Here is a 144,179-nt window from a genome sequence, read left to right as displayed (position 1 = left end):
TTCAAGTAAATTGGATATTATGTAAAAATATGAAAAAGTTTCAATATACTCGTCAGTGGCTTAAAGCTTTGTTTTTTAATGCTATTTCTCCATTATATTTTCTTTATTTTTTACTTCACCACACAAGTGTCTTAGTTCCCCAACCAGGGATGGAGGCTGTGGCCTGGCAGTGGAAATACAGATTCTCAACCACTGGAGTGCCAGGCTTAAACTTTTTTGAAGAAATATTGTAATTGTGTGTGGTCAGTTGTGTCTGACTCTTTGCAACCCCATGGACTGTAGCCATCCAGGCTTGGGATCCCAGTCCATGGGATTTCTCCGGGCAAGAATACCTGAGCAGATTGCCATTTCCTACTTCAGGGGATCTTCCTGATCCAGGGATCAAACCTGCATCTCTTGTGTCTCCTGCCTTGATAGACAGGTTTTATTACCACTAGCACCATCTGGGAAGCCTTAATGTACAGTGAACTTTCTAAAGTTCACAAAATGATATATAGAAAAATGGATGCAATTATATTTACAGAAGTTAGCAGAGCTTATGGACTCAAAAATTCCAGGAATGGCTCTAAACTTAAGTAAAACAAGTGAAATAAATAAGCAAAACAAGTTTCAATTGGTGAATGGCCTAAACTTTAAATGTAAAATTGTAAAATTGTAAAATAACAGAAATACACATATTTTTCTAATTTTCTTAAGCACAACTCCAAAACCAAAGAACATGAAGAAAATAAACTACATATAAATTTAAAATAGTCCATATCTGAGAAATGGTAAATTAAATTTAGAGGCAGCTGGAGACACTTGATTACAACATGCACTAATCATATTAAATGTATAATGTGTGCTTCTGTGATACATGAAGAATTTCGACAAATTAGTGAAAAAAGAAACATCTTAAAAGAAAAATATATAAATTATATGAATAGTGTATTCCTAATTTGGAAAACTCAGCAGTGGCTGCAGGACTGGAAAAGGTCAGTTTTCATTCCAATTCCAAAGAAAGGCAATGCCAAAGAATGCCCAAACTACCGCACAATTGCACTCATCTCACACGCTAGTAAAGTCATGCTCAAAATTCTCCAAGCCAAGCTTCAGCAATACGTGAACCATGAACTTCCAGATGTTCAAGCAGGTTTTAGAAAAGGCAGAGGCACCAGAGATCAAATTGCCAACATCCGTTGGATCATGGAGAAAGCAAGAGAGTTCCAGAAAAACATCTATTTCTGCTTCACTGACTATGCCAAAGCCTTTGACTGTGTGGATCACAATAAACTGTGGAAAATTCTGAAAGAGATGGGAATACCAGACCACCTGACCTGCCTCTTGAGAAACCTATTTGCAGGTCAAGAAGCACCAGTTAAAACTGGACATGGAACCACAGACTGATTCCAAATAGGAAAAGGAGTACGTCAAGGCTGTATATCGTCACCCTGCTTATTTAACTTCTATGCAGAGTACATCATGAGGAACTCTGCGCTGGAAGAAGAACAAGCTGAAATCAAGATTGCTGGGAGAAATATCAATCACCCCAGATATGCAGATGACACCACCCTTATGGCAGAAAGTGAAGAGGAACTCAAAAGCCTCTTGATGAAAGTGAAAGAACAGAGTGAAAAAGTTGGCTTGAAGCTCAACATTCAGAAAACTAAGATCATGGCATTTGGTCCCATCACTTCATGGGAAATAGATGGAGAAACAGTGGAAACAGTGTCAGACTTTAATTTTTTTTTGGCTCCAAAATCACTTCGGATGCTGACTGTAGCCATGAAATTAAAAGATGCTTACTCCTTGGAAGGAAACTTATGTCCAACCTAGATAGCATATTAAAAAGCAGAGACATTACTTTGCTAACAAAGGTCCGTCTAGTCAAGGCTATGGTTTTTCCCGTGGTCATGTATGGATGTGAGAGTTGGTCTGTGAAGAAAGCTGATCACCGAAGAATTGATGCTTTTGAACTGTGGTGTTGGAGAAGACTCTTGAGAGTCCCTTGGACTGCAAGGAGATCCAACCAGTCCATTCTAAAGGAGACCAGTCCGGGGTGTTCATTGGAAAGACTGATGTTAAAGCTGAAACTCCAATACTTTGGCCACCTCATGTGAAGAGTTGACTCATTGGAAAAGTCTCTGATGCTGGGAGGGATTGGGGCCAGGAGGAGAAGGGGACGACAGAGAATGAGATGGCTGGATGGCATCACCGACTCGATGGACATGAGTTTGAGTGAACTCCGGGAGTTGGTGATGGACAGGGACACTTGACGTGCTGTGATTCATGGGGTTGCAAAGAGTGGGACATGACTGAAAGACTGAACTGAACTGAACTGAAGAAAGAATACATAAAACAATTTCAAATTTTCAAATTTAAGTTTTCAAAAAAATAAAATAGAGTGGAGACATTTCTTTTTCTATTATACTACAATATGTGTACACACACACACACAATGCTGAGAACAGTTCAGGTAAAGGCCCAGGTTCATATACAGGCACAGTGACATGAATACCAGTATAGGCAAAAAAACGAAGTTTGCACTTTTGTATGTACAATTTTAAGAACATATTGTAAAATTATAAATAAAATGTGGACAAAGGCTTAAATCTAAAGCTTTCTTATCTTAATATTACTTGTTGTAAGAAAGAATTACAAATATCTTCAATAAATTTGAGGCAATCTTTTAAACAAATCACAGTTTTTCAGAATAATGAGAATTTAAAAGTGATATTGCAGATTCATTCTTCTTGCATAGAATACTTTATTAACTTACTTTCCATGTGTTTTTACATAAAGACATGTCATAATAAATTGTGATCATTTTTATCTTTAACAATGACTCACACTGAATATTATCAGTATTTTTTATGACTAGTAGACTTGTACTAATTTTGATTCTTAATTCTGTGTTTCGTAGTTTTTCTACCACAACATATCTTCCTTTTAGAACAAAATGTGTTTAGTTCCAAATAACAATAGAAGTATTTAGTGCAGGTTATCCTTATAAGGATTTTTAAATATATGGATAAATATTCATTGAATTGTTGTTTTTAAATCAAATGTTACCAGGGAAATATATATTTTTTCAAATTGTGTAACAGGAGAAATACTATACTTAGAATTTAATTTTTGAAACTCTGAAACTGCAATACTTTGACCACCTCATGCGACGAGTTGACAACCTGTAAAGACTCTGATGCTAGGAAAGGTTGAGGGCGGGAGGAGAAGGGGACGACGGAGAATGAGATGGCTGGATGGCATCACCGACTCTGTGGACATGAGTTTGAGTGAACTCCGGGAGTTGGTGATGGACAGGGAGGCCTGGCGTGCTGTGATTCACGGGGTAGCAAAGAGTCGGACACGACTGAGCGACTGAACTGAACTGAACTGAGTCATCTGATAATAATTAAATGATGTGGGAAATAAGCTAACACATAAAAACTTACACTAATTATAATCAACAGTTGTTTAGTCTCCAAGTTGTTTCTGACTCTTTTGTGACATATGCACTGAAGCCCCTCAGGCTTGTTCTGTCCATGGAGTTTCCTAGGCAAGAATACTGGAGTGGGTTGCCATTATCTTCTCCAGGGGATTCTCCCAACCCAGGGATCAAACCCATGTCTCCTGCCTTGGCAGGCAGATTCTTTACCACTGAGCCACCTTGGAAATACATGTACACAACTGCAGGAAACACACATGCTATCACTCTTATGTTGAAAATGAAGATGAGCATGCTGGCTATATAGCTAGGACTTTCTTGCCATTGATAATTATGCTTATTAGCTGTCCTTGATAGCTTGCTATCAAAAGTGACATTGGCTTTGAGAGTACGAATGGGAGGGAAAAACAGAAGTGGCTGTTAAAATAAATTGTAATCACATATAATTAAAGAAGATAGATTATTGAGTTTATTGAAATAATCCAAATGAGGTAGTGTGATTTCAACATAATGTCTTCTGTATTGAATATTAATTATATTTTTCCATTTATAAAATTATTTTAATGAAATTCAATTTTTCCCATGAACAAAAGATAAAGGTTGAGATGCTCTGCTCTAGCAATATACATTTTTAATCTATTTTCCATTTCTCAAATTTTGTATAGGAAAATATTTTTAAAAGTTCTTTAAATGAATCATAAAGGAAAACTGACTTAGGTGTTCATCTAAGACAAAAAAAACACCACCACCACAGTGCCTGCTAAAGCTTTCAAAATTATTTCTTAATGTACTTTTAGCCTACTTAATTGGAGAAGGAAATGGCAACCCACTCCAGTGTTCTTGCCTGGAGAATCCCAGGGACAGGGTAGCCTGGTGGGCTGCCGTCTGTGGGGTCGCACAGAGTCGGACACGACTGAAGCGACTTAGCAGCAGCAGCAGCAGCAGCCTACTTATCTTGATTCATCATATTTCAGATACAATATTACTTCATTGATTTATAATAAAACTTTACATGTTAGAGGATATAAAATTTATTCTGTTTCTTGGATGTAATGTAAATATCTCATTATTTATCTGACTTCTAGGTGCATACAAATCCAAGTTTGGCCAGAAAGATCTCCATTTTACATGTGTTGGAATAGTTTGGACCATATAATTTGGAAATTATCCTTTATGTTTTCATTTTTAATTGTTGTAGTATTAACAGTTACATCAAATTAAGCCAAAATGGGTTTGGTAGAACTCCACTTTGAAAAGATTACCTTCTTCAGTGGTCTTTTCCAGTGTTTCAGTTTAACAGTTATATCCATAAGTATAGTTATATAATCTTATAGATATAACTCTATATAACTACGCATGCATGCATGCTAAGTTGTTTTCAGTTGTGTCTGACTCAGGGACCCTATGGACTGTAGCCTATCAGTTTCCTCTGTCTACAGAATTCTACAGGCGAGAATACTGGAGTGTGTTTCCATGCCCTCATCCAGGATGTATAGCTATATATATAGTTATACAGCTATATATTAATAACTATAGATAAATATATAGTTATATGCTAATATTATTGATATAAGTATAATATGATAATCTTATAGATATAACTATCTATTAGACTAGGACAATTCTCTCCTTACGTGAACCTTTTTATAGAAATATCACCAAACATTACCTTTGGAAATATAGCCTGTTAGGCTGCTCATTAGTAAGACAAAATTCATACATGCATAAAGAAAAGATAGTTTGGGTAATAGTTTTTTTAAATCCAGTATAAGTTAATAAATATAAATTTACTTGACATAAATAGATTATAGTTGTATTATATTTTTAAAACCTGTTCAATTTTCAAAGCTTTGCTGGTTGATGATAAATTAGTCAACCCTACCTATGACCATCATCAAAAGCATTTATTGTTTATTATACCCCAAGTTCTGTGTGAGTAAAAATCTTTCATAAATCTCTGAATGTTCTTTAACAATTAAATATCAAAATGCCATCAACTGTTTTATTATCAAGCCATTAAAATTCTTGAAATGATGTTGTCTGTAATTAGAACTCTAATTTATTTATTCAGATTAATCTAATTTACGGAAAGGTTGGGGGCAGGAGGAGAAGGGGACGACAGAGAATGAGATGGCTGGATGGCATCACCGACTCTGTGGACATGAGTTTGAGTGAACTCCGGGAGTTGGTGATGGACAGGGAGGCCTGGCGTGCTGTGATTCATGGGGTCGCGGAGAGTCGGACACGATTGAGTGACTGGCCTGAACTGAACTGAACTCTTTTATTAACTTAAAACATAACCTTTTATAGTTTTTTACATTACTTGGCAAATATACTAAAGGTTTTGTGTTGCCTGTTTTTTTGTATGATGGATGAAAATGTACCCAACTCACTAGATTTTTTGGTTTTGTATGTCTTTAAATATGGAGATAAAGTCAAGACATCTCATTACTTCAGTTGAGTTGGTATAGAAAAAAAGTTTTTATTAGAGTTGCTTTCATTAATTTATTGTTTCATCATTTGTTGCAAATCAAAAGTGAAGAGATAGGAAGATAGATCCCAAGGACAAGAGGAGAAAAACAAAGAGAACAAAAATAAACAAATTCTGATTACACTAAACAGATCTTTTTACATATTCAGATGGACTTTGTTTAAGCACTGTTTCTTTTAGAAGTAAATGATAGAGCTGTTTAGAAAAGCCACTCAAATGAATTCTTATGACTTTTAACTGGAAGCTAATTCAACCTGAGAAGAAATAAAGAAAAGCAAGATATAAACTTGAAACTAGAAAATCGATGCTCAATTATATAATAATTCTGGAATTAATGATAATCTAATGAGTGAGAGATAACCTAATGAGATATATGCCTGATATATTTGTCATAGATCCATCTGGGATATTTTGAACAAAGTGTAAGAGCATCTTTGTTGGTGGGGAAGGAAGAACACATGGAAAATGAGTAGAATCGTTTTGCAAGAATTTAACCTACTGGAAGGACTTCAAGAAAAGCAGAATTAGCAAACTATTTTGGTAATTAAGCCGAGTTTAAACAAAAGAAGATCTTTCCTTGGCAAGGTCTGTATCTGAGTAAAATGAGCATTAGTAAGATATTATATTTCCTATTATTTGTGTTACTAAGTTGCTATTGTCATCTTCCCTCATTTTGGAAAAGCACTAAAAGTAGAACATCTGCTTTCAATTAAATTGGTGTACCAGTATTTCTGTGCAAATCCCAATCATAATTAAAGATTGCTATTCCTATCATCTCAAAAGATGTTTTGGAAATTACTTCTCATTTAGAAAAATTACTTTTCTTTTTATCAGGTAGTTATACTTCTTTTAGTTTCTCAAAAATAAAATAAAATGACCTGTTCTGTAAAGGTTAAAGCCATTGTTCTGAATGCTTTTTAGCTCATGACAGATTTTTTATGATAGTTGTCTTGGTGAGTTTAGCTAATAAATGAATCTTCTAGACAACTTTCATATGCTTTTCTTTCTGAAAGTTGGTCAAACTGCAACATTATCTAAGAGTTCAGTTTTTGATTTATATTTAATGGTGCAAGGGAGGACTCTGCCAAGTTTAAAAGAAAATGAGAGATTTTTTTTTTTAAAAAAGCTTTCAGAAAGAGGTTTTTTTTTTTTCTTTTTATTCATCAAATGTGGGCATTTTCTATTACACAACTCTTATTTTCTCTGATACCTTTACTGAAATATGTTTACAACTATTCTGATAGAAATTGATTCCTTGCCATAAGTCTTGGAAGAATGTCTTGACATCTTCAGTTTTGATTTTCACTGGCATCTGAAACTCAAAATGTACCACAAGAACCACATGTTCTAGTCATTTCTTCCTACATTTTCTATTTCGGAAACTTACCCCACTATCAACATCATATTGGTCCACTCTATTGATGACAGCACGTTAATTGTGATTGATGAGCCAGAAATGGCAAGCATTGTGAATGACTTAGTAACACACTGTACTCCAGAGTATGCAAGGTGAACCTGCAAAGGTTTATGAGCTTGCTGTATTGGTTAAGTTCTTATGGTCCAGTTATCTGGGGCATACTAGGACATTCTCAGTCAGTTCAGTTCTACTCCAAGGTAAAGGTTAAGTCATTGCAGCCTGTGCCTCCTACAACTAAGAAAAAACATAAAGCTTGAAAGGCATCTTTAGATTTTAATATCAGTATATTCCATCAGTGGAATACTGCGACAACCCATTTATTAGTATGTAAGTGTGCTAGATTTGAATAATATAGGACAAGGAAAAGGTTTGCATCCATTCTAGAGTGTGTTATAAAAAGCCCTGCCATTTCAGTCTTATAACTCTACAGATCTCAGGGTACTTGAGGTTTCTCTGGTAGAAAAAGGCCTTACAGATTTGCTAGTTATTTGCTAACACTGAAAAGTCTTAATACTACAGTCAAAAGTACAGACAGACATTAGGACTCTGAAGAAAGGCAACCCCAAATGTGGCAGAAAACTATACAACATGTTTTTTTTAAGTTTTTTCTTGTGTGTGTGTTTTTTTTTTTTTTTGGCTCCAGTATAAAGCATGTGGGATCTTAGTTCTCCTTCCAGGGATCAAACACGCACCCCATTCAGTGGAAGCGCAGAGTCCTAAGCACTGGACCACCAAGGAAGTTCTTAATCAACATTTTAAAATCATTTCTTGGCATGCTCCTGGACCCTAGTAGAAAAGGGCATCTGACTATGGGACAGCAAATGATCACATGTTGTCACCAAATGTTCCATTATGAAGTAGATACTGTCATGTCCTCACAACGATGGGTGAGCTCACAAGCGGTTCAGCATACAATGGAAGTGGGCTCCAGAGGACTCAGGGAGCACTAGCTGCACAAGTCAGCTGCCCAGCACCCCAAGTCATCTACCAGTGTGGCACCAAACCTCTCTTGCAGCTGATATCTATACCCTTTGAGGAGCTGATGAGGGGTGAAAGAATTTGAACATGTTATCTGGATGGGTGAGCAAGGTGTGAGGCTAGTAGCTAAAAATGGGCTGCTTTGGCGCTATCGTTCTTCTCAAAAGTGATTCTTTCTCAAAGACAGAAGAGAATAGTGAAGGAAATTCTCCCAGTGGGCACGGGCTATTTTGAAAAGAACTGAGTAAGAATATACATACCCATGGCAATAGAGATTGGCTTAGTTTTTTCATCAGGGAACGGGGAAGAATGAGATTGAAATATTGATGACAAGCAGACCCAGGAAAGAACTATGTAGATGGACCTAAGGACTGGAAGTATGAGCAAGCAGACAACAGGTTGTCCAGTGGGTAGATTTCAGTAGGTCTCTGTCCTAGGCCACCAATCCAGTGCTTAGACACTGGAATTATCATGATTAGCATTACAGGGGCAGACGTAAGGGACAAATAACATGGACCCCATCAAACCAAGGACTATCTACTGGTGTTGCTTAATAAAGGAATTGCCAGCAACAGAGACCCAAACTGAGCCTCTACTATGATACCATATAGTGGATATAATGAGTATGATATTTCCAGGAAACTTTTATTGAGACAAACAAATTTATTTAATGAATTTTTTAACTGTCACTGTATATTTCCATGAAAAAAATATAATTGTTGGAAGCAGAAACATTACAATTTATAAATATATACAGGAAAAAAATATTCAATGGAAAATAATCGCCAAATATTAATGGTGTGTCTCAGCACAGTAATGATGCTGAAACATTATCATTATTACTGACTTGTATCAAGCTACATTAAAATAATGTAACTTAAAGTCCTGTTATTGATACTCCAGTGAAGAAATGTATGCATACAGTGATAGGCATGTTTACTTGTTCAATTGTGTCTGACTTTTTTGGCATCCTTTAGACTGTACTGTAGCCCACCAGGCTCCTCTGTCCATGGGATTTTTCAGGCATGAATACTGGAGTGGGTTGCCATTTCCTTCTCCAGAGGATCTTTCCAACTGAGGGATCAAACTCACATCTGTGTCTTCAACCTTGCAGTCAGATTCTTTACCCACTTTACCCACTAAGCTATCAGGAAAGCCCCATACACATGGATGTAAAATAATGATATTTTAGGTAAGGTAACCAATATGTCTCTGTGTTACCTTTTGTCTTAGAACTCACAGACAACATGAGACTAATTGTAAGTACAACTTAACTGTAGTTTATTAAAGTGTGAACACTTTTCTCCTATAACTTTCTAAACTATTTAGAGGCATCTTCATCTGCAAAATATACACATTCTCTCTACCCACACAATTCCCATCCCCATTCTCAAAGAAAACGGACACTGATACAGAAAATAATAATGATTTCAATAGACACACTTTACTTGGCAGTGGGTGAATTTTCTCAAAATATAAAGGTAGTTCAGCATTTTCTATTGGAACACAATAAATAAGTAGGAGACATTGCTTCCATTGACCATCCAAATTTTAATCCAACAATATGTATGGGAAAATAGCATGAGGGATTTCTCTCAGGTCTAGTATTGTTATCTTAAATCCACCTGAATCTGAGTCTAATTACACACCTTCAGGGAGTTGGCATCTGTTAAATATTTCTCATACATTGACATTCTTAACTACAATATATTAATGAAAAGGATGCTAACTTCTATCATGCTCAAAGAATAAGCAAGCTATCAGACTAGATAAACTGAGTAATGCCAAAAACTATGTGGAAGTAGAAATTAATGAGCTTTGTTTATATAAAGCAGAAAAGTAATATGAGTTTTTCAGCTACTGATATCCTAAAAAAGCAAGCAAATAAGAATGGTCTAGGGTAGCCTGCAGTCCATGGGGTTGCTACGAGTCAGACATGACTGAGCGACTTCACTTTCACTTTTCACTTTCACACATTGGAGAAGGAAATGGCAACCCACTCGTGTTCTTGCCTGGAGAATCCCAGGGACGGGGGAGCCTAGTGGGCTGCGGTCTATGGGGTCGCACAGAGTTGGACACGACTGAAGTGACTTAGCAGCAGCAGGCAAGAAATACAAAAAGTAAAATAAAAATGTCTGCAAAGGCTCTAAGGTTAAATTTGTTTTTCTTGGCCATGCCATGCGGCATGTGAGATATTAGTTCCCTGATCAGGGATTGAACCAGTGCCCCCTCCATTGGAAGTGCAAAGTCTTAACCACCAGAAAACCAAGAAGTCCCTAGACAACATTTTTAAGGCAAGTTCTTATAATTTTCAAAAGATAGGCAATTTCTAGGCTACATAAATTGATCTATGGCATGAAGATGGCTGGTGTGATCCTAAATTTTACAATATAACTATACCCTAACAGATTAATAAATGGTATATTATAAATTTGTCTATTGAATATGTGTTTTTATTTAAGATGAAATTAAATGGTGTCTAAACTTAAGAAATATTGCATACCTTAGAATATTCTAAGATATACACATAATCTTCTACCAAGTTCTTATCCATCAATTCATCTGTTGTATCAATATTAATAAAATATATGATATGACTTGTAGGAAAAAAAAACTTGAATATCTATTCAACTAGACTGCTGAATAGAAAGAAATTGAGCAATTTTGGGAAGCTGTTTGTTCAAATTCATTAAATTTTAAAATGTGAATATGTTCTGACCAGCAAATTAAGTTCTAGGAAATGCTATAAAGAGCAATGTACAAAGGGTTATATGTAGAAGTGTATTAACTGCAGCAAGACTTGTAATAATATAATGAAATATATTAAATTTTCATCAATACAAAATTGATTAATTTTTATCTCCATAAATTAAAATGCATACAGCTGTTTTAAAAATGAAATGCATATTACTCACATAAGTGAAAAAGTATTGATATACACAGACAAACATTTATGTATAAATATATGATATATGTACATTCTGTTTGTAGATGTTTGTCTATCTATACCCATATAGACAATTTTTCCAAGATAGAATTTATAAAATATAAGCTGCTGGTCACTGCACATTGTATAATATTCTTTTTATGCTGGACTATGGGCTGCCGTCTGTGGGGTCACACAGAGTCGGACACGACTGAAGTGACTTAGCAGCAGCAGCAGCATACTGATAGCTATAGTTAAAATGATACACTACAATATATATGAAAGTGATTGACTTGTACAATTATTAAAAAAACAATAATGTATTTTATAACTTTGAACTAGCAGTCCTCTTTTAGATATCAATTATAAGAAAACAGTCAAAAATTCACTGAAAGATTTAAGTTCAAAGTTGCTCATATCAGTGTTATTTTTAATTGCATAAAAAAAATGGGATCCTGTAAAGTGTTCAATTGCAGAACAATAGTTAATAAACTATGGAGCATTCAAATAGTATATTTTAATCATTGAAAATATTTTAGAATATAATTAATGATCTTAGGAAATGCTTATAACATAATTCCAGTTAACGAAGAGAAGATAAAATTAAAACATATAAATCAAGATTTTGTTTTTAAAATATTATCTGTACAAGCACATTAAAGTTGGTGATAAATTAAGAGTTAAGAGTGAGAATGACAAATTGGCTTATTGAGAAAATCCTCCAAGAGATAATAGCTTAAAACACTGAAGAAATAAAGAGGAAAACAGGGGTTATGCTAATCAGAAAGAACCATCTTCCTGGAGCTTGAACATTATAGAAATGTTGAGAGGTCAAGTAAGAGATTTCAGAAGAGCAAGTAGTGTTCTCTAGGGTCAGTGTGCCAAATCGCTTCAGTCATGTCCAACTCTTTGCAATGCTGTGGACTTTGGCCAACCAGGCTCCTCTGCCCATGGGATTCTCCACTCAAGAATACTGGAGTGGGTTGCCCTGCCCTCCTCCCAGGGATCTTCCTGACCCAGAGAAGGAAGTCTCTTATGTCTCCTTCCTTGCAGGCAAGTTCTTTACCACTAGTGGAGGGGCCCTTAGCATGAGCAATATAATGTAAATCATCACATTCTCAACCTCCATTTTGTCTGCGGTCTCCTAAACACTCAACTTCTTATGATCCTGAAAAAATATTCGATAAAACTACAAATATAATGACACACCTGGTGACTGAATTTGGTGATGGCTAGGACCTGGAGAAGGAAATGGCAACCCAATCCAATATTCTTGCCTGGAAAATCCCATGGACGGAAGAGCCTGGCCAACTACAGTCCATGGGTCTCAAAGAGTCAGACACAACTGAGCGACTTCACTTTCACTTTCAGGATTATGCTCTAAGCTGCAGTGTTGTGGGTTCTGGGTGAGTTGGGGAAGTGATTAAATTCCCTCAATTCAGTTCAGTCGCTCAGTCATGTCTGACTCTTTGCGACCCCATGAATCACAGCACGCCAGGCCTCCCTGTCCATCACCAACTCCCAAAGTTCACTCAAACTCATGTCCATCCAGTCAGTGATGCCATCCAGTCATCTCATTCTCTGTTGTCCCCTTCTCCTCCCAACCCCAATCCCTCCCATCATCAGAGTCTTTTCCAGTAAGTCCACTCCTCCCATGAGGTGGCCAAAGTATGGGAGTTTTAGCTTTAGCATCAGTCCTTCCAATGAATATCCAGGACTGATCTCCTTTAGAATGGACTGGTTGGATCTCCTTGCAGTCCAAGGGACTCTCAAGAGTCTTCTCCAACACCACAGTTCAAAAGCATCAATTCTTCGGTGATCAGCCTTCTTCACAGTCCAACTCTCACATCCATACATGACCACGGGAAAAACAATAGCCTTGACTAGATGGACCTTTGTTGGCAAAGTAATGTCTCTGCTTTTTAATACATCATCTAGGTTGGTCATAACTTTCCTTCCAAGGAGTAAGCGTCTTTTAGTTTCATGGCTGCTATCATCATCTGCAGTGATTTTGGAGCCCAAAAAAATAAAGTCTGACACTGCTTCCACTGTTTCCCCATCTATTTCCCATGAAATGATTAAATTCCCTAGGTAGAACTAAAAGAATTAAGGAGTCACGTGGGAATTTAGAAGAGAGAGAGAGAAATCAGAAGCTATAAAATTTGAAGAGTACCAAAATTTTCTGCTAGTGAAATTGGGTGTTTGAATCAAATTGTATTAAATCCCTGATGATATGGAAATCCAAAGGCAACACTTGAGCAGAGGGAGAATAAACACAATATATACATTTCATAAGTATTAAATCCCTCCTGTAATTCTTTAAACCTTGACAAACTCGACTATAGTGACTGATAAAGTTGTAAATGAAATGCTGCTTTGAGTTGTGGACTAATGGTTCAGATATATACTGGATTCAACTGTATTAATTTCATCAGAAGCAGCTAGCACAAAGATCTACTTAAATCTTAAAAATTGTCAATGTCTTCAGATACTAGGTAGCTTTTAGTGAATATCTGGACTTCCCTGGTGGCTCAGTAGAAAATCCGCCTGCCAATGAAAGAGACTTGGGTTTAATCCCTGGGTCAGAAAGATCCCCTGGAAAGGAAATGGAAACCCACTCTAACATACTTGCTTGGGAAATTCCAAGGACAGAGGAACTAGGTGGACTATAGTCCATGGGAGTCTCAAAAGAGTTGGATGTGACTTAACAACTAAAGAGCAACAACAAGTGTACTAATTTGCTAGGGCTTCCATAACCATATATCAGAGACTGGGTGACTTGAACATCAGGAATTTATTTCCTCACAGTTCTGGAAGCTAGATGTCCCAGAGCAAAGTGCTAGCACATTTAGTTACTCAAGAAGCCTCTCTCCTTATCTGCCTTCTGCTATGTCCTCACAAGGCCTGTGCCGGTCTATGCTTTCCTTTTGTTTAAGGGCACTAATCTGTTTGCATGTTGGGTGCTCTTCTTTTGGATTAATTTCTAACTCAATATGCCAGAAAATTTGGAAAACTCAGCAATGGCCACAGGACTGGAAAAGGTCAGTTTTCATTCCAATCCCAAAGAAAGGCAATGCCACAGAATGCTCAAACTACCACACAATTGCTCTCATCTCACACACTAGTGAAGTAATGCTCAAAATTCTCCAAGCCAGGCTTCAGCAATATGTGAATCGTGAACTTCCAGATGTTCAAGCTGGTTTTAGAGAAGGCAGAGAGACCAGAGATCAAATTGCCAACATCCACTGATCATTGAAACAGCAAGAAAGTTCTAGAAAAACATCTATTTCTTCTTTATTGACTATGTCAATGCCTTTGACTGTGTGGATCACAATAAACCGTGGAAAATTCTGAAAGAGATGGGAATACCAGACCACCTGACCTGCCTCTTTAGAAACCTATATGCAGGTCAGGAAGCAACAGTTAGAACTAGACATGGAACAACAGACTGGTTTCAATAGGAAAAGGAGTACCTCAAGGCTGTATATTGTCACCCTGCTTATTTAACTTATACGCAGAGTATATCATGAGAAACACTGGGCTGGATGAAGCACAAGCTGGAATCAAGAACACTGGGAGAAATATCAATAACCTCAGATATGCAAATGACTCCACCCTTATGGCAGAAAGTGAAGAAGAACTAAAGAGCCTCTTGATGAAAGTGAATGAGGAGAGTGAAAAAGTTGGATTAAAACTCAACATTCAGAAAACTAAGATCATGGCATCTGGTCCCATGACTTCATGACAAACAGATGGGGAAACAGTGGAAACAGCGATGGACTGCTTTTTTGGGCTCCAAAATTAATCAGCTGGTGACTTCAGTCATGAAATTAAACAGATGCTTACTCCTTGGAGATGAAAATGGCAACCCACTCCAGTACTCTTGCCTGGAAAATCCCGTGAAAGGAGGAGCCTAGTAGGCTACAGTCCATGGGGTCGCAAAGAGTTGGACATGACTGAGCGACTTCACTTCTACTCCTTGGAAGAAAAGTTATGACCAACCTAGATAACATATTAAAAAACAGAGACATTATTTTCCCAACAAAGTCCGTCTAGTCAAGGTTATGGTTTTCCCAGTAGTCATGTATGGATGTGAGAGTTGGACTATAAAGAAAGTCTTTGGGACTCTGTGGGAGAGGGTGAGGGTGGGATGATTTGGGAGAATGTCATTGAAACACGTATGTTGTCATATGTGAAATGAATCACTAGTTCAGGGTCAATGCATGTTATAGGATGCTCGGGGCTGGCATGCGGGGATGACCCAGAGAGAGGATAAAGGGAGGAGGGAGGTGGGAGGGGGGTTCAGGAGGGGGAACTTATGTAAACCTGGGGCGAATTCATGTCAATGTATGGCAAAACCAACCAATATAATATTGTAAAATAATTTGCTTCCAATAAAAAATAAATTAATTACAAAAAAAAAAAAAGAAAGCCGAGTGCAGAAGAGTAGATGCTTTTGAACTGTAGTGTAGGAGAAGACTCTTGAGAGTCCCTTGGATTATAAGGAGAGCCAACTAGTCCATCCTAAAGGAGATCAGTCCTGGGTGTTCATTGGAAGGACTGATGCTGAAGCTGAAACTCCAATATTTAGGCCACCTGATGTGAAGAGCTGACTCATTTGAAAAGACTCTGATGCCAGGAAAGATTAAAGGCAGGAAGAGAAGGGGACAATAGAGGATGAGATGGTTGAAAGGTGTCACTGACTCAATGGTGATAAGTTTGAGTAAACTCCAGGAGTTAGTGATGGACAGGGAGACCTGGAGTGCTGTGGTCCATGGGGTTGCAAAGAGACGGACAGGACTGAGGGATTGAACTGACTGACTGATGACTCCATTAATACCTTACATACAAAAATCTGTTCATTGGATTTCTATCAATGAAGTATTTGCTGCTGTTCAGTAGCTAAGTCGTGTCAGACTCACTGCAACCCAATGGACTATAACCTGCCAGGCTTAGGCAGACAGAATAACATCTTAGGTAAACAGAATAACATCTCCCTTTTCCCTGTTTCACTCTAACCATCTCTTAGAGTTAGCTCAAATTCACGTCCATTGAATCGGTGATGCTATCTAACCATTTCATCCTCTGCCAACCGCTTGTCTTGCCTACAATCTTTCCCAGCATGGGGGTCTTTTCCAATGAGTTGACTCTTCATATCAGGTGGCCAAAGTATTGGAGTTTCAGCTTCAGCATCAGTCCTTCCATTGAAGATTCAGGACTGATTTCCTTTAAGATTGACTGGTTTGATCTCCTTGCAGTCCAAGGGACGCTCAAGAGTCTTTCCTAAACCACAGTTCAAAAGCATCAATACTTCGGCTATCAGCCTTCTTTATAGTCTAGTTCTCACATCCATACATGACTACTGGAAAAAATATAGTTTTGACTACACAGACCTTTGTCAGACAAGTGACATCTTTGCCTTTTAATATGTTGTCTAGGTTTGTCATAGCATCTTTTAATTTCAAGGCTGCAGTCGCCACATCAGCAGTGATTCTGGAACCCAAGAAAATAAAATCTGCCACTACTCCCACTTTTTCCCCTTCTATTTGCTATGAAGTGATAGGACTGGATGCCCTGATCTTAGTTTTTTGAATGTTGAATGCATTATTTGAAAAGAAATATATTAAAAGTAAATCTACCAAACTGAGGGCTGTTTTTTGTTGTTGTTGTTGTTTTATTTTTTTAGTCAAGTTACTGAGAAGAAAGAACTAACAAAAAAAATAGGTATATTATTTTTGAGATAAATTTCTCAAGTAGATTGATGATGATTTCAATCAGTCTGGTGAAGAAACATCTATAAATCACCTTTCAGAAATAAAGAAATAAAAGGGTGAATTATTCTAAAAATGATACTACCAACTAGGAGAATAGGTAAAGGCCAAGTCCTTTTTACCTATTCTACAAATCCTCCTACTAGCATGACCTAATCTGAAGAGGAAATCTCTGAACGGGCAACTTCCCAAATGAGACCTGAAAGAAAAATAGGAATTAGCTAATAAGGGTGAAGAACATTCCCAAGAGGATAATCTAATTACTGCCTTGAAATTGACAAAACAAATTGCTTTTGAATCAAAGTATCCTTTTTCCATTGCAAACAAAATGCTTGTCTTTACCCTTTTGATTTAGGTAAACAGAATAACATCTCCCTCTTCCCTGTTTCACTTCATTAAAGTCCTGTAGTTTGGATTCCACATTGTTTCAATTATGGACTAACTAGTTTGACTCTAATTTTCTGTTTTTATTTTTTTAAATAAATTCCTTAAATAAATGGGACTATAAAATAAAACTATAGGTCTCATATTTTCTTGTGTTTTATATCATTAAACTTTTAATATTAGTATAAAAGGAATTAAAAGCTAAAATTAAAGCAAAACTGCTACAGATCCAGTGACTACATATACTCTGACAGCTCATTAGTTTGGTAGTATGTTATACTGGGTAATATCTGGCATGCATCAAAGCTGTGAGCATACTCAAGGTAATGCTTTCTTTTGAATAATATGTCATGGATAGTTAACTGTTTATTAAATCTGAATACTGATACAACTAAACCAATCCATGGCATACCTTGACCATCAAGAATATTACCAAGGTCATGGAACTATAGAACAGAGTCAGGGGCATGGTGGGAGTTTGGGGGGTTGGGAGAACATTGGTCATTCAAATGGAACCAGACTTTAATCAGTTGTTTTAAGTTTTTTTTTTTTTTTCCTCATAAAAAGCAGATAGAGCTTAGTTCCCTAGTGGCAAAGAATCCACCTGAAATGTGGGAAACCTGGGTTCTATCCCTGGGTTGGGAAGATCCCCTGGAGGAGGGCATGGCAGCCCACTGCAGTATTCTTGCCTGAAGAATCCCCATGGACAGAGGAACCTGGCAGGCTACAGTTTATGGAATCACAAAGAGTCAGATACAACTGAGTGACTAAGCAGCAGAGTTTGCTTTTCTCCATTCCTTCCATATAAATCAGATGAGGCCTGTGCAATGGTCACACAATATCCTGAGGCAGTAAATACATCTATAAGGTTTGGGAGGTTTATTTAAGGTCTTGCACAGAAGTCTTAGAAGGTACTGGGGTTTTGGCTTTGGATTTGGGGTCTAGGAAGCTGGACCTGTATTTCCTAATCTACTTTGGTTACCCTTTTCCTTGTTGTTGGATGGACTCCTGACTCAAAACAAGAACCGTGGTTGGAATAGCCTCTAAGAATTCATCTGGCTTTCCGGAAACCTTTCTGAGGTATCCTGTCTCCTTTGTCAAGTGAACAAAACTAGGCTGAGCCTTGCTTTTTAAGTAAGCGCCAATTATAACAGTAGATCTTAGAAACCCAGATTACGGTTGTTGCTATTAACCTTATTAATCAGTACATTTTTTATATAAGGAAAAACCCTGATGGATCAAGGGTAAAGATTCCATCTGCAACGCAGGAGATGCAGGTTCCATCTCTGGGTCAGGAAGATCTCCTGGAGGAGGAAATGACAACCCATTCCAGTATTCTTGCCTGGAGAATCCCATGGACAGAGGAGCCTGGCAGGCTATCGTCCATGGGATCACAGAAGAGTTGACCATGACTTAGCAACTAAACCACCACCAAGGAAACTGAGAGATACCCCAAGGGAAAACAGCAACAAAAGATGGTCTAGTTCTTTACATATGGGACTGGAAGGAGACATTCATTTAATTGTAACCTGTAAGCTTGATATTAAGTTTGGGGAAGATTCAAGAGAGTGAACTGACTCAGCCAGATGGTTACAGCAATTTCCGGAAGTTGAAAAATAAATCAATAATGGAAACAATTGAGGAACCTCTTCCAAATGGGTGAAGCAACTACATAATATGTTTGTGCCGATGTGGAAAATTTAAGCCAACAGTAAACACTTTCCAGGTTCTCTTCAGTGTATTGCAGAATGACACACTTTGTGTGTGAAGATGCGGGGAAATAAGACTGGCACATTTAATGCTTGGACAGTGTGTGAGTTTACCTTTAAAGGAAAATACTAAGAAGACATGCACAAAAGAGAAGTCAAGGTTAAGTCCAGCTTTGTATTATATACTTCTGCTGCTACTGCTGCTAAGTCACTTCAGTCTTGTCCGACTGTGCAACCCCATAGACGGCAGCCCACCAGGCTCCCCCGTCCCGGGGATTCTCCAGGCAAGAACACTGGAGTGGGTTGCCATTTCCTTCTCCAATGCATGAAAGTGAAAAGTGAAAGTCGCTCAGTCATGTCCGACTCTTAGCAACCCCATGGACTACAGCCTACCAGGCTCCTCCATCCAAGGGATTTTCCAGGCAAGAGTACTGGAGTGAGTGGGTTGCCATTGCCTTCTCTGATATTAGATACTATATCCACAATAAGTAGGGTAACCACATACTTTGTTTTCCAAACTCGTGCACTGGTAAAACAATAAACATAAACCAGCACTGACCTGGGCAAATTTGATGTGTAGTCCCTGTAACAACAGAATTTGCATTTTGTATTAAATTATTCCTCTCAGTGGGTATCAATGCACACGATTTATGTAAATAGCATGTATTTTTGTCAGTCAAATCGCTATGATATAGCTCTTCATAGCCCGTTGATGCTGACAGAAGAAGGCTGTCAGGAAGACCCATTTATGAAAAAATAAGCTTCTCAGGTAGTGCAGCTTAAAAAAAAATCCACCTGCCAATGCAAGAGACACAAGAGAAGTGGGTTCGATCCCTGGGTCAGGAAGATCCCCTGGAGTAGGAAATGGAAACCTGCTGCAGTATTCTTGCCTGGAAAATTCCAAGGACAGAGAAGCCTGGTGGACTACAGTCCATAGAGTTGCAAAGAGTAGGACTGAGCATCTGAGTGCACACACAAGCATAGAGGAAGGAATTGTGGTTATACCTCCAATTTTTGTACTAAGAGTAGGTCAGCTAGATAGACTTAAGAGAAAGAGGACGTAACATATAAAACTAAAGGTGAATAAGGTTGACAATAGGATATAGACCTCGAAGACTCCAAAGCTATTAGACTTATCCATTCAGTCAGAACAGTTAGGAGTGGAAATAGCTGAGACTATCAGTAATGTGAAGCCATGAAAGTTGCCAGGTGATCTTACTATGAAAATGGTCTCCAACATTGAGTAGAATAGGACTGATTGAGAACCAATCAGAGATTCTACAATTTTAGATGAAATTTCAGTTTCAAGATAGCCTATAAGAGAAAAAATTAAGGGGACGACCGAGAATGAGATGGCTGGATGGCATCACCGACTTGATGGACATGAGTTTGAGTGAACTCTGGGAGTTGGTGATGGACAGGGAGGCCTGGCGTGCTGTGATTCATGGGGTCACGGAGAGTCAGACACGACTGAGCGACTGAACTGAACTGAACTGAACTGAAACACAGTGAACACAGGATTGAAAGGTGCTTCCCAATTTCAAAAAGCAAATTAGTGAAAAAAGAACTCTGACTTGCTTAAAATACATAAATGTGTTTAGAAAACAAAAGCAAAACCAGATAAAAGGATAGATTATTTCCACATACCTGAAAGGTAGATAGATTCGTTAAACTAGCTCAGGTATGCTCTTTCTGATAGTTACTGTGATAAGATTGTATTTCGGGTGATAGTCAGTGATCATCCATGGAATTTCATTATTTGTATTAGGGTTTTTATTAGTTTCAATGCTCTTGGGATTTATGGCCAGAGGGAATGAGAATATCCAATTTGTAGGAACCACTTTACATGTTAGGTGGACAAATCTGTCATCAACTGAGTTAATTGTCTTGTTATTGGAGAAATAATTAAAATAAATGTTATTAAATATTTTGCCAATAGGCTAAGATGTTCCTTGGCTAAAATTTCCAGGAGAACCAATGACTTGTGTCTGTGTTTATTATACCATTTGGGATGAGCACTAAAATATATATTTGGGTATTCCAACAAACAGAACAAATGTAGGTCCCAGACAAATTGAAAACAGTATCGGTTATTGCTGTAGATTTACCATTATCCTGAGTTATTCACTTCTCACTCCCTGTAAGGAATGTTATATCCTCTTCCATTGCTCTGTGACTTGTCAAGAGTCTTTCCTATAGGAGGAGTACAGTTTCTCCACAAATTCACATTGGTTTTGGCCACGTGAATGGATCTGAACAATCGGATATGAGTGTACATGAATGATTCCACTTACAAATCAAAGTTCCTAGACCATTTTTCCTTGCCATGAGAGTGACATATTCCAAACAGAAACTGCTCTTCCAGCATAAACTAGAAATGAAGCAGAGCCACAAAAACATGGGTGAGAAATAGTATGTTGTTGGAAGGCTCAATGTGAGACACAGCATAAGCCAGCAAAGATCTGGACTTTTTTTCTTTTTAAACCAGAGCAAAGCTAACCAATACAAGTAACCTTCAAATAAGTGGTAAATACAAGTAGGTTAATTGCAGTTTAAAGGAAATAAGGTAAATATATCTTCTTTTTAAGCTCTGCATTGATGTAGTGTTGCAAAATTAAAATCTACTAATGCCGAGAGGCTTATGAATGAGTACAATGAGCCTAAACAGTTAGCAAGACTATTAGCCTTTAATTTAATAACTTGAAAATACCCACAAAGGTGGATCCTAGCCAATGTCCTTTATTCCCCTGAATTAAAAATAGGTTCTGCTCCATACCATTGAAGGAAAAATCTTGGTACAATGTTAAATTACACTGAAATTAGGCAGAGAACACCAAGAGTTCCATCAGAAAGCTTGTCCACTTATACAAACACTTTCAAGAATAGAGAGCCATTTGTTAACTGAGAGTTTTCATGATCTCTGGTTAATACTTTTTAGCCAGAAATCACAGGGAGATTATAAAATAACTATCCATATGTTAAAGGCATTTAAGGAAAATAATTGCTGGTCTGACTTGATGAAGCACCTCTTCCTCAGTGGGAAAATAAACCTGGACTTGAGATGTGCAATATACTAAATTCGTGTCCTTTCAGTAACAATCAGCCATGGAGAGAAAAGCAGCAGTTAATAAGGAAATTAATGAAAGAGACAATAGCTGCACTTTTGCTTGGCCTCATTAACATCTGATGAAACTTTTAACCTTCATGCAATAATAACTGCCAATAGTACGATGATCGTAATTAAGTGCTGAGGAGGAAAGACACATGTGGTATAGGTCTACAGAGGGCTTTGCCAAGTGAAAATGACCTGGTGAAAGGTGCCTTGCTTGTTTCAGGGGAGTGCCACACACCTAGACTTTGATTTGGTGGTGTGATAGTGACAGCAAGAATTCAGAGCTGATTTTCTTCCTAAGTCCATTAATGGGCATAAGCTGGATATATTTTTAGAAGGACCAATCTGTAATAACTGTTGCCTAGTGGATATATCTCAGAGAAGGCAATGGCAAGCCACTCCAGTACTCTTGCCTAGAAAATCCCATGGATGGAGGAGCCTGGTAGGCTGCAGTCCGTGGGGTCGCTAAGGGTTGGACACGACTGAGCGACTTCACTTTCACTTTTCAATTTCACACATTGGAGAAGGAAATGGCAACCCACTCCAGTGTTCTTGCCTGGAGAATCCCAGGGACAGGGGAGCCTGGTGGGCTTCCGTCTATGGGGTCACACAGAGTCGGACATGAATGAAGTGACTTAGCTGCAGCAGTGGATGTATCTATATAAAACTGTTAGAGAGGCTGTGGTCTGATCAGGGGGCTAGGATTACATGAGAATATTTGCATCCTATTATAAATACAATTTATTTCATCTAGTGTAGGAAGCAAAGAAGTCAATGGCAACCCACTCCAGTACTCTTGCCTGAAAAATTCCATGGATGGAGGAGCCTGGTAGGCTGCAGTGCATGCAGTCACACAGAGTCGGACACGACTGAAGTAACTTAGCAGCAGCAGTGTAGGAAAACCTGTCTAGTTTTGATAGGAGATAGAAAGATAAATAAATGGATAGATAGATGAAAAAATATGCAGAAGGGGGTTGTAAATTTTGTAAGAACATAAGGATTTCAGGAGTTAATGCCATTATAATTTCAGGGAGAAAATCATGGATCCCTCAGATACAGTAGGCCTTGGATATTGTCAGGAGGCTGAGTTAAATGTCCTATAAGCCTTTGAAAGTGAAAGTGAAAATAAACTCAGTCATGTCTGACTCTTTGCAACCCTATAGACTATACAGACCATGGAATTCTCCAGGCCAAAATACTGGAGTGGGCAGCTGTTCCCTTCTCCTGGGGATCTTCCCAACTCAGGGATTGAACCCAGGTCTTCCGCATTGCAGGTGGATTCTTTACCAGCTGAGCCACAAGGAAAGCCCAATAAGTTTATGGTGGTGGTGGTTTAGTTGCTAAGTCCTGTCCGACTCTTGTGACCCCATGGGCAGTAGCCTACCAGCTTTGTCCATGGACTTTGAAAGTAAAGGAAAAATTTCCCCTGATGACTGTAAATGTTGATATGAGTCTAGGAACAAAATGTTGTTCAGATTTGGTGAATTGATCAACAGTTTCAGGCCCAAGATGGGTTGAGTATAGGGGTAATAAAAAATGTAACTTCAAAATCACAACAAAATATGAAATGCAAAAGATATGGGACTTGTGAAGGCCAGTATAAGGCTTCCCAGGTGGCTCAGTGGTAAAGAACCCACCTGCCAACGCAGGAAATGTGAATTTGATCCCTGGGTGGGGAAGATCCCCTAGAGGAGGAAATGGCAACCCACTCCAGTATTCTTGCCTGGAGAAATCCATGGACAGAGGAGCCTGGCGGGCTACAGTATATGGGTTGCAGAGATTTGGACATGATTTAGCCACTAAACAACACAACAAATACCAGTGTGGGAGGGAGGGAATATTGTAGTACAGCTTTTCAGTTACATTAGAAGGCCGCCTGGGGCTTCCCAGGTGGAACTAGTGATAAAGAACCGTCTGCCAGTGCAGGAGATGTAAGAGACACGGTTCGATCCCTGCATTCAGATAATCCTCCAGAAGGGGGCATGGCAACTCATTCCAGTATTCTTGCCTGGAGTATTCCATGGACAGAGAAGTTTGGTGGGTTACAGCTCATAAGGTTACAAAGAGTCAGACATGATTGAAGTGACTTAGCACGCATGCACCAATAAATGGGACCATCATTTTATTTGCATTATAATAATAGCAGTAGTTTCTCCAGAATGAACAGAGGCTTTCCTCACCAAATATCAATCTACTAAGGTCACTGCAGAGATTCTAGCATGTGGACTTTCCTATAAAAGACATTTCTCTAAAATTATGCACTAAAATGACCAGTCCACCTTTAAAGTAGAAAACTTGAAGGAATTATGATTATATTTTCATTTCTATATATGCCTTATATATTCCAGCAACCCAAAATCAGCTGGGAAATTATAAAATAAAATTACTTTAAAGAGGAAGAAACATATTCAGTTATACCACTTGACTTTTATGCTGACATGAGATCTAGAAGAAATCATGAAATTTACTTTATGAGTTTTTGGAAATCCTCCCCCCATACACACACATCCTTGTTTTTTTACATATTTGCAAGTCACAGATAGTCTCAATTTCTTCCCTCCCGCCCCCCCCTCCACCCAGGAAGGAAAACTGAACTTTTTTTTTGTTGTTATTAAAGTACAAATCCTTTTAGGGACATGCTTCCCTGGTGGCTCAGAGGTTAAAGCATCTGCCTGCAATGCAGGAGACCTGGGTTCGATCCCCGGTCGGGAGGATACCATGGAGAAGGAAATGGCAACCCACTCCAGTATTCTTGCCTGGAGAACCCCATGGACGGAGGAGCCTGGTGGGCTACAGTCCACAGGGTCGCAAAGAGTCAGACACGACTGAGCAACTTCACTTCACTTCATGTTTCATCTTGGTAACAGTAAAGGTATCTCATACTTAATAAATGAACTTTTACCCCATGCCAAAATTAACTTATCTTAGTCGTACTTGGATAAACTCATGTGCATGCATGCATGGTAAGTCACTTCAGTGGTGTCTGACTGTGCAGCCCTATGGAGTGTGGCCTGCCAGGTTCCTCTGTCCATGGGATTTCCCAGGCAAGAATACTGGAGTGGGTTGCCATGTCCCTCCTCCAGGGGATCTTCCCCACCTAGGGATTGAACCCGTGTCTTTTGTGCCTCCCGCATTGGCAGGCAGTTTCTTTACCACTAGTGCCACCTGGGAAGCCCGGAAAAAACTCATATGGAGTCAAAATTTCTAATAGACATAAGAGCATAAATCTAATGTCTAAGTGGGTGTGGCATGATGTGGAACCTGATCTAACTTTCCTGGATGAAGGAACATAAATTAGAAAATAAGCTTAGAGAATTTACATGTTTGTCTCAAACCCAAATGCCAAAGGCAGTTTTTTTCCCTGAGTTGTATGTGGCTACAAACAATATCCACACAGGCACAACATCATAAAAGAAGTCTGTTTTTGTAGTCATGAAATTCCCTTCTGTAACTGAAGCCTCCCTTATAGCTTTGTTGAATCTACTGAGATAATCGTTATTTTATCAGTTTATATATTATGCATGATATACTATTTACTCAAGATATACAGAAAATAAATACAATAAAAGTTGGTTCAATCAAAGAATTAATGTATATTCAGGAAATAAAGGACACATATTTTATAAAAGGCCAAATAAAATAGGACACAGCCTAGGGCTTCCCTAGCTCAGTCTGTAAAATAGTTTGCCTGCAACATAGGGGACCTGGTTTCGATTCCTGGGTTGGGAAGATTCCCTGGAGAAGGAAATGGCAACCAATCCAGTATTCTTGCCTGGAGAATTCTATGGACAGAAGAACCTGGTGGGCTACAATCCATGGGGTCACAAAGGGTTGGACTCGACCGAGTGACTACCACTTTCACTTTTTTCTGAGAGAGTAATAAAAATATAATATGAACTAGTGATTTTATAGAACATAGAGTTGGTGCCTTCCTCCCTCCCTCCCATCATTCTTTTCTTCTCTCCTTCTTTCCTGTCTATCTCACATTCCTGCTGCTGCTAAGTGGCTCGGCAGCCCACCAGGCTCTTCCGTCCCTGGGATTCTCCAAGCAAGAACACTGGAGTGGGTTGCCACTTCCTTCTCCAACGCATGCATGCATGCTAAGTCTCTTCAGTCATGTCTGACTCTATGCGACCCCATGGACAGCAGCCCACCAGGCTCCTCTGTCCACAGGATTCTCTAAGCAAGAATACTGGAGTGGGTTGCCATTTCTACACCAACCTATATTTTTCTGCTCTCTTCCTTTCTGCCTATTGGGGTTTATTTAGTATTGATTTGTTATAAGGGGTCACTGTAGGATTATTGCCTTAACAAGGTGATTCCAGATCTTGTTTTTACTTGTCCACACCAATTTGGTATCCTTAACCTGTCATCTCTTTACCTGCACCCAGAGACAGGATGGTGCTAGAGACGCAAAACTGAACCTAGAAGATTCTGGAACTTATTGGGATCTCCTTTCCTCTTTCTATCTGTAGCTGTCCCAAAACTATTTGAGAGATCTGGACCTTTGTTTTCCAAAGAAAGAAAATTAAAATCTAATTAGAGATTTCACCACTGGAGGGTTTGAGAGGAATACTCACTAAGGGGCTTTGATTTAACACTGCTGCTGCTGCTGCTGCTAAGTCGCTTCAGTAATGTCCGACTCTGTGCGACCCCATAGATGGCAGCCCACTAGGCTCCCCTGTCCCTGGGATTCTCCAGGCAAGAATACTGGAGTAGGTTGCCATTTCCTTCTCCCACTAGGAAAGTTTATTAACATATACAAATAATTAGATCTTTTCCTTTCATATATTAGTATATTTTTCTAAAACTTTCTCACATATACTAGTCTCTGGTTTACTGCAGGTACAATGACCCTTAGTGTCATAGAGTAATAAAAACTCAAGTCCTAAGAATACTCAGTCAACTGAACTTTCTCAAATTCAGGGAAAATTAAAATCAATGAGGGTGATTCGAATTTCTAAAAGTATTTTAGGTATTTTATAATAAGAATTGGGCTTCCCTGATAGATCAGTTGGTAAGGAATTTGCCTGCAATGCAGGGGACCCTGGTTCAATTCCTGGGTTGGGAAGATCCACTGGAAAAGGGATAGGCTACCCACTCCAGTATTCTTGGGCTGCCCTTGTGGCTCAGCTGGTAAAGAATCGGCCTGCAATGCAGGAGACCTGGATTGGGAAGGTCAATCCAGGTCAATCCTGGGGATCTCAACCTGATATGTAGTTTGGGAAGATCCTCTGGAGAAGGGAAAGGCTACCCACTCCAGTATTCTGGCCTGGAGAATTCCATGGATTGTATAGAATAAGAATTAAAAGTTAAGCAGTTTAATTGGTTTCTGTCTTTGTTGTTGAATTTTTTTCTTTGATGTGAAATTATACATAGTGTTGAGTCCAGACTGATAGCTTCTAAAACTAGAAGAAAAAAATTACTTTCATAAATGTTGCTAGAATTTGGGATTCACAACCCTCTAGAAATCTAGGAATTTAATGATGAATAAAACAGACCTCATTTTGCTGTCATCAAAATGTACAGCCTAGTGAGAGAACCAGCTATTGAAAATAATATGGTAAGTGTTGTGAAGGACAAGTGCAATGTGCTATAAATGAAGGTTTTGACTTAGCCTAGATAATGTTCTTTAGTATTTCCCTGGGGAGAAAAAAAGTTTTATCTTTTCATTGAGATCAAAAGAATGAGTGGTTGGCTAACAGAAAAGAGAAAGAATGGTTTGGGCAGAGGGAACAATGTGTGTGATGGTCTGAATCAGGGAGCAGTATTGCTCACTAGCAGAAATGAAGGGTGGTCAGAGAGGGGAAATTCACAGAAAACTGTTAGAAGATAAAGCTAGAGAGTGAATGGTTTTTGTCCGTATTGAAAGTGGGAAAGCCACTGAAAAGATACAAACAAGACGCATTTGAATTTGCATTAGTAAGTGATTGATTTTCCTATACTGTGGAGAAAGGATTTGCAAGACAAAAAGGAAATAGGACCACTTAGAAGGGCGCTGCCTTAATTCAGGGAACAGATGATAATAGCTTGGATTAGGAACCTGGCAGAGAAGATGCTGAGAGGTACAAAGTCTGAGAGCCATTTAGGAGGTAAAATCAATAGAGCATCAGGATTCTCTGAGATGAGGGATGAGAGAGAGGAGAATGTCTTGAAGGATTCTCAGGGTTCCAACTTGCACAACTGGATGGATGTTATGGATCATAGAGATGGGAGCCAGTAGAGAAGGGCTCTGTAAGTTCACTATTGAACATGGAGACATACAAAGAGGCAAGTGTATATTTGGAGCTAGAGTTCAAAAGAAAGAGCTGAGATGTAGATGGACATTAACATATTTAGTATGTACCTAACTACTGAAGCCATGGATATGGTTTGAACACTTAACTGAAGGCCATTGAGCGAGAAGGGATGTATGACCTAGGATAAAGCATAGAGAAATCCAACAATTAAAGATGTGCTAGAAGAAAATAGACCATGCGAGTGACTGAGAAGGGAGAGTTAGAAAGAATAATGTCAGAAGAGTGGGATATCAAATGAACTGAGGCAATATTCTGTTATTTATTATTATGGCATGCATGCATGCATGCTAAGCCCTCTCAGTCATGTCTGACTCTTTGAGACCCCACAGACTACAGCACACCAGGCTCCTCTGTCCCTAGGATTCTGCAGGCAAGACTATTAAGTGGGTTGCCATGTCCTCCTCATCTATTATTATATTACGAACATTATTTTCTAATAAAGTAGCACTTATTTTATTTAGATGTTGAAGTTTAATGTTAATTTAGAAGTAGTGTGAAATGCTTCTGAAATACTGGGCAAAGTGAAAACTAGAAACTCTTATCTGGACTTACAGACTTGAAGATCAGAGATCACAAAAGAAAGAGCTCTCTCGGAGTAGAGAAATCAGTAGACAGGATGGAATGCAGTAAAGAATGAGAGAAGGATAAAGAAATTCCTTAAAGAAGCTAGGCTCTGAGGTAAAACAGGATGCTAGATGGGTAGGAAATTTATTTTGAAGGAGAAAAGTTTTTTTAATCATTTAAGGTTAGAGAGAGTCTAGCCTGCTTCAGTGCCAATGAAAAAGATAAAGCAAATAGGTACTGAGCGATATACAGAAAAGAGCATTGTGATTAGTTCTGTAACTAATCAGGTAAAGAGGAGGCAGGAGTAGCTGAAATGCAGAACCTCTTTGTTTCTGAAAAGGAGTAATAACAGAAGGACATATCCTAAAAATGACTGTTTAAACACCCCAAGTCCTTTCTGAATTTAACTCATTCAATCCACAGCACAGAAGCAACCAACATTCCCATTTTATAGATGAGAGACTAAGTTGTCAGAGGTCAATTCTGTAACTGATAGAACCAGCAATCAAACCTGGAAAGCCAAGAGTCAATGTGATAGCCACCCCTAATCCCTCTCTCTATGTGGTCTTACGATTTCCCAGCATACATGTGAGACCCCTTAGGGAAGCCTGTGTCAGGACCTCCATTGTTTTTCAGTAAAGATAAATATAAGTGAAAACCTGTGATTATGCCAAATTTTAGATAAACAAAAGTTCAGAGGAGACAAGAAATGACCTAAATTTTATACATAGTATGTAAAGACCAAATTTGAACCCAAATCTACATTTAAAGCCACTGACCTTTTGCCCTTGCCAAGATGAATGATTTTCAGATTCTCGTGGTTGAAAGCTGCTGTCCCACTGATCACAGTTACTTCAAGATTGATCACTCAACCCAGCTTTAGAGGAGAGCTTTCCTTTTTTCTGTTTTCTTTCTTTCCCCTCTCTGCAGCCTACTATAGTCATTCAGATTTGTCACCCTTGTAGGTGCACCCATAGTAACCCATATGTACTTCAATCACAGCACATCCCTTTGTACTATAATCATCTGATTAATTATGAAACAGAATAACTGCACAAGATCTTTTTTTAATAGGAAAGGTGACTGGTTGAAAAAGTAGCTTTGATGACAGTAACCTGGAACAAATCTTGTAGATTAGCAAACCTTGCTTTTTTTGATGTCTCAGCTTTGTGAAGGCCTTGAATAAATTATGTATGGAGCCCTGGGGCTTTTACAAACAGAAGGCTTTGCCTTGAATCACTACAATCTGAGATCCAGTGCTGGAGCAACAGTGTTTTTTTGGGTAAAGAAGACGAGGACACCAAAGAAAGTTCTCAGGCTGGGTAGGCTAAGCTGAGCTTGTGGGGAAGGTTTGGTGATTCTTGTGTGGATCTTCAGTCTATGTCGAAGGCTAAGAACTTCTGAGGCTCACCAGTTGTATTTGCCAGTCAGCAGCTGTGCTGGGGGAAAGCACTGAAAGTTATCCAGATGATCTTGGACAATACTTGTGGACTTAGAAATATTAAAATTAGCTTGGATGATATTAATACTTATGGACATCATTGCGGTTCTTGCAGTTTCTGTCTAGCTCTGCATCTCAGCAGCACTGAACAGGATTAGTCTTCTTACTGTGCTTGACCGGGTGTAGAAAACCTGTTTCTTTGACACAGTGAGAAAAAGTGACAAACTTGATTTTCTTCCGTTGGCATTAAAAGTCACAGACCCATTCCTTTTCTACCAACTGATTCAAATTTCTGTGGCAGGACCTTAAGAGCTAAATATTGAATTTATTTATCTATGTTTCTTCTATAAGCATCAAGGATTAATTAGAAAAATGAGGGTCAATTTGCTACCACATGGTCAAGTAGGGTAAAAAGAAATTGTTCCTTGCTAACTTCTCCGCCAGTGGGAGAAGACCTTCCTGATTTATTTTTGACATTCTTGTACTTCAAACATCTGGTCAAAGTGTAGCTTAATAATTCTATGTTTAATAAGAAAAATAGGGAGAAGCATAACATATGCATTTTTCCTTCGGTGGTAGGCTCGTATGGACCTAGCTCTAAGGAATTATATAGTTAAATCTTTTTTGGCACCTGCAACATTATGCTAAGAATGTTACAGATATTGTTTCATTTACTACTTAAACAACTGTGGAATAAGTACTATTATTTGTTCAAAATAGAGAAATGCATTAAACTTTGTGGCCAGTATCCTATAGTTAGTAATTAACAATATCAGTATTAAATCAGGATTGAAAAATAACTACTACTGCTTCAGAGAAGCACAGAGTACTTCTGTACCTTTATCCTTCCCATTATTTTGGGCCTTGTCAAAAGCAATATTTTAAACAGACAGTAAAATGTAAAACGTCTTTCACTATCAATATGCTAAGCATGCATGCATACTCAGTTGTGTCCAACTGTTTGCGAACACAGTGGTCTGCAGCCTGCAAGTTCCTCTGTCTCTGGAATTTTCCATGCAAGATTCCTGTAATGGGTTACCATTTCCTACTCCAGGGGTCATTCTGACCCAGGGATCAGACCTCCATCTCCTGTGTCTCCTGCATTGGTAGGTAGATTCTTTACCATTGAGTTACCTGGGAAGTCCATTTTAAGCATAAAAGTCTTGTATTTTCCTATCGGTAAATTATATTTGAGATGCAGAATAAAGATGTATTAGGTAATTAAAACCAAAATTTTAACATTGATTCAGAAATGTGATTTTTGAAAATATACTTAGAAATTTCAATAACCAATTTTTAATTTTGCATCAATATTTTTGAAACAAGATGATTATAAACTGTTTAATTAGAAATTTCATCTCAGCTGATAGTGAATAGATGTTTTTGGTTGTATTTTCCTTGAAGGAGTACATTATAAAACTTTTTCCATGGTCTTTCATGTTCTAAGCCATGTACACAAAAGTGGAGGAATTCCACTAAAAGGAATCATACAATAACACAGAGGTTTACCTTCGACTGAAGCAGAATAATAAAATATTCTTTGTATAGGCTCTAAAGATATTTTTCACTTGTCTTTCACTCTCATTTCTTCCTTTTTTTCTCTCCCTTTCATAAATGGTATATGGTTTCACAGAGTGGATGTAGCTTTACAGAAGTCAACTGATTGCTATTATAACATCTTACACATTTCCACAATGAAATGCATCACACAGTGTTTTGAATTATATGGTAGGTCACCATGAAAATCACTGATAACCGAGTTATAATCCTGAATAATTCAGGGGAAAAATTAATCATATATGAATAAATAGTTCATTAAAAATTACATGGCTTTTCCTCCACAGTTTTCTTCCTTTTCCTCTTTCTCCAATTCTTCAGGCCTTCCTGTTTCTTCTTATCAGTCATTGACTCTTGAATGTGAACAGACACTGTCCTGGGCATTTATCTCTTCAGGGGCTTAAGTTTAGTTAAGGAGAAAATATCTAAGCAAATAAATTGAATAAGAAGGTAAAATCATTTACATAAAGAAAGCATTTAAAAGCTGTATTTTCAATTGTACCACCTAATATTTAATGAGGTGCTTTTCTAAATCAGCATCTTTAACAACTGAGCACTAATTAAAAAAATGTGAAAAAATGATTTTAACTAAAATTGCCATTTAAATAATTATATTTTGCATTCTAAAATCTAAGAATCAAACTGCATTACCTTCTAAATTGATATCAGATTATTTGGTTAGGCAAACAGAGGGAAGAAATTTTAAAATCTCTTTCTCATTGAAATATGTTTTCCAATAGCATCTTTTTCCATTTCAATGATTATCCTTATGGGAAAGTTTTGATAATATTTAATAAGGTAAATTTCATTTATAATATTTATATAACACTATACATCTGTGATTGGAGTGGGAAATGGAAACCCACTCCAGTACTCTCGCCTGGAAAATTCCATGGACAGAGGAACCTGGCAGATTACAGTCCATGGGTTCACAAAGAGTTGGACATGAATGAGCACACACTTTTTAAACCTTTACATCTATGATTTCATCCTTTCTGAAACATTTGCAAACAGAAAAAAGAATTTGATAACTTCATTAAAGATTAGTTATTTCAAGGTATTTGACTTCAAAATGTCTACAGCAAATTAGTGGTGACTAAGTCAAGAAACACCTGGAATAACAGGCAAATTTGGCCTTGGAGCATGGAATGAAGCAAGGCAAAGGCTAATAGAGTTTTGTCAAGAGAACGCACTGGTCATAGCAAACACCCTCTTTCAACAACACAAGAGAAGAGTACACATGGACATCACCAGATGGTCAACACCGAAATCAGATTGATTATATTCTTTGCAGCCAAAGATGGAGAAGTTGTATACAGTTAGCAAAAACAAGACCAGGAGCTGACTGTGGCTCAGATCATGAATTCCTTATTGCCAAATTCAGACTTAAATTGAAGAAAGTGGGGAAAATCACTAGACCATTCAGATATGACCTAAATCAAATTCCTTATAATTATACAGTGGAAGTGAGAAATAGATTTAAGGGACTAGATCTGATAGAGTGCCTGATGAACTCTGGACGGAGGTTCGTGACATTGTACAGGAGACAGGGACCAAGACCATCCCCATGGAAAAGAAATGCAAAAAAACAAAATGGCTGTCTGAGGAGGCCTTACAAATAGCTGTGAAAAGAAGAGAAGTGAAAAGCAAAGGAGAAAAGGAAAGATATAAGCATCTGAATGAAGAGTTCCAAAGAATAGCAAGGAGAGATAAGAAAGCCTTCCTCAGTGATCAATGCAAAGAAATAGAGGAAAACAACAGAATAGGAAAAACAAGAGATCTCTTCAAGAAAATTAGAGATTCCAAGGGAACATTTCATGCAAAGATGGGCTCGATAAAGGACAGAAATGGTATGGACCTAACAGAAGCAGAAGATATTAAGAAAAGGTGGCAAGAATACACAGAAGAACTGTACAAAAAAGATCTTTACGACCAATATAATCAAGATGGCGGGATCACTGACCTAGAGCCAGACATCTTGAAATGTGAAGTGGGCCTTAGAAAGCATCACTACAAACAAAGCTAGTGGAGGTGATGGAATTTTAGTTGAGCTATTTCAAATCCTGAGAAATGATGCTGTGAAAGTGCTGCACTCAATATGCCAGCAAATTTGGAAAACTCAACAGTGGCCACAGGACTGGAAAAGGTCAGTCTTCATTCCAATCCCAAAGAAAGGCAATGCCAAAGAATGTTCAAACTACTGCACAATTGCACTCATCTCACATGCGAGTTAAGTCATGCTCAAAATTCTCCAAGACGGGCTTCAGCAATATGTGAACCGTGAACTCCCAGATGTTCAAGCAGGTTTTAGAAAAGGCAGAGGCACCAGAGATCAAATTGCCAACATCCGCTGGATCATGGAGAAAGCAAGAGAGTTCCAGAAAAACATCTATTTCTGCTTCATTGACTATGCCAAAGCCTTTGACTGTGTGGATCACGATAAACTGTGGAAAATTCTGAAAGAGATGGGAATACCAGACCACCTGACCTGCCTCTTGAGAAACCTGTATGCAGGTCAGGAAGCAACAGCCAGAACTGTGCATGGAAAAACAGACTGGCTCCAAATAGGAAAAGGAGTGCGTCAAGGCTGTATATTGTCACCTTGCTCATTTAACTTATATGCAGAGTACATCATGAGGAACGCTGGGCTGGAAGAAGCACAAGCTGGAATCAAGATTGCTGGGAGAAATATCAATAACCTCAGACATGCAGATGACACCACCCTTATGGCAGAAAGTGAAGAGGAACTCAAAAGCCTCTTGATGAAAGTGAAAGAGGAGAGTGAAAAGGTTGGCTTGAAGCTCAGCATTGAGAAAACAAAGATCATGGTATTTGGTCCCATCACTTCATGGGAAATAGATGGAGAAACAGTGGAAACAGTGTCAGACTTAATTTTCTGGGGCTCTAAAATCACTGCAGGTGCTGATTGCAGCCATGAAATTAAAGGACGCTTACTCCTTGGAAGGAAAGTTATGACCAACCTTGATAGTATATTAAAAAGCAAAGGCATTACTTTGCCAACAAAGGCCCGTATAGTCAAGGCTATGGTTTTTCCGGTGGTCATGCATGGATGTGAGTGTTGGACTGTGAAGAAATCTGATCACTGAAGAATTGATGCTTTTGAACTGTGGTGTTGGAGAAGACTCTTGAGAGTCCCTTGTACTACAAGGAGATCCAACCAGTCCATTCTAAAGGAGATCAATCCTGAGTGTTCATTGGAAGGACTGATGCTAAAGTTGAAACTCCAATATTTGGCCACCTTATGCGACGAGTTGACTCACTGGAAAAGACTCTGATGCTGGGAAAGGTTGGGGGCCGGAGGAAAAGAGGACGACAGTGAATGAGATGGCTGGATGGCATCACCAACTCTGTGGACATGGGTTTGAGTGAACTCCGGGAGTTGGTGATGGACAGGGAGGCCTGGTGTGCTGTGATTCATGGGGTAGCGGAGAGTCGGACACGACTGAGCGACTGAACTGAACTGAACTGAATTCTAACTAGGATCAGTTTCCTAAGGATCAGTTCAGTGTACTTTTCATGAAACTTGACTGATTCTAGGGTTTTTTTGATTTTAAGTTCCTATTTACATAGTGTCACACATATTATTTTGCCCTAAGGAAGTGGCTCAAAATGAGTACTTAAACAATAGAAGTGTATATTTTCAGTTTTCTGAGTCAAGGTGTTGACAAGGTGGGTTCCTGCTAAGGACTGTGGGTAAGGATCTGTTTAAGGTCTTTCTCCTTGACTTGCAGAGGCTGTCTTCATATTCAAATGTCGTCTCCCACAGATGCCTATGGACCAGTTTTCCCCTTTTATGAGGATATTAGTTATATTGGACGAGGGCCAACCTAATGACCGCGTGTTTACTTAGCCCACTAGATTTGCAACGGCCCAGCTTCCTTGATGGCTCAGATGGTAAAGAATCCACCTGCATTGCAGGAGACCCAGGTTTGATCTCTGGATCAGGAAGATCCCCTGGAGAAGGGAATGGTAACCCACCCCAGTAACCTTGCCTTGAGAATCCCTTGGACAGAGGAGCCTTTTCCATGGGGTTGCAAATAGTTGGACATGACTGAATCTAACACTTTCACTAATTCCAAATAAGGTCATTTTCTGAGACATGGTGAGTTTAACTTCAACACATGACTTGAGTGACTTGTGTGAGGACACTAATCAACCTGTAACATCATCAAGCTTTGTATTTCATTCCTTCTTTTGTGGAAATAAATGAAAAATAATGTCATGATCTTTGGATTTGGAATTTCTAATTAGCAAAAAGACAGTAAAGTAGCACTGTAACTCAAATGGTAAAGAATCTGCCTGCAATGCAAGAGACCTGGATTTGATCCCTGGGTCAGGAAGATCCTCTGGAGAATGGAATGGCAATGCACTCCAGTATTCTTGCCTGGAGAATCCCATGGGCAGAGGAGCCTGGCAGGCTACAGTCCGTAGGATCACAGAGTTGGACATGACTGAGGGACTAACACTATTATGAACAAAAGTTGTTCTTTTTTTTTTTTTTGTATTCTCTGTTTTATCTACTTGTATACCAAGAATTTGAACTGATGCTTTAATATGCAACAGGTGCTTCCCTGATGGCTCAGTAGTAAGGAATTCATCTACAACATAGGAGGCGTGGGCTCAATCCCTGGGTTGGTAAAATCTCCTGGAGAAGGAAATGGCAACCTACTCCAGTCTTCTTCCCTGGAGAATCCCATGGACACAGGAGCCTGGCAGGCTATGGGGTTGCAAAGTGTGGGACATGACTTAGCAACTAGCCAACAATAAAAATAATGTCAAAAGCATTTTGATTTGTTATGTTTTGTTCATGAAAGCTGGGGAATGGGGCTAGAGATGTTGGGGGTTACTATGTGTGTGTGTGTTTATTGAACAAATTACTTTCCGATTAGCTTTGACCCCTCAGGATTATTTCCAAGTGTCGTCATCACTCTCAAAGTATTATACTTGGGATATTTTGCTTTTCCTCACCCCATTCAACGCACAAACTCACATACTGCAGGTTACAAAATGTGAAGTATAAAATAAGTGATAATTCTAGATACAGATTAAGCCTCTCTTCTTGCGTTTCTAGTGGTTTTGTGGTGTTTCTATCACATTGGCTTTATCTCCCAAGTAGTAGAAAATTGTATCTTTCAGGACAGAAATTAAAGATATAAAACAGTCAAGTAAAAGAAAGCAGAGACTCCAAGGGCCCTGGGGTGTGAACCAGCACTCCAGCTCTTTCTCCTTTATAATGATTTTCAGAGAAAGGCAGCTTTTCTGAGATGGATGATGCTGTAGACATCAAACTCCTTCCTCTCAGTTTATGATGCTCCTTAAAATTTTGTGTAAAGTTATGGCACACCTAGACAGCATATTAAAAGGCAGAGACATTACTTTACCAACTAAAGTCCATCTGGTCAAAGCTATGGTTTTCCAGTAGTCATGTATGGATGTGAGAGTTGGACAATAAAGAAGACTGAGCATTGAATAATTGACGCTTTTGAACTGCGATGTTGGAGAAGACTCTTAAGAGTCCCTTGGACTTCAAGCAGATCAAACCAGTCCATCCTAAAGGAAATCAAACCTGAATATTCACTGGGAGGACTGATGCTGAAGCTGAAGCTCCAAAACTTTGGCCACCTGATGAGAAGAGATGACTCATTAGAAAAGACTCTGATGCTGGGAAAGATTGAAGGCAGGAGGAGAAGGGGAAGACAGAGGACTAGATGGTTGGATGGCATCACTGACTCAATGGACATGAGTTTGAGCAAGCTCTGGGAGATGGTGAATGACAGGGAAACCAGAGTCTTGGGGTCACAAAGAGTCAGACATGACTGAGTGACTGAACAACAACAATGTTCAATACTTTTTCTATAAACTTTCCTCTTTTATTTTCCTTCCTTTTATTTTCTTTTTATGTTTCAAGATTCTTGCATTCACTTTTCTCCTCTAACTTGGCTCTTATACTTTTTAGACATTTCAGATAATAGTCTTTATTATCTCTCAATTCAACAAAAATTAGGACAAAGTGCAAGGATGAAAACATTTCCCCAGGCTCTTCAGCGCACTGTATAGGCTTCATCCTGACTTTAATAGATATGTCCAAATTTGAGCATAGACTTTATACCTGACAATTTTGTGATCTCAGAGCTGAAAAGTGGGCATAACATAAATATGCACAAATTACTTAAACTTTCTAGGCTTCAGTTATCTCATCTACAATATAAGGGTAAAATAGCTACCTTATAAAAATCCGTGCAGTGCCTAATAGAGATGACAAACATAAATTGCCTGGAATATTGTTTGTTTTCAGTATATAAGTATATCACCATTACTGTAAAACAACAGTTTAAAAAAACAGCTAAGAATATCATCCTTAGCAATCATCACTTTTATACCATCTCCAGACATACAAATTAGCTTGGTAAATTTTATTTTCATTCCAGAGGTGAGATCTTAGCTTTCTTCCTTAAAAATCTGACTTTCAGCAAGCATTTCTCTCTCTGAGCCTCAGCTTACATACCTAAAAAATGGGAATGGTAATCATAGCTAACAAGAATATGACTGGTTTTGAAAATAAACGGTAAATCATAAAGCACGATATAAATGTTTCATCCATTTTTGATCAGCTTTGTACTAATATTGCCACTATAACACAAGCAGTTGGACTTATTCTGAAATACTGAGGAGAATATAATTGTATAATTAGCTGTGTGCTCTGTGCTCACTCAGTCATGTCCCATCCTTCATGAGCCCATGGACTGTAGTCCACCAGGTTCTTCTGTCCACGGAATTTTCCAAACAAGAATGCTGGAGTGGGTTGTCATTTCCTCCGACAAGGGATATTCCTGACTCAGGGATCGAACCTGAGTCTCCTGTATCTCCTGCATTGCAGGACGGTTTGGTGAGTAGAATCTATCCACCAATCACTAACATTTCCACCAGGTATTATTCTAGTAGATTTGAGTCAATTTAATATTATAATTCAAGTCTTTGTGGTTTACAATATAATTTTAAACATTTCAAGGTTAATCCTTCCAAAATAACATTATTAATCAGGCACTTTATTTTTCTGGATGCATAAATGACTATCAGACAAATGGAATACACATTTGAGCCTTGACCAGCTTTGTACATTAGGCTTAGAATCTTGAATCACAGAAGTATATATGGATCCAATATACATATGAATTTGAGGCTTGCTAGCAGAGTTCCAAAGAATAGCATGGAGAGATAAGAAAGACTTCCTCAGTGATTAATGCAAAGAAATAGAGGAAAACAATAGAATGGAAAAGACTAGAGATCTCTTCAAGAAAATTAGAGATAACAAGGAAATATTTCTTTCCTTTGCAAAGAAAAGAATATTTCTTTTGTGTGCAAAGATGGGCACAATAAAGGACAGAAATGGTATGGGCCTAACAGAAGCAAAAGATATTAAGAAGAGGTGGCAAGAATACCCAGAACTATACCAAAAAGATCTTCATGACCAAGATAACTATAATGGTGTGATCACTCACCTAGAGCCAGAGATCCTGGAATGCGAAGTTAAGTGGACCTTAGGAAGCATCACTGTGAACAAAGCTACTGGAGGTGATGGAATTCCAGTTGAGTTATTTCAAATATTAAAAGATGATGCAGTTAAAGTGCTACACTCAATATGCCAGCAAATTTGGAAAACTTAGCAGTGGCCACAGGACTGGAAAAGGTCAGTTTTCATTCCAATCCCAAAGAAAAGCAACACAAAAGAGTGTTCAAACTACTGCACAATTGCACTCATCTCGCACACTAGCAAAGTAATGCTCAAAATTCTCCAAACCAGGTTTCAACAGTGCGTGAACTGTGAACTTCGAGATGTTCACGCTGGATTTAGAAAAGGCAGAGGAACCAGAGATCAACTTGCCAACATCCATTGTATCATCGAAAAAGCAAGAGAGTTCCAAAAAAACATCTACTTCTGCTTTATTGACTATGCCAAAGCCTTTGACTGTGTAGATCACAACAAACTGGAAAATTCTTCAAGAGATGGGAATACCAGACCACCTGACCTGCCTCCTCTGAAATCTATATGCAGATCAAGAATTTGACGTGGAACAGACTGGTTCCAAATCGGGAAAGTAGTACATCAAGGCTGTATATTGTCACTCTGCTTATTTAACTTATATGCAGAGTACATCATGAGAAACCCTGGGCTGGAAGAAGCACAAGCTGGAATCAAGATTGCGGGAGAAATATCAATAACCTCATATATGCAGATGATAGCACCCTTATGGCAGAAAGCAAAGATGAACTAAAGAGCCTCTTGATGAAAGTGAAAGAAGAGAGTGAAAATGTTGGCTTAAAACTAAACATTCTGAAACCTAAGATCATGGCATCCAGTTGAATCACTTCATGGCAAATAGATGTGGAAACATTGGAAACAGTGAGAGATTTTATTTGGGGGGCTCCAAAATCACTGCGGATGGTGACCACAGCCAGGAAATTAAAAGACACTTGCTCCTTGGAAGAAAGCTATGACCAACCTAGACAGTATATTAAAAAGCAGAGACATTACTTTGGCAGAAAAGGTTCATCTAGTCAAAGCTCTGGTTTTTCAAGTAGTCATGTATGGATGTGAAAGTTGGACTATAAAGATAGCTGAGCACTAAAGAATCGGTGCTTTTGAACTGTGGTGTTGGAGAAGACTCTTGAGAGTCCCTTGAACAGCAAGGAGATCAAAGCGGTCAATCCTTAAGGAAAGCAGTCATGAATATTCATTGGAAGGACTGATGCTGATGCTGAAATTCCAGTACTTTGGCCTCCTGATGTGAAGAACTGACTCATTTGAAAAGACCCTGATGCTGGGAAAGATTTAAGGCAGGAGGAGAAGAGTTCGACAGAGGATGAGATGATTGGACGGCATTGCCGACTCAATGTATGTGAGTTCCAGCAAGCTTCAGAAGTTGATGATGGACAGGGAAGCCTGGCATGCTGCAGTCCATGAGATCGCAATGAGTCAGACAGGACTGAGCCACTGAACTGAACTGAACATTTAAAAATGTTTACTCTTGCTTTTTATAAATATTCAATAGCACATCAAGTCATTTTCATTATAGGCTGAGATTTTTGGGAACATATCCTCTTTCCTAAAAACTGGCAAATCAAACATTTGCTTAATAAATAGAAGTGCTATTGAATATATCTTCCTTCTTTGTGTATATTTTAAGTGGTAGTTTGTAAAACTTATCAACAGTTCTAAAATAGCATTACTAAGTTACATACATACTCTGTAATCCATGAAGATAAGTGGTGATGAATGCAGGAATTAAATGCCAACATATCTGGCAAACATTTGCGAAGAATGTGTATATATTTACAATGATTTTAATAACTAGAGTAGCATTTTTTATTAAGAAGTAACAGGATTTTCTGGGTTTCAAAAAGAAGGAAGAGAAACTGGAATCAAATATCGTTTATTTCTGTTCTATAGTATAAATGCTGTAAGTTTTAAAAGATTTCAGGGAAAAAAAATGGAGAACCAGTTCAAGGTAAGAGCATGAATGTAAGATCAGCCTTGGTACATAGCAATAAGGAAAAGACATATAGCTTTAGATGGGTTACAAAATTAGGTCAATTCATTTTTAATTGCCTATTTTTGAAAGGTCTTTTGAGAGAGTTTAATATGATATTTTAAGAATAAAATACTTTTCTTCTCCCATTCTCCTATTCGATTATTAAATTTTTTAGCATCAAGGGAAACTTAACATATTCCACTTTGAATCTGCTAAATTATATGAATAATTTTTTAAAATCTGTAACAAAGAGCTGTAACATGCTTCTAAAGATAATTAAAACTGTCAAGTTAGTGAATTTCAAAATAAAAAGTTATTTGAAATATATATTCCATGCTATTTACTTTCTCTTGTTTTTCAATGGTCTGAATGACGTTATTAGTAAATAAATAGATCCAAAAATGGAATGAATTGTTTTGGAACTTATCATAACATGTTTAATTGAAGTACTGAATGAGAGTAATCCTTTTCTGCTATGATCATTAAGAATAAGCATGGGTGATAATGATGGGAAGGCAAAAATAGAGCTCTATATTTGCACTGGGCTGCACCCTGCAGGCCTGAAGCCCTGTGCCTGCGCAGCCTCAAGACCAAAGAAAGAACACAGAGTCAGCAACAGAGAGAAATATCGATGGTTTAACAGATAGAGGGATCTTTCATGTCTTGAGCCAGGTAATGGAGCAACACCCCACTGTGTGCAGCAGATGGGCAGTACATGACTGTAGTCTTCCCTAAGGAAAGGAGCGGGAGAGGGAGGTGGTTAAAATTGTAGAGCGAATAATTGAGTTAAGTTGACTCATTGGTTACCCGGGGAAACCAGCAGAGGGGCCCCTTTGATAAACTATCATAATGGAGATTATGTGAACAGAAGAGCCTGACAGTCCATGGGGTCAGAAAGAATCAGATAGGACTGAGAGACAAACACTTTCATAATAGAGATAGAAACAGTGGCAGATTTTATTTTCTTGGGCTCCAAATTCACTGCAGATGGTGATTGCAGTATCGAAATTAAAAGACAATTGCTCTTTGGAAGAAAAGCTACGACCAAACTAGACAGCATATTAAAAAGCAGAGACATCACTTTGCCAACAAAGGTCCATATAGTCAAAGCAATGGCTTTTTCAGTAGTCACGTATGGATGTGAGAGTTGGAACATAAAGAAGTCTGAGTGCCGAATAATTGATGCTTTCAAACTGTGGTGTTGGAGAAGACTCCTGAGAGTCCCCTTGGACAGGAAGAAGATTAAACCCGTCAATCTTAAAATAAATCAACCCTGATGCTAAAGCCTTTGACTATGCCAAAGCCTTTGACTGTGTGGATCACAATAAACTGTGGAACATTCTGAAGGAGATGGGAATCCCAGACCACCTGACCTGCCTCTTGAGAAACCTGTATGCAGGTCAGGAAGCAACAGTTAGAACTGGACATGGAACAATAGACTGGTTCCAAGTAGGAAAAGGTGTACGTCAAGGTTGTATATTGTCACCTTGCTTATTTAACTTATATGCAGAGTACATCATGAGGAACGCTGGGCTGGAAGAAGCACAAGCTGGAATCAAGATTGCTGGGAGAAATATCAATAACCTCAGATATGCAGATGACACTACCCTTATGGCAGAAAGTGAAGAGGAACTCAAAAGCCTCTTGATGAAAGTGAAAGAGGAGAGTGAAAAGGTTGGCTTGAAGCTCAGCATTCAGAAAACAAAGATCATGGCATCTGGTCCCATCACTTCATGGGAAATAGATGGAAAAACAGTGGAAACAGTGTCAGACTTTATTTTTTGGGGCTCCAAAATCACTGTGGATGCTGATTGCAGCCATGAAATTAAAAGACGCTTGCTCCTTGGAAGGAAAGTTATGACCAACCTTGATAGTATATGAAAAAGCAGAGACATTACTTTGCCAACCAAGGTCCGTCTAGTCAAGGCAATGGTTTTTCCCGTGGTCATGTATGGATGTGAGAGTTGGACTGTGAAGAAAGCTGATCGCCGAAGAATCGATGCTTTTGAACTGTGGTGTTGGAGAAGACTCTTGAGAGTCCCTTATACTGCAAGGAGATCCAACCAGTTCATTCTAAAGGAGATCAATCCTGGGTGTTCATTGGAGGGACTGATGCTAAAGCTGAAACTGCAATACTTTGGCCACCTCATGCGACGAGTTGACTCACTGGAAAAGACTCTGATGCTGGGAAAGGTTGGGGGCGGGAGGAGAAGGGGACGACGGAGAATGAGATGGCTGGATGCCATCACCGACTCTGTGGACATGAGTTTGAGTGTACTCCGGGAGTTGGTGATGGACAGGGAGGCCTGGCGTGCTGTGATTCATGGGGTCGCGGAGAGTCGGACACGACTGAGCGACTGAACTGAACTGATGCTAAAGCTGAAGCTCCAATACTTTGGTCACCTGATATGAAGAGCTGACTCACTGGAAAAGACCCTGACGCTGGGAAAGACCGAAGGCAGGAGGAGAAGGAGGCAACAGAGCATGAGATGGATGGATGGTACCACTGAATCAATGGACACGAGTTTGAACAAACTCTGGGAGATAGTGAAGGACAGGGAAGCCTGGCGTGCTGCAGTTCACGGGGTTGCAAATAGTGGGACATGACTGAGGGAACAATGGCAAGAGAGTTCTGATGTAAAGATTAGAAGACTCACTCCCTGGGGCTGGGGACAAGTATGTAGGCACTTACCAATTCCGTTCCGTTCTTTCGCTCAGTCGTGTCCGACTCTTTGCGACCCAGTGGACTATAGCCTACCAGGCTTCTCCCTCCATGGGATTCTCCGGGCAAGAATACTGGAGTGGGTTACCGTTTCCTTCTCCAGGGGATCTTCCCGACCCAGGGATCGAACCCGGGTCTCCCTCATTGGAGGCAGATGCTTTAACCTCTGAGCCACCAGGGATTAGACTCTATGATTAAGAGGAAGGGCCAGTGAGATGAGTAGGGTGTATTTAGCAAACTGATCAGGTTCAGAACCACCCACAGCATTTACTTGACATGACTCTCCAGTTTCCTTCAAACTAGGATAGTTCTCAGTGTTTCCTTGACTTTCATGATCTTAAAACTTTTGGAGCCTAAAAAAAATCATTTTGGAGAGCATTCCTCAATCTGAGTTTGTCTAATGCTTTCTCACGATTATCTACACAGGCTATGCATCATTATCAGAAATATTGCAGAGGTTATGATAAGTTCTCTTCGCATCTTGTGAGGTGGCATGTAATTTCTAGTTTTCCCAATGCTGATAATGGCCACTTCGACCAGTTGGTTAGTGGGGGGGTCTCGCCAAGGTTCTCCATTGGAGAGTCACTCTTTTTTGCAATAAACAAGTATTTTGTAGACAGGTACATTGAAACAATGCAAATAATCAAGTTCCTAATCAAACTTTTAATGTATTCAATTTATTTTTATCAATATGGGTTCATGATTTCCTACTTATTTCATAAATTAAAATCAATTTATATACTATATCAACTATTTTATTGTTGTTCAGTCGCTAAGTCCTGTCTGACTCTTTGCGACCCCATGGACTGTAGCCTGCCAGGCTCCTATCTCCATGGAATTTTCCCAGCGAGAACACTGGAGTGGGTTGCCATTTCCAACTCCAATATCAACTATTCTTCATTAAAATAAAATCAATTAATATTATTTATTTGGCCAACTAGGAGAGCCCCTTTAAACTGCTTCTCTAATCTGAAACACCTTAGCATTTCTCACTCTGCTCGGGTTCTAGCACTCAGTCCTGGCCAGCTACCCATTTTCATTCTCTGTGACTCCCCATTCCAGTCCTGCTAACACATGCTTTCCCTGCTATGTGCCATTTAAGGGTTTTAGGTTTGAATTGCTTAGAATGGTAAGTGAATGATGGTTGGAATAGTTAAGAGGGAGAAAATCAACATTTTAATTTTTATTATTAAAAACATTATTTTGTTGCTGATTCAGAAGGATAAATGCTTTTTCCAACTGTTTTAATGTTCTTTTAGAAAACAGTGAATGTGATACCAATGGTGATGTGTCATGATGTGTGGTATATGCGTGTGCTTTTTCTCCCAAAGTGGAGTAAGTGTGTTACAAGTACAAATATGATGTTATTAAGATTTAAATAAAACTAAAATTGAAAAAAAAATAGAAAAATGCCACTATGTAGCTAAATCTGAAGTATTAACCATATATCTACAGCTCCTTTGACAATATAATATTACCACTCAGAGCTTAAAAACAAAAGAATCATCTTTGAATTCTCCCACTATCTTATCTTCTATAAAATTCTGTAGGTTCATGTTTGCAGTACTTTTTATGCCTATTTCTATTTTCATTTATTTATATCCGTGATTTGACTTTCTGCCAGTTTCTCGCAGTGCCACAAAACTGGTCTTCCTACTACAGACTTTATGCTCTTATCCTATGTTGGGCTACCAAATTAGTGTCATATCCTTCCCTGCTGTCAGGAAAATAAATGCTGTCAACAGCTCTATGACCTCTTTTCCAGACTACCTATTCAGTCTCTTCCTTCTCATTCTTTTTCAAAATTGATCACTCTAGCTCAAGTAAAGATTTATTGTTCCTTTTGGAAACTCTTGGATTTCGAGGTCTGTGTCCATTCTTTCACTTTCTCCAATGGCATTCTCTTCTTTAATTTTCCGTTTGCTTACATCTTCCCAACATATAAAGCCAAGCGCAACTGCAACATCCTCTGTCAGATGTCACATGTGCTTTCTGAGAAGTGCATCCAGCTGATTTTTAACCAAATGATATGTTTTATCTCCCACTATTTTTAAATTTATGAGCTACGTAATATTCATAATGTGCTAAACACTATTCTCAGTGCTCCACAAATACTTACTAATTTAATGCTCAAAACAACCCTACGAAATAGGTACTATTGTTAATCTAATTTTAAATGTTAGGAAACCAAAGTTTATAAATAATTCAAGTCCACACACTGACTCTTGGGATCATGTATTTAAATTTTATTCTGTGAGGCTGATGTTACTTATAATTAAAATTATAATTTTACCTCATTTATAAGTATATAAGAGAAAATCTATGTGTCAATTATTCCTTCATACCCCCAGAACCTAGCTCATTGCTTGCATTTATAAGGCATTCAACTAATGATTTTAGGATATAGGTTATTTTTACATGAATCAAATATTGCATTATGTATTGCAAAGTGGTTAATTTCTAACTCCGAATGGCTACAGAAATTTTTTTGCCATAAATTAAATGGTTGTTTCTAATACAATTAAAGAAAACTGGGATAACTGTCTGATTTTCTCTTTTTCATTTAATTAAAAATGCTGAGAGTAACTAGTTCACACCACAGAAAGCCTCTAATATGATGGATGGGTTAACTGTTTCAAATCATTTTATGTACTCACAGATTTTTATGTGAGTATATAAAGGACATTTGAAGTGTTTAAATTAATGACAGTTGTTAATCTTTTTTTGTTTAAATTATAACATCTTAGGAAAGTGGGGGCTTCTTCCAACTGATTCTCGTCCTGTGGACATAACTCGTGTGGTTTTATAACCACTTCAACAAAGCCCCAGTCTCTTTTTGGAAATGAGATTTAGAAACCATGATTTCAATAATGGGAGATGAAGAGGGCTCACTCACAGGCTTTGTACTGGACAGATACAGAAGCGATGTTTCGAGGGAAAATGAATCATAAGTTCACACTGGTCTATTTCTTTTCAAATGAAAGGGTGCAACATTTCTTCGTTTTTATAGAACACCGGGGCACTTGCTCAGTCAGTTCATTTTAGTCAATGGGTTGTGTCCGATTCTTTGCGACCCCATGGACGGCAGCAGGCCAGGCTTCCCTGTCCATCATCAACTCTCAGAGCTTGCTCAAACTCATGTCCATCGAGTCAGTCATGCCATCCAACTATCTCATCCTCTGTTGTCCCCTTCTCTGCCTTCCTTAAATCTTTCCCAGCATCAGGGTTTTTCCCAATGAATCAGTTCTTCACATCAAGTGGCCAAAATACTGGAGTTTCAGCTTCAAAACCAATCCTTCCAATGAATATTCAAGACTGCTTTCCTTAAGGATTGACTGCTTTGATCTCCTTGCTGTCCGGGGGACTCTCAAGAGTCTTCTCCAACACCACAGTTCAAAAGCATCAGTTCTTTGGTGCTCAATTTTCTTTATAGTCCAACTCTCACAGTCATACATAAATACTGGAAAAAAAAAAACACAGCTTTGACTAGATGGACGTTTGTTAGCAAAGTAATGTCTCTGCTTTTTAATATGCTGTCTAGGTTTTTCAAAGTGTTTCTTCCAAGGAGCAAGTGTCTTTTAATTTCCTGGCTGCAGTCACCATCTGCAGTGAATTTGGAGCCCAAGAAAATAAAGTCTCTCACTGTTTCCATTGTTTCTCCATCTATTTGCTATGAAGTGATGGGATGAGATGGTATGATCCTAGTTTTTTGAATGTTGAGTTTTATTTAAGCCAAATTTTTCACTCTTTCACTTTCATCAAGAGACTCTTTAGTTTCTCTTTGTTTTCTGCCGTAAGGGCAGTGTCATTTGAGTATCTGAGGTTATTGATATTTTTCCCAGCAATCTTGATTCCAGTTTGTGCTTCATCCAGCCCAGCATTTTAGATGATGCACTCTTCATATAAGTTAAATAAACAGGGTGACACTATATAATCTTGAAGTACTGCTTTCCTAATTTGGAACCAGTCTGTTTTTCCATGTCTGGTTCTGTTGCTTCTTGACCTGCATACAGATTTCTCAGGAGGAAGGGAAGATGTTCTGTTGTTCCCATCTCTTGAAGAATTTTCCAGTTTGTTGTGATCTACACAGTCAATAGCTTTGGCATAGTCAATAAAACAGAAGCAGATATTTTTCTGAAACTTTCTTGCTTTTTTGATGATCCAATGGATGTTAGCAATTTGATCTCTGATTCCTCTGCCTTTTCTAAAATCAGCTTGAACATCTGGAAGTTCATGGTTCACGAACTGTTGAAGCCTGACTTGGAGAATTTTGAGCATTACTTTGCTATTGTGTTAGATGAATGCAATTGTGTGGTACTTTGAACATTCATTCTCCTTGCCTTTCTTTGGGATTGGAATGAAAACTGACCTTTTCCAGTCCTGTGGCCACTGCTAAGTTTTCCAAATTTGCTGACATACTGAGTGCGGCACTTTCACAGCATCATCTTTTAGGATTTGAAATAACTCAACTGGAATTCCATCACCTCCACTAGCTTTATTTGTAGTGATGCTTCTTAAGGCCCACTTGATTTTGCTTTCCAGGATGTCTAACTCTAGGTGAGTGATCACACCATCATGGTTATTTGGGTCAAGAAGATCTTTTTGGTATAGTTCTTTTGCGTGTTCTTGTCACCTCTTCTTAATATCTTTTGCTTCTGTTAGGTCTATACCATTTCTGTCCTTTATTGTGCCCATTTTTGCATGAAATGTTCCCTTGGTATCTCTACTTTTCTTGAAGAGATCTCTAGTCTTTCCCATTCTATTGTTTCCCTCTATTTCTTTGCATATTTCACTCAGGAAGGCTTTCTTATTTCTCCTTGCTATTCTTTGGAATTCTGCATTCTAATGGGTATATCTTTCCTTTTCTCCTTTGCCTTTACATTCTCTTCTTTTTTCAACTGTTTCTAAGGCTTCCTCATTTGCTACTCTTTAGAAAATAATGAGGAGGACAATAATTAAAGGCAACAGTGAAAATCAGGTGAATAGTCTTTGACTACTACACAACTAAAACCTCAGACTTGAGTTGTTCTTACTCTGAGAAATCCAGTCATTTGGAAAGTACTTTGCCAGTATGTTAAGTTATTCCTTAAAACAAACTCAACTGTGCTCATATTATTCAGGAAATATTAAAAAATAAATTTTAAAGGGTAACTTTAGCTTGTGTTTTCTTATAATATCAGAATATAAAAATAAATTTTCCATAATATTCCTCAAAATTGTTTTTTTATATATGCATAATGTATTTTTCAAACTTTTTAAGCTACTGAATCTTTATTAAGATAAAGTTTTACATAAAAACTGAATATACAAATGAATGAAAGCAGAACTACTCTGGTTGGGGAGGGTTTTATATAAAATTTAATTTTAATAGAGTTACCTAGAATCTTCCCACTCAGAGAATCATGTTACCAAAATCACCTTAAATAGAAAAATAAAATAATAAGCCTTTGATTTTCAAGTAAGAATGACAAGGGCCTAAATTGGTTGTTCCACTTTTTAGCTCTGTAAATCAAGGGAAAATTACATAATCTATCATGGACATGACTTCCTTATGAGTAAATTCAGAATTTTCAAAGAGGATTTTATTATGAAACACAATAAATCATGGTTTTGAAAGTATTTTACATAGTGTAAGTTTTATATAAATGAATACTGGAATTGTTTATACTCTAAATTTCAATTTCCATTAACATATTAAATCCTGATCCTACAGGAATGAAAACCCTCTTTCTCCTCCTCCAGGATTGTCATATACAGTTCCCTGTTTGTTGTTTAGACATGAAGTCGTCTCCAACTCTGCAACCCCATAGAATGTGCCCCTCAGGCTCCAGTGTCCATGGGATTTCCCAGGCAAGAATATTGGAGTGGGTTGCCATTTCCTTCTCCAGGGGATCTTCCTGACTCAGGGATTGAAACCTTGTCTCCTGCTTGGCAGGGAGATTCTTTGTCTCTGAGCCACCTGGGATAGTTCCCAAGTGAATCTAAAACAATTGTGAATACCTAGGGCTTTTGAAATATGAGACATTATTGATAAAAGGTATTCATTTTCACCACTGACTAAATCATTCTTTGTGAGTTATTGTGTAGTCAGAGGCAGTACAGCATCTAGTGATATTTGAGGACCTAGTATATTTCATCCCTCCCTATAAACTCATAACATCTGTAAAGCTTTGAAGCAGGCAGCATATGAAAAAGCTATTAAAAAAAATCTGACCCAGGAGATAATTTTACCCTCAAACATGATTTAAATCTTTGATAGAAAATATTTTCTGCATGAGACAATAAGCCTCTTTTAAGATAATTTCAGCTCCAAAGTCATCTCTCACTATAGACCTTGAAGAAGATATTTTAGAAGTTTAGAGAGGTGCCCTTGTCAGTGCAATTTAAATACATCAGTGATGTGGAGTAGATGTCTAAATGTTTGGTTAATAAATAGCACACTGGGAGACAATATACATATTACTTTCTATTCCCTGTTTGTCATCTAGTATCATTCTTACTGCTAGCATTTGTTGAAGTCAGAAAAATGGAAGTAAAATTATCCTAACAGAAGTTTAGAGAGATTATTCTGGGTGTTATATTTTGGGAAAGTAAGGAGAATGAGAGATTGCAAGCTGAAAGCTCAATAAACACAAAAGACTATAATGTCATAGAATATTTAACATGACTGTATTTAACTACAGATCACTTGAAATTATTTTATTATTTATAACACTTCTAAGACTTAAATTTTACTTTATAGTTATTCATTCCCCAAGAAGAAAATGGAAACAGGATCTTTCAGTAATGAAGTTGAAACAATGTAAACATAAATACAGCATCAACAAGGAACATTACATGTGTTTTGTCATTTGATGTAGAAACAGTGGTGCCTAACAATGTTGAGTCTCTGATATAATTTACCCCAGACAACATATATTGGAAGTCTCGCACCTTAAAAGAATGCTGTGTGATGACAGGTTATGATATAATCCCAAGATTAAAGCTATTCTGCTTGTATATATCTGTTTTCATAATGTAATATTATTGTTATGAATGTTTTAGAAGACAGCAGGGCAAAAATTAGTGTGGTAATCCATGTAGTTAGGCAAATAACCACTTAACCCAGAATAAACTGCTTAACAGAGTTCAATTACTTTTCAAACAAACTTTGTTTTCTTAAGTTTACTTGCAAATTTGAAGACTTGCTTTTTTTGGTCAACTATTAGATTTGTAAAGTAGCCATACAAGTTTGTAAACTCTTGGTAAAATCCATTCAATAAAGCAACATAGTATTTTTGGTAATATAACAATGGCAAAAAATAATAAAAAGTGAGAATATTATTAAACTTACTATGATTTATTCTTTGGATAGAGTCTGATGTTAGATAAACCCTACTGGAATAGTGAATGACTATGTGCATATAAGAAAAAGTATGTGAACTGAAAGGAGAAGGCCACCTGAAAAATAGGAAACTTCCACTTTAGCAGATAAATAGCTGGTACCTGAAAGGAGGAAAATAAACTAGCTTGGTTGCTAAGGGCAACTCTAAATGCTACTTCTTCAAGCATGACATTGTATTGGAAGATTCATGTCTGTGCCCCTGCTATTTATCTATCTGCAAGTGATTAAGATGATGCTATTTTAAGTTAGGTGTTCACACAACTGTCAGCAATCATGAGTTGTGAAGCAGAGAGCATAAGCACAGGGGCTTAAATTCTATACCTTATGTGATGCCCAAGGCACAAAAGTGAAAGACAGTGGAGGCTAGGAACATGAAGAAATGTGGGCTTCTTATCAAGCGGAATGTCGCTCTTGTCAAGTAAGGCTGACATTTGCTGGAATGTAACAGGATGCCCATCTGTTTTGGTCAAAATGCAATTGCTGTACAGTGGAAAATTACTTGAGATTAACTTGACATATTTGTTGTTTTGCAGTTCTTTGTTCAGTTACCTTATATAAAATTTTCCAAATAAGTCATGGATGTAAAAATAAATCAGGTTAAAATTTCAATAAAAAATTTATAAGGATGTCTCAATTTTTTTCGGATATTATGACTACTAAAATTGTGTAATGTTTGACTGAATAGTATTTCAAATGAAATTTACAATTTATATTAGACAATATTCCATGGAATGTTAATGTTTATAACTATATTTTTTCCAGCTTTCAGTTATAATTGACAAATAAAAATTATATATATATTTATATATTAATGGTGCACCATGTTTTGATATACATATACTTTGCGAAATGATTACTACAACCAAACTGATTAATATAGCCATAACCTGACATAGTCATCATCTTTGGTTTTTTGTAGTGAGAAAATTTAAGGGCTACTGTCTCAGGAAAATTTCAAGTATATGCTACAGTATTAATTAATGACTGTCACCATGCTGTACACTAGATCTCCAGGACTTATTCATCCTATATAACTGAAACTAGGTACCCTTAACCTACATCTCCCTATTTCTCCTACCTCCCAGTCCTACCTCCAACCTCCCTGGCAACCACTGTTATCCTCTGTTTCTATGAGTTCTACTTTTTAGGCTCCACAATAAATGAGATCAGGCTACAATTTAAAATCCTAAGTATTTAATGTTGTTGCTTCTAAGGAGGACTTCCCTGGTGGCTCAGATGGTAAAGCGTCTGCCTGCAATGCGGGAGTTGGAATGTTGACTTGTGCTGGGAAAAAAAATACCAAAACTACCAATTCCATTTTCCTAATGAAATTGTGCCTATTGAAAAAATAAAGTCTCATTCCAACTTTGGCATCTGGTATTTTCTATCTGAATGAAAGATTTTGAGGTTACGGGATGAAATGATAGTTGCCTGTAGACTGTGATTTCCACTCTGGCACTGGATGTACATTCATTTGGAAAGCACAGCCTCCTTTCATCGTAGTTTCTTCTATGCCAGTCAATGCCTTTATTCAAGATATTTTAAACTGCAGTGCTCAGCTGCATTAACTATAATATAGACATTAAAGTTCATAAAAATAACTTGACTCCTAGTCTACTATATTCTAAACAACACTTCCCAATTTTTAGTATAAAAATCATATAAAGACTGTGAAAGGGTCTTTCATACAAAGACCCAGAAAGAAAAGCTTAGACATTGTATGTAACACAAATAAGCTTAACATCAAAGTTATCACTTTGCTTTGCACCTGCAAACAGATAAGTCACCAGCAGACTGCTGAGCACAGGTGTGATGTGCTCAATTCATCTGAGACCCCTAACAGAATAAACTGTTCTATTTACTTCTCCATGAAGCCTCGGTGCAGATCTTTATGAAGCTCTTGATAGAGTGAACTTTTCTACAGCCCTAAAAGTAGTTGGGTCCAAATTCAGTCCCATTGTTCTTGCCAATGAGATATAAAGTTCTGTGGGATTACTTGGCACATCAAAATTGATGAATCTGTTCTCAAAAATCTGATAAAAGAAGCATATTAGATAACAGTGTTCTGTACTTCTTAAGAAAACGGTGACTACAGCTGGTCCCAATGAGATGTGATGAATTGGATTTCTTTAACAAGCTCAGCAGGCAACTCTGAGGTTAGAACTATGAAACAAATACTTATGTCAGAGCAGGGGCTTGGAGGGTAATTATAAAAGGTGTGGTTTTCAGGAATCACACTTAAGAATCTTATTCAATAGGTCTTTTGGGGCCCAGAAATCTCAGTGCCTGACAACCCTCGATCCCCAGGCATTTTTGATACAATCAAAGGTTTATACACTGAACTGTTAATTAAAAGTCAGGTTTGCTAAGGTACTATTTACATAAATAAAAATCACCATCTTTAAGAGTTGAAGAGTTGTGTGACCACCAGTACTGACGATATAGGTAACAGTTCCATCATTCCCAAACTCTTCCCCCTACCTCTTTGCACGCAGTGCTTCTTCCTGCCCAAAATACCTGGCAACTAACCACTCAATTTGTGTTTCTGTCACTACAAGTTTGCCTTCAGGAGAATGACATATAATAGGAGTCACAGGGTATATATTCTAAGTGTTATTTCACTAACATTATGTTATTTTAATTCATCCGTGTTGTTGCATTATCAGTCATTCATTTATTCCTTTTGTTAACAGTAATATTTCATTTAGTTAACAGTAATATTTCATTTACTATTAAATGAAATAGTTCAGTAATATTTCATTTGTGAGTGTACCACATTTCTTAATTCATTCACAAGCATGTGCACATTTGAGTTTTCTTCAGGTTTTGACAATTATGGGTATAGCTGCTATTAATATTATCAAGTAAGTCTTTGCATGGACAAGCATTTTCACTTTTCTAGCTGTTGGGCTTCCCTGGTGGCTCCGACAGTAAAGAGTCCGTCTGCAACATTGGAGACCTGGGTTCAATCCTTGAGCTGGGAAAAACCCCTGGAGAAGGGAATAATTACCCACTTCAGTCATTCTTGCCTGTAGAATTCTGTGAACAGAGAAACCTGGTAGGCTATAGTCCATGGGGTCACAAAGTGTCAGACACAACTAAGCAACGAACACAATTATAGTAGTTGTACGTTTAATGTTACAAGAAAGTGCCAAACTGCTTTCCAAGTGACTGTGACATTTTGTGCTTCTACCAGCAATGTGTGATATATCAAGTTGCACTACATACTTCTCAGAACCTGATATTGTTAGTCATTTTTATTTAGCCATCCCATTCAATAGTTAAGGGTATCTCATTATGGTTTCGGAGAAGGCAATGGCACTCCACTCCAGTACTCTTGCCTGGAAAATCCCATGGACGGAGGAGCCTGGTGGGCTGCAGTCCATGGGGTTGCACAGAGTCGGACATGACTCAGCGACTTCACTTTCAGTTTTCACTTTCATGCATTGGAGAAGGAAATGGCAACCCACTCCAGTGTTCTTGCCTGGAGGATCCCAGGGACGGGGGAGCCTAGTGAGCTGCAGTCTATGGGGTCACACAGAGTCGGACACTATTGAAGTGACTTAGCAGCAGCAGCAGCATATATATGGTTTATGTTCTAATTTACATTTCCCTGTTGATTGATTATGGTGCTGGTTGCCATCCACATACTTCCAAAAGCAAAACATGTCTGTGTGTCCTAATTCTCCTATAAGGGACTTGTCAGCATTTGGATCATGATTTTATACATTATCTAGCTTTTTCTCATGGCTAGGGTAGGGTTAATATTGTCTTGTAACTGTCAACGTTTTAAGCAGAATCTGATGCAGACAGAACTCTAACATACTTTTCTCAAAGTGTCTGAAGGAATTGAGCCCACTGAAGGAAATCATAAAGCTCCATTTCTGTGAGTGGGAGTCTATGTGAAAACTCAGGATACTTTCCTAACTGCAGACATATATCTGACTCTTGGAGAAAAATAGTGGGATAATCAAAAAACTAATATATATGTATCACTTACTATTTTTCAAATTATTTATTTCAGGAACATAGTAGAATAATCTAAATGGTCCTGATAAGCCATTTACAAAAGCCCTGAGACTCTAGAATCAAGGTATCAAATAAAGGCAGGAGAAGGGAGAATAGAAAATAAAATTGGATATCAAAATATGTTCCTTGTGAATTTTAAATTCATTTATATATAATATTGGAAAGGGAAAGATTTTTTAATATCAGTGCACAAAACCACTTGTCATAATGAAAAAGTATAGTAAACTTCTTAATTTAAACTTTAATTATTTTTAACAGTTAATGATCATAACAGGAAGTTATCAGATAATAATCACCCATGGACTGCAGCACACCAGGCCTCCTTGTCCTTTACTGTCTGCTGGAGCTTGCTCAAACTCATGCCCATTGATCGATGATGTCATCAAAACATCTTGTCTTCTGTCATCCCCTTTTCCTCCTGCCTTCGATCTTTCCCAGCATCAGGGTCTTTTCCAAAGAGTTGGCTATATAAAAATTATAAATATAACTAATATACATGCTCAGTTCAGTTCAGTTCAGTTGCCCAGTAGTGTCTGACTCTGCGACCCCATGAATCACAGCACGCCAGGCCTCCTTGTCCATCACCAACTCCCGGAGTTCACTCAAACTCATGTCCATAGAGTCGGTGATGCCATCCAGCCATCTCATTCTCTGTCTTCCCCTTCTCCTCCTGCCCCCAATCCCTCCCAGCATCAGAGTCTTTTCCAGTGATTCAACTCTTCACATGAGCTGGCCAAAGTATTGGAGCTTCAGCTTTAGCATCAGTCCTTCCAATGAACACTTTAGGATGGACTGGTTGGATCTCCTTGCAGTCCGAGGGACTCTCAAGAATCTTCTCCAGCACCACAGTTCAAAAGCATCAATTCTTTGGCAATCAGCTTTCTTCACAGTCCAACTCTCACATCCATACATGACCACAGGAAAAACCAGAGCCTTGACTAGATGGACCTTTGTTGGAAAACTAATGTCTCTGCTTTCTAATATGCTATCTAGGTTGGTCATAATTTTCCTTCCAAGGAGTAAGTGTCAATTTCATGGCTGCAATTAACATCTGCAGTGATTTTGGAGCCCAAAAAATTAAAGTCTGATACTGTTTTCACTGTTTCTCCATCTATTTCCCATGAAGTGATGGGATCAGATGCCATGATCTTTGTTTTCTGAATGTTGAGCTTTAAGCCAACTTTTTCACTCTCCTCTTTCACGTTCATCAAGAGGCTTTTTAGTTTCTCTTCACTTTCTGCCATAAGGGTGGTGTCATCTGCATATCTGAGGTTATTGATATTTCTCCCGGCAATTATGATTCCAGCTTGTGCTTCTTCCAGCCCAGGGTTCCTCATTATGTACTCTGCATATAAATTAAATAAGCAGGGTGACAATATGCAGCCTTGACGTACTTCTTTTCCTATTTGGAACCAGTCTGTTTTTTCACATCCAGTTCTAACTGTTGCTTCCTGACCTGCATACAGGTTTCTCAAGAGGCAGGTCAGGTGGTCTGGTATCCCCATCTCTTTCAGAATTTTCCACAGTTTATTGTGATCCACACAATCAAAGGCTTTGGCATAGTCAGTGAAGCAGAAATAGATGTTTTTCTGGAACTCTCTTGCTTTTTCCATGATCCAGTGGATGTTGACAATTTGATATCTGGTTCCTCTGCCTTTTCTAAAACCAGCTTGAACATCTGGAAGTTCACGGTTCATGTATTGCTGAAGCCTGGCTTGGAGAATTTTGAGCATGACTTAACTCGCGTGTGAGATGAGTGCAATTGTTTGGTAGTTTGACCATTCTTTGGCATTGCCTTTCTTTGAGATTGGAATGAAAACTGACCTTTTCCAGTCCTGTGGCCACTGCTGAGTTTTCCAAATCTGCTGGCATATTGAGTGCAGCACTTTCACAGCATCATCTTTCAGGATTTGAAAGAGCTCAACTGGAATTCCATCACCTCCACTAGCTTTGTTCGTAGTGATGCTTTCTAAGGCCCACTTGACTTCACATTCCAGGATGTCTGGCTCTAGGTCAGTGATCACACCATCGTGATTATCTTGGTTGTGTATATCGTTTTTGTACAGTTCTTCTGTGTATTCTTGCCATCTCTTCTTAATATCTTCTTCTTCTGTTATGGTCATACCATTTCTGTCCTTTATTGAGCCCATCTTTGCATGAAATGTTCCCTTGGTATCTCTATTTTCTTGAAGAGATCTCTAGTCTTTCCTATTCTGTTGTTTTCCTCTATTTCTTTGATTGATCACTGAGGAAGGCTTTCTTATCTCTCCTTGCTATTCTTTGGAACTCTGCATTCAGATGCTTATGTCTTTCCTTTTCTCCTTTGCTTTTCACTTCTCTTTTAGAGCTCTTTGTAAGGCCTCCCCAGAGAGCCATTTTGCTTTTTTGTATTTCTTTTCCATGGGGATCATCTTAGTCCCTGTCTCCTGTACAATGTTACAAACCTCCGTCTAGAGTTCATCAGGCACTCTATCTATCAGATCTAGTCCCTTAAATCTATTTCTCACTTCCACTGTATAATCATAAGGGATTTGATTTAGGTCATATCTGAATGGTCTAGTGGTTTTCCCTACTTTCTTCAAGTCTGAATTTGGCAATAAGGAGTTCATTATCTGAGTCACAGTCAGCTCCTGGTCTTGTTTTTGCTAACTGTATAGAGCTTCTCCATCTTTGGCTGCAAAGAATATAATCAATCTGATTTTGGTGTTGACCATCTGGTGATGTCCATGTGTAGAGTCTTCTCTTGTGTTGTTGGAAGAGGGTGTTTGCTATGACCAGTGTGTTCTCTTGGCAAAACTCTATTAGCCTTTGCCCTGCTTCATTCTGTGCTCCAAGGCCAAATTTACCTGTTACTCCAGGTGTTTCTTGACTTCCTACTTTTGCATTCCAGTCCCCTATAATGAAAAGGACATTTTTTTGGGGTGTTAGTTCTAAAAGGTCTTGTAGGTCTTCATAGAACCGTTCAACTTTAGCTTCTTCAGCATTACTGGTTGGGACATAGGCTTGGATTATTACTGTGATATTGAATGGTTTGCCTTGGAAATGAACAGAGATCCTCTGTCATTTTTGAGATTGCATCCAAGTACTGCATTCTGGACTCTTTTGTTGACCATGATGGCTACTCCATTTCTTCTATGGGATTCCTGCCCACAGTAGTAGATTCAATGTTCATCTGAGTTAAATTCAGCCATTCTAGTCCATTTTATTTAGCTGATTCCTAGAATTTCGACATTCACTCTTGCCATCTCCTGTTTGACCACTTCCAATTTGCCTGGACTCATGGACCTAACATTCCAGGTTCCCATGCAATATTGCTCTTTACAGCATTGGGCCTTGCTTCTATCACCAGTCACATCCACAACTGGGTATTTTTTTTGCTTTGGCTCCATCCCTTCATTCTTTCTGGATTTATTTCTCCATTGATCTCCAGTGGCATATAGGGCACCTACCGATGTGGGGAGTTTCTCATTCAGTATTCTATCATTTTGCCTTTTCATACTGTTCATTGGGTTCTCAATATAAATATTAACTCATTGAAATAACTTAACAAGCCAATGAAGTGAATACTATTATTGTCCATATTATGCAAATAGATCTAAATACTTGATTACATGTACAGTTTTTCCTCAGTATCCAAGAGTTTCTCATCCGCTGAGTAATGGCTGTACCATACAATTTTTTATAGGGGACTTGAACATCCCTTGGATTTTAGTACTCGCAAAAATCCTGAAACCAATGTCCCACATATACCAAGGGACTATATTGACACATCCATGTTCACACAGCCTTTATGTATTTATTCAGGGTAACAAGATAAAAACCTAGGCCTGGGTATCCTAAATTAGTGCTTCTTGGGATTTAATGTGCATTTGGATCAACCAGGGATCTTGTTAAAATACAAATTATGATTCAATATGTCTAGGTTGGGGCTCAGGAGTCTATCTCTAACAAGCTCCCAAGTGATGTGGATAGTGCCTGTCCAAAAACCACACTATGACTAGCAAGCTTATAGACTATGACTCCTTACTGCTAAAGTATACTCCTTCACATACAGATACCAACTGAATCAGTCATAGATAAGTGTGAAGTCTATTAGTGGCGAAGTGTGAAGATGAAAGTCTATTATATGTTTATGTCTGATGAGTGAGTATGCTGGGATCAGGAATTCTGTATAAGATAATAAATGTAAAGACTTCCAAAATTTAAAATGCAAAGGTGAAAAACTTCTTTGCACCCAATTATATGTTTATACATTTATTATGGAAATAGATTCTTACATGTGCTTAAATATTTTTGAAAGAATTTACTGCCATGTTATTTGTAATAACAAAAATGGGATTCCCTGTAGTATTTAGCAGCAGGGACAGGTTAAATAAAGATGAATAAATCTATTCAATGACATACTGGGCACCATTTAAAAGTGCTTTTAAAAGCTACTTTCTTGTCTTCCTTGATGTTTCAGACTGTAAAGAATTTGCCTGCAATGCAGGAGACCTGGGTTCAATCCATGGGTCAGGAAGATCCCCTGGAGAAGGGAATGGCAACCCACTCTAGTATTCTTGCCTGGAGAATTCCATGGACAGAAGAGCCTGGTGGGCTACAGCCCATGGGGTTGCAAAGAGTTGGACATGACTGAACAACTAACACTTCTTGAAAAAGACCTCCATTTGTTTCGAAAGCCTAGTGTAGGTAGGGACTGTCTGTTTTATTCATGTCTGTGATGTCCATACAGATGAAGCATGCCTTCTACACAGCAGGTATTCAAAACTCAACAATTTTTTGTTGCCTGAATGAATATATGACTTATAAGATATACTATGCCTGAATGAATATATGACTTACAAGACATACTACTGAGTGAAAAAATGTATAATAATAATTATAGGATTTTGGGGGAGGGAATCTACAAATTTTGGATAGAAGTAAAATTATACCTTCTTCCACAGTTTGAATATTAATGTCAACTTTGCTATTATTTGGAAAATAAAATTTATTAAAATATAAGAAAAGGAGTATCAGAAATAACAAGAATTTAGCGTATTACTCCTTAGAGTCCAGTTTCTTTTTTCCATGGTTGAAAGCATACAACATAAAATTTACCATCTTAATCATTTTTACAAGCTGGAATCAAGATTGATGGGAAAAATGTCAATGAATCAGATATGCAGATGCTAACTCTTTAAGGGCAGAAAGTGAGAGGAGCTAAACAGTCTCTTGATGAGGATGAAGGAGGAGAGTGAAAAAGCCAGCTTAAAATTCAATATTAAAAAAACTAAGATCATGGCATCCATTCCCATAATTTCATGGTGAATAGAAGGGGAAAAGGTGGCAGCAGTGACAGCTTTCCTCTTCTTGTGCTCTAAAATCACTGCAGATGGTGGCTGCAGCCATGACATTAGAAGACAATTGCTTCTTGGGAGGAAAGCTATGACAAACCTAGACAGTGTGCTATAAAGAAAAGACATCGCTTTGCCAACAAAGGTCCGTATAATCAAGGTTATGGTATTTGCAGTAGTCATGTATGGATAGGGAGCTGGACAATAAAGACGGCAGTGAAAGTGAAAGTCGCTCAGTTGTGTCCGACTCTTTGCGACCCCATGGACTATACAGTTCATGGAAGTCTCTAGGCCAGAATACTGGAGTGGGTCGCCTTTCCCTTGTCCAGGGGATTTTCCCAACCCAGGGATCGAACCCAGGTCTCCCGCATTGCAGGTGGTTTCTTTACCAGCTAAGTCTCAGTTCAGTTCAGTTCAATTCAGTCGCTCAGTCGTGTCCGACTCTCCGCGACCTCATGAATCACAGCACGCCAGGCCTCCCTGTCCATCACCAACTCCCGGAGTTCACTCAAACTCATGTCCATCGAGTCAGTGATGCCATCCAGCCATCTCATTCTCTGTCGTCCCCTTCTCCTCCCGCCCCCAACCTTTCCCAGCATCAGACTCTTCTCCAGTGAGTCAACTCGTCGCATGAGGTGGCCAAAGTATTGGAGTTTCAGCTTTAGCATCAGTCCTTCCAATGAACACCCAGGATTGATCTCCTTTAGAATGGACTGGTTGGATCTCCTTGCAGTCCAAGGGACTCTCAAGAGTCTTCTCCAACACCACAATTCAAAAGCATCAATTCTTCAGCGATCAGCTTTCTTCACAGTCCAAAGTAATGTCTCTGCTTTTTAATATGTTATCTAGGTTGGTCATAACTTTCCTTCCAAGGAGTAAGCGTCTTTTAATTTCATGGTTGCAATCAACATCTGCAGTTATTTTGGAGCCCAAAAAATAAAGTCTGACATTGTTTCCACTGTTTTTCCATCTATTTCCCATGAAGTGATGGGACCAGATGCCATGATCTTTGTTTTCTGAATGTTGAGCTTCAAGCCAACCTTTTCACTCTCCTCTTTCACTTTCATCAATAGGCTTTTGAGTTCCTCTTCACTTTCTGCCATAAGGGTAGTGTCATCTGCATATCTGAGGTTATTGATATTTCTCCCAGCAAACTTGATTCCAGCTTGTGCTTCTTCCAGCCCAGCGTTCCTCATTATGTACTCTGCATATAAGTTAAATAAGCAAGGTGACAATATACAGCCTTGATGTACTCCTTTTCCTATTTGGAACCAGTCTGTTTTTCCATGTACAGTTCTGACTGTTGCTTCCTGACCTGCATACAGGTTTCTCAAGAGGCAGGACAGATGGTCTGGGATTCCCATCTCTTTCAGAATTTCCACAGTTTATTGTGATCCACACAGTCAAAGGCTTTGGCATAGTCAATGAAGCAGAAATAGATGTTTTTCTGGAACTGTCTTGCTTTCTCCATGATGCAGCAGATGTTGGCAATTTGATCTCTGGTGCCTCTGCCTTTTCTAAAACCTGCTTGAACATCTGGGAGCTCACGGTTCACATATTGCTGAAGCCTGGCTTGGAGAATTTTGAGCATGACTTTACTAGCGTGTGAGGTGGCCTCAAGGGAAGTGCAAAAGAAGGCAGAGCACCAAAGAATTGATTGTGCTGGAGAAGACTCCTGACAGTCCCTTGGACTGCAATATCAAACCAGTCAATCTAAAAGGAATTCAACCCTGAATACTCCTTGGAAGGACTGATGCTGAAGCTGAACCTCCGATACTTTGGCCACCTGAAGTGAACAACAGGCAATTCATTGGAAAAGACCCTGACGTTGGAAAAGATTGAGAGTATGAGGAGAAGAGGACAACAGAGGATGAGATGGTTGGATGGCATCATGGATTCATTGGACATGAACTTGGGCAAATTCTAGGAGATGGTGAGGGACAGAGAAGCCTGGTGTTCTGCAGTCCATAGAGCTGTGAAGGGTCGGACAGGGCTTGGCAACTGAACAACAGCAACCACTTTCAAATGTACAGTTCAGTAGATTAAGTATTTTCACATTGTTGTGAAAGAGACATCCAGGATCTTTTCATCCTGCAAATCTGAAACTCTGTACCCATTAAACAACAACCACAGATCTCTTTAAAGGAAGTGCTTCAAGCTACTATGTTGAATCAAAGATAAATTTCCTTCTAGACTTCTTCCACATATTTTATTCATACATTTAAATTTGCACAGCCAAAATTAGCCTCAAGGCTTCCTCTTTCTCATTTTTTTAGAAGTCAACTTTGTTTAATGCCTTCCCCCAAATTTGGGGATAATCAAAGGGAATTAAAGGTTATCGAATTGATTTATACCACTATCTAGTTATGCATATCAATTTTATAGTATTACGTATTCCACAGAAATTATAAGGTAATTTGGGGATTAAGAAAGGAGATAGAACCAAAAGAATATGTTTTACTATGCATTCTAAGTCTGTTTGACTGTGCTCCAAGTAATGGCCACTTTTATTCTTCAACTCTGCCAAAATCTAGTTGTAAATAAAACAGAACCTGCTCAAAATCTACAGAGGCTAAATTATGAGTCCAGATCCTAGGGCTCTGTGATACAATTTATACGATTTACAACTACTATGCTTTTTCTTTCAGTTTTAGAATATGTAAACACATCTATTTCTTGAGACTAGCCAACTATTTATTTTGTTCTTTAGGCTTTCAATTATTTAGTGGAATATATATGGATATCGAGATGTTTCAAACTCTCTAGGACCAGAAACTCCATCCGGAGGTCTCGATTTATGTCATTAAATGTTGGAGTCCTGCAATTTTATCTTCTCCTGAGATAAGTTCACCACCAGATAATTTGCAGAAAGTCATTCCAGGCTAAACATGAAATCATGATCTAACCAATACTCATGCATAACTAGAACTGCTGTTTCATTCAGCCTGTTTTCAATCTGTCAGATTCCTTTTTTTGTGTGCTGAAATTTGATGGCACTTGAGCTGCACTTTTCCCACTCTTTTGAGGGTTGGCAAAAATGTCCATTGGGTTTTTCTATGACATCTTACCAAAAAGTCCGAAGGAACATTTTGGCCAATCCAATATTATAGTCAGAGGATACAAGTAGATAGTGTGACCTCCAGTAAGGCCTTGGGATGTCAGATGTACTCATAACCAGAGATCTCTTATTGAGAATCATGGTCCTGTTTTCATCTAGGTGGCTCTGAGTGAAGGCTATCTGTACCATTCTCCACAGGGGTTGCTCATAAGCAACCTGGCATCACCTTTTTTATTTTTTTTTAATTTGTAATCTGCCTTATAGTGTACCATTTATTTGAACAATGACTTACATAATCAGTAAATCATAAATTTCTAAAGTCCATACATTCGGTAGAAAGGAAGAGAGGCTAAATTTTAACATCCTTTGGAATTTTAAACAATGCAGATAAGTTTAAAATTTTTATTGCAGAAGACTATGACACACCAAAATTATGTGGAATAACATGGTCACAAATTTTTACATAGAGATTTATAATTGAAGCAATAAAAACAAATAAACATTTTCAAAACTGAAAAAAAAATATTGTTAGTAAACTAAAAAAGTTAGATAAACCAATCATAAGAGTATACTTTCATAGAACACATAAAGGCAGTAATTCTCTAAGTATGGTCTAGGTCCAGAATTATTAGCATGAGAAGGGAAATATTGATAAATGCAAATTCTCAGGTGCACTGTAGATCAACTGAATTCAACGGGGAAAGAGTTTACCAGCATGTTTTAAAGATTCCTAGTAGGAGATTCTATCACATGGCACAGTTTTCTAACTACTGTTACAAACTATAAGTTGTTCACTACACTTTGATCAGTGCAAGCAGTCTTAACCTAAAAAAAAAAAATAATCAACTGCACCAACTATTCATTTGATGTTTCCTTTTGTAGCCCAAGTACAGTTTTAAGTGGTGTCTAATTTAGTCTTTGTTCTTAAATTTCTGTAGCTCAGTTTGTAGCTTAGATAATAGCTCAATGGAATATACTGCATATTTGTATATGCTCAAGTGGAGTATTCAATGATTATGGCTCATCAAGGTTAATTGTGACACCAGTGATTTCTATTTCTATGCTCATCACTTGTTAAGCTGCAGGTGTGACTGGTTTCTGACAGTGCTCCAAGTGAAGAGTGCCCTCAGCTCTCCAGCTGAGCCCAAGACACTGACAATACAGGTGCAGGAAAGGGTCATTGTGTGAAGCTAATTTCCGGTAGCTACATGAGACCGTGAGCCATTTCACACAGTGGCTAATTATGAATACAATGGCACAACTGATGTTCTTTTTCTTCCTACTATTTCCTCAGTTCCATGCTTATGACCATTATAAACCCCAGTACCTGATACGGGCAATCTGGACAGCTCAGAGGAAAAGCAACATTTGAACGAAAGTATCCATAAAATTGCTATAAAGGCTAATTTGAGGGTGGGCAATTTTAGGGCACATGTGAAAACAACTTTTGTTCTAGTATGACTCTAATAGGATTTACGTAGTGGAACTAGACTAGGATTTGAGAAGGTTACATGAAAAACAGTTATTTTCTAACATCAGATACAAGCATTTTAATTACCATTTAAGACAGATAGGCAGTAATGGTGTTTGCTTAATAAATGAGTGCACAGAATTTTGTGGAGTTTCAGTTCAGTCGCTCATTGGTGTCCAACTCTTTGCGACCCCATGAATCACAGCACGCCAGGCCTCCCTGTCCATCACCAACTCCCGGAGTTCACTCAAACTCATGTCCACAGAGTCGGTGATGCCATCCAGCCATCTCATTCTCTGTCGTCCCCTTCTCCTCCCACCCCCAATCCTTCCCAGCATCAGACTCTTTTCCAGTGAGTCAACTCATCGCATGAGGTGGCCAAAGTATTGGACTTTCAGCTTTAGCATCAGTCCTTCCAATGAACACCCAGGATTGATCTCCTTTAGAATGGACTGGTTGGATCTCCTTGCAGTCCAAGGGACTCTCAAGAGTCTTCTCCAGCAAAAGCATCAATTCTTCAGCGATCAGCTTTCTTCACAGTCCAACTCTCACATCCATACATGACCACGGGAAAAACCATAGCCTTGACTAGACGGACCTTGGTTGGCAAAGTAATGTCTCTGCTTTTTAATATGCTATCTAGGTTGGTCATAACTTTCCTTCCAAGGAGTAAGTGTCTTTTAATTTCATGGCTGCAATCAGCATCTGCAGTGATTTTGGAGCCCCCCAAAAATTAAGTCTGACACTGTTTCCACTGTTTCCCCATCTATTTCCCATGAAGTGATGGGACCAGATAGTTGTGATTTTTTTCTTGCATGTATATATAGCAGAAAATTCATAATGCTAAGTTTATTGCTCATGATGCACATTTTCAGATCTTCATAGGGTATCTCAATAGCACTTATGTTTTCCTGGTGCCATTTTAATCTCAGAATTTAATCTACAGTACTGGTGGCTCATGGTAAAGAATCTGCCTACAGTACTGAGACCTGGGTTAGATCTCTGGGTTGAGATGATTCCCTGGAGAAGGGAATGGAAACCCACTCTGGTATTCTTATCTTGAGAATTCCATGGACAGAGGAGCCTGGCAGCCTATAGTTCAAGGAACTACAGAATGTTGAGTACAGCTGAGAAACTGAGCACAACACACTTAGTCAAAGCAGAGCCACTTATCTAATAACTAAATGAACTTTCTTTTCTATTGTAAGACAGGAGTTTTATTGAAATACAGAATCAACCATTCATTTAAGCAGAATTCAACAACATACTAGGGACTGCTACTCAAAGTGTAGTCTGCAGACCAGCAGCATTTGAGCTTGTCTGAAATGCAGAATCTCAGGAATTATCACAGACCCACTGGAGTAGAATCTACACTAACCTGATTCCAATTTGTCTGTATATTCATCAGAATTTCAGGGGCACATACTGTGGAGAAATATATATTTGATTTCTCTAGTATGTTATTCTTTGCACCAAAAATGAACATGCACTTTGATTTATTGAGGTTTTCAGCAGCCACTTTGGGGATTAAAATGCACAGAATTATCATGCCCTATGTATAAATCTCACAAACCAAAACCTCTCTCATAAGTATATATCATTTTTATATCTATCGTTTCTATAGTCTCTTAAATAGTTATTTGACAAAAACATCAATTTTTCTGCTCTTTAATTTCCTCACCTGTAACATAGAGATGGCACAAATACTTGCATTTTAAGGTTGTTTTGAGGATTATATGAGTTACACATGTAAAGCATTTGGAAGAGTTTTGGACACATAGTAAACTGTCCTTACTTGTTACTCTTAGCATTGCTTTTCTGGTGTTAGACATAGAAAGGTGATTCAGATTTCATCAGACCAAGTGAGAGGAGGGGCCAGGAACTAAGATGGGCAAGTGAGTGGATGAAAGTTTAAAGAAACTACAAAGAAGCTGTTCGGTTGGTCCCAATTCCTCATGACACCTTCCTCTTGGATTGAACACAGCAAGGTAAGATCAAGTCAGCTGAGCCTCACCAGTCATCCTAGGTTGCATGAAGTTTTTGATCGTAGCTCTAGAGAAATTTACCCGGCACCGCTGTGGTCTGCCACAGGGTAGCCAAGTTCAGCCAGGGTTGCCAAAGGAAAAGCAGTAGTACTCAACCCAAAACTATTCTATACACACTTCATCAAAGAGGGAGAGCAAACCCCCAGAAAGATGGCTGATGGCATTAAAGATAAAACATGAAAGACAGAGAATTTTTCCAAGGATTTCTTTTTTTTTTTTTTGGTCTAAAGGGATTTTACAGAAAGCATCATATACTTGAAGGAGAAATCTGGCTAGAGGGGTTAAACTTCACTTGGTATTCTGGCCACTCTGGGTATTCGTTCATCTCTTGCTTTTTAAAACAGTGTATTTTTACTTAAAATCAGTTTTCTAGAAAATTTACTTAGGATCAAACTTCTAGAAATATGATTGTTTTAAGATAGGTATATCTCTTGTTTAAATGTAATAACAGAAAAAAAAGATGTACAGATTGGATCTTCCTTGAAAAAGCAATTTCAAATAATGTTCCACAGAGAATTATAATGAATCAGTGTAGCATCACTTTCTGCTTTAAAAAGAAAAAAGAAAGAGGAAAAAAAACACAACTAAAAATGACTCTGAAAATGAGGGTACTTTTATATTTACCATGTGGAAAGTGAGAGTTTATGACAGCATTTATGAAATATTCAAGCCTGTCTACAAATTAAAAGTGGAATAATAATGATGATCACATTAGAAACAAAATGCTATTATATTGGCCTTCCATGAGGTGTGAACAACCACATACATTGCTTCTGATCCTAACATCAAACTACAAGATGTTTGGTCTATTAGGATCAGGAAGTAGAATTTCTCATTTAAAGATGAAGAATACAATGTTCAGAGACATTCTGTGACTTGTCCTAGGTCTCAAACAAAGCAGTAATAAGAGATAACTAGATGGGCCATTCCTGTTAGCCTGCACCAACATCTTCCCTTAAGCCAGGCCAGAGAAACTTTCTCTCTAAAAATAATACTTCTGTTTTGTCTCCCAAGCCATCTTGCTGCACTAATTCTCGTAACAATCAATATCCAAGCCTCCACTTTCATGGTAATGGACTAAGCATACAATGCAGGTGTGCATGTAGAACTCTGAAGTCCCGACTCTTAAATATTTTTCCACTATTGACCATTAAAGACAGTGACCACTGTAAGCATTCTCATTTTCTAGACAATCATTTCTGTAGTTGAAACAAATATCTATTTCTCTCAGCAGCACCTAAACCATAGGTCAGAAACATGTATAATAGCAACTCTTCCTACATATCAGAGAAGATGTGGTACTCTTCTGAAACATCTGGCTCCCCAGCGAATAAATATTTTGGTGCTTGATAAAGATTTTCTAATGATGAAAAGACAAGACACAGTCCTATTTCTCTTCTTAGAGTCATACAGGACTGTTGAGAGGGAGATTTCCCCTTCCCAAAGTAAAATAAAAGTAGGCAGTGGAGGGAGGATTTATATTTGCTGTGAATCTTATCAGTCTTCTCTCTTTCTCTCTCCAAAAAATAAATAAATAAAATTAAGTCCATTAGGCTTGAATAAACTCTTAAATTTGCAAGACATGAACCACCACATTTCCATTCACATCAGAACAATTAAATATAGTTGTTTCTAAGTTCTTACAAGACACAGTTCAGGACAGCCATTTTTCTGAATCTATAGTTTTCAATATAAATCTTTTTCTCTCCATTCACAGGTACTTATTTATCACTCTGAGACATTCTCACTGAATTTTTTTCTTTAAACTTTTTTTTGTTTGTTTTCTTGTTTTGATTTAATTGTGCTATTTTTGTAGCCTGTTTCATTCCTTTGAAAGTTCAAAATCCACATTTGGCAAAGAGGTTCCCAAATCACTTTCATACAAAAGGGAAAGGAATGTGCTTACCAGACATCATAATATCTACAGCAGGATCGGAATACTTCAGTTCAGTTCAGTTCAGTCGCTCAGTCGTGTCCGACTCTCCGCGACCCCATGAATCACAGCACGCCAGGCCTCCCTGTCCATCACCAACTCCCGGAGTACACTCAAACTCATGCCCACAGAGTCGGTGATGCCATCCAGCCATCTCATTCTCTGTTGTCCCCTTCTCCTCCCACCCCCAACCTTTCCCAGCATCAGAGTCTTTTCCAGTGAGTCAACTTGTCGCATGAGGTGGCCAAAGTATTGCAGTTTCAGCTTTAGCATCAGTCCCTCCAATGAACATCCAGGATTGATCTCCTTTAGAATGGACTGGTTGGATCTCCTTGCAGTATAAGGGACTCTCAAGAGTCTTCTCCAACACCACAGTTCAAAAGCATCGATTCTTCGGCGATCAGCCTTCTTCACGGAAAGCAAAAGATGTGTAAGGGAGGAAATAGGAGGTACAGAGCAAACATTTATAGGAACTACTTATGAAACCTTGATGTAGTGTCTTTAGAGCAATACTACCTTGGGATTGATGTTCCTGAGCCCATTTCCTATGAAGTGTCACTGTGAGCGTCCGGAAAAGCTGGTTTGGGTGGATCTCATGGGGGTAGCAAGGAGGTGCGAAGTTTCCCAAGTGGCCCTAGTGGTAAAGAACCCGCCTGCCAATGCATGACTCGCAGGAGAGGCTGGTTGGATCCCTGGGTGGTGAGAATTCCCTGGAGAAGGAAATGGCAACCTGCTCCAGTATTCTTGCCTGGAGAATGCTATGGACGGAGGAGCCTGGCGGGCTACAGTCCATAGGGTCGCAAGGTAACGGATAGGACTCAGCGACTGAACATGCGGACACAGGGGTCAGGTACAGAATTCTGCTAGCCCTCACTTACACTGTGTGGGGGGCACACAGCGGTCAGGTGTCCCTGCTGCCTTACCCCTTTAAGACAGCTTACTGGGTGAGGATGTACTTTTGATGAGGAAACATGGCTGTGAGACAAGTAGACTCAGCTTTGCAGATGAACTGGCACAAAAGACAAGAAAGAAAAATGAAAAACTTGATAGATTTGGCCACACACAAATATAAAATGCCTGCATGTTAAAATACAGAAAAGGGGCATTTCAATGGAAAAACAGAGTAAGAAGTATAACCTGACAATAATCTAGACACAAGACAACCAATAAGCCTATGGCACATATTGAACTTCACTTGTAATCAAACAGAAAAGGATGCAAAAAAAAAAAAAGACTTCCCACTGGAAAAGACCAAAAGAAAAAAGTGTTAGCAATAAGCAGGAAGCAGGCACTTTCCTATGTTGTTATTGAAAATGGAGGAAACACATGATAAATACATTTGAAGGAAATGTATTTTGAATGGCTATCTTATCTATTTATCTTAAAATGAAAATGTCTATACTTTTCGTACATTAATATCATTTACTGGAATTTGTCACAGAGACCTTTTAAAATATGTTAAAAATTCATACACAAAGGAATTTCATTATAATACTTTTTTCTAATATTAAAAATAGAAATGGAGATAACTTAAGTGTTAAGAGTTTATATGCATAGAAAATGTAATGGCAAATTATGATATGGCACATAAATAGTCAAAATCATAATTTTAAAGAATATTTAAGGATATGGGGGAATAATTGTGATTGTTACTAAGAAAAAATTTGTGGCTCAGCTGGTAAAGAAACTGCCTGCAATGCAGGAGACCTGGGATTGATCCCTGGGTTGGGAAGATCCCCTGGAGAAGGAAACAGCAGCTACCCACTCCACTATTCTGGCCTGGAAATTTCCATGGACTGTATAGTCCATGGGATCGCAAATAGCCGGACAAGACTGAGTGACATCCACTTTCACTAAGTAAAAATAGTTTGCAAGACAATATGTAATTTATAAGCTCAGTTATGAAATTATTAAGATATGAAAATCATAAATATTTGGATATTGAAATTATGATCTAGCTTTTCCTTAATTTTAAAAAAATTAAAAAAATCAGATTCACATAGGTCGGTATTTCTAATGTAGAGAAAGATATATAATTAAGTACAAAATTCTCCTAAACCAAATCTTCCTTACTTTCAGAGTTAGTTCTGGGAGATACATCTACAATACTAGACACTAGGCTAACATTCCCATTTGTCTCTCTGATTGATAAAGATTTTGCTAATTTATACCACTCCCCAACCCTCCAACACACCAACTCATTTCTTTCCTACCAATGTCATATCATGCAGTTTAATTTTTCAGTTGGATGAAATATTAAAGTAAATAAAGCATTTAAGCAACATTTCTTATCTCAAATATATACACTATCTCCTGACTTCTCATTTTGTTGGATGAGACTATGAATGTCATATTGTTTCATTTCCTCCTCTTCCCCTCTTCTGCCATTCTACTTCTGACATTTATAATATGCTTACATCTGTAAGACAACAGCTGTTCTGTAACACATTAATTTTTTAAATTTGTGCGGAGATTGATCTTATATTTGAAAACAGTTGGGGAGTATTGATTATGCCATATTTTCCACTTCAAAGCTACGTGGTATGATTCTTCTTGGACTAAAAACATCATGATCACTTGTCAAAATGTAATATTTCTAGGCTCAGGTTATTTTTCTTACAGCAAGGTAGCCATGAGAATGAGTCTTGTAAACATTCAACACAGGGAGCATAGTAATCAGGGACCCCAGTAACTAGGGACCCCCAACAGCTGTCCTCTGAAACCAGCTCTGGCTCAGTAAGTGCCCTGAGGTCAGGTTTCCAGGGGTTGGTCCTAACCAATGACAGCTTGGAAGGGTCCTTATGCAGGCACAGTTCTGGGCCAAGTGGGACTCTACTTCAGGCTGCAATCGGCACAGGAAGCCCCTGAAAACCTCGCTGTACCTCCTTTAGACTGTTCAGCATTCTAGGATGCTGCCTCTCTTCTTCCTTCCCTCTCTCCTTCAGGCAAACTCAAGTTTGCATGTCCTCCCTCCCAAGGCTCTTCCAATCTTCCAGCTTCTTCTCATTTCTCGACACACTCACCCACCCAACTAACATCATTGCAGGTTGAATCCTATCTTGGATTCTCCCTGATTGACTGAACATAGGTGCCATTAATTTCTCAAAATAATGGAGTATTTTCTGGTACATATACACAATGGAATATTACTTAGCTATTAAAAAGAATGCATTTGAATCAGTTCTAATGAGGTGGATTAAGCTGGAGCCTATTATACAGAGTGAAGTAAGTCAGAGAGAAAAACACCAATACAGTATATTAACACATATATATGGAATTTAGAAAGATGGTAATGATGACCCTATATGCGAGACAGCAAAAGAGACACAGATGTAAAGAACAGACTTTTGCACTCTGTGGGAGAAGGCAAGGATGGGATGATTTGAGAGAATAGCATTGAAACATGTATATTACCATATGTAAAATAGATTGCAAGTTCAGGTTCGATGCATGAGAAATGGCACCCAGGGCCGGTGCACTGGGATGATCCTGAGGAATGGGATGGGGAGGTAGGTAGGATGGGGATTCAGGATGGGGGACACATGTATACAAATGGCTGATTCATGTCAATGTATGGCAAAAACCACTACAATACTGTAAAGTAATTAGCCTCCAATTAAAATAAATTAATTTTTAAAAAATGCAATATTTTAACTTGCTTTATACTTTAACCCTCAGTTTTGTACATTTTATTAGCAATATTATATTAATTATATCATCCATTAGATATTATCTTCCAGGCTCCTCTGTCCATGGAATTCTCCAGGCAAGCCACTGGAGTGGGTCGCCATTCTCTTCTACATTGTATCTTCCCCACCCAGGGACCAAACCTGGGTCTCCTGCATTGCAGGAAGATTCTTTACTGTCTGAGCCATCAGCGAAATCTAAATATTAATATAACTATGTTAATAATTAGTTAGCTATTTCCTTTTAATCTATATTTTTATTACATAATCAGGTTTTATTTTCAAATTTCCAATGATACTGTCAATTCTGATGCACACCATTTGCTCCATGCCCATGACCTCCCTCCCAGAAAACCTGGTCCTCCTGCTTCAATAGTAGAAAAAAACTATTTTCTTTGACTGATTTCCAAGTCTGAAATCAGGGCTTCCTTGGTGGCTCAGATGGTAAAGAGACTCCCTGCAAGACTGGGAGACCTGGGTTCAATTCCTGGGTCTGGAAGATCCCCTGGAGAAGGAAATAGCAACCCACTCCAGTGTTCTTGCCTGGGAACCCGTGAACAGAGTAGCCTGGACAGCAACAGTCCACGGAGTTCTGAGTCAGACATGACTGAGTAACTAACACGTAAGTTTGAAATCACTACTGATTGTAACTTAAGATCTTTTCTTGACTTTTCCTTATTACTTCTAAAGCATATACTCAACTAATTTTCTAAGAAAGGATGAGTCAGAAATAAATTACTAAGCTTTTGGAATTTTGTAATGGCTTTGTTCTGACTTAGATATTATTGCTCCATGACAGTTTTCAATTCTAGTTAGAAAATGCTTTTCCTTTAGAATTTGGAAGGCCTGATTTCAATGTCTTGTAGTACACAATATTGCTGATAAACATTCAGAGACCTGTTCATTTTCCTCACATTATTGATAATTTTCTTCTCCTCTCTGAATTCCCTTTTAACTTTTCCTATATTATTCACATACGGAATTTCATAACAATTTGTATGTGTCCGGTTGCTCTGTCATATCTGATTCTTTGCAACTGCATGGACTGTAGCCCACCAGGTTCTTCTGTCCATGGAATTCTCTAGGTAAGAATACTGGAATGTGTTGCCATTCCCTCCTCCAGAGCATCTTCCCCACCCAGGGATCAAACCCTGGTCTCCTGCATTGCACATGTGTGAGCACATGTGCGAACATTTGTGAAATGGGGTTAGCGTTAGGGTTAGAGGCAGATTCTTTACCATCTGAGCCACTGGGGAATCCCTTTCAGTTCAGTTCAGTTCAGTTGCTTTTAGTAATTCTTATCTTTCATAATTGCCGATTTGTCAAATTTCCAGAAATTCTCCATTTACTTTTTGCTCATTTTGCAAATACCTTTAGTTTGAGATTCAATCATCTCAGTTTATCCTCTGTGTTTTATTCCACCTTTGTTCTCAGTGTAGTTGTTATTAGTCAATAAAGAAAGTACATTTTTTTTTATTTCACAGCCTATCTGATATTTCTAAAGAATCTCATATCACTGGTGAAGAAAAAGATATTTCAGACAACAAGATCACAGTTTTTTCCCTCTTGAAATATTATATTAACTCTGCACTATTGCTGGTTTAAACTTTTCTTTTTATATTAATTAGTCTTAGATTGTATTCTTCTTTCTCTTCCCCCAGTGGCGAATTTGGGGTCTTACTGTGTCCTTGTCCTGACTGAGCCTCTTTAGTTCACACATGTGCCCTATGTTGTTTTCTGTGAAGAAATGGTCTTGTTCAGTTCAGTTCAGTCACTCAGTCGTGTCCGACTCTCCGCGACCCCATGAATCACAGCACGCCAGGCCTCCCTGTCCATCACCAACTCCCGGAGCTCACTCAAACTCATGTCCACAGAGTCGGTGATGCCATCCAGCCATCTCATTCTCTGTCGTCCCCTTCTCCTCCCGCCCCCAACCTTTCCCAGCATCAGAGTCTTTTCCAGTGAGTCAACTCGTCGCATGAGGTGGCCAAAGTATTGTAATTTCTGTTAGGTAGGTAGAATAGGGAAAAGGAGTCCAAAATGATGGTGGCCAAAAGACAAGGAAGGGAAAAGCCCGTGAAAATAGAAGAAAGGAAGGTCCGAGGATTGGAGTGAGGACCTCAGGTAAATCAAACAACACTCCTGGCTGGCCCAATTTATATAGGGCAGGCCCAGGAGAAAAAAAAAAAAAAACATATAAAAAGAGGAGCCAAAGCTAGCTCCCTGTCTCTCTCCAGTGTGCTGGGCCGCTCTTCTCTTCGTGCCTTTGGACCGACGTGCCCTCATGCCTCGGAGATGGATTTTCCTGCTATCTTCTAAATAAAATAGAGCTGTAACACTGAGCTGTAACACTGATTTGTCTAAGAGCTATAACATGGTCCATTCGAGACCTGAGAGCTGTAACACGGTCTGTCCAAGACCTGAGAGCTGTGACACGCTGATGGGGCTTTAATGTCCGTCACTCCAAATTTTTGTTGTGATGAGACAAAGAACTGAGGAACATACACACGCATGACAGTCTGGTATGAATACTGGGCAAATAACCACTGATTCTGAGCAGGTCTTGTTTGGCATTTGTGGGACATGCCAACATCAATGACTAGGATCTGTAGTTCTATCAATTTGCCTTTCATTTAAAGTCCTCACACTCATAGGCTTCTTTTCTCCAATCCTGCGCCTCTAACCTTTCACTCATGTTCAGCACCTTCTTTTTATATTTTGAATCGATTAGTTATTTCTCACTGCACATAAGTTGCAGGTAGGGTAGAAAATTCTCTCTATATCTTAACTAATTGCTTCTCCCAAACGTTCTCATTCCTAATCTGGGTAATTCCTCAAAAACCTTGATGGACAGGGCATTGATGTGAAAGCCAAGGCTCTTCAGTGATTCCATGATTTTCCTTGTGCTGGTTCAAGGGCAACAGGACACTCACTCTGTGTGGTCAGGTTTCATAAGCACATGTGGCTGCATTTAAACCTTGCACTTTGCTAAGATTAAGTTCTAATGACCAAAGTGACAACTAAATAGGAAGAACTCATCATATTACCCCATCCTCCCCCTTAGTCTGATAACCTTTGAGCTCAGAAGTGAGCAGCCTATTCTTGTATTTCTTCCTCCTTAAGTCTGGTCTTATAACTCAGCCAAGCAGCAGGTAAAAGGTCAGGAGAGAGGCGGGTCCTAAAATAGAAAAGCACAAATCAGGAGGCATTTCATAAATAATTACCATTGGTCTTTCAGGCAGCCCCCAAGGAACCTGTCTATCTTTCCTTCCTCCTGAATTTGGAGTTATTGCGAAATAAGAGGAATCAGAGAGAAAATGACATCTTAATCACTGATAATGCTGTTAAGTCAATGTGGCTTTAAGAATATGGCCTCTAGGCTCTCAAATGCTTCCCCTCAGGGTTAAACAAACTGACCTGCTCAATATTGGCAGAGTTGAACAAAGATGACCTTCCTGACCAGAGGAGCTTATCCTCTGAAGGAGTGGAGAAAGAAGGCATCTTGCAGGATAGGTGGCCCCACCTGAAAACTTTAAGTGTTCTCTGCTGTTTAAACAAATGCCTGTTTCCTCTGCCCTTGGAGAGAGGCAAGGGGGGAGCACGAGGGAGCCGGATGTTTTCTTCTCATAACTTTATTGCTGGAGTTCTGAAGAAGGAATTTGCTCCTCTCATGGAAATATGAGGAATGGGAAGTAAATATTCCCCCATAAATTCCTCAGATTTTTTTTTTTTCTTATTAGGTTAAACAATTCTATGATCAGTCCTGATTGTAGCTGCTCACTTTTGAACAGGGCAGGGGTGACGGATCAGACTATCCCCATTCCCAACTTCACCACACTACTTGCCTGATGCCAACCCAGCTTCCATGTGACTCCTCCTGGACACACTGGAAGGGAGCTAGTTTGTGCCCCAGAGGTTTTGGAATGGGTTAGAAGCTTGCTCTCTAAGGCCCACTTGACTGCACATTCCAAGATGTCTGGTTCCAGGTGAGTGATCACGCCATCGTGGTTAGCTTCGTCGTGAAGATCTTTTTTGTACAGTTCTTCTGTGTATTCTTGCCACCTCTTCTTAATATCTTCTGCTTCTGTTAGGTCCATACCATTTCTGTCTTTTATCGAGCCCATCTTTGCATGAAATGTTCCCTTGATATCTTTAATTTTCTTGAAAAGATCTCTTGTTTTTCCTATTCTGTTGTTTTCCTCTATTTCTTTGCATTGATTGCTGAGGAAGGCTTTCTTATCTCTCCTTGCTATTCTTTGGAACTCTGCATTCAGATGCTTATATCTTTCCTTTCCTCCTTTGCTTTTCGCTTCTCTTCTTTTCACAGCTATTTGTAAGGCCTCCTCAGACAGCCATTTTGCTTTTTTGCATTTCTTTTCCATGGGGATGGTCTTGGTCCCTGTCTCCTGTACAATGTCACGAACCTCCGTCCAGAGTTCATCAGGCACTCTATCAGATCTAGACCCTTAAATCTATTTCTTACTTCCACTGTATAATCATAAGGGATTTGATTTAGGTCATATCTGAATGGTCTAATGGTTTTCCCTACTTTCTTCAATTTAAGTCTGAATTTCGCAATAAGGAGTTCATGATCTGAGCCACAGTCAGCTCCTGGTCTTGTTTTTGCTGACTGTATAGAGCTTCTCCATCTTTGGCCGCAAAGAATATAATCAATCTGATTTCGGTGTTGACCATCTGGTGATGTCCATGTGTAGAGTCTTCTCTTGTGTTGTTGGAAGAGGGTGTTTGCTATCACCAGTGCGTTCTCTTCACAAAACTCTATTAGCCTTTGCCCTGCTTCATTCTGTGCTCCCAGGCCAAATTTGCCTGTTATTCCAGGTGTTTCTTGGCTTCCTACTTTTGCATTCCAGTCCCCTATAATGAAAAGGACATCTTTTTTGGGTGTTAGTTCTAAAAGGTCTTGTAGGTCTTCATAGAACTGTTCAACTTCGGCTTCTTCAGCATTACTGGTTGGGGCATAGACTTGGATTACTGTAATATTGAATGGTTTGCCTTGGAAGCGAACAGAAATCATTCTGTCGTTTTTAAGATTGCATCCAAGTACTGCATTTCGGACTCTTTTGTTGACCATTGATGATGGACAGGGAGGCCTGGAGTGCTGTGGTTCATGGGGTTGCAAAGAGTCAGACACGAGTGAGCGACTGAACAACTGAGAAGCTTGCTCTTTCTGACCTGAAGCTTCAGCATCACCTGGGGGCTTGTTAGAAATGCAGAAGTTGTTAGAAATGCAGAATTTCAGACCAGCCCAGAACTACTTATCCTATAGTTTAAGAGGATCCCTAGGTAATTCTTATGTACATTAAAGTTGGAGAAGCACTGGTTTAGAACAAGTCATTAATTAAAGTACCTCAAAGGCTTTGCTTAAACCCTAAGCTGAATATTTCCTCCCAATTGATTTTGCACCACAAATTAGCCATGACCATGATCTTCAATGTATCTCACTAGAGATTATGAGATAGAATTAAATTGTAGTGGATGAAATATAGATGAGAGTAAATGAGAGCTAGGGGAATAGCCTAACAGTAGTCAGTCACACATTCTCTGTCTCTGAATTTAAGCTCTCCCCCATATGGAGTTCAAAAAGTATTACAACCCCAAAATTGAATCCCCTTACCCAAATATGGTGGCTCAGAGGTTAAAGGGTCTGCCTCAAATGAGGGTGACCCAGGTTCGATCCCTGGGTCGGGGAGATCCCCTTAGAGAAGGAAATAGTAACCCACTCCAATATTCTTGCCTGGAGAATCCCATGGATGGAGAAGCCTGGTAGGCTACAGTCCACGGGGTCGCAAAGAGTCGGAGACTACTGAGCAACTGAACGGAACGGAACCCAAATATGAGGGCTTCCCTGGTGGCCCTAGCGGTAAAGAACCCTCCTGCAAATTCAGGAGACATAAGAGAAGTGGGTTCAATCCTTATAGTTGGGAAGATCCCCTGGAGGAGGGCATGGCAACCCTCTCCAATATTCTTGCCTGAAGAATCCCATGGAGAGAGGAATCTGGCAGGCTACAGTCCATGGGGTCGTACAGAGTTGGACACAACTGAAGTGACTTAGCACGCATGTACTCACCCAAATATGCATATAAAACTTGAAAAGATACAAAGTCCATATCACTTGTTAAAGTAAATAATAAAATGAATTCTAAAAATGAAAACTCTTTGACCCTGTGAGCTAGAGTCACTTTCTGAGATAGTTGGGCAGAGAACCCACTCTGAAGGCCGCGCAGTGGATGTCTCTTTGGTAACTGGCGCCAGAACTGTCATCCACTTATTCCCACTGTCTCCTCACTCAGAACATGGCATTTGAGGCATATGTGCCTTTTAGCAATGTGTGGAAATTTGCACTGATGATGGCCCAGTTCCCAGATCTCGAGATCTCTTTCTTTCCTGTGTTATTTGGCTTAGTACAGAAAAAGGAAAAAAGCCTTGTGACCAGTATCTCTACCTAACACCTCAAGGTTCTGGACATCTTTCTTCCTTCATCTCTTGAATATTTCCAACCTAGAGTAGCATTTATCTCTACCTCTCTTTCTCTTGTAGAAGCTATGCCTCTATTTATTTTTCCTGTCCGTTTTACCCTATACATTAAGGAGGGCTGGCTTCCCCAAGCTGTTAGCAGTTTAACCTGACTTTGCTTCTGTTTTTCTGTACCACATACAGAGCAAGCCATTTTGCTGGATAAAAAGACTTCCTTTACTCTTTCTTTGTCGGTGTTAGACTTCTGCATTACCTATTAAATTCACTAGTTTTGCTTTGTGAGGCCCTTTGGTAAGATTGTAGAAGGAAATGGCAACCCACTCCAGTACTTTTGCCTGGAGAATTCAATGGACTGAGAAGTCTGGTAGGCTGCAGTCCATGGGGTTGCAAAGAGCCAGACACGACTGAGAAACTTCACGTTCACTTTTCTTGGTAAGATAGAGCAAATGAGCAAATACTAGGTCTGTCAGACATCATAGAATAGTCAAAGAAATATTGTATATCATCACATCCTTTGTCTGTTTCTCCAAGGAGACATTTTCCCATCAGACTAAGGATGAATGAATATTACTGTTATTACTCAGTCTGGCTCTCTTTCAAGGAATCTTCTCTCTTTTGTGTCTCTTTCTTCAGGGCAAAAGCAATGTTTCCTTATCTAAATTACCTGGGTCACCTTGAAACTCAGTAAGTATTTGATTATATACACTAATATTACTAGTTTCCCCCTCTCAAAGTTGTCCATGTCACTTACTATTTCTAAGTATTCCTCTTACTACTTCAGTCTTATCTTCTAATTGTGATTCATATTATTTTTTATACTTCTATTTTTAAACGTTCAACATTGAGGTATAAATGATATACAACATTATTTAAGATCCAGGTGTACAACATAGTGGTTCACAATTTTTAAAAAAGTTATACTCCATTTATAGTCATTATCAGTATTGACTATACTCCCTGTGTTGGACAATATGCCCTTGTAGCTTATTTTATAGCTAATAGTTTGTACCTCTTACTCCCCGATGTTGTCCCTCCCTTCTTCCCTTCCCCGCTGGTAACCACTAATTTGTCCTCTGTCTCTGTGAGTCTGCCCTTTTTTTGCTATATTTGCTGGTTTGTTTTACTTTCTTTTTTGAGTTTACATATCATGCAGTATTTGTCTTTCTCTGTCTTGATTAATTTCCTTAGCAAGATACCCTCAAGTCCATCCATGCTATCATAAATGCTAAAATTCCATTCTTTTATGTCTGAGTAGTATTTCATTGAATATATATATATATATATTTATATATATATCTATATATACCACATCTTTATAAATTCTGTTTTCACTTAGGTTGCTTCCATACCTTGGCAATTTTAAGAATATTAGGGTGAAAGTGTCTTTTTAATTAGTATTTTCATTTTTTTAATATATATATCCAGGAGTGGAATTTCTGAATCATATGACAGTTTTATTTGTAGTTTTTTGAGAAACCTCCATATTGTTTTCCATGATGACTGCACCAAATTACATCCTCCCCAGCAGCGTAAAAGTTTCTCTTTTCCCCATCTTCTTGTCAGGGGTCTTTTTGGTAATAGTCATTCTGAAAGATGTGAGGTAGTTCATCATGTTTTATGAATTACTTATTTAATTAAATACTTATGAGGATATCTCTCAACACCTTTTGGACTCCTTATGAGAGGAGATTCCTAATCAATGAGATCCTGCCTTTTTTCTGCTGTTATTTATTTATTTGGGGGTGTGCCAGCCACACTTACTAATCTAGTAGAAACCAACAGTGGTGCCTTCCTTAATTCCTTCCTTCAGTTCAGTTCAGTTCAGTTGCTCAGCCGTGTCCAACTCTTTGCAACCCCATGAATAGCAGCACGCCAGGACTCCCTGTCCATCACTAACTCCCGGAGTTTACTCACTGCCATTGAGTCAGTGATACCATCCAACCATCTCATCCACTGTCATCCACTTCTTCTCCTGCCCTAAGTCTTTCCCAGCATCAGGATCTTTTCAAATGAGTCAGCTCTTTGCATCAGGTGGCCAAAGTATTGGAGTTTCACCTTCAACATCAGTCCTTCCAATGAACATTCAGGACTGATCTCCTTTAGAATGGACTGGTTGGATCTCCTTGCAGTCCAAGGTACTCTCAAGAATCTTCTCCAACACCACAGTTCAAAAGAATTAGTTTTTCAGTGCTGAGCTTTCTCTATAGTCCAACTCTCACATCCATACATGACTACTGGGAAAACCATAGCCTTGACTAGATGGACCTTTGTTGGCAAAGTAATGTCTGATTTTTAATATGCTGTCTAGGTTGGTCATAAGTTTCCTTCCAAGGAGTAAGTGTCTTTTAATTTCATGGCTGCAATCACCATCTGCAGTGATTTTGGAGACCCCAAAAACAAACTTAGCCACTGTTTCCATTATTTCCCCATTTATTTGCCATGAAGTGATGGGACCGGACGCCATGATCTTAGTTTTCTGAATGATGAGCTTTAAGGCAACTTTTTCACTCTCCTCTTTCACTTTCATCAAGAGGATTTTTAGTTCCTCTTCACTTTCTGCCATAAGGGTGGTGTCATCTGCATATCTGAGGTTGTTGATATTTCTCCCGGCAATCTTGATTTCAGATTGTGCTTCATCCAGTCCAGCATTCCTCATGATGTACTCTGCATATAAATTAAATAAGCAGGGTGACAGGATACAACCTTGACACACTCCTTTTCCTATTTGGAACCAGTCTGTTGTTCCATGTCCAGTTCTAACTGTTGCTTCCTGACCTGCATACAGGTTTCTCAAGAGACAGGTCAGGTGGCCTGTATCCCATCTCTTTCAGAATTTTCCACAGTTTATTGTGATCCACAATAAAGGCATTGGCATAGTCAATAAAGCAGAAATAGATGTTTCTCTGGAACTCTCTTTCTTTTTTGATGATCCAATGGATGTTGGAAATTTGATCTTTGGTTCCTCTGCCTTTTCTAAAACCAGCTTGAACATCTGGAATTTCATGGTTCATGTTATTGCTGAAGTCTGGCTTGGAGAATTTTGACCATTACTAGCGTATGAGAGGAGAAGGCAATAGCAAGCCACTCCAGTACTCTTGCCTAGAAAATCCCATGGATGGAGCAGCCTCGTAGGCTGCAGTCCATGGGGTCGCTACTAGTCCGACACGACTGAGCGACTTCACTTTCACTTTTCACTTCCACACATTGGAGAAGGAAATGGCAACCCACTCCAGTGTTCTTGCCTGGAGAATCCCAGGGACGGGGGAGCCTGGTGGGCTGCCATCTATGGGGTCACACAGAGTCGGACACGACTGAAGTGACGTAACAGCAGCAGCAGCAGCAACGTATGAGATGAGTGCAGTTGTGCAGTAGTTTGAGCATTCTTTGGCATTGCCTTTCTTTGGGATTGGAATGAAAACTGATCTTTTCCAGTCCTGTGGCCATTGCTGAGTTTTCCAAATGTGCTGATATATTGAGAGCAGCACAATCACAGCATCATCTTTTAGGATTTGAAATAGCTGAACTGGATTTCCATCACCTCCACTCGCTTTGTTCATAGTAAAGCTTCCTAAGCCCCACTTGACTTCACATTCCAGGATATCTGGCTCTAGGTGAGTGATCATACCATCATGATTAACTGGGTCTGAATACCTATTTTGTACAGTTCTTCTGTGTATTCTTGCCACCTCTTCTTAATATCTTCTGCTTCTGTCAGGTTCATACCATTTCTGTCCTTTATTGAGCCCATTTTGCATGAAATATTCCCTTGGTATCTCTAATTTTCTTGAAGTGATCTCTAGTCTTTCCCATTCTATTGTTTTCCTCTATTTCTTTGCATTGATCACTGAGGAAGGCTTTCTTATCTCTCCTTGCTATTCTTTGGAACTCTGCATTCAGATGGGTGTATCTTTCCTTTTCTCCTTAGCTTTTTCCTTCTCTTCTTTTCACAGCTATTTGTAAAATATTTGCCTCCTCAGACAGACATTTTGCATTTTTTTTTCTTGGGGATAGTCTTGATCCCTGTCTCCTGTACAGTGTCACGAACCTCTGTCCAGAGTTCATCAGGCACTCTGTCTATCAGATCTAGTCCCTTAAATCTATTTCTCACTTCCATTGTATAATCATAAGGGGTTTGATTTAGTTCATACCTGAATGGTTTAGTGATTTTCCCTACTTTCTTCAATTAAAGTCTGAATTTGGCAATAAGGAGTTCACAATCTGAGCCATAGCCTGCTCCGAGTCTTGTTTTTGCTGATTGTATAGAGTTTCTCCATCTTTGGCTGCAAAGAATATAATCAATCTGATTTCGGTGTTGGCCATCTGGTAATGTCCATGTGTAGAGTCTTCTCTTGTGTTGTTGGAAGAGGGTGTTTGCTATGACCAGTGCGATCTCTTGGCAGAACTCTATTAGCCTTTGCCCTGCTTCATTCTGTACTCCATGGCCAAATTTGCCTGTTACTGCAGGTGTTTCTTGACTTCCTACTCCTGCATTCCAGTCTCCTATAATGAAAAGGACATCTTTTTTGGATGTTAGTTCTAGAAGGTCTTGTAGATCTTCATAGAACTGTTCAACTTCAGCTTCTTCAGCCTTACTGGTCAGGGCATAGGCTTGGATTACCGTGATATTAAATGGTTTGCCTTGGAAATGAACAGAGATCATTCTGTCGTTTTTGACATTGTATCCAAGTACTGCATTTGGACTCTTTTGTTGACTATGATGGGTACTCCATTTCTTCTAAGGGATTCCTGGCCACAGTAGCAGATAGCATAGGCTGTGCAGTGCAGGAGCAGCGAGAGGCAGAGTGGAGATACCCCACATCCAAGGTAAGAGAAACCCAAGTAAGACGGTAGGTGCTGAGAGAGGGCACGGAGGCTGAGTGGCAAGTGGCAGCTCTGGCACAGGAGCAGCTAGTGGCAGTTGGGTGGCCAGGAGTGGCGAGCAGCAGAGAGGAGATACCCCATGTCCAGGGTCAGGAGTGGCGGCCATGGAGACCTACCCCATGTCCAGGGTAAGAAGCAGCGGCTGCGCTTTGCTGGAGCAGCCATGAAGAGATACCCCATGTCCAAGGTTAGAGAAACCCAAGTAAGACAGTAGGTGCTGAGAGAGGGCATCAGAGGGCAGACAGACTGAAACCACAATCACAGAGAACTAGCCAATCTGATCACATGGACCACAGCCTTGTCTAACTCAGTGAAACTAGGCCATGCTGTGTGGGGCCACCCAAGACAGACAGGTCATGGTGGAGAGGTCTGACAGAATGTGGTCCACTGGAGAAAGGAATGGCAAACCACTTCAGTATTTTTGCCTTGAGAACCCCATGAACAGAATGAAAAGGCAAAAGATAGGACACTGAAAGATGAACTCCCCAAGTCGGTAGGTGCCCAATATGTTACTGGAGATCAGTGGAGAAATAACTCCAGAAAGAATGAAGGGATGGAGCCAAAGCAAAAACAGCACCCAGTTGTGGATGTGACTGGTGATAGAAGCAAGGTCCAATGCTGTAAAGAGCAATACTGCATAAGAACTTGGAATGTTAGGTCTATGAATGAAGGCAAACTGGAAGTCGTCAAACAGGATGACAAGAGTGAATGTCAACATTCTAGGAATCAGTGAACTAAAATGGACTGGAATGGGTGAATTTAACTCAGATGACCATTATATCTACTACTGTAGGCAGGGATCCCTTAGAAGAAATGGAGGAGCCATCATGGTCAACAAAAGAGTCTGAAATTCTTTCCTTAAAAGTAACTATACCCAGGTATGTCTTCTCTGCTTTCTTATCCATCTTCCTTCACCTCCAAGATCTCATTTTTCTCTTATCAAATGTATATATACCTTCCTTTAAAATGAAAAGATTTCTCATATGGAAATTTTCTCCTCCCCAAAATTAATTAGCCTATATTTATTATATTTTCATTCTTCACTACTCCTGATATCAAGACCAAAGCATATGTTTAAATCAATCCAGTTGCTCCTGGATTTACTGAGAAATGAGATTCCTACAAACAGAATGTTTCAGCTCAGCTTTTTAAATTGCTGCCTTAAGTTTTATTACTTGCAATGATTTTTATTGACTTTTTTTTTTACCTTCAATCGAAGCTAATGGCATATGCTTTACAAATTAATGGCCTCTTTTTCTATCATATTTTGTATAAGATATACTTAGCTTATGTGGATGGAACCACTCTGGATTTATGAAATCTAAAACTTTAATCAGAGGTTCCAGAAACAACTCAATACAGGTTCTCTCCGAGGTATAATAAGGGGTTCCGATTTAAGAGAATGTGTATGTCACTGAAAGTTGGTACTCTTAACCCTTAATACAGGTTAAAGCTATATAAAGACTAACTGACTATGGGGTATATGATCTGGTAGTACCCGTTCACATACTGGACACTCTCAGGACTTCTCACCAGAAATTTAGCTGCCTTTGCAATGACAAATTCTAATCTGAGGTAACGGTTGAGAAGCAAAAGGAAAGCAAGTAAATGAATGTGTGCATCATTGAACACACTTCAATGATATAAACGCGAATGAATTTTTGCTTGTTTTAAATGAGCATAAAGTAGGTCTCAGTGTCTCTTATTGTTCAATAAAATTTATCCACTTGATAAAATCCATGTCAGTGTAGGTAGGGTCATGGTTAGTCATGAGGGACCATGTTATGTTTTAGGTTAGATTGGTGTCAGCTACAGAGACTTCTATTCCTGCTTATTAAGGTCTGAACAGGCCACACTTAATAAATTGAAAGCCCATTAAAAACAACACTGAACCTCTGAAAAACAACAAATCCCCTATGGCTAAGCCACTGTGAAAGACTGAATTCAAATACCACATAACCTTTACTCTCTAAGGCCTTTTATTAGTACTATAGCAGAAGCATCAATCATATTTGGTCCTCGAATACCAGTTCTTACATATTCTCAAGACTATGGGATGCAGGGCTTTCCATGAGCCAATAAAGAAACATCTACTAAGAAAACATCTATCTTCTTCTGTCATATTTGAGATAAGATATAGAACAGAAAAAATGAAACGTGAAATACTAGATTATTGGTGTCAGAGAGTAGAGAACAGAACTTTAGCTAATTTGGCAAATGCGCTTGCTAATTCTTCACCCTGGAATTAGAGGGACTTGGTCATAAAGTCCCTAGTGTCTTTGAATACCTGCATGCCTCCCAAGCAGTGTCCCATACCCTGCAAGCTTCTCCATGGAATAGCAGAGAAGTCCCATGTGCAAAGCAGCTGGGCACAAAAGGAAACCTGGAGGCACTGAGTCAACCACACTCACTTCTTTTCTTAAATGTATTAGTCAAATGTATTTCTCCCACACTTTTCTCTCCTGGGGAGTGGAGCTTATAGTCACTCCTTTCTATGAAAGCAAGAGACAATGGGAATAAACAACTCTACTGTGTTATGTAAATGTGGATGGAAAATGGTTTCTTCTTTCTGGTGATTAGTCTTATCACTTACTTTTTAGCTCGTTGCTTTGAAAACTACTTGAAAGTAAATATTAATCTTATTTTGGTAGTTCAGTCAGTTCTCAGCAGCTTCTGTTTTAGTTGGTGCTCGTGAATGAGTTGGTGAGTGACTTTCTGATGGGTCAACTAGATTGTTGAGTGAATTTGTGTTATTTGAACAAGACTGGGAAAGGAAATTTCCTTAGTGACATCAAAGATTTATGGTTCCAGTCTCAACTCCAGTACTCAGCTTTGGGCAAGTGACAATCATTTTTTGTTTGTTTGTTTCAGTTCATTAAAATGAATACAAAAACTTTAAAAGATTGTTGTGAAGATGAAATGAGAAGAATCTGTACATTGCATGGCATAGTGCTTAACATACTATTCAAATAAATTTGTCTCTCTGATTCTCAATCACTACCAGCATCATTAAAACACAAAGCTACATTTTGCTTGCATGCAGAAATGTTACCATTTTCATATATGTAATATGCATAAAACATAATTATTGAAACAATTACGTTAACTATCTATTCTCTTTATTTATCTGCACAAGACATTAATACTATTAATCTCTGGCCTGCCCTCCAATGGGGGTATTGATCCCTGTATTCTTCTCAAGGCAGTGAAATGATAATGGTTAAAATCTGTGTCATGAGTTTCTTCTGTCAGCAATATCACTGCAAAGAGTGTATAGTAATTCCTTCAACATTCATCTGAATAGCTGTGGACTCAGGGGTTCCTGACCCCATGACAGAGGTTGGGTCTCTCTGTGTCTCCTTGAGGAGACGGTAAGAGCTGTAGTGATGAGAACAGAGCCAGGGAAAAGAGCACAGTTCAGTCATGAAAAGGGCAAGCAAACTGATTTAAAGGGATAATCAGAGGATGAAACTTCAGTATTTTCTAGTTCTCCCACAGAAGCTAGGGACATAAAATTTTCAAAAGTTATTTTCTGGACTGCAAATTAGATGGACTATTACTAGGTAACCTTGGTTTAAGTACATCAGCCTGAAGACATGAGGTGGCAGATGAAGTGGGAGTTTTAGGCTTGGTTGAAAACATAATTGTCCACATTTCTTTCATACACAGGATTACAAGATACAATGATCTTTGTTGCTGCCTGAGGCCTAGATATCCTTGACCAAATATTAGTTCCAGAAAATTGCAAAGCAATGACTTCTGTGATTATTTTGAGCCTGTGGTCAAGTGGAAGGTGTTGTACTTGGTAATGGACAGATATCCTCAACAGAGCTTCAGGCACTCATGTTTGCTACTCAGAAAAATATTAGCCAAAACCTGGGAAAATCCTTTGGAAATTTCTGCCCTATCTGATCAGGTATGTCCGTGCAAATATGTGCATTACTAAATTAAAAATATAGGTGATGCCAACTATTTCTAAAAATGCATAATATTTCACATTTCAACATAAAATTTCAAAGTTATTTGAATAAGTACCTATCTTTATTGTTAATTTCTGATATAGAAGATAGAAAAGATAAAGATCACTTCCTGTTTTCCTACCTTTTTCACACTATTAAGGAAGCTGGTGGGGCTGTTTGTCTCATATCTGCCGATGACATTGTACAACGGTAATAATAGTGACTTAGCAAAAGTTATATTAGTTCTATTTTTAAAATCCAGATGGAAAATGCAGAGTGCAAAGTTATTGCATACATGTATAGAAAAGCTGGGTTTCTCAGGTGGCTAAGTGGTTAAGAATCCACCTGCCAATGCAGGAGATGCAGGGTCAGTCCCTCGGTCCGGAAGATTTCCTGGAGAAGGAAATGGCAACCCACTCCGGTATTCTTGCCTGGGGAATCCCATAGACAGAGGAGCCTGATAGACTACCGTCCATGGGGTCGCAAAAGAGTCAGACACAACTGAGTGACTGAGCAGGCATGCATAGAAAATCCTCCATTATGTGCAAGTTCTCTGTTTTAAGAGGTCTGAATCCAATTATAATTATTTAGGGGCCTTACAGTATTTCATCAGAAGAAATTTAAACTTCTGTCAAAAATCTTGAAAACCTAGGCATTCTGTTGGAACACCATGAAATAATCGTATTGTGCTAAGAATATCATTAATGGACCCCTTTCTGAGTATGCCCTTTCAGTGAGGGTACACACTATCTTTGCAGTTATTTGGCACTGCATTATGCAGTGTAACTCATGACTTGGTGTTAGTCAAAGTTAATAGTTCCAAGACTTATCTAATTTGGTTTAAAATTAGATTTCAAATCGAAAACTAGTCATCAAAAAAGCAATTGCATTGGGTAGAGAAAAATACACTAGAAATCCAGTCTGTAACCTCTTCTTTAAAAAATAAAAACACACATTATGAAAGTACTATTAAAACTATTAAAAATTGCATTGGATAAATAATAATGCATAGTATGCTAAGTAATCTAACATATGACATGAATAGAATAATGTACATTTTAGACAATATATTTTTATTTTGTTTTCTGGTGGAATTTTTTGACAGAGTGACAAAGAGATGCTACATTTGCTGATTTATTTCATAAAGTTCTGTGTAAATAAACAGAGGTATAATTGAGAACATTATCCATAGTCCATGAATTTACATAAGAAATTCTTCCTCACTGGTTAAGGACAGTGGGATGGCAACTCCTCAATCCCCAAATTTATTTCTTAGTTCATTTATGTACTTGATATTAACCAAATATCTACTTTGAGCAAGTTGTAAACTATCTACATGTTTTAGGTTAAAGTTGATTTTTAACCATGATGCCTAGGAAGTTTTAGTTGAAAAATTAGGGAATGCAGAGATGACTGAGTCCACACCTACAAGAGTGTAGACAGCTCTGAGCTGGACCGTCAGGCTTCCTGGGGCCCTTGAAGGCTGGCTGTCCACTCTGATCTCCTTGACATTATTCCAAATGTATCTCATACAGCTTGGACCAAGTGAACAGAATTACAGTGAAGTTAACAAGCATTTGGTCCCCTGAACTAAGTTCTTGTTGGGTTAGTAGCATTATAAGTACACAAAGAAACTCTAGTCTACAGTAAAAACCAAAAGAAAATAGCTCCTTCATCTAGATAATTTTTCTAATAAATCAAGGACTAGAGAGCCCGGCTTGAGATCCGAGGAATAAAATATTGATACGGAGCAAATTAAAGTGGGCAAAATATCCTGACGTTTCTCCATCCAGCTTTAACATTTAAAACTATAAGTCTACAAATCATTCTTAAGGAAGTTCTCTGATCTTCAGGTCAGCTTCCTATAGATCAGTAAATTTGGGGCTACCTTTTAGTCCCTGATTCTGATTGTGTAAGATCATATGCTTTACTTTCCCTCATGAGGATCACAGGAAGACCACGCAGGTCATAATTTGTGACAATAAAATCTTCAGAGCAAATGGGAAGATGACTTGTAGGGGAATCATAATGAAAAATGTGTCCTATAATAATGACTTTGAAGTAGTTTATCTTACAAAATGAGCATCTAAAAGTGTTAGTTATGATAAGTATGATTATTAACCACATTAAAGATAAATTACTTTAAACACATTTAATTTACTCTGGAGTCTGAAATATAGCCTTTAAGGAGCACTTAATTCTGTAGGTATGTAAGAAGAAAAAAAAGCATAAATCACAAGGGCAGCCTTAATATTCTATTCAAAATAATCTTTAAAATACAAACATAAAGGCAAACAAACATTAGTAACACAGTTTGTACCTGGAAGTGGAGCTGTAGCCTAATTCAACACCACAGATACACATTAAAAATAGATCTCTTTTGATGAGTCACATTTTACTTTGAGAGCTTTTAAAAAAGTTTTTCCAAAGAAAAAAGGATTAGCAGCAATATGGGTTTTTATTATTCAGAGACACTACATATAATCATATTTTGCCTATTGTTTTAGCACATTACTATCTTCCTATAAACAATGGGTTATCTTTCATATAAATACATGAACATGTCAGAGTATCAGTTATAATGTAGGTTTAATAAAAAATGATGATATTTGAAGATCATATACAGGAAGTAAATACCCTCAACCATTAAAGAAATTCTCTACTTACAAAGAAATTGTAAGGAAATTGATGCTCTGATGAATAATGTGAGATTTAAATGAGAATGGTGTGAAATGTAACAGAACAACAGTATAATTAATTAGATAATTTGGATTAAAATAGAAAATTTATTGTGTTAAAGACATTTAACTCCAGATAGCAGTAGAAATTAAAACTGATTTCTGAAGTGAATTTAAAGATTTATTCATAGAATGAAATTTATGTTTTGAAAACAACCAAAAGGCAGAATTTAGTGTCTGCTAGGTGATTGTGAGTATTCTTAGAAAAGAGAGAACTTTTGAAAATGTCTTCCACAGTTAAGTCCTGGAAGACTGTGCTGCACTGATTTTTATAATACCAGAAGTCTACAGAAGCAACATGTGCACTGAATATTTTTAAACATAGTTTAATTTTTTAAAAATATTTAAAACTCTCATGGACATAATTTTTAAAAGCCTAATTTTATTCTGGGAGCAGCAGTAAAGTGGGTACTACAACACATACAAGAATGTCACTGGAATCTCTTTTCTTTTAAATTTATGGACAACCATAGAAACTGTATTAGTTATTTTTTCAAAACCCAGCTTTACATGTGATTTCTGAATTTTTCATACAACAGTTCTCAAGGTAGGCATAACTCTGCCACCATTCAAACAAAGACATTTACGTTGGAAGCAGCAATGTGTCAAGTAAGAGTGAATCTCAGGTGTGGTCTAGAAAAAAGAACATCAAAGAAGTTGGGCTCTTCCAGCTTTAGATTCAAGATTGCTTGCTTATTTTCCCTGACACCTTAGGCAAGCTACTGAACTTCCCTTTTGGAGCTGACATGAATTTTAGATATAATGTGTGCAAATATGAGGAGGGCATGGAAACCCACTCCAGTATTCTTGCCTGGAGAATCCCATGACAGAGGAGCCTGGTGGGCTCTAGTCCATGGGGTTGCAAAGAGTTGAACCTGACTGCAGAGACTTAGCACACACGTAGCATGGGCAAATATGCCTTTTGAGACACTCCAAAAACATCAACTGCTGATTTACTATACTCTCAAGTCTATCGCTTTAAAAAAAAAAAAAATACCTTGGGAAAGCTGCCATTTTCTTAACTCTAAAGTTTGAAAATTCGCTTACCTTATGTGAAGGAGCGAGAATTATGTAAGGTTGAAGCTCAACATTCAGAAAACAAAGATCATGGCATCTGGTCCCATCACTTCATGGGAAATAGATGGAAAAACAGTGGAAAAAGTGTCAGACTTTATTTTTTTTGGGCTCCAAAATCACTGCGGATGCTGATTGCAGCCATGAAATTAAAAGACGCTTACTCCTTGGAAGGAAAGTTATGACCAACCTTGATAACGTATTAAAAAGCAGAGACATTACTTTGGACTATGAAGAAAGCTGATCACCGAATAATTGATGCTTTTGAACTGTGGTGTTGGAGAAGACTCTTGAGAGTCCCTTGGACTGCAAGGAGATCCAACCAGTTCATTCTAAAGGAGATCAATCCTGGGTGTTCACTGGAAGGACTGATGCTAAAGCTGAAACTGCAATACTTTGGCCACCTCATGCGACAAGTTGACTCACTGGAAAAGACTCTGATGCTAGGAAAGGTTGGGGGCGGGAGGAGAAGGGGACGACCGAAAATGAGATGGCTGGATGGCATCACCGACTCTGTGGACATGAGTTTGGGTGAACTCCGGGAGTTGGTGATGGACAGGGAAGCCTGGCGTGCTGTGATTCATGGGGTCACAGAGAGTCGGACACGACTGAGCGACTGAACTGAACTGAACGTGTGTAAGCACATTTGGCACAAAAGAGTGACATCCTTTCTCTGGTTCATTGTCCCGATCCTCCATCTTGCCCATTTCAGGTCCATCATCAAGAATTCCTTCCCTTCTAAGACATTGCTTCCCTTCAGTTCTTCTGCAATTGATAAGAAATGAGGGTAAACATAGGAAATTTGAGTGACTTCGCTTCAGTTCAGTTCAGTTCAGTTGCTCAATCGTGTCCGACTCTCCGCAACCCCATGAATCACAGCACGCCAGGCCTCCCTGTCCATCACCAATTCCTGGAGTTCACTCAAACTCATGTCCATTGAGTCAGTGAAGCCATCCAGCCATCTCATTCTCTGTCGTCCCCTTCTCCTCCCGCCCCCAATCCTTCCCAGCATCAGAGTCTTTTCCAGTGAGTCAACTTGTCGCATGCGGTGGCCAAAGTATTGGAGTAATAGCAAGGAGAGATAAGAAAGCCTTCCTCAGTGATCAATGCAAAGAAATAGAGGAAATCAACAGAATTGGAAAATCAAGAGATCTCTTCAAGAAAATTAGAGATTCCAAGGGAACATTTCATGCAAAGATGGGCTCAATAAAGGACAGAAATGGTATGGACCTAACAGAAGCAGAAGATATTAAGAAGAGGTGGCAAGAATACACAGAAGAACTGTACAAAAAAGATCTTCACGACCAAGATAGTCACGATAACATGATCACTGACCTAGAGCCAGACATCTTGGAATGTGAAGTCAAGTGGGCCTTAGAAAGCATCACTACGAACAAAGCTAGTGGAGGTGATGGAATTCCAGTTGAGCTATTTCAAATCTTGAAAGATGATGCTGTGAAAATGTTCCACTCAATATGCCAGCAAATTTGGAAAACTCAGCAGTGGCCACAGGACTGGAAAAGGTCAGTCTTCATTCCAATCCCAAAGAAAGGGAATGCCAAAAAATGCTCAAACTACCGCACAATTGCACTCATCTCACATGCTAGTAAAGTCATGCTCAAAATTCTCCAAGCCAGGCTTCAGCAATATGTGAACCGTGAACTCCCAGATGTTCAAGCAGGTTTTAGAAAAGGCAGAGGCACCAGAGATCAAATTGCCAACATCCGCTGGATCACGGAGAAAGCAAGAGAGTTCCAGAAGAGCATCTATTTCTGCTTCATTGACTATGCCAAAGCCTTTGACTGTGTGGATCACAATAAACTGTGGAACATTCTGAAAGAGATAGGAATCCCAGACCACCTGACCTGCCTCTTGAGAAACCTGTATGCAGGTCAGGAAGCAACAGTCAGAACTGTACATGGAACAACAGACTGGACCCAAATAGGAAAAGGAGTGCATCAAGGCTGTGTATTATCACCTTGTTTATTTAACTTATATGCAGAGTACATCATGAGGAACGCTGGGCTGGAAGAGGCACAAGCTGGAATCAAGATTGCTGGGAGAAATATCAATAATCTCAGATATGCAGATGACACTACCCTTATGGCAGAAACTGAAGAGGAACTCAAAAGCCTCTTGATGAAAGTGAAAGAGGAGAGTGAAAAGGTTGGCTTGAAGCTCAACATTCAGAAAACAAAGATCATGGCATCTGGTCCCATCACTTCATGGGAAATAGATGGAAAAACAGTGGAAACAGTGTCAGACTTTATTTTTGGGGGCTCCAAAATCACTGCGGATGCTGATTGCAGCCATGAAATTAAAAGACGCTTACTCCTTGGAAGGAAAGTTATGACCAACCTTGATAATATATTAAAAAGCAGAGACATTACTTTGCCAACCAAGGTCCGTCTAGTCAAGGCTATGGTTTTTCCCATGGTCATGTATGGATGTGAGAGTTGGACTGTGAAGAAAGCTGATTGCCGAAGAATTGATGCTTTTGAACTGTGGTGTTGGAGAAGACTCTTGAGAGTCCCTTGTACCGCAAGGAGATCCAGCCAGTCCATTCTAAGGGAGATCGATCCTGGGTGTTCATTGGAGGGACTGATGCTGAAGCTGAAACTGCAATACTTTGGTCACCTCATAGGACGAGTTGATTCACTGGAAAAGACTCTGATGCTGGGAAGGGTTGGGGGCGGGAGGAGAAGGGGACGACCGAGAATGAGATGGCTGGATGGCATCACCGACTCTGTGGACATGAGTTTGAGTGAGCTCCGGGAGTTGGTGATGGACAGGGAGGCCTGGCGTCTGTGATTCATGGGGTCGCGGAGTGTCGGACATGACTGAGCGACTGAACTGAACTGAACTGATTATAGAATTAATCACCTTTTTAAAAATTCTATGTTCTCTGGAAGCAAATTGACTTAGAATGAGAAACAAAATAATCACCAAGACAATTTGAGTTCTAGTTTCCCCTTGCCTTTTTCTTTAATCTCTAAGGGATGTATTCACTTGAATAGGTTACATATTTTCTCGGAAGGAAAGAATGTGTTTCCTAATCTGCTACAATAACCTGATTAAACAGATGATCTTTAAGACTTATTCCACTGCAAAATTTTTTTATCCTCTAATCAATCTCCACATCCCAGAATATCTATTTTCCTCTTTTGCTCTTCTTAACATCTCACCTGATAACACTGTCCTCAGTTTGTTAGTTTGAATAATAAAATTCTGTAGTCAAAGAAACCTCAGTTGTGACTTTTAACATTGCACGGACCATGGGTTTTGCTCCATTCCAGAAGCTACTACTAATGTAACCTTTAATGAGAGAGAGAAATGGTCTGATAAAATATGGATGACCAGCAACACTCATTCCCAATTCTGAAAAAACCATTTAAAGTGCATAGTCTGTTAATATCATCATCACTTATGTAGAATTGTGATATATTCATTACAAATAATTCACACATTTCTCAACATTGTGCTCTGTAACATTTGGAATCATTGTTTTTCATGAATATAACAAAATTGCTAGGATACACTGTAGACACCAGTACATATATAATATCTAAATATATTTATTACATTAGGAATATTAATTGTTGACTGTAAATTCATAAAATGACCTATTATGTGTCAGATAAAGCAGACTTGGAAAATTTTTCTCAATGTATACAACTTAATGAGGAGAGATAAACTGTTTCTTTGACCAATTTCAGTACACAAACTGACTTGCATTTCAAGCATACTGAGGACATAGATACTCTTTGATGGCTATCATTAATAACACTTCTTAAGAAACTAAATAATATAATTATTAATATTCAGACAAATATAGAATACTTTTTACATGATGAAAATTAGAAGATTGATTATTAGGGCTATCTTAATACAAGTGGGTGAGTCTGAATTTTGTTTGGCTTGATTTGAGTATTTTCTATTTAGAAGGTCCAAAATATAAATACTGGCTTCCTAGGTGACTCAATGGTAAAGAATCTGCCTGCCAATGCAGGAGATGCAAGATACAGATGTTTGATCCCTGGGTCAGGAAGATACCCTGAAAGAGGAAATGCTAATCCATTTTAGTATTCTTTCTGGAACCATGGACAGAGGAGCAACAGTCCATGGGGTTGCAAAGAGTCAGACATGCCTGAGTGACTGAGCATGCAGCTGTTAAGGTTCAAATGTCAGAAAAAAATTATATAACAACCTAATACTGTTTTATTTTAGGATTAATATGAGGATTGTTAACAATTTATCCTCATAGGTAAAGTAATAATAATATGCATTTAAAAAGTATTCCATTTTAAAATAATAATAGAATACATTTTAAATGATTTAATGCATTCGGTATTTGTTGAGTTCAGTTCAGTTCAGTCACTCAGTCATGTCCGACTCTTTACAACTCCATGGACTGCAGCACCACAGGTGTCCCTGTTCATCCTTACTCAAACTCATGTCATGAGAGTTGGTGATGCCATCTGATCATCTCATCCTCTGTCATCCCCTTCTCCTCCTCCCTTCAGTCTTTCCCAGCATCAGGGTCTATTCAAATGAGTCAGTTCTTCACATCAGTTGGCCAAAATATTGGAGCTTCAACTTTAGCATCAGTCCTTCCAATGAATATTCAGGACTGATTTCCTTTAGGATTGACTGATTGGATCTCCTTGAAGTCCAAGGGACTCTCAAGAGTTCTCTCCAACACCACAGTTCAAAAGCATCAATTATTTGGCCCTCTGTCGGAGAAGGCAATGTCAAGCCACTCCAGTACTCTTGCCTAGAAAACCCCATGGATGGAGGAGCTTGGTAGGTTGCAGTCCATGGGGTCGTTAAAGGTCGGACATGACTGAGCAACTTCACTTTCACTTTTCACTTTCACACATTGGAGAAGGAAATGGCAACCCACTCCAGTGTTCTTGCCTAGAGAATCCCAGGGACAGGGAGCCTGGTGGGTTGCCATCTATGGGGTCACACAGAGTCGGACAAGACTGAAGTGACTTAGCAGCAGCAGCAGCAGCAGCAGCAGCAGCTTTCTTTATAGTCCAACTCACATCCATACATGACTACTGGAAAAACCATAGCCTTGACTAGATGGACCTTTGTTGGCAAAGTAATGTCTCTTCTTTTTAATATGTTGTCTAGGTTGGTAATAGCTTTTCTTCCAAAGAGCAAGCATCTTTTAATTTCAGGGCTGCAGTCACCATATGCAGTAATAATTGATATATGTTGAAGGTGCTAAATTTATCTACGTTTTTTAAGGTGCTAAAATATCTTATGTTTTTAATAGAACTTTCACTGTATTGTGTGTGTGTGTGTATATATATATATATATAAAATAAAAATAGAGTAACAGACTTCCAGGTTTGCACACAAAAATATTCATCTGTGGAGTACCACTATTAGTTTTGCATAGTGTATATATAGAACAAAAATTTTCAGTAGATTTCATAGCATATATTTTATGCGTATCAGGGCTTCTTGTTTTGATAACTAGATAAAAATTAAATGTGTTGTATCAATTAAAGTCTACATCAAAATAAGCTAATTGAATAAAAGCTCAAAGTAACTATTATGATAAGTGTGCCTTATCTATTTTGTTTCTTTCTCTTTCATTTTCTATAGGCTATTTTTTCAGAGGAGAATGTACAGTCTTCATTAAGTGTAAACATCAACAAAACAAAATAAACAGTTTTTGGTACTTTTTTCTAATGTTATTAGGATGTATCTGAACAGAGTTTCATGTAGTTAAGTTGACATTGTAAACTATCAGTTCAGTTCAGTTCAGTTCAGTCGCTCAGTCGTGTCCGACTCTCCGCGACCCCATGAATCACAGCACGCCAGGCCTCCCTGTCCATCACCAACTCCCGGAGTACACCGAAACTCATGTCCACAGAGTCGGTGATGTCATCCAGCCATCTCATTCTCCGTCGTTCCCTTCTCCTCCCGCCCCCAACCTTTCCCAGCATCAGAGTCTTTTCCAGTGAGTCAACTCGTCGCATGAGGTGGCCAAAGTATTGGACTTTCAGCTTTAGCATCAGTCCCTCCAAAATGAACACCCAGGATTGATCTCCTTTAGAATGGACTGGTTGGATCTCCTTGCAGTATAAGGGACTCTCAAGAGTCTTCTCCAACACCACAGTTCAAAAGCATCAATTCTTTGGCGATCAGCTTTCTTCACAGTCCAACTCTCACATCCATACATGACCACGGGAAAAACCATTGCCTTGACTAGACGGACCTTGGTTGGCAAAGTAATGTCTCTGCTTTTTAATATACTAGAAAATTTAATTGCAAAAAACTCGTTATATACTTAAAATTAGTTATTTTGTTGTAATTATATATATCATATATAGTAAAATGTGTCTGCATATATAAATAAAATACATATAAAATAATGGTATATATAAAATAAATATTTGTTTAAATAATGAATTAACAAATGTATAATTGTATAAAGCCAGAATACCTGATAATCTAACTTGACTAGAAAAATGAAATATGTGTCTTATTGTCTTTTGCTTTACCAAAATATGAAAAATTGTAATATAGTTTCTAAGGCTAACATATTTCAAAAATACACCTTATATTAACATGAAATGAAAATAAAACTGATAACTACCTGTTTCAAATAGAAAGAATACATTTCTAAGAACAGAAATTTAATTAAACATAATAAATATCTTATGTGCCAATGCTAAAGATTGAAAATTTAATTGAAAATTATATATAATACATTTGATTTTAAGCTAAACTATATAAATAGCTTTTATTAACTTAATGTATAGTAATAAAAATGGAATTTTTCCTTTAAATGTTTATTGTATGTATAATTTATCAAACTGAAAAGGCAAAAATAATAACATAATTTTAATGGCTTCTGTCTGTGAAAATATATATAAATGTAAAGTATACTTTGAGAATTCTTAATCTTTAGAGTGTCTGCTTACTCTGCATTAAGATATCATATACTCATGAATTTGTAATCTAAATTGGTATTTCTGCATACAAAAATTGACACTTTCATAAATAATTTAGTTTGTCTAGTCTTATAAATACAAAGTTGTCTGCACAATAAGGAATATAAACGTATTTCCTGGCACTACTGCTTGATGTTAGGTTTTATAATTTGATTCCCAGAAAAGGATTCATTTTCATAATATTCTTGGCTTATTTATGAGATAATAATTTTGTTGATAAATCATTGTCCTAAATGCATCACTATGTTTAAGAAGAGATCTCTAAAACAATACAAGTTTACATTTTTCTAATCCATAATTCATGAGCAATAAATTTTTCTTTTGCTTGAGTTTTTTCTCTCGGATTTCATACGATAACGGGTTCTTGATGTACCTACTAAGAAAATCCCATTTCACTTGATTTTATTATTACAAAGATTCTGTGTTATTAATCATACACATGCCCATAATTCAGACTCCTAGTAACCACCAAGGTTGTTAGAAGATATGGCAAATGAATTATGCAATAAAGTTAGAAGGTAAAGAAAAGTCTAGGCTACGGTTCCCTTAACAGTGATGGGTAGATACTGGTGTTAGCTATCTGTATTAGTTGCTCACTTGTGTCTGAGTCTTTGTGACCCCAAGGACAGTAGCCTGCTAGGCACCTCTGTCCATGGGGATTCCCCAGATAGGAATACTGGAGTGCGTTTCCATGCCCTCCTCCAGGGGATCTTCACAACCCAGGAATCAAAACCAGTTTCTCCTGAAATGTAGGAGGATTCATTACTGTATGACAGGTTATCCCAAGAACACTGGAGTGGGTAGTCTATCCCTTCTCCAGGGGATTGAACCAGGGTCTCCTGCATTGCAGGCAGATTCTTTACCAGCTGAACTACCAGGGAAACTATCTATTGACACATTAATAATGCCGTGTGTATGTGTGTGTGTAAACAAACCATAAAACTTAGTGCCTTAAAGCTATAAGCATTTACTTAGCCTAGGAAAATGTAAGGGACAAATTTAGGCTGATTCAGCTGGGTAGTTTTCCTGGTGTCATTCATGTGTACTGAATTGATCTAATGGGGTTTGGGGGTGTAACTAAGGCATATGTCTGTTAGTACAGCAATCCTCAGCCCTTTTGGCAACAGGGACTGGTTTTGTAGAAGAGAGTTTTTTCCACAGACTGCGAGGGAGATGGTTTTGGGATGACTCAAGCACATTACACTTATTGTGTACTTTGTTTCTATTATTATTTCATTAGCTTCACCTCACATCACTGGGCATTAGAGCCCAGAGTTTGGGGATCCCTACTGTAGTAGGCTAACTGGGCATATTCTCATGGTGGGGGAAAGAGGCAGAGGTACAAAATCAAAATCCTCAGATTCAAGCCTACTTAAGACTGCTTGAATTACAGTCCCCAGCATTTTATTGACCTTAAACATGCCTCACGGTGGAGCCCAAAATCATGATAGAAGGTATAAAGTTACTTAATAGGGTATAGAGCCAGAGACTAGTTAAGAATTAGGACTACTAGTACAATCCATATATCATAATCTTTTAAGACATGATAAAAGCCTGTGAGTAAGACAGGTAAAGAATATCTAAGGGGAAGGCTGTAGACATTATTGTCAAAAGTGAATTGAAAGGATTGGGATTTTTTTGAGGGGGGCGGTTTGTGAAGGGTCAGGATGAATGTCAAGTAAAATACATCCTTGTGATTTCAATTATGGATGTAGTTGTGTAAGTTTCTTACAGTCATAACAAAGTGCCACACACTGGGTGGTTAAATAAGAGCAATTTGTTTTGTCACAACTCTGGAGACTAGAAGTCCCAAATTCAAGGGTTGGCAGGACCATATTTCCTCTGAAACATGTAGAAGAAAATCTTTTCTTGCCTTGCGTACTTTCTAGTATTTGTTGACTATCTTGGCATTCTTCAGCTTATAGACACGTCACTCAAATCTCTGTCCCAGTTGTCACAGGGCTGTCTTCTCCCTGTATACTTTTTTCATGCAGTGTTCCCAGTGTTCCTTTCATCTTGTAAGGACACTAGTCGTTAGATTAACGGCCCAACTTACTCCAATATGTCTTTGTCCCAAATGTCTATGTCTGCGATAACTATTTCCAAATAAAGTCATATTCTGTTATTGAGGGTTAGGATTTCAACATATCCTATTGACACATCGTTCAACCTATAATAATATTGTTATTCATGAAAATAAGGTAGTGACAAGAAAAATGTACTCAGGGAGATGATGAGAAAAGGCTGAGTTTGAATTCAGAGCATTCTGAATCTAAGCTTTCAGAATAACATCCAGTTTAGAAACACAGCAAACATTTAGAAATGCAAGGTTAACTTAGAGATAAGAATGCAGCTAAAGAGAAATATGAAGCATTAGCCAAGGCAATGATTTTTTGGTGTTGGATTGGACAATAAATCTAAAGACTAAGGCATGAGAGGATGTACACAAATCCAGAGGAAATTTCAGAGAAGAAAGAATGAGAAGGGTAGACAGATAAATGAATATGGTCAGTTCAGTTCAGTTCAGTCGCTCAGTCGTGTCCGACTCTCCGCGACCCCATGAATCACAGCACGCCAGACCTCCCTGTCCATCACCAACTCCCAGAGTTCACTCAAACTCATGTCCACAGAGTCGGTGATGCCATCCAGCCATCTAATTCTCGGTCGTCCCCTTCTCTTCCTGCCCCCAACCCTTCCCAGCATCAGAGTCTAAATTAGGAAGAATGTGTTTTAATTAGTCAAATAAGGACCAAATACAGTATTATATTTGAATAGACTAAACACTAGAGATTGTGATGAGTCATGCAACCAAATATAATCTTAATAAATATTAATTTTTAAAGGAGTCTAAATTTTTATAAATCTAAATTCTTATAACTAGCAAATTAAGGAATAGTCCATGGGTGAATTTTAGAATTTTAAGCAACAGTACTTAATATAATTTGATTAAAAAGAGTTTCAACTAATATATTTAATAATACTATATATCTGCTTTACAAGTAAGGATCTTGAAGGATCAAGAATAAAAAAACCATGCTAAATTATTCTGATTGTAGAATTCTAGCTTGTAGAACATATGGCAAATTTTGAAAATTAAAACAAATATTCCTGTGAAATGCCTGGTTTTGGTGAAGTATCCACTGAAACTGGAATTGAAAATAACAGATAAAATGAAATACATTTCATCATGCTCTTAAGGAAAGGCAGTTTTGGAAGGAGGTAACCCTTTTCTTTGGAACTCTGCATTTAGATGCTTAAATCTTTCCTTCTCTCCTTTGCTTTTCATGTCTCTTCTTTTCACAGCTATTTGTAAGGCCTCCTCAGACAGCCATTTTGCTTTTCTGCATTTCATTTCCATGGGGATGGTCTTGGTCCCTGTCTCCTGTACAATGTCACAAACCTCTCTCCATAGTTCATCAGGCACTCTATCAGATCTAGTCCCCTAAATTTATTTCTTACTTCCACTGTATAATCATAAGGGATTTGATTTAGGTCATATCTGAATGGTCTAGTGGTTTTCCCTACTTTCTTCAATTTAAGTCTGAATTTGACAATAAGGAGTTCATGATCTGAGTCATAGTCAGCTCAAGGTCTTGTTTTTGCTGACTGTATAGAGCTTCTCCATCTTTGGCTGCAAAGAATATAATCAGTCTGATTTCAGTGTTGACCATCTGGTGATGTCCATGTGTAGAGTCTTCTCTTGTGTTGTTGGAAGAGGGTGTTTGCTATGACCAGTGCGTTCTCTTGGCAAAACTCTATTAGCCTTTGTCCTGCTTCATTCCGTGCTCCAAGGCCAAATTTGCCTGTTACTCCAGGTGTTTCTTGACTTCCTACTTTTTCCAGTCCCCTATAATGAAACAGTGGAAACAGTGTCAGACTTTATTTTTTTGGGCTCCAAAATCACTGCGGATGCTGATTGCAGATATGAAATTAAAAGATGCTTACTCCTTGGAAGGAAAGTTATGACCAAACTAGATAGCATATTAAATAGCAGAGACATTACTTTGCCAACCAAGGTCCGTCTAGTCAAGGCAATGGTTTTTCCCGTGGTCATGTATGGATGTGAGAGTTGGACTAGGAAGAAAGCTGATCACCGAAGAATTGATGCTTTTGAACTGTGGTGCTGGAGAAGACTCTTGAGAGTCCCTTGGACTGCGAGGAGATCCAACCAGTCCATTCTAAAGGAGATCAGTCCTGGGTGTTCATTGGAAGGACTGATGCTAAAGCTGAAACTGCAATACTTTGGCCACCTCATGCGACGAGTTGACTCACTGGAAAAGACTCTGATGCTGGGAGGGATTGGGGGCGGGAGGAGACGGGGACGACAGAGAATGAGATGGCTGGATGGCATCACTGACTCGTTGGAGGTGAGTTACAGTGAACTCCAGGAGTTGGTGATGGACAGGGAGGCCTGGCGTGCTGTGATTCATGGGGTCGCAAAGAGTTGGACACGACTGAGTGACTGAACTGAACTGAACCCTTTTCTGACATATTCTTCAGTACTGTTCTATCATCAGGAAGCAGATTTCTCAAGGGAAATAGGAGCAACAGACTTGGAGCCAGAATACAAACAAGTCAAAATCCTGGAAATACTTTAAAAAGCAAGCAACTGATTAAAATAAACTCTTCTTCCCACTGCTCAAATGGGAAAGAGACTATCCACTGCTCAAATGCCTACCTGTGGACATGATTAGTTTTTACAACCTGTCTTTTCCAAAGTATTCCTAAAAGATAGCAATAGCCGTGTGGGTTTTGTTTTATTCCAAACAATTCTATTTGGAATGTTGGCACTGAAAATATGGCATTAAGGGATTAAAAAGAGTAATGACGCCAGTGTTATTAAAGGAAAAAAAAACCTAAAAAGGAATTTAGTGGATTTAGTTGAAAAAACATGAGCTGAACAGTCTGTAGAACTAGTGAGTTACCTAATTTTATATAGATTAATCTCTTGCTTTATAAAAGGGAAATGTTAAAAACCTGTTTACATGGATATTAAAAATGAGTAGCTGAAATGAGGCATGTAAAGTGCTTGATGGTGTAAGCACAACAATTGTTAGATTTTTACCTTTTAACTGAAAAATATCAAGTCTCTGTTTGCCATTATTGAAACCAATATAGTCTACAGGCTTCCCAGGTGGTGCTAATGGTAACGAATCTGCCTGCCAGTACAGGAGTCTCAAGAGATTCAGGTTTGATCCCCGGGTGGGGAAGGATCCCTGGAGGAGGTCATGGCAATAGAGGGCATGTCAATAGAATCTATAGTTTATTTTGTGCACTGTAACTTATAAAAGTAGGTAAAATGTAACCTTATTCAGTTAATTTATCTTACTGTTTATTTTACTTGTTATCTCAAGATTTAATTTAGGACCCACATGGCATTTGTAACTAAATTTTCCATTGTCATGCAATTTTATTTCCTTTCTATTTTGTATTCACATTAAAGTTTTGATATTCTTAGGCATGCCTTTGAAAGGTAAGAAAAAGTCTTTCACAAAGCATCATATTTATATTCCCTAAGTAATTGTGTGTATTATTGTCATATAAAATAGGAACTTAATAAGTAGTTGTTTGGTTGTAAAGTCACAGGTGTGAAAAGTGAGACAAGAGTCCCAAAGATCCATAGTCCCAATAATTGAAAATTCTGGGTAAAAAAGGAAGCAGCACTTGTGCTTCTACCAATTTCCTTATATCTAGAGGGTTTTCTGGGGATTCTGTTGTTGGACAAGAGCCCAGGTCACTCTTGGCAGCTGCCCCATGACTGGGGCAGCAGCTGGTTCATAAGCTTATATATTGATTACCCTCCAGATGGAGTGAAAAGATGAAGTAATTATGAATTATTACAGAAAATTAGGTTTTAAATTTTGACAACATGATGAAAACAAACTTCAAGTTGTGGTATTTCTTCATTAAAATGATTAAGGGTATATTTTCCATTTAATTTTAATAATGAATACTTTTACAAATAAAAACTCAAGTCCTATTGCAACAAACTTTTACAAAACTTTTCTATTCAGTGCTATGGGAGTCAGTTGAGTGCCCTACCAAAGTTGTAAATATAGGTTGGATACCTAGCTAGGATACCCCTGAAAGTCCTATGTCCCTCTCTGAATTTGCCTGGACAACAAACTTTACTGCCTAGAAGTTACAGTGACAAGAAAGACATTGCCTGGAATTCTCTCTGTAACTCCTTACTGAGAATCTTCATCATAAAATATCTCCACAATATTTCTAAACAAAAACATATTATCATTAAAGGGAAGCAGAAACTCACAAATGCATCCTAGTTTTGTAAGTTTTAAATAGCTTATTCTTATCTTCAAGGTTTCATTCACATATGCACCTATTCAGTAAGTTGAGGAGTAGTTAATATTTATCCAACAATAGAGTAACTACTTGGTTGGGGATGAAAGCAAAACACTGCAAAGAAATCCCTATTTTTGGAAAGGAAACATACAAACATGATACAACAAGATAGTGATTATTAAGCAAAACATGTAGAAGAGCTGTGTACTGTGTTGAAAACTGTTTTCCTAATTGTGAAAAGAATCTCAAGGATTCAGTGCATGATTCAGTAAGCATGTCTCAGCCAAGGAAAGATGAATGTGACAAAGGAGATGGAAAGAAATCACAGGAGATGTCTCTAATCTTATTTGAATGAGTAGCAATTTGTTTCAGCTATTATCCAGCCTCTACGAGATGTGAGGAAAACTGTGCCCCCAAACATTTTCAAAATAAATATTCCTATTTTGTAAACATGCAATTTTACAAAAATTAACCATTCAGTACCTATTATGTGAAAGATGAAGTTCAGTGAACATAAATAAAAGTAAATATGACACCAACTCTCTCTTTGGGAAGCTCACTGATTGGTATAAAATTACATAAATTATAAGCGTAGGGATAATGTTAAAACCAAAAATATCTGAAATTACATGTATATATTCATATGCATATACAAGTAAAATTGTATGTTTGAGTTTTGCTTACATTTTTTTATATATAAAAGAATCTATATTTTATATATATAAAAGACTTTATATATGTAAAAGAGTCTCTTTGAAACCCTACCAACTGTAGCCTGCCAGGCTCCTCTATCTATGGGATTCTTCAGACAAGAATACTGGAATGGGTTGCCATTTCCTTCTCCTGGGGATCTTCCCCAACCAGGGATTGAATTCATGTTTCCTGCATTTCCTACATTGCAGGCTCTTTACCCATTGAGCCACAGAGGAAGCCTTATTGATTATATCATAGGATCACTAATATTTCCTCACATATTATTTTAAAAACAACATAGAATGGAAGCTGCATTCTTACAAATGCACAGCAGCTCATTCTATTCAATCACATAGGATGAGGGCATTCTTATTATTTTGACTAGATTCCAAAGGCATATAATATGGCAGAGGACAAAATTAGCATTCTCTTCTATTTTCATTTTTGGTAGAAGTACATGGTCAAGTTTCACAACCAGGACAGAGTATTTTACCTATAGTGGATCTTTTTGGTGAGAAAAAGTAAAGATTATCTTTACTACAAAGATAATCTCAGATGACCGTTTTCTAAAACTCTGTACTCACATGAACCCTAATAATTATTTATAGAACTGGAACTTAAACAGTTTCTAGGAACAATAGACTTGTATGGGTTGAATAATCTGCTGCTGTTGATGCAAATTGTTTTGTTCTTTATGTGGACAAGACAGAGAATGCTAAAATGCTCTGCTAATGCTTCCCTTCCTGGACATAAAACTACATCCAACTTTTTTTTTTTTTTCTTAAAATGAAAACAGTATTTCAGAAAGTTTATGGCCTTATTTTAGCATTTTCATCAGGAATATCCCTATACTGGAGGATTTTTGTGTGTGCGAACAAAATGATATAAAAAGACAAAAGTAAGATTTTTGATCCTAATTTCTTTTCTAGGTTCTTACTGATTTAACTTAAGATGAATAAATTATGTAATTTAAATTTAATATGAATAAATTCCACATATTCCATTTAACAAAGTAATTCAATGGCATTTACTATGAAATCTCTACTTTTTATTTTAATGCAAAACAATTGTTTTAATACAACAAAAATTTAACGAAGGCACTCAGGTAATTAAAACATCTGTAAAATTCCAAGTGGGAAATACAAAAGACAGAGTTCATGAATGATAATTTACGACACTATGATTTTATTAAACAAAACATTACTTGAAATTCTAGTCAGTGTTTAATTTTCTTGTAAAGAAATGTGTTTGGCATGGTTTTCCCAGCATTTTGCAGATTTATTTAGCAGATGTCATTTTGGCTCCATAGGTAATATTTGTTCTAAACTTTGAGATTATACAAACATTTGCTTTTCAAAGGCAGCAAATGCTTCTCTCATCTTCCACACTTTCAAAATCTTTGAACCCACACTGCAATAACAATGTCATTAAATGAACACTTCCACCATTTTAATGAATTTAAAAATAATCGATCCTGTATTCTATATTTCATGATGTTCCTTTATTATTATCAAATTTTTAAAAACTGCTTTATGGGAAACATTTAAAATTTCTAATCGAGGTAGAAAACAATGTTTGTTTTCTTACATATGTGATATTTATGTATGCTTTAAACCATTACCACCAAATCAGTTGACATACTGATTATGGAAGATTACTTGCAATTCAAAGAGCTCTGTGAAATATTAAGACAAATAAAGCCAGAGGTCGTTCAAGGTCATTACTTCTAGGTCATTAGTACATGAAGGATAAATTATTGCTATTGTTCAGTCGCTAGTTCAAGTCCAACTCTTTGCAACCACATGGACTGCAGCACCCGAGACTCCTCCTTCACTGTCTCCTAGGGTTTGCTCAAACTCATGCCCATTGAGTTTGTGACATTCTGTAACCACCTCATCCTGTCACCCCCTTCTCCTTTTGCCTTCAATCTTTCCCAGCATCAGGGATTTTTCCAATGAGTTGCTGTTTACATTAGGTGGCCAAAGTATTGGAGCTTCAGCATCAGTCCTTCCAATGAATATTCAGGTTGATTTCCTTTAGGATTGGCTGGTTTGATCTCCTTGCTGTCCAAGGGACTATGAAGAGTCTGCTCCAACACCAGAGTTCAAAAGCACCAGTTCTTCGGGAACTCAGTCTTCTTTATGGTCCAACTCTCACATCCATACATGACTACTGGAAAAACCATAGCTTTGATTAGATGGATCTTTGTCGGCAAAATGATGCCTCTGCTTTTTAATATGCTGTATAGGTTTGTCATAGCTTTTCTGCAAAGCAGCAAGTGTCTTTTAATTTCATGGCTGCAGTCACCATCTGCAGTGATTTTGGAGACCAAGAAAATAAAATCTATCATTGTTTCCACTTTTTCCCCTTCTATTTGCCATGAACACAAGGGACTGGATGCTGTGATCTTAGTTATTTTCATGTTGAGTTTTAGCAAACCACTTCAAGCCACGAAAGTCCAACGAACAGTACAGAAAAAGCAAGAAGGATAAACAGAGCATGATATCTTTACCATAATATTTTATTAATGACTTGTAATTACATTTGACTTAGATAATTGATAGTGTAAGTTGCTCAGTCGTGTCTGACTCTTTGTGACCCCATGGACTATACAATCATGGAATTCTTCAGGCCAAAATATTGGAATGGGTAGCCTTTCCCTTCTCCAGGGATCTTCCCATCCCAGGGATTGAACCCAGGTCTCCCACAGTGCAGATGGATTTTTTTTTACCAGCTGAGCTATCAGGGAAGCCCGAGATAATTGAAGTTGCCAACTAAAGAATTTCTCTTTTCCTCTTGCACTCTTGCAAGACGGCCCCTTTGAGCAGCCAAAGGAATCTTTCTAAAGCTTTCTTCAATTCAAGTCACACTTTGAGTAAAATCAATGGGTACCTCTTTAATGCCCCGAAGATATAGTTCACATTCCTAGTCATGGCTTTCCATGTCCTCATGCGGTCCTATGTTTTCTCCCCACCTTTTATCTCTTGCTCTTAGAATATGAAGGCACTGTTGTCAGGGAAGAACTCCTCTTATTGCTCTCTCTCTCGATCTGTCATCAATATTCTTTGCACATATCACTTTTTACAGAAGTCTTTCCTAATCTCCCAAGTTCATCTAGGCGTCCTGCCTAAATATACTCTGGCTTAGGAGTTTTCATCCTGTTCCCTGAAGGCCATAGAGTTGAAGTTTTAAAATACTTGCATCTTTGTTATAAAGAAAAATACCAGTACAAAGCATAATTATAAGCAATAAAATATATACAGATTATTTTTTCAATGACTTTAGTTCGGTAGAAACTTCTACATATATTATTAAGAAAATATAGGAAAGGAACAACCTTAGATCAAAATATTTCAGAGCAGAAAAACATTTTAGAGATTAAATAGATTAGATCAGACTATTTAGTACAAGAGGAAATAAAACTACAAATATGTCATCTAATTGGCTGGGGAGTTATAATGTTTTTCTCTAGTTGGTTGCTGGTCAAAGTATAATACTAATTGATTTAAGTCGGGTTCATTGCTATTTTGACATCCCCCTAAATTTGCTGTATCTTAGAGTGAAGCATATCATATAATGAGATTTTTTTAAAAAAAGGAAAGAGGAAACGAGGGAACAGAAAAGTCAGGGCAGGGAAACATACAGTGATAGTTATGATTTTCAGTTTGAAACTGAAATTTATGAAAACAAGCACCATTTTTTGGAGTAGAACGTATGGTTATCAGATTCCTAGAAGACACAATAAGATAGGAATTATCACTCATAATAAAAATTTCAATGTCTATTTAACAACACACAGGGATTTCTTGACAGCACAGTTTTCTTCTAAAGGATTTTTCATATACACGGCACTTCAAAACATAGAAAAGAATATACTCCACAGCATTTAAAAATAAAGACTTTGGCAAGATTCAGAGATCCTTGCCATATAGAAATCTCTCAAAATAGACTGATGGCATAATACCAAACAGAGTTTGGTAAGTGCACACCTGCAAAAAGGCCTAAATAAGCAGCTCTGTTCTCTGTTGCTCTGGTTTGGAACAAAAATAAAATTAAGAATTGATAGCAGATGGAAAGGGCTGTATATCTTTTTAGAATTCTCCATGAATATTCATTCCCACAATAAAGATTTGGTTCAGAACTAGATGGACTATAGTCCAAAATATTATATAGGTTTACTAAAGTACTCACACAAAGGAAACTAGCAATTGCTAAGAATACAGCATTCCTGGACTGGAGAATAAGGAGAAGTAATAGCACATCTTTGCCACGAATGATGTTAAGTAATATTCTATATTACCAAACTAGCAACTAATGAATACAAAACTGTATATGTTGCTTCCCCCCAAGACTGGGACAAAGTTTACTAGGAAGTGAGTTTAGGATCACTATTTGAGGGGAATTAGGAAGCAGAAAGGGGCAGATAGAAGATGTCTTAGCTGATTCTACACAAAGTGTTGGGCTTGTGTTGACTCAAGATTTCAACAGAATTGATGCTTCGGCACTGGCGCTTTACACAGCAATACAGACTTTCACTAGATATAGATAGAAAATTTTTAACCTGAATCTTCAATGTTTTTTCATAAATCAACACACTCTATTCACAAAACTGTTCAATGTTCTCCATATCTGGGTAAATAATACTCTTCCTGATTTTGTGTATTTTCTTTTAGCTGTTAATTATCCAAAATAGTTTTAGCTATTGCTTTCTATTTATAGAATTGCCTTTTCATTTTTAAATATATATTTTTTGTTTTATAATTTTTATTCATATGCTATTCAGTTCAGTTCAGTTGCTCAGTTGTTTCCTACTCTTTGCGACCTCATGGACTGTAGGCTTCCCTGTCCGTCATGACCTCCTGGAGCTTGCTAGGATCTTTTCCAATGAGTAAGTCTTTTGCATTGGGTGGCCAAAGTATTGGAGTTTCAGTTTCAGCATTAGTCCTTCCAATGAATATTCAGGACTGATATCCTTTAGGATGGACTGGTTAGATCTCCTTGCAGTCCAAGGGACTCTCAAGTGTCTTCTCCAACACCACAGTTCAAAAGCATCAGTTCTTCAGTGCTCATCTTTCTTTATGTTCCACCTCTCACATCCGTATATTACTACTGGAAAAACCAAAGCTTTGACTGGATGGACTTTTGTTGGCAAAATAATATCTCTGCTTTTCAATACATTGTCTATGTTGGTTATAGTTTTTCTTCCAAGAAAAAGTCTTCTGTGTATTCTTGCCACCTCTTCTTAATATCTTCTGCTCTTGTTAGGTCCATACTGTTTCTGTCCTTTATTGTGCCCATCTTTGCATGAAATACTCCCTTGGTAACTCTAATTTTCTTGAAGAGATCTCGAGTCTTTTCCATTCATATGCTGTTACTTCTCCCTATTCTCTACACCAAGAAAGTTGTATTAGAAATTGCTAGCTTACCTTGTGTACTTCAGTAAATCTATATTATATTTTGGACTCCAATACATCTAGTTTTTATTTTTATTCTTGTTTCAGTTTCACTGGATTTGTTTTGATCTTCAATTTTCATATATTAAAATTTAGTTTATGCATTTATTAACTCTTACTTTCATCAATATTTATTAATTGTACAGCTTAGTTTTATTCTAAAGAGTTTTTTTCATGCTTTAAAATATTACAACTCAAATTTGAAGATTATAAAGTAAGTAATATTTTTGACATATTTTATGTTACCACTCTTTTGCTTCTATTTATACCTCACCACATGTTTAAAATAAAATGAATAACTTTATGCTAATATTAATTATTAGATAATTTGTTATAGTTATTTAGATTCTCTTCTAAACAAAACCTCTTCAAATGAGTTTTATTACTTTTTAAAGGCAATTCTTTAGTTTTCAATAATTTTATTTCTGTGCCTAAAACTTCTTTCTTTTAATTTTAGGACAATGACTGCCTTATTATCTCTTTTTAAAAACTTTTTGATGTGTTTAGTTATTTAAATTTTCATTTTATAAGAAAAGAAACATATGAAAAACTACAATGAATGTTCTATCAAACAAAGATGGGTATGAAATGTCAAAAAGTTTACACAAATTGTATACTTTGTCCCACTTTACTTGAGAATTTTACATTATTAATATATAGGAAAGAAGCATTTCACTATATATGAAAATATTATGTCATTTAGTTCAACTTCACAGAAACATTATTCAGTATGTAAATGCAACTTGATTATACTTTGCCCTGTAAGTACATTTTTATTTCCTTTGTTTTTCCTTTGTAGGATTATTTCTTTAATTTTGGAAGTTAAAAAATTTGCTGTGATACATCTAGGTATGGGTTTATTTTTCAATCATGTTTCCTAGAATTAAGGTCCCCTCTCAGTTAAAATTCTTTCTTCAGGAAAGATTCTTTGTTTTAAGTATGCTTCTGCCACTAAAATTTTGTAGTTACCACTTAATTTTGTAATTAAGAATCTTTTGTCTGAAACTGAGCTTGTGAGTTTTATATATATATATATATATATATATATATAGTTAGTTAGTTAGTTAGTTCAGTTCAGTTCAGTTCAGTCACTCAGTCGTGTCCGTTATCTCATTGAAATCTCCTTGTATATACCAGTATATGTTTGACAAAGTATTTGATAAACTATTAACTGTGTCATACAAATGTTAAACATTGTTATTTTGCTTATTTTCTCTGGCAGATGGAAGCAAAAAATTAGATTCAGTATGATTTGCATTTAATTTAGGCAATGATAATACTCATTATTTATATCAAAGAAACTCAAGGAAATAAAAAAAAATAAATGTACTCTCATCTTTCTGTTGTCATTACAAATGTCCTGGCAATTTTTTACTGTCAAAATATTTACTAGAAAATCAGTCAGATGACTTGGGTGTATTCCAGGTTCTACTCTTTACTAGTTTATTCAGTATTTATTTATGATTTATTTGTCCTCTGACAGCATTGTTTCTGCTCCTGGGAGACTTAAATAATTCCAGAGTTAGTGAAGGCCTTGTAGTCACACACACAGACAAAAGGATCACTCACATTTTTCAAATGAAGTAGTATCAACCCTCCAAATCCACAGATTCTACACCCATGGATTCAAACAACTGAGGATTGAATATACTTTTTAAAAATTCCAGAAAATTCCAAAAGGCAAAATTTGCATCTGCCATCCTCCAGCAATTACTTACACAGCATTTAGCTTGTATTAATATTATGTATTATAAGTAATCTAGAGATGATTTCAAGAATTCATCTGCCAATGCTGGAGACACAAGAAACACAGGTTCCATCCCTGGGTGGGGGAGAGCCCTTAGAGAAGGAAATGGCGACCCACTCCAGTACTCTTGCATGGAGAATTCCATGGACAGAAGAGCCTGGCGGGCTATATAGTCCATTGGGTTGCAAAGAGTTGGACATGACTGAGCAACTGAATACACATGGTGATTATGTTATTGTTTTATATAAAAGACCTGAGCATCTGTAGATTTTGGTATCCTAAGGGGTCTTGGAATCAAATCTATGGGACATGGAGGGATGACTGTAACCACAGGACAGAGAGCTAAACAGGACTAATCAAATGTGACAGTTTTCGAAGCAAACCCGCCCCCCCTTTAATCTTTGCATGGTCCACTGTGCGCTGCCCTCTGTTTTGTAACTGATCTGAGGTTGAACATAGAAAAAAAAAATTGGAAGTCATAATATACTACACAATTTAAAGGTTTATTTGTATTAATATTGATAAAAATTAATATTCCAAAGAGAGAGCTTCATTCCATAACAATATTTTAACATTTGTAGTTATTCTGATCAGTCCTTGCCATGTGAAGGTTTGATATTTTCATGTTAACAGAATGAAAGCAAGCTTTTGGAGAAAAATATTACATAAATAAATCTTATTTTAAAAAGCTACCATGTTAGAACTGTCAGGTCATAAGGAATACTCATCACTTATTGCATGTTACTGTGATTCTTGTTGATAAATGGTAGTTCTAGAAACCCACCTACAACTTCTAAGGAAAGACTCTTACAGCCTCTCACATACACAAATAGATAGTCACAGAAAAAAAAAAAAAAACCTTAAAACTTCTAATGTACTTCTAGTATAATAAGAAACACTGAATATATTTAAACTTTCCACAGGGATATTTAAACATGAATAAGAGTAAAATGGACTGTAAATTACTGATGGATAGAGTTCATGTTGAAGATGATCCCTCATATTTTCAATGCATCTTTAAAACTTTTATGAAAATCTAAAGGCTGAATATCCAGCTATAAATATCATACCTTATTCATATAAGGTGGTAACTGCTGATCCTATTATTTTTTGTCTCTTAACAAGCAAACCTCTTTTCTGTTGGTAAAGCATTTTCTTCTGGCATGCATCTATATGCTTCGTTTCCTCTTTCATGCATTTTCAACAAGAGTGACCCAGATGTGAAAGTTTTAACATCATTTGTATATATTAGCATAAATTAGTGGCCGAGTTAATATATAATTTTTATTTACTCTTTCTCTATTTCAGCGTGTTCTATACAAATAAATCTTTTGAATTACCAAAAGATTATTTGATTACTATTAAAGATTATTATTACCAAATAGATTGTTAACAATTCAGAATTGAAATCTGTTAAGGCTAATCATAACATGAAAATCATATCTGTGTGTATATGTATATGTGATATACATACAAACATATAACACGTACATATATATATGTGTTGAACATCGATATTATGCTCTTTTGAAATATTTCAACCATTTCCAAGCACAGCAAACTAAGAAAGTAAAACTTTTTTCAGATTTTGTGATTTAAAATATGCAAACAAAAATGGCTTTAACAGTCTTATAAGAAGTTTGTAAAATGTAATTTCAGTCAAAAACCTAATTCTACAGCTACCTACCAATGCAACATATGTTCAGTGGCTAATTCTTATGTCAACTGACTTTTTCCAAATGCTGCTAGGGATTTTGAAAATGTTCAAGACTCTTTTCTGTTTAGAATTGTTGGATAATTCAAAGATGAAAAAGGCCGTTCATTCCCTAGCTCTCTATACATATTTGAGAGGAAAAATAAAAGGAAAATAGAAATTCAAAGCATAGAATTCCTAATGTGTGATGAATAGATCCTTGGTCTGAATTCTTTTTATCTCTTTTTCTCTTCTCTCTCCACTCCTCACTCCAATGAATCCTGGCTCCTTATCCAACTGACAGAAAATTTTGTGTTGTTTTGGCATAGAAAAGAGAAATCACTCACAAATGCATTTCTACTTGAGAAAAGTGGATCTTGTCATTCATTTACTAGTCATCTATTGCATATGTTCTCTGTGCCAGACATTGGGGGCAAAAATGCTATTAAAATAACAACATAAAAATGCAGTTTTGGTCTGACTTAAATTTACTATTTAGTAAATGAGACAAACATTTATTAAATATTTACAAAACTGTGTGTACAATTGTAAGAGAAAAAAGAAGTGAATTTTCCAATTACAGTGTAAGATATTTGAACCAGCAAAGAAGTTAAAAGAACAGATTTTCCTAAAGAAGCAAGGATTGAGCTGAATTCTGAGAATAGATGAGCCAAGTAGGGTTTAAGGATGGGTGGAAGGATGGAAAATGACTTATGCATTAGTATCCTCTAACTTTTTTCCCCATCTATCTCTCCTTTCATCTTAAGACTCCCATAAGTCTACTCAAATATTACAATGAGAATACTCTCTCATATTTGGTGAAGGTATTCTCCTTGACATTTCCTTTCAAACAGAGTTCAGATGTTTCTTAGCCACTGATACCCCTAAAGTTACTACTGATGTTCAGCTTTTTTACTTCTAATGTGACATTTTGAGTACATTATTGGCATAAATTTGTAAGTATTTCTTGCATTATTTTCTTTGACATTCTCTAAATTGAAAATCAATAGGTAAATGTTAAGGAATTCTACTGGTTATATTTAATTAAATAGAATACGCTAACTTATGCTTTTGAACTGTGGTGTTGGAGAAGACTCTTGAGAGTCCCTTGGACTCCAAGGAGATCCAACCAGTCTATTCTAAAGGAGATCAGTTCTGGGTGTTCATTGGAAGGATTGATGCTAAAGCTGAAACTCCTGTACTTAGGCCACCTCATGTGAAGAGTTGACTCACTGGAAAAGTCTCTGATGCTGGGAGGGACTGGGGGCGGGAGGAGAAGGGGATGACAGAGAATGAGATGGCTGGATGGCATCACCGACTCGATGGACATGAGTTTGTGTGAACTCCGGGAGTTGGTGATGGACAGGGAGGCCTGGCGTGCTGTGATTCATGGGGTCGCAAAGAATTGGACACGACTGAGCGACTGAACTGAACTGAACTGAAGTTAATATAGATTACTTGAAAATGTGGCTTTTGAAAGTGTGGCATCTCTCTCTGATGGATAGTGGATCCCTTATTCACAGGTTTCACTGAATGTCAAAAAATTTTAACAAGTGGTTATGTACATAACCTATGTCTAGGTCATGAGCCACAATTCCTTATTTATTTTTAAGTTTCTTATCAATATATATGTATATTCTTCTTATATATATATTATATATATATATATCTTCTGTATATCTTAGTAATAGCCTGCTTGCTGCTGCTGTTGCTGTTTTGTCACTTCAGTCATGGCTGACTCTGTGCAACCCTATGGACTGCAGCCCACCATGCTTCTCTGTCCATGGGATTCTCTAGGCAAGAGTTCTGGACTGGGTTTGCCATGCCTTCCTCCAGGGAATCTTCCCGACCCAGGGATTAAACCCAGCTCTCTTGCATTGCAGGCAGATTCTTTACTGCTGAGACATCAGGGAAGCCCAATAGACTGCTTAATACATGAAAAAACTTCAGTGTGAGTTTCTTTAACATAGCTTCTCAAAATCATAATTAAACATGTTAAGACATAGTTTGTTATGGACAATATGAATATTGGTTAAGTGAGAGAATTATTTAAATTTTCAGCGTTTCTGTTTCATCTAGAATGGCTATATAAAGAATTATCATAATAATATTATACCATAAATTAAATATATTTTAATATAAATTAAATATATTTTACTATATATTTAATAGTTAAAATATATAGTATATATTTACATATTCACTATATAAAATAATTATAATAATACTTTATGAAAATGGTAAAATGTGATGATTTCTTTAAAAATCGCATTATGGCAAAAGTAAGCACTCATGATTTGTAGTCTATGTTTATAACTCAATATTTAAAAAACTTGAATCTTTGTCTATTTGGGTTGTGTGTACATTTAAGTGTGTCAAAAAATAATCTACATTATGTATTTCATACTGAAAAGACTTAGAATGAGTAATTGTTACTAATACATAATGGTATTCAGAAAATATTCATTTAAAAGTGACAGAAAACACAGCATACCATAGACCAAGTGATTTATAAATAAGAGATATTTATTTCACTCAGGTCTCTAGGCTGGAAATCCAAGACCAAGTTTCTGGCAGGTTTGAAAGAGAATTCACTTCCTGGTTCATAGAGGAATTCACTTCCTGGTTCATAGAGGTCATCTCCTTTCTATATCCTTTCACTGGGGAAGGGAAGTAGGGAAATTTCTAAGGTCTGTTTTATAAGAGCATTAATCACATTCATTGGAGTTGTAATGGCACCCCACTCCAGTATTCTCACCTGGAAATTCCATAGGCAGAGGAGCCTGCTGGGCTATGGTCTATGAAGCTGCAAAGAGTTGGACATGACTGAGCACTCACTCATAATCACATTCATAACGTCATGTTTAGCCATGCAGAGTGTTCTCTGCATCTTACCACTGTATCTTACCATTGTAGTTTGTTTATGGGGTGGAATGTGACCTGTGATCTTGAGATGGACTTGTCAGAGAAATTCTTCATTCTTTTTTGGTGGGCTGAGGCTTTTGGAAAATGCAATACTTATAGGATAGTGCTTCCAAAGCAGAGAGTTTGTAATCCTAGATTGCTGGTTCCCATTATTACTATGTCAAGTAGTGATCCTTACCCAAAGGTGGAATATGGAGCCCTAAATGATGCTGTTTGTCTTCCTAGAAAGAATTTCCTTTGAAGTCAAACTAACCTCAGACTATCATGAATCAGGTCAGTTCAGTTCAGTTCAGTCGCTCAGTTGTGTCTGACTCTTTGCAATCCCATGAATCACAGTAATAATTTTTTTCTTTTTTGTTTTTGCATGGTGTACCAGCATTGGTTTTCTGCCACTTTTAAATGAAAAATTTGTGAATATCATATATGCATTAGCAGCAAACTATTTATAATGTTACTTGTCCCAAGTCTATTCAATATGTAGACTTTTTTCTGACACACTCGAAGATGAACAATAAAGACCCATTTCATTTTTGCTTTATATTTTGGAGATAAAAATAAGTAAATTTTTTGGAAGAAATATAGATTATGCAATGTCCCTGAGCTCAAAAGTTTAGTTTTAATATCTGAAAATCTCCCAGATTACTTTCATCCCTGCCATCACCCTTCACAAACTCAACTTGTTATAGGAAGTCAAAGCAGGTTATCTGCAGGAAAAAAGTTGCTTTGTAGTATTCCCTGTTGATCTCAGACACTTAACACAGTTTCTACAATGTCTAACTTTCTCCCAAGGAATAACTAATACCCTGAGAGAAGTCATCTCTTTACACACAGTAGCATCATAATCTTTTTTAGCAAAAGGAAATGGACTGTGATTATTGAGGTATTGTTTCCCATGAATTCTCAACAAGATTCACTTGGAAAGTAGTTTACTCTGTATCTTATTAGAAGTGTGATAGTTTGGTGCATGGATATGTACAGGTTGCATATTGGGAGAAAAGTATCATTTCTCTTTGAAAAAAGAATCTACCTAACTAATCCTTATACGATCTCAGAAAGAATAGTTGAATTTATAACTTTTAAAACCAATAATATTGCTTCAGAATATATGTTATATTGACATAAGATTTCAATTCACATATAACTAAGGTCAGGCTTCTCAAGTGGCTCAGAGGTAAAGAATCCACCTGTAACAAGAGTAACAAGTGCAATCCCTGGGATAGGAAGATACCCTGGAGGAGGGAGTGACAACCCATTCAAGGATTCTTTCCTGGAGAATCCCACGGACAGAGGAACCTGGTAGGCGATAGTCCATAGAATTGTAAAGAGTTAGGCATGACTGAAGAGATTTAGCATGCATGGGAAAGCTTGGGGGTGGGAGGAGAAGGGCACAACAGAGAATGAGATGGCTGGATGGCATCACCGACTCTGTGGACATGACTTTGAGTGAACTCTGGGAGTTGGTGATGGACAGGGAGGCCTGGTGTGCTGTGATTCATGGGGTCGCGGAGAGTCGGACACGACTGAGTGACTGAACTGAACTGAACACATAAGTAAAGTCACAGGATTCATGACTTTGAGTTTGGGGGATGATTTCAAAATAACTCTGAAAAAATAAATTGATGATATATTGTGGGTGGTTATCAAAATGTTTCCAAAAATACAATAAAAAATTTGTCTCTAGTGAATTAAAGTGTATTGTGAGTAGGGAACTAATACAATAATGAAAAGTAATTAGCCTCCAATTAAAATAAATAAATTTAAAAAAATAAAAAAGAAAAAATAAAAAGAAAATAAAAAAGAAAAAATATATATAATACGAGAGTAAAGATGAGAAAATATTTTAAATGTCTGACAAAAACCATATAACACTTTAAGGGATATAAAAAAGAATAAATAAATAATGTTACAAAATTCAGTTCAGTTCAGTCACTCAGTCGTGTCTGACTCTTTGCGGTCCCATGGACCACAGCACGCCAGGCCTCCCTGTCCATCACCAACTCCCGGAATTTATCCAAACTCATTTCCTTTGAGTCGGTGATGCCATCCAACCATCTCAACCTCCATCATCCCCTTCTCCTCCTGCCCTCAATCTTTCCCAGCATCAGGGTCTTTTCAAATGAGTCAGCTCTTTCCAATAGGTGGCCAAAGTATTGGAGTTTCAGCTTCAACATCAGTCCTTCCAATGAACACCCAGGACTGATCTCCTTTAGGATGGACTGGTTGAATCTCCTTGCAGTCCAAAGGATTCTCAAGTCTTCTCCAACACCACAGTTCAAAAGCCCTCAGCTTTCTTTATAGTCCAACTCTCACATCTATACATGACTACTGGAAAAACCATAGCCTTGACTAGACCAATGTTTGTTGGCAAAGTAACGTCTCTGCTTTTTAATATGCTAAGTTGTGCATAACTTTTCTTCCAAGGAGCAAGCATCTTTTAATTTCGTGGCTGAAGTCACCATCTGCAGTGATTTTGGAACCCCAAAAATAAACTCAGCTACTGCTTCCACATCTATTTGTCATGAAGTGATGAGACTGGATGCCGATTTTGTTTTCTGAATGTTGACCTTTAAGCCAACCTTTTCACTCTCCTTTTTCACTTTCATCAAGAGACTCTTTAGGTCTTCTTCACTTTCTGCCATAAGGGTGGTGTCATCTACATATCTGAGGTTATTGATATTTCTCCCAGCAATCTTGATTCCAGCTTGTGCTATATCCAGTCTAGTGTTTCTCATGATGTACTCTGCATATAAGTTAAATAAGCAGGGTGAATATATACAGCCTTGATGTACTCCTTTCCCAATTTGGAACCAGTCTGTTGTTCCATGTCCAGGTCTAACTGTTGCTTCTTGACCTGCATCCAATTTCTCAAGAGGCAGGTAAGATGGTCTGGTATTCCCATCTCTTTCAGAATTTTTCACAGTTTATTGTGATCCACACAGTCAAGTCAAAGGCTTTGCCATAGTCGATTAAAAAAAAAAAAAACAAAGATGTTTTTCTGGAATTCTCTTGCTGTTTTGGCAATACAGCAGATATTGGCAATTTGATCTTTGGTTACTCTGCCTTTTCTAAAATCAGCTTGAACATTTAGAAGTTCATGGTTCATGTATTGCTCAAGCCTGGCTTGGAGAATTTTGAGCATTATTTTACTAGCATGTGAGGTGAGTGCAAATGTGCAATAGTTTGAGCTTTCCTTGGCATTTCCTTTTTTTGAAATTGGAATGAAAACTGACCTTTTCCAGTCCTGTGGCCACTGGTGAGTTTTCCAAATTTGCTGGCATATTGAGTGCAGCACTTTCACAGCATCATCTTTTAGGATTTGTAATAGCTCAACTGGCATTCCATCACCTCCACTAGCTTTGTTCATAGGGATGCTTCCTAAGGCCCACTTGACTACACGTTCCAGGATGTCTGGTTCAAGGTGAGTGATATTATAAGGTAATATTACAAGGTAAATGCTCTTAATTTCAACAATATATTAGCTTATATTCATTTACACATTCAGTTCAGTTCAGTTCAGTTCAGTCGCTCAGTCGTGTCCGACTCTCCGCGACCCCATGAATCACAGCACGCCAAGCCTCCCTGTCCATCACCAACTCCCGGAGTTCACTCAAACTCATGTCCACAGAGTCAGTGATGCCATCCAGCCATCTCATTCTCGTCCCCTACTCCTCCCACCCCCAATCTTTCCCAGCATCAGAGTCTTTTCCAGTGAGTCAACTCGTCGCATGAGGTGGCTAAAGTATTGGATTTTCAGCTTTAGCATCAGTCCTTCCAATGAACACCCAGGACTGATCTCCTTTAGAATGGACTGGTTGGATCTCCTTGCAGTACAAGGGACTCTCAAGAGTCTTCTCCAACATAACACCTTCCCAAAAGCTTTCACATTGAAATATTAGCCAAACAGTTGAAAGACTGTAGGTTCTGGAGGTAGACAGGTCTGAATTTAAACCTTTTTTTTTTCTACCTACAAGTTACATGGCCTTAGGAAATCACCTATCCTTTGAATTTCAGTTTCCTTATCTGAAAAATAAGTATAACAATGCATAGAGTGTCTTCATGATTGTAAGCTGCATAATAAAGCACTGGTAGAAGCCTGGTAGGAGGCCGTTTATGGGGTCACACAGAGTCGGACATGACTGAAGTGACTTAGCAGCAGCAGCAGAGACATGATATCATAAATGTGATCTGCATTGTTGACTATCTCCCGGAGTCTGCTCAAACTCATGTCCATTGAGTTGATGATGCTATCTATCCATCTCATCCTCTGTCACCACTGTCTCCTCCTGCACTCAATCTTTCCCAGCAATAGGATATTTTCCAATGAGTTGGCTTTGCTCATCAGCTGGCCAAAATACTGGAGCTTCAACTTCAGCATTAGTCCTTCCAATGAATAATCAGGACTTATTTCCTTTAGGTTTGACTGGTTTAATCTCCTTGCTGTCCAAGGGACTCTCAAGGGTCTTCACCAACATCACAGTTTGAAAGCATCAAATCTTTGGCACTCAGCCTTCTCTGTGGTCCAACTCTCACATCTGTACATGCCTACTGGAAAAAATATAGCTTTGACAAAAGGGACCTTTGCTGGCCAGTCACCTTATCTCTGCTTTTTAATACACTGTCTAGGTTTGTCATAAGTTTTCTTCTAAGGAGCAGATATCTTTTAATTTCATGGCTGCAGTCAATGTCCACAGTGACTTTGGAGCCCAAGAAAATAAAGTCTATCACTGTTTCCATTTTTTTCCACATCTATTTGCCATAAAGTGATGGGACCAGAATGTTGAGTTTTAAGCCAACTTTTTCACTCTCCTCTTTCACTTTCATCAAGAGCCTCTTTAGCTCCTCTTGACTTTGTGCCATAAGGGTAGTGCCTATCTGCATATCTGAGGTTATTGATATTTCTCACAGCTATTTTGATTCCAGCTTGTGCCTCATCCAGTCTGGCGTTTTGCATGATGTATTCTGCATACAAGTTAAATAAGCAGGGTGACAGTATAGAGCCTTGACGTACTCCTTTCTCAATTTGGAACCAGTCAGTTGATCTATGACAGGTTCTCAGTGCTGCTTCTTGACTCACATACAAATTTCTCATGAGGCAGGTAACATGGCCTGGTATTCATCTCTTTAAGAATTTTCTACAGTTTGTTGTGATTCGCAGTCAGAGGTTTTAGCATAATCAATGAAGCAGAAGTAGATGTTTTACTGAAATTTCCTTGCTTCCTCTATGATCCCATGAATGTTGGCAATTTGACCTCTGATTCCTCCACCTTCTCTAAACCCACCTTTTATATCTGGAAGTCCTCAGTTCATGTACAGTTGAAGTCTAGCTTGAAGGATTTTGATCATCACTTTGCTAGCATGTGAAATGAGTACAATCGTGCAGTAGCTTGAGCATTTTTGGCATTGTCCTTCTTTGGAATAGGAATGAAAACACCTTTTCAATTCCTGTGGCCACTGCTGAGTTTTCCAAATTTGCTGACATACTGAGTGCAGCACTTTCACAGCATCATCTTTTAGTACTTGAAATAACTCAGCTGGAATTCCATCACCTCTACTAGCTTTGTTCATAGTAATGCTTCCTAAGGTCCATTTCACTTCACACTCCAGGATTGTTTGATTCTAGGTGAGTGACTCGGTCATTAAGACTTTTTTTTTTGTAAATAGTAAACAAGTATTTCAAGTGTAGTTTCCCAAACTGAACTTCAGATTGTCCTCTTAATGCTGGGAAGGATGAAAGTTTAACCAGCAAGGAAAGTGAATATCGTGGCAGACTGAGTCGATTTATAAATTATTCCTTAGAAGAACATCAACAATCCTCTAGTTTGAAAAAAAAAGCAAAACATATGGAAAGATAAAAAATTTTTCAGACTTTTATGAACTTCTGGAATTAGAGAGATAATAGTTTCCCCATATTTCCTTCAAATGTCTTTAAAAATAACATAATTTTTAGATATAATTGATGCTTCTCTATGACTCCATTCTTCCTTCTGTTTTCTCCTCCTCTCTATTCCATCTCCTCCCCTCATGATTTCTTTCTCTCCCTGTTTTTCTCCCTCTTCTTGGCTACATGGTATTTCCTTCTAAAATATTATCACATCCTCCCTAACTTTGTTGTTGTATGTATCTATTTTACCTCGACAAATAAAATATTTGGTACATTATTTCTTTAACCTCTTTCTAAAGAACTAAAAGGTACCCCTCCCAGTCCATGTAAACATATGCAAGTTGATTTGCATATTTAGTCCCAGAATTAGAGTTTGTTAAACTCTTTTCATAAGCGATTTACCCACTAACTCTATCAAAGTAAGTTCTTCCATCTTCCTAATGAGGGAGTCTAATGATTCTTCCAAATTTAGTGTAACATCACAGAAACAGTGAGCTGTCCTCTCTCCAAACCAGAACCTGGTAATAAGATTGCCTTTGAGAGCTAAATCACCACACAATAGATGTAATTAGCCATCTGTTGGGAGTAACTCAAAATGTCTCTAAATGTATTACTAAAAAGTTTTGGAATTCCTAAATCCCCTGTCAAAGTGGCCTATAATTATCTCAGAATGCAGGATTGGAATGGGGCAGTAATTTAAGTAGAAACGTAATTGACGACATGAAATCTTTTTGGAGAAAGACAGCACATACTTGTCCCTGCAAGGTGCCTAGGAAAAGTAAACACAAAAAGTCAAACCCTGGCAGAGTGGTTAAGGCATTTAAGAACAAACCTGTGAATTAAACCCATTTGATTCTACTGGCTACTATTATCAATGTAGGAAATATTTCCATTTTTCTTTTTTTAAAATTCTATTCTCACTACGCAGTTGGATTCTCATTACAAAAGGCAGTGTGATGGTAATACTACTACAAGCATTTTAGTTAGTAGAGGAACATTCATATTACAGGAGCTTAGTATGCAAACAAAATGAAAGTAAATCTCTGCTTAAAAATTCAGGAAAACATTTGAAATCCATCTCCTTCTTCAACTAATCCATTTAAAGATTGGCATTTACCACATGGCAAAATAGTCTTGAATGACCAGGTATTTGTTTTCAAAAATTACCTTTGTTCTCTTCTGTTTATCTAGGTACTTACTTTTAGCCAAACGCTCCAATAGCTCTCTTCAATCAAAATGCTGAAAGTAGACCTGAAATTCTGACAGAATTTCCCAAAGTGGGATTCTACCAGATTCTACTTTACAATTTGCGTATGAAGGAAAATTAAGACTTCTCCAGAAGACAGACATGAAAAATACCTCACCTCCTACTACTCAGCTTGGATTCCTAAGAGCTGTATAAGCAAATTCAATGCAAGTTCAAATGTACTGCTTTTGGCTACTCTTGAGCTCATGTGTTTTCTTGGCTGAATCTGGATAATAATGACACCCAGATTATCATGAACCTGATTAATCTATGTAGCTCCTACTTAGGAAAATATTCTGAAACCTGCAGCATTATTCACATTACAGTTTAATTTCTGACTGTTTCTTGCATTAAATAAAGAGCATTCTGGCTAACATATGTTTGTTATAAATGCATGACAACACCAGAGAAACATGGAATCAATATCCTGAGCTTTGTATCAATATTGTTTGAGAACTAAGGTTGCTTTAACTGGTATGTGTGCGTGCTTAGTTGCTCAGTCGTGTCTTACTCTTTGTGACCCCATGGACTGTAGCCCACCACGCTCCTCTGTCTATGAAATTTTTCAAGCAAGAATACTAGAGTGGGTTGCCATTTCCTACTCCAGGGGATCTCCTGGACTAGGACAAGGCAGGGACTCAAAATGAAGAGATAAATGAGGTTTATTTTTCTATAATATGTTCATACCAACTCCATGAGATACTAAAATTTCTCCTTTAAAAGTCATTTCACAAAATATGAGGAAACTAAATTTTAGGAAGAAAAAGTTTAAGTAACTGGCTCTAAGTAAATGAAACATGAAGTGGATAAAGAGAGATTCCACCTCAGGTCAGTTGTAGTCAAAGCGTGCATTCCTTTCCCAATGTCCACATTCCAAAATTACTCCCTTTAATCCCTTTCTCTTCAGAAGGCTCATTTCAATATTCTTTTAAATAAAGCTGTTACTAGAGAATAGTAATTAGCAAGTATTTTTATGTGCTATTTAAACTGCACCATCAGTTCAGTTCAGTTCAGTCGCTCTGTCATGTCCGACTCTTTGCGACACCATGGACTACAGCATGCCAGACTTCCCTGTCCATCACCAACTTCTGGAGCTTACTCAAACTCATGTCCATTGAGCTGGTGATGCCATCCAACCATCTCATCTTCTGCTGTCACCTTCTCCTCCCACCTTCAATCTTTCCCAGAATCAGGATCTTTTCCAATGAGTCAGTTCTTCGCATCAGATGGCCAAAGTATTGGAGTTTCAGCTTTAGTATCAGTCCTTCCAAAGAATATTCTGCACCATAACTGATTAGACTACACCATAAACAGCAGGAAATTCAATTCTCCAGCAATTCAAGACTGCTGGAGAGGAGAACTTGAAACACATGGATGATAAGTCTCTTTTGATGTAATTCTCAAACATGGATTAGTGATATACAAATATATAGTCAAATAAATGCTCTACTTAGCCTTATGTCATCATCACCATCATATTTTTTATATTCATAAGATTATAAATTCTTAATCAGTTTTGAAAATTTTTCAGACATCAGCATATTCTTACAATAACCATGGTTCAGAAATACGATCTTCATTTCATGAATAACACTTTTGAGATTCAGAGAACTTAAGATTCATGTCTAGGATTTAGGTTAGGTTCTAAAGCGTTTCAGAAACTCATTTCCCTACTCAACCAACAACTCCAATTTGTGATATGTGAAAGATATAATGGCATCATTTTATAATTTTTCTTAAAACACCAGTGATTGAAACTCAACATATACCTTTTTATAGGAAGGTGGATTTGGATACTAGATGGAACATTTAAAGGTTTAGCCATTTCATGGATACATGAAAAATCTCCCAGGCATGCCATCAGTAAGCTTACTTAATTTTCTTTATACAATGACTAGCGTTTTCCAAGTTCTAGCTGTATTTTTATGAGCAACATTTTATAACAACTAAAGCAAAAATGAATAAAGGCAACCCCCCATAAAAAAACAATCAAAAAAAGGACCACTGGAGATATTTTCCAGTAGAGGTGAAAAGCCATGTTTCTACAACCATCCATAGTTGTGTAAAGCATGATGAGCAGTTGAATAATTATGGGCAGGTTATCTGCCCTTTAGAAATAAAATTTTTCACTACTTCGGATAATAAAAGTCCCAAGACAAATATTCTCTGGGAATGTCATTAATAGGGCACAACTAGACAAAATATGCGGAGAAGACAATGGCAAGCCACTCCAGTACTCTTGCCTAGAAAATCCCATGGATGAAGGAGCCTGGTGGACTGCAGTCCATGGGTTCGCTAAGGGTCGGACACTACTGAGCAGCTTCACTTTCACTTTTCACTTTCACACATTGGAGAAGGAAATGGCAACCCACTCCAGTGTTCTTGCCTGGAGAATCCCAGGGAAGGGGGAACCTGGTGGGCTTCCGTCTATGGGTTCACAGAGTCGGTTCAGTTAAGTCACAACTGAAGTGACTTAACAGCAGCAGCAGACAAAATATGAGGTCAGAATTTTCAAGTGGTCATGATATGAGGTCAATCCAAGTTTGCACTGTGTACTCTTGAAAAACCAGAAAGTTTCTGTCTATGGACACTGCAAGTAAAGAAGCTTGATATAATATGAAAAATGAGCTGATGAGGGTGATATGAAATGTAAGTTATAAAGTGGACACACAGTCAACTCAGAATTGAAAAGCTATGGTTCAATATTAAAACGTGGATGTATTAGTTGCTCAATCATGTCTGACTTTTCTGACCCCACGGACAGTAGCCTGCCAGGCTCCTCTGTTTATGGGATTTCCCAGGCAACAATACTGGAGTGGGTAGTCATTTCCTTCTCCAGAAGATCTTTACGACCCTGGGATCAAACACAGGTCTCCTGCATTGCAGGCAGTCTCCTACCTTGCAGGCATTCTTTACTGACTGAGCCACCAGGGAAGCCCCATGTTAAAACATAAACTGAGGTATATTAATAATTTTATGTTTATTTGAGCAAAAGTCAGTTGAAATTGGGCAGCACTAAAATGGAAGTGGTTAGGAGCATTCCGCTCACAGGAGTCAAAGGAAATACTTTGATAGAGAACATGAGGAAGCAATGAAAGGGAATAGTTTGTTTGGCTACAGACTGGCTGACTGTTTGTGATTGACTGTGATGAGAGTTTTGATTTTGTAACCTGAAGGCATTTACAAGCTTAGATTTTAGTTGCTAATGTTGACTGACAGGGCATTAGAGCCACTTCAGTCTAATGACCTCTGGATTTAACTCAACAAGAATTAAAAAGAATTCTGATGCTCTGGGTAGACTATCTTTACTTACAGATAAACTTGGAGTTCTTACAGAGACACACAGGGACCATTGCTATCGGTTCCTGGAGAAAATAAAAATAAGAAACTGTGTAATAACAGTGAACAAACTCTGCAACTATGGACATATACAACTTCAAAACTCTTCACCCATCTGGTTAGCACCCCATCTTCCCTCTCTCTCTCTCACTTGTTTCTTGTGGTATCTGGTTTGCAAACATTCCTCAAACATTAGGAAGATATATAAATAAATTAGAAAAATAATAAGTACATAAATAAATACAACTAAAATAATCAATTTATAACAGTATAACTAGGCTAATATTATGCAGTCTCAAAATAATTGAAATTGACAGTCTTTTTCTTTCACGTTTTCCTATTATGACTTGTTGCCTATGATCTCAACTGAAATTTTGCTCAAAGTTGCATGCAAGTATTTGGGGCTTATAAACTTTTACTCCGACAGAATATTTTCATGATTTACCTCATTCTATAGATGCCACAGATATTTTTTAGTATAAAATGCCCCCCATCACCAAATTCCAAGATCACACTCTCAGACTCATAATATTCCCATATAAGTATTTTATATTCCAGCCTTTAAACTGCAATTCCATAAGCATGATTTCACTCCTCAGATTTTTGCATATGGCTAAGAAATCCCACTAAAAATGCTCCATCAATTTAAGTTCTTTTGATCTGTAGTCCTCATCCTCAACATTATTTTATCTGTTACCTCTTCTGGGGATTATTCTAGACAACTCAGGAGAAATTTGAGTTCTCTGTGTTTTCAGGCAGATACACTTTTTTCTTAATACTAACAAAGTAGATTTTAATTGTGAAGGTTTTTTTTTTTTCTTTTTAAAAACTTTTTTGAAATTAATTGCTTGAATGGAGAGTTGATATTGTTTCTTTTTCAGGGCCTCAATGTCTGTAGTAGATCTTCTGACACTACTGGCTTACAAAACAGGTCCAACTAGTATTGATGAATTTTTCTTCAACAATCAGTAATAGTCACCAGTCAGGACATGTGCCCCAAACCCCACATCTTTGCTTTAAACAACCTCCAAAGTACCCTTCTGTCTGCAGATTTAGATTTTGGCTGTACGCCTGCATCTCTGTTCTGCCCCTCTCAACACAAAATACAGGGAGAGAAAGACAGGAAAGGTGAACATTAAGTCAGGGTATTTTGTCTCTCCAGTAGCCAACTGATTGATGTATGAAAATGCAGTCATATGTGTTCTTCCTGTAAAACGACTTCCTTTCGAATGTCATTTTCAAAGAGTGTTGACAGACATGGAGCCTTAAATGTGGTTTGATGAGGCCAGTAGGGGAGATCTTTCTCTCGCTGGGAAGTTTCCTTGCAAAGTTCTTTTATCTGAACCAGCTGCCTATGCTCATACATCGTGCATTGTAGTGTTTCTTTGCACAGAAAGTAGAGCAGATTCATCGTACTCATGCTACCAAACTGTATCAGTACATAAAAATTTAATTTTGCTAGAGTTATGTATACGTTGTCCTCCTGGGCTATCTGTCAGATGCTATGTTCAGCAGGAGGGCTGCAATACGCAGGAGAGCAGGAGTTCAACCAACTGTAAGTAAGAGGTTAGACAAGTTTAACATGAACCAAACCCAAAGACTTACCTGTGTTTGCTGAAAATCATTATGACTCTGCCTCAACAATACAAAAAGTGGCATCAGTCTAGTAATAGATTTACTCTCACAATTGATCATACAAAGATATCACAAAATGAATATGGGATAATGGTGAAATGTCCTTAAAAATATGAGACATTTTGTATGCTACGATGTAACTCCCAATGTTATCACAGCTAAATAATTTAATGCAGACGATTTTTAATTCTTTCAGGTATATTGTCAGAATATTCAAAGTGAGCTGCAAATACGAGTTTAGGTTGTCAAACCAAAGCTTTATAAAAATCCTCCTGTGTAATCTCATGTTCTGTTTTTAGCTATGCACTCAAAAATGAAGTAGGATGAATATACTAGAGATGGTGGAAATTTGTATACAGAAGAAATCAAAGTAGCGATCCAAATTACATAATGTTTTGAGGGTGCAGAAAATTTTCTCAAACACTATGTATAGAAGTGCATATTATTGCAATCTTTCTGGAAAGCCAACTGGCATTTTAGCTTAAAAAATGATGAAATGTTAGCTTTTTTTTCCTCCACATAATTCAAATTTTCTAATTTTATCATAAAGGAATTATTAGAATTATATTCCAATTTTAATGGCTGATGAAGGTGTTCTTCCCAGAATTATGCATAATAACAGGAAAGTAGAACTCATGTAAATGTCAAAAAGTAGAGAAATATTTGAATGAATGTTATAATGGTAATATAAATTACTATCAAGGAAATATATTTCAAAAATTATTTAATGACATAGAGGAAGCGTGATAACAATGTAGAAAAATATACCTTACAGTGACATTTTGAAAATTAATATTTCCAAAATGCATACATTATGCATGTAAAGAGCATTAGTGTGTGTTTCTGTATAGTAGGATAATGGGGAAAAGCTAAAATCTTTTTTTTTTTTATGATAGTTATTTCTTTTTCTTTATTTTAAATTTATTTATTTTAATTGGAGGCTAATTACTTTACATTATTGTATTGGTTTTGCCATACATTGACATGAATCTGCCCCGGGTGTACATGTGTTCCCCATCTTGAATCCCCCCCCGCCACCTCCCTCCCCATCCCATCCCTCTGGTTCATTTTTTATATTTTTAACTTTCTATGTATTACTGTTAGGAACAGCAAAGCTGTAGTGATTTCTAGAACACATTTATACGTTCACATGAACAGGGGCTAGAATAGTAGTACTAATAAGAATTAAACCAACTTGCAAGTAACTGGATATATCAATCAAAGTCCACCTACTTCAGGATAAATATCAAGCAAGCATAAACTCTGACTCGTATTTGTAAAGGAAAAACAAGATGCTTTATCGTTATTATGTGTGGGTGTGTGTGCTCAGTCTTTCAGTCATGTCTAACTCCTTGTGACCCCATACATCATAACCTGCTACACTTCTCTATCCATGGGATTTCCCAGGCAAGAATACTGGAGTGGGTTGTCTTTTCCTTCTCCAGGGGATCTGTATTGGCAGGCAGATTTTTCACTATTGAGCCACCTGGGAAACCTCTTTATGGTTATGACCTTATTGCAATTCCTTACTTTTTACTATCTGATCACCTCAAATCTTAAACAGATTATACTGTTGAAAGTTTACTTACGTATATGTTTATATACTGATCTTTAAGTGAAGCAAGCAGTCAGATTCAGAACAAATACAGGTAAGTCTGAACAGAGCTTTGATTTCAGAACAAATACAGGTAAGTCTGAACAGAGCTTTGACATCCCGAGACAAACATTTGATTTATCCTGGTTCTATTCAAAAGGAGAACATGTAGTTTAGATAAAACCGACTGAAAGAGGAACCCAATATATCCCTCAAAATGATTATGATTTGGTCATGTTTTTACAGGGAAAGAGTATGGTGCGTGTTAAAATTAATTTGAGGAAGGATCATAAAATCTAAAATTGGAGCTCAAAGTGAGGCAGAAGCTGACACATTTTGAGATATTAGAAATATAACTACAAGGAAAACCAGCTTTATTAGTTTGGATTCACTCCTGGAATGACATTTTTCAATATATTGCATAGTAATATAAAATTTTTCTATAACAATCATTTCAGGGTGGTGACTAAAAGGCAAAAAGGATACAGTAAAATACACATACACATCTTAGGTATTATGTATCATTCCAGAGAGCATTGTATTATTCTGGATAATACTGCATAATTACGGATAACCTGTTTTATTCTTAGCAAGATCTGTAAAAATATAAGTATTGTTATCAGACAATGACTATAGCTGCTAGTAACCATGCTTTCCTTATATAGAACAGTAAAATTTAACATTTGTGCTCTTGTTTTTAATTAGAAAAGTAGATAGTACAACTTGCAAATTCCTCAACACAGTTGATTAGAATTAAAAGACTAAAGATGAGTGTTTTAATTTTTTCATTTTTAAGGGGTGAATACGTTTATACATTTAACTATATGTCTACACCTGTGTGTTTGTGCATGTGAAGCACAACTGAAGGATAAGACTCTCTACAGTCAATAATTTCGTCAAAGGTGCTCCTCTGGACCTGACTGTTGGTGTGACCCAGCTCCCCAGAATCATATTTTGAAACCAAATCTTCCAAGTGAGGGTGTCTGGATGCAAGGCCTTTGAGAGGTGATTAGGTCATGAGGGTGGAGTCCTGAGGAATGGAATTAGTGCCTTTATAGGGAGCTGAAGAGACCAGAGTTCTCCTCTTCCACCACGTGAGGTCACAGAGAAGAGAGCTGCCTATGAACCAGGAAGAGTGCCCTCACCAGACAATCTGCCAGCACCCTGATGTGGGGCTACACAGCCTCCACAACTGTGAGAAATCCATTTTTGCTGTTTATAAGCCACCCAGGCTACGGTATTTGGTATACCTGAACAGACTAACTGCTGCTAAGTCACTTCAGTTGTATCTGACTCTGTGTGACCCCATAGACGGAAGCCCACCAGGCTCCCGCATCCCTGGGATTCTCCAGGCAAGAACACTGGAGTGGGTTGCCATTTCCTTCTCCAATGTGTGAAAGTGAAAAGTGAAAGTGAAGTTGCTCAGTCCTGTCCGACCCTTAGCGACCCCACGGACTGCAGCCTACCAGGCTCCTCCATCCATGGGATTTTCCAGGCAAGGGTACTGGAGTGGCTTGCCATTGCCTTCTACTTAACCATTATTGCAAAAACGTCTCATCTCAAGAATGGAAAGAACATGTCAACACTGGGAACACCCAGGAAAACACTAAAACAGTTGCTAATTATAATAGTCATCTTCAAAGGTGAAGACATGAAGTAGTATCAAAATCTCTGATGGCAGGGACTTCCCTGATGGTCCTGTCCTTAAGACACCCCACTCCCACTGCAGGGGGTATGGGTTTGATCCCTAGTTGGGGAACTAATATCTCACATGACTCACATGGCCTCAATAAATAAACAAAAATAAAAACCTCATGATGAGCTATATCCATCAAGCAACTAATGTGTGTCTGTTTAAAAAAAATCTCCAGGGGCAGGGTGGGAGCTCAATTTAAAAATGTATAAAAAAGATCATTTTGATACATCATATACAAATGCATTTCCTTGCTCCTAGAGAATAATGCTTTAAATAGGAAATCTAAACTAAGAAAACATTTTTCTTAGACTGACACTTTAAATGTAGATATATTTTAAAATACACACACAAATATAAAACAATAAAATTATATTTTGCAATTAATACACTTGGTTTATTTATGTAAAAATAAAAGTAGTTGTTTAGTTTTCTTTACATTTTTCACTTTGATTATATATGTGTATGTATATATGTTTTGTGTGCTTGTGTTTAGTCACTGAGTCATGCCCAACTCTTTTGTAACCCCACAGACTGTAGCCCACCAGGCTCCTTTGTCCATAGGATTTCCCAGGCAGGAATACTGGAGTGGGTAGCCATTCTCTTCTCTAGGGGATCTTCCTGACCCAGGGATGGAACTCAAGTCTCCTGCATTGCAGGTAGTCTCCTGCATTATAGGTGACTTCTTTATAAACTGAGTCAACAGGGAAGACATATGTACGTATCAGTTCAGTTCAGTTCAGTTCAGTCGCTCAGTCGTGTCCGACTCTCCGCGACCCCATGAATCACAGCACGCCAGGCCTCCCTGTCCATCACCAACTCCCGGAATACACTCAAACTCATGTCCACAGAGTCGGTGATGCCATCCAGCCATCTCATTCTCCGTCGTCCCCTTCTCCTCCCGCCCCCAACCTTTCCCAGCATCAGAGTCTTTTCCAGTGAGTCAACTCGTCTCATGAGGTGGCCAAAGTATTGGAGTTTCAGCTTTAGCATCAGTCCCTCCAATGAACATCCAGGATTGATCTCCTTTAGAATGGACTGGTTGGATCTCCTTGCAGTATAAGGGACTCTCAAGAGTCTTCTCCAACACCACAGCTCAAAAGCATCGATTCTTCGGCGATCAGCTTTCTTCACAGTCCAACTCTCACATCCATACATGACCACGGGAAAAACCATTGCCTTGACTAGACGGACCTTGGTAGGCAAAGTAATGTCTCTGCTTTTTAATATACTATCAAGGTTGGTCATATGCTTAAATATGCATATGTTAGATACACACACATTCATGGAGGCACACAGATAGACATATAATGAGAGAGAAAGGCAGAGAATCAGATAGCAGAATTGAGAGACAAAGATACAAAGAAGAGGGAAAAATGTTTCTCTGTAATGATGTTTTTCCCCAAGAAGAAAAGATTCTCTCATTGATTAGTCAATATTTGCACATCCATTCATTCACTCACTCAATCATTGTTTGCTTTTTACAAAATTTGTGGAAAGTGATGGACTCAGACTTATGGAAGTATAATCATGAATAAAATTATATTTCTGTAATAAATATACTAGCTATAGTTGTGAAATCAATGTATATATTAAAATTTAAAACATTGTTTCAAGCTTTAAATTATTCAAATAAAACTGCTTATAATTTAAATATAATTTACTTGTATATATTATTCTACCTGTACACTTACATGTGCAAATATACACTTACATGTATCATAAAGCATATAAATTCTCATGCATTTTCTCAATTCTGATTCTCATATTTTTAAAAAATTTGCATGTAGTTAGAACTTTTGTACATATTTGTGGCTAAATGTATGTATTAAATAATCATTTTCGTCTATTCAAAGTAGTGTTAAGGGTACAGAAAAACTAACTTAAAACAGAATGTTGACTAGTAAACAACCAAATGGATTATAAAATTATATGATATTAGTGTGAATTATTGTCCTAAATAAATTTAGGAGGCAAGAAACAAGTAAAAAGTATTTATTTTGAATCAAAAAATTGCAATTTGGGGCAAATGGATTCTGGTAGCAGCCCAAACAGTGTCCCAGCTCAGGAGTAAAATCAGAGGCTTTTAGAGACAAAGAAGGAAAATTTGCACTGCAAAGAACTTTAATTGGAGTTGGAGAGAGAAGCTAATCTTGGCTAAACAGGATTGAGTACTATGGTTATCACTTGTTGTTTAGACACTAAATTGTGTCCAATTCTTTTGTGGCCCCATGGACTGTAGCACATCAAGCCCCTATGTCCATGGGATTTCCCAGGCAAGAACACTGGAGTGGGTTGCCATTTCCTTCTCCAGGAGATCTTCCCCACCCAGAGACTGAACTTACCTCTCCTACACTGGCAGGGGGGTTCTTTACCATTGAACCACCAGGGGCTATCACTGCTGCTGCTAAGTCACTTCAGTCGTATCCGACTCCGTGTGACCCCATAGACGGAAGCCCACCAGGCTCCCCCGTCCCCGGGATTCTCCAGGCAAGAACACTGGAATGGGTTGCCATTTCCTTCTCCAATGTGTGAAAGTGAAAAGTGAAAGTGAAGTCGCTCAGTCGTGTCTGACCCTTAGCGACCCCACGGACTGCAGCCTACCAGGCTCCTCCATCCATGGGATTTTCTAGGCAATAGTACTGGAGTGGCTTGCCATTGCCTTCTCCGAGGGGCTATCACTAGAGAGAGGTAAAAGTTGATTATTGTGACAAGTGGCAGGTGTTCTTGCAGAGTCCTTGGAATATCTGGAATATCTGTGATTTGGCTTAGTTCTAAAGTTCATGCTTCCACTGGAAGAGAAACTACATAAGGTCCACCATCTTAATGGCCTCCTAGCTCTGTGTTAAAACCCCTTGACATAGTGACTCCATTTTATTTTACATTATGAATTTATCATTTCTCAGCCCCAAATCCAAATCTGACTGTCTATTCTGCAAAAAGTGGGGCCAAGTCCTTTAAATATTTCTTTTTTACCATGCAGCAGGATATTAAACTTTTCCAGAAAAGGATGCTGGAGCAACATGGCAGAACTGTCTTTCCCGGCTGCAAACTCCTTGAGCAAACACATGTCTCTGGTGCCGGGCTCTTGCACTCCATTTGCATTTTCCAGCCCCTTGGCTTTTCCTGCATCACATTTGGCTTTTCCATCACTAGGCTCCTGAGGTGCACAGGAGTTCAAGAGCAGACTCCTAGAATAAACACAGCTTCTCCAGCACGAAGCTCCTGCAAAGTGGGTGCCTTTTCTGAAGCTTAATACCTGCAGATTGCACGGCTTCTCCAGCATCTGATAGCTGAAGAACAGGCAGTTTCTCCAGAGCCTGCTCCCTTCCATGTGCAGTGGTTCCTGAGTGAGGGCAGTAGCTATTCCAGCATCCAGGTTCTCCGTTCAGGGTGGTCTGCAGAATTCAGAGACCAGCTGATTCCCTGACCCCTCCCTTGGGTTCTTTGGTAGTACAGTTCTATCAGTAAGACACTTTCCATGAATGGCTTTATCTGGCACCAAGAGGTTGGATTTCCAGCAAGCTCTGCCAGTACATCTCTAAGGGGGAGTCAGGCCAGGAGAAAATGTGTTCATTTTCCTTCTAAGTGCTGCAGGCCAGTCCTAGAGCTAGTGATTGCATGTTATTTTATTCCATCTGTGTTTCCATATTCTTTAGAGTTCTTTACTTTTCTCTACATTTTTACTGCAAAACCATACATGTTTGTGTGAATTGAGGTTCTTTCATTGGAAAACCTTGGAAGAGATAAACATCTCGACATATTTGAAGGTTTACTATGTGTTTGAAGAATTAGATTTGTTGTATAACCAATTGAAATAAGTGGGTATAATTTAAGGGAAAGCAAATGTTGCTGTAATAATAAGGAAGAACTTTTGACAACTGGCTGGGTTAAAATGCGGCAATAATTTCTCTGTCACTACAAATGACCAAATTAAGTCCAGGTGCCTAGTTTTCTTAGATATTAGTGAAGAATAACTTGTACCATAAAGCAGATGTGATCTATAATCGTTTTCAACCCTTAAAATCATGAATCTTTGTATCTCTGATGATAATGTGACTGATAATTATGTTATCCAAAGTAGTTTGTGAAGGAATTTATCTCAATCTTTCAAGGAGTTTGTATATCATTTTGCAATTTTGGTTGATATTTATATATTTTTCTAATCATTTAAATTTATATAGGTCAGGGGTAAAAAGCAGGGTATTTATTCAAATATAGTTTTGGTAATTGAAGTTCCTTCCCCTGAAATACATAGGCTTTCAATAGCAACAACACAAAACAAGAACAAAGAATTCATATAGGATTTAAATAATAGGATTTTGTACTAAAAATACACAACTTTTCTCCCTAAATATTATAATCTCAGTATAATCTCATATGCACAATTACTTTTCTTTAATTACTCTACATTATTCCGTTATCTTCGTGGGAAAAATAGGCAGTGATGGAACTCAAGAGACATGTAAGCTACAGCTTAAAGTGTTAGCAAACAATTCAAGCACAAGAGCATTTGACTAAACTTTAGACGTAAGTAATTTAGGGATACTAAATGAAATGAACTAAGCTGGCATCTGTCCCAGGTACTGGAGTGACAGGAGAGCTTCAATGAACACCATCAGTCAGGAATCTGATATCACAATTTATCCTTGCCACTTGTATCATTTTGAATCCTTATATCACTCTTGGGCATTGATGCTTTTATGGAAATGCACTATCTTATGATTAATCAACACTATAATGTTGTGCACTTAGATATTCTTTAAAGTTCTTACCTATTTTAATGTCAGTTCAGAAGTTTGTGCTTTTCTAGTTTGACATTCAGCAAACCAAGATCACGGCATCCAGTCCCATCACTTCACAGCAAATAGATGGGGAAACAGTGGAAACAATGGCTGATTTTATTTTGGGGGGCTCCAAAATCACTGCAGATGCTGATTGCAGCCGTGAAATTAAAAGACGCTTACTCCTTGGAAGGAAAGTTATGACCAACCTAGATAGCATATTAAAAAGCAGAGACATTACTTTGCCAACAAATGTCCATCTAGTCAAGGCTATGGTTTTTCTTGTGGTCATGTATGGATGTGAGAGTTGGACTGTGAAGAAAGCTGATCACCGAAGAATTGATGCTTTTGAACTGTGGTGCTGGAGAAGACTCTTGAAAGTCCCTTGGGCTGCAAAGAGATCCAACCAGTCCATCCTAAAAGAGATCAATCCTGGGTGTTCATTGGAAGGACTGATGCTAAAGCTGAAACTTCAATTCTTTGGCCACTTGATGTGAAGAGCTGACTCATTTGAAAAGACCCTGATGCTGGGAAAGATTGAGGGCAGGAGGAGAAGGGGACAACAGAGGATGGATGGCATCACTGACTCAGTGGGAATGAGTTTGAATAAACTCCGGGAGTTGGTGATGGACAGGGAGGCCTGGCTTGCTGCAGTTCATGGGATCACAAAGAGTTGGACATGACTGAGTGACTGAACTGAACTGAAGTTTGATGTATCTGTTTCACTAAGGCTGTCTATAACAAATGAAGCAGATACAATTTATTTACTTGTCACGTTGCTCCGTATCAATAACACACTTAATAATTCAGGACCCGCAAAATATAACTAATTTGTCTATACATGCATCCATGTTTATATTTACTTATTAATCTCTATGGAGTAGTCAACCAATCTTTATTTAATGCCTGTAATATGTCAGGAGTTATGTTATTTACAGGTTGCTGCTACTGCTGCTAAGTCGCTTCAGTCGTGTCCGACTCTGTGAGACCCCATAGACAGCAGCCCACCAGGCTTCCCTGTCCCTGGGATTCTCCAGGCAAGAACACTGGAGTGGGTTGCCATTTCCTTCTCCAATGCATGAAAGTGAAAAGCAAAAGTGAAGTCGCTCAGCCGTGTCCAACTCTTGGCAACCCCATGGACTGCAGCTTACTAGGCTCCTCCACTCATGGGATTTTCCAGGCAACAGTACTGGAGTGGGGTGCCATTGCCTTCTCTGATTTACAGGTTATACAAAAGTCAAAACAAAGTTTGCTATCTTTTCCCCAAATGGAATGTCTCATCATTTAAAAAATTAACTTGAATGGCTAAATTATAGAAAAATAAATAAAGAGGACAAGTTAAACCTGCTATGATTTAACTGCTGCTGCTACTGCTAAGTCACTTCAGTCGTGTCCGACTCTGTGTGACCCCATAGACGGCAGCCCACCAGGCTCCCCCGTCCCTGGGATTCTCCAGGCAAGAACACTGGAGTGGGTTGCCATTTCCTTCTCCAATGTGTGAAAGTGAAAAGTGAAAGTGAAGTTGCTCAGTCCTGTCCGACCCTTAGCGACCCCACGGACTGCAGCCTACCAGGCTCCTCCATCCATGGGATTCTCTAGGCTATGGTTTAAAGAGAAACAAATATGGTCAGTATCAATTGGCTATGGTGTTATTTATGTAAACGTTATGCAGACTACTATCCCATGGACGGAGGAGCCTGGTAGGCTACAGTCCATGGGGTCGCTATGAGTCTGACATGAGTGAGCGACTTCACTTTCACCTTTCACTTTCACACATTGGAGAAGGAAATGGCAACCCACTCCATTGTTCTTGCCTGGAGAATCCCAGGGATGGGGGAGCCTGGTGGGCTTCCGTCTATGGGGTCACACAGAGTCGGACACGACTGAAGTGACTTAGCAGCAGCAGCAGGAAAAGGAATAGGATGGAGGAAGCCTTATGAGTAACATATTGTACATGTAAAAGTATGACTATATTGTTGTAAAAGTAGGACTAGTTTGATATGGTTGAATTTCAAGGTAGAAGTGAGAAAGTGAGATGAGATGAATTTGGTAACACCATAGATGTTAGGTCGTGAAGTACCACCAATCTTGAACAATATCTAAACTGTATTCCTTTTCCATATCTTTATACAAGGATGAACTAGTATTTTATGTTTCAAAAAATCACCTTCAAATGCTTATTTTACCTTTATATGTGTCAAAATCATTACAGGAAGCACATAGTTGACTCAAATTGAATAATATGGAACACATTTAATAAAGTCATTGTTAAAAGTTTAATAAAAGAGATGGGTAAACGTGATGGGAACTTTCCAGTGAGGCACACAGTCAGGCCAAGGGATAAATCTTGGGAACGCATAACCCAAACTTACCCTCCACCCTTCTTCTTACCTCTTAATGGTGCTACTCATCTAACCAGTAGCCAAATCCAACCAGAAACCAATCATGGGTTTCCTTGACCATAACTGTCTGCTTCTAGTGCATACAGTGGGGTGGAAGATGGGTATCTGGAGGTGCGAAAAGAAGACATTGAAACACAAATGCTTAAATTTGTTTCCTAACTCTTGCTACCTCTGCATAAATACATGCCATGCAAAGATAAGAATGTGAATTTTTTTCTACACAATAAATGGAGTTCATTGACTTTTTTTTGGAAATCAAATGACATGTTTAGATTTGTATTTTAAAGTCCTGATTCATAATTTTCGAATGTGGAAGCTTGTGAGGAGACAGATTCACGGGTAGTTAGTAGTCCAAGCAAATGAAAATAAGTGTATGAATTACATGAGTAGCATTGAGCACAACGTGAAGGGAACAGAAGATTATCAAGCAGTAAGTTAAAAAGCATTTGATACATAGTTTGTGTCTGAGTGACAGTGTGTCTTTGGAAGAAGTAAGTGTGTTAGTAAACTATGAAATTAAAATTGACATCAAGAATTCATTTTGGGATTATCGGTCATGACATTGACCTAAATACAGGGAAATAAACACATTTAGTTCTTGGGAAGATGAAAGTAAATTCAGTTGGGATGAATTAGAAATGGCTCTAAAATGTACAAATGGTGATTGGTGATAACTAGTCAGAAATATGTTTATAAAGCTCAAAGTAAGGATTTGAACTAGAGCTATAAATTGAAGTTGAAACCATAAAAATGGATAAGATTGCCCAAGGAGAGCTACTGCAAAGAGAAAAGTGTTATATTTGAGTCACCCATATTTTTAAATTTACTATGCACGAGGAAAAGATAAAATGATTTAAGGAAAAATATATAAAATTTTCATCAATCACAGATGACAACTTAAATAGGCAGAAAATCCTGAAATTGCTAGAGGGAAATAAGACATACTAGATCTGACAAACACATTTAATGATGTGGCAGAACACCACATAAAACAATTACTATATGTTATCACTGAAAATTTAAATTAAATTTAAATGAATTTAAAGAACAGCACCTAAAATAGTTTCCAAAGACATAGGATATGTGGGATTTTATTTTCTGAAAGTTGTTCAAGATCTTTATATTAAAAACTATAGTTCAGTTCAGTTGAGTCACTCAGTTGTGTCCGACTCTTTGGTGAACATTTTTAAGTACTAAATAAATGAGAGATATACCACATTCACAAATTAAAAAACTTAAAAATGTTAACATTTTAAACCTGTTAAATATTCCAGAGATGACATAAGAATTTAATGCTATTTCAAAATTTCAGTAGGTTTTTTCTTTTTTGGTGAATACTGATTCACCAAAAAATACTGATTTTTATTTTGGTGAATAAAGTTTCTTATGTTAAGAAACTGATTCTTAACATATATGGAAATGAAAAAGTTCTAGAATAAACAAAACAAGCTTGTTAAAGAACAAAATAGGAAAACTCTTTTTCTGACTTCAGATTTTACTGTTAAGCTATACGATACGAAACAGTGCTGTTTAGCAAAAAGACAAATAACTTAATCAAAGAGAGTAGACAGTTCAAAAGTAGGAACCATCTAACTTATATCATGATCAAACAATTGTTTTCAAGGATGTTACAACACTCTAATGGGGAAAGAAAGTCTCTGAAACAAACGGTGGTGAAATCACCAAATAGCCATATGAAAAAGAAAACAATCAAACTTTGACCTTTAACTCACAAAATACAAAAACTAACTCAAATTCAAGATGACACCCAAGACATAAACATTCAAGTTAAAAGTCAAACTATAAATATCCTAGAAGAAAACATAGAATATATTTGTGACTGAAGTAGGCAATTATTTCATTTTCAGATTATCAAAATTAAAAATTTCTGTTCACTAAATTCTTACAAGAGTTTAGCCAGTAGCAGTGCACACCAACAATAACTACTACTTGCTGAAAACATTTTATCTAGACTCTAAGGACTTTGAGAGCATGGCATTAGCAGTGATAAGATTTCAATGACACAGATAAAAGATATTTAGGATTGGTTGAAGGACACATTTGAAATGCCAGTAAAAAAGAAATTGCAATTGTGTTTGACTTTTCTCTACAAATACTGATCTTCAAGGAAAAAGGAACAGGGAGACCCAAAGATCTGTCCATAGATGAAATAGTTAATTTCATGTCATAGTTAATTTTATGTCAACTTGACTAAGTTAGTGTTATTCGCAACTCTTTGCGACCCCAGTGGCTATAAGCCTGCTGGCTCCTCTGTTCATGGAATTCTTCAGACAGGAATACTGGAGTGGGTTGCCATTCCCTTTTCCAGGGGATCTTCCTGTCCCAGGGATTGAACCATAGTCTCCCTCAGCACAGGCAGATTCTTTGCCATTGGAGCCACTGACCGAGTTTCGGGGTGCCCAGATACCTGGTCAGTATCTGGTTGTGTCTGTGAGAATGTTTTTGGATGAGATTAATATCTGAGTCGGTAGACTGAGTAAAACAGATTGCCCTGTCTAATACAGTTGACCTCCATCCAATCAGCTGAACACAGGTATCAAACATAAAAGCTGTTCCTCCTGAGAGAGGAAAGCCACACTGCCTTACTGATAAACTGAAGTGTTGATCATTTCCTGTCACTGGACTTGAACTGAAAAATCAGGCTTTTGTACTAAAACTGTATAAGTTCTAGTCTTATCTTTCCTGGTTCAGTTCTAGTCTTGTCTTTCCTGGTTCTCAGGCCTTCTTCCTTGGTCTCTAGAGGGTTAAATACAGATGTGGAGCTTCTTATCCTCCATAGCTACATGAACCAATTTCTTATACTGAATATCTCTCTCCAGCTAGGTAGTTAAAAATAGATGCAAAAACACATAGATACATATATCCAGTTGTTTCCGTTTTTCTGGAGGACTCTAACTAATATAGGAATGATATTTTAGAATAGCAAATTCCTGTACAGAAAAGAAAAGGTGGCTCTCAACAGCACAATCAGAACACTGCTGTCCCATGTACTTTCCATCTCAAAACAGATCCATAGACAAATATTGGCTCTAATTACCACTCTGCGGGTTCTATTGAAGACAGCGATGGCAGTGAAAACAGAAGTGAAGCCAAAACATTACCGGTTATTCACATGGGTAGGATATGTGTTAACATAAAAACTCTAGTGTTCTTTAGAATAGCACTAAAGTTTATTCCTTCATAGGCTGATTAATTACAACTTCCTTTCCTTTGTAGTTATTATTTTTTCTTTTTTTGAGATGTTTTGAATGAGAGTGATCCTGACTTTAGTTTGAAATAGATCATATATATCCATATTACAGAAATAATAGAAGAACCATAAACTTATTACCCAGATAAGGAAGTTTAAGTCCAGGTTCCC

This window comes from Moschus berezovskii, chromosome 13 (genome assembly GCF_049115385.1).
Source record: "Moschus berezovskii isolate FMDL1 chromosome 13, NW_MosBer_1.0, whole genome shotgun sequence".
NCBI lineage: Eukaryota > Metazoa > Chordata > Mammalia > Artiodactyla > Moschidae > Moschus > Moschus berezovskii.
This window is presented reverse-complemented; position numbering follows the sequence as displayed.